Source organism: Pongo pygmaeus, chromosome 19 (genome assembly GCF_028885625.2).
Source record: "Pongo pygmaeus isolate AG05252 chromosome 19, NHGRI_mPonPyg2-v2.0_pri, whole genome shotgun sequence".
Classification (NCBI taxonomy): domain Eukaryota; kingdom Metazoa; phylum Chordata; class Mammalia; order Primates; family Hominidae; genus Pongo; species Pongo pygmaeus.
In genome coordinates this window covers 45,259,963-45,404,141 of record NC_072392.2, presented here as the reverse complement: position 1 = coordinate 45,404,141, position 144,179 = coordinate 45,259,963, and the positions used below count along the sequence as shown (strand labels likewise).

At 43.5% G+C, this 144,179-nt stretch overlaps 3 protein-coding genes across 5 annotated transcripts; 2 read left to right on the top strand and 1 right to left on the bottom strand.

Moving 5' to 3' along the window:
- The first annotated feature begins 25,489 nt into the window (after positions 1-25,489).
- Positions 25,490-25,840, top strand: LOC129017555 (large ribosomal subunit protein eL33-like). Its single transcript, XM_054458155.1, has one exon. The coding sequence runs from the start codon at positions 25,490-25,492 to the stop codon at positions 25,838-25,840; it is 351 nt and encodes a 116-aa protein (XP_054314130.1).
- Positions 25,841-73,281: 47,441 nt separating this feature from the next.
- On the top strand, positions 73,282-112,826 carry NUFIP2 (nuclear FMR1 interacting protein 2). 3 transcript variants are annotated; one of them, XM_054458774.2, is made up of 4 exons: positions 73,282-75,292; positions 81,359-83,083; positions 101,378-101,410; positions 104,066-112,826. In XM_054458774.2, the coding sequence occupies exons 1-4, from the start codon at positions 75,013-75,015 to the stop codon at positions 104,116-104,118; spliced, it is 2,091 nt and encodes a 696-aa protein (XP_054314749.1). In that variant the 5' UTR covers positions 73,282-75,012; the 3' UTR covers positions 104,119-112,826. The 3 variants fall into 3 exon arrangements, 1 of the variants encoding a protein (XP_054314749.1); XR_010124644.1 differs by lacking the exons at positions 101,378-101,410; positions 104,066-112,826 and adding an exon at positions 95,984-96,498 and having other exon boundaries at positions 81,359-83,554; XR_008495156.2 differs by lacking the exons at positions 101,378-101,410; positions 104,066-112,826 and adding an exon at positions 91,981-93,058 and having other exon boundaries at positions 81,359-83,554.
- A 1,286-nt stretch (positions 112,827-114,112) lies between these two features.
- CRYBA1 (crystallin beta A1) lies at positions 114,113-121,831 on the bottom strand. Its single transcript, XM_054458773.1, has 6 exons — positions 121,796-121,831; positions 119,433-119,497; positions 118,338-118,456; positions 116,439-116,580; positions 114,862-115,004; positions 114,113-114,442 (listed from the first exon to the last, which is right to left on the bottom strand). Exons 1-6 carry the CDS (start codon positions 121,824-121,826, stop codon positions 114,295-114,297), a joined length of 648 nt encoding a protein of 215 aa, XP_054314748.1. The 5' UTR covers positions 121,827-121,831; the 3' UTR covers positions 114,113-114,294.
- Between the last annotated feature and the right edge of the window lie 22,348 nt (positions 121,832-144,179).

Below are 144,179 nucleotides of genomic sequence, written 5' to 3'. Positions count from 1 at the left end.
AATCTCCTTAAATGCCCTGAATTTGAGTTAAACTGGACCACTTAACATTCCATCACGCCTCCAACCCACTGTTCGCACTATTTCTCTCCCAGAAATGCCCCCCTCTACTCCCTCTACTTCCCATCCCATATTGTCATCTTGTCCTTAAAGCTCAACTCAAAGGGCAAGTGCATTCCCTTTTTAGTTTTCCCTGATAGTCCACAATTAACTGTTCCCTTCCCAGAGCCTTTCACAATACTTTCACATTAACTTTTCACATTTTATATGTGTTATTTTTGTGAGTCTCTTACCCCAAAGAGTGAATTCTTTAGGGATAAGAGATTTGTTATCTTCTTTAAATCCCCACCACTCAGTACAGCTCTTGATGCATGGAATGCAGTCAATATATAGTAAGCAAATTAGTAAATCCAGGGCAGAGTATCTTTAAAAGAAAAACACAAGTTATCCCAGAAACTAATAATAAGAGACCTGATAGGACTCTTGAGAAAAGACAAATACTGAAAAGGCCTGGCGCGGTGGCTCACGCCTGTAATCCCAGCACTTTGGGAGGCCAAGGCGGGCGGATCACAAGGTCAGGAGATCGAGACCATCCTGGATAACACGGTGAAACCCTGTCTCTACTAAAAATACAAAAAAATAGCCGGGCATGGTGGCGGGCGCCTATAGTCCCAGCTACTCGGAGGGAGGCTGAGGCAGGAGAATGGCGTGAACCCGGGAGGCGGAGTTTGCAGTGAGCCGAGATCGCGCCCCTGCACTCCAGCCTGGGTGACAGAGCGAGACTCCGTCTCAAAAAAAAAAAATAAATAAATAAATAAATAGGAAAAAAAAGAGAAAAGGCATATACTGTGTTAATCATGCCTCAAAAACATCTTTTCTTTAAAAACCATAGAAATCGGCCAGGTGGCCGGGTGTGGTGGCTCACACCCATAATCCCAGCACTTCGGGAGGCAGAGGCGGGTGGATCACAAGGTTGGGAGTTCGAGACCAGCCTGGCCAATATGGTGAAACCCCGTCTCTACTAAAAAATACAAAAATCAGCCAGGCGTGGTGGCACACGCCTGTATTCCCAGCTACTCAGGAGGCTGAGGCCGGAGAATCGCTTGAACCCGGGAGGCAGAGGTTGCAGTGAGCTGAGATCGCACCACTGCACTCTAGGCTGGGCAACAGAGTGAGACTCTGTATCAAAAAAAAAAAAAAAAAAAAAGCAATCGGCCAGGTACGGTGGCTCATGCCTATAATCCCAGTACTTTGGGAGACCAAGGCGGGGGGGCAGCTCACTTGAGCCCAGGAGTTCAAGACCAACCTGAACTCATGACGAAACCCTGTCTAAAAAAAATTACAAAAATTAGCCAGCGTGGTGTTGCAGGCCTGTAGTCCCAGCTACTTGGGAGGCTGAGGTGAGGTAGAGGGATCACCTGAGCCCTGGAGGCTGAGGCTGCAGTGAGCCCTGATCATACCACTGCACTCCAGCCTGGGTGACAAAACAAAACCCAGTCTTAAAACAAAACATAGAAATCCTCAAAGAAGCTTCTCTTCCCACATGGAAAAACAGAAACTCAGAAATTGAGTGAAAATTGAGTGAAATCAGGGCTCCTTGGGCTGACCACTAAGGCTTTAAGAAAAAAAGTCGGATGCTCCTTACTTAGGGAAAATGTGAATGTGAGCTACCCTGTTCTTTCTTTCTTTTTTTTTTTTTTTCTGAGACAAAGTCTCATTCTGTTGTCCAGGCTGGAGTGCAGTGGTGTGATCTTAGCTCACTGCAACCTCCACCTCCCAGGTTCAAGCGATTCTCCTGTCTCAGCCTCGCCGAGTACCTGGAATTACAGGCATGCGCCACCATGCCCGGCTAATTTTGTATTTTTAGTAGAAACTGTGTTTCACCATGCTGGCCAGGCTGGTCTAGAACTCCCGACCTCAGGTGATCCGCCTGCCTCAGCCTCCTAAAGTGCTGGGATTATAGGTGTGAGCCACCGCACCTGGCCTTAGTTACCCTTTTCTAACTCTCGTTCAATCTACAAAGAGGAGCTAGGCTCTACTTCCAGATATTCTGAGTTAATTGGTTTAGCATATAGGCATTGGCATTTTTTAAAAGCCTCCCTGAATGATAAAATGTGCAGCCAGTTTGGAGAAGCAGTTCTTAGAATGATGTTATGGATAGAATATGCCCCTCTTAAACTCGTATGTTGAAGCCCTAACCCCTAATGTGGTGGGTTTTGGGAGTGAGACCTTGGGAGGTAATTAGAGTTAGATGAGGTCTTGAGAGTAAAGCCCCATATTGAGATTAGTGTCCTGATAGGGAGGAAGAGACCAGACCTCTCTGTGTGTGTGTGTCTCTCTCCCACAATGTGAGGACACAGCTGGAAGTTGGTCATCTGCAAGCCAGGGCAAAGGCCCTTACCAAGAACCTGATCATGCTGACCCTGTGATCTGGGACTTCCCAGCCTCCAGAACTTTGAGAAATAAATCTGTTTTGTTTTTGTTTTTGTTTTTGTTTTTTTTGAGACAGAGTCTTGCTCTGTCACCCAGGCTGGAGTGCAATGGTGTGATCTCGGCTCGCTGCAACCCCTGCCTCCCGGGTTCAAGCAATTCTCCTGTCTCAGCCTCCTGAGTAGCTGGGACTACAGGTGCCTGCCACCAAGCCTGGCTAATTTTTGTATTTGTAGTAGAGATGGGGTTTCACCATATTGGTCAGGCTGCTCTTGAACTCCTGACCTCAGGTGATTCACCCGCCTTGGCCTCTCAAAGTGCTGGGATTATAGGCATGAGCTACTGCGCCCGCCAAAATCTGTTGTCTAAGCCACTTAATCTATGGTATTTTGTTACAGCACCTCAAGCTGCCTAAGACAAACAGCAACACACTGGTCTTTCTTTTTGGCTTTGCTTTGCTTTTTTTTTTTTGAGATGGAGTCTTGCTCTTTTCTCCCAGGCTGGAGTGCAGTGGCGCGATCTCGGCTCACTGCAAACCTCCACCTCCTGGGTTCAAGCGATTCTCCTGCCTCAGCCTCCTGAGTAGCTGGGATTACAGGTGCCTACCACCATGGCCCGGCTAATTTTCGTACTTTTAGTAGAGATGGGGTTTCGCTATGTTGGCCAGGCTGGTCTGGAACTCCCAACCTCAGGTGATCCGTCAACCTCGACCTCCCAAAATGCTGGGATTATAGGCGTGAGCCACTGCGCCTGGCCCTTTTTTCTTTTTTTGAGATGGAGTCTCACTCTGTTGCCCAGGCTGGAGTGCAATGGCACAATCTCGGCTCGCTGCAACCTCTGCCTCCCAGGTTCAAGCAATTTCCGCTAATTTTTTTGAATTTTTAGTAGAGACGGGGTTTCACCATGTTGGCCAGGCTGATCTCGAACTCCTGTCCACAAGTGATCTGCAATATACTGGTCTTTCATACAGGCGTAGTGGGGAGCCGATATAATATCAGAAACTGAGACTTAGAAATTCAACAAATCATCATTATCATACAAAGCACTGTGAAACACTGCCTGTGCATAGACAATGCTCTATAAATGTAAGTGAGTAGTAGAAGTATTAGTATTATCATCACCATCATCAAACTGGTAACAAGGGGTTGCTACATACTTTCCTTTAATTTTCACCAAAGAATTAAAGGTAGATTATTTTTCTGTTAAAGAGCTTTTGATTTAATAGTGTTGAGTAGTTTGAACAAGATTTCAGCGTCAGTATTCAAATTATGACTGAAATTTGATTGTCTTTCATTACGACAGGTTGATGGCTGCAGAAATAGCTTCCTGTTATTCAGAATAGTGATGCCCAGGACAAATATTACTATTCCATATTTTCCCTGTTTCCTTGGCCATCATCCATTTTTGCTTTCCAGATTAAGCCCTCCAAGGGAGGTTTAAATAAAAGGCCGTGTGGACTAAAACCAAACAACAACTGAGCAATACCAATGGGCAGAATTTGGGGATCTAAAAACCTAATGGTTTACCTGGGAACAACTAACCCTATTTACAATACAGAGCCTACAGCTCTTTGGCTCACCTCCAGCTCTTGGGCTCTCCTCCAGGCTTGGAGAGATCAGACTGCTAAAGACAGTCTTTTTCAAGAGGTTCATTTTTTATCTAGTCCTCAAGTCCTCCTACCCTTATTGATTTCTTTTTTCTTTCCTTTTTTTTTTTGGTGGTTGTTGTTGTTATGTGTTGTGTTTTTTCGTTTTGTTTTGTACTGAAACAGGTTCTTGCTCTGTTGCCCAGGCTAGAGTGCAGTGGCATGATCATAGCTCATGCAGCCTCCATCACCTGGGCCCAAGTGATCCTCCCACCTCAGCCTCCTGAAGAGCTGAGACTACAGGCATGTGTCACTATGCCCAGTTAGTTCTTTTGGTTTTTAGTAGAAATGAGGTCTTGCTATGTTGCCCAGGCTGGTCTCGAATTCCTGAGCTCAAACTATCCTCTGGTCTCAGCCCCCCAAATTGCTAGGATTACAGGATGAGCCACTGCACCCAGACTACCCTTGTTGATTTCTAAAACTATTTAAGTGTCTTAAAAACTCAGGATGATACCTAGAAATGAGTCCAGAAAAGGGGAAATGTGGGGGGAAGTGCTATTGTTGACATTATCCCAATAACCCCAGGAACCCAGATCAGTCCAGCACTTTTTCGAATGTCTTGATTATTTTACTGATACAAAATTGGATCAGGCTTTTTGACAGTTTGTGGTGAGGGAAAAACCCAGAGCTGGGCCAGAATGACACCAGGAAGCCCTATGTTTCATTTGGCTAATATTCTTTCTTAAAGAACCAAATCAAAACCATTTCTTTTGTGACACTGTGATAACATGTAGAGTCCTACAGGTGGAGCTACCTTTATTTATTTATTTTTTTTTTGAGATGAAGTCTCACTCTATCACCAGGCTGGAGTGCAGTGGCATGATCTCGGCTCACTGCAACCTCGCCTCCCGGGTTCAAGTGATTCTCCTGCCTCAGCCTACCGAGTAGCTGGGACTACAGGCGCGGGCCACCACGCCTGGCTAATTTTTTTGTATTTTTAGTACAGATGGGGTTTCACCATGTTGGCCAGGATAGTCTTGATCTCTTGACCTCGTGATCCGCCTGCCTAGGCCTCCCAAAGTGCTGGAACTACAGGCGTGAGCCACCGCGCCTGGCTGGAGCTACCTTTATTATAGCACTTATCATTGTATTAAAATTATTTGATTACCTGTCACTTCCCTTCATCTTTCTATGAACAAATAGAAATATCATATCTATTACTTCTATTCTCCCTCTAACAATAGCAATTACACAGTGGCAAATACATTAAAGATGATTAATAAATGATTGTTAAACAAATTAATAGATAAATGGATACTAGGCCTTTGGGTCTTATTTAGGCCTGAAGTGGTAGTACAATTGCAGAGGATATACTTTTGCATCATTAGGGCCTGTCTTAGTCTGTTTTGTGTTGTTATAACAGAATACCACAGAGTGGGTAATTTACAAAGAAAAGAAATTTATTTCTGGAGGCTGGGAAGGTTAAGTTCTAGAGACCCACATCTGATGAAGGCCTTCTTTCTGTGTCATCCCTTGGCAGGTGAAAGGCAAAGGGTGAGTGCAGGCCATAGAACTCACAGCCTTAAGCCCTTTTTAATTGGATATTAACACATTCATGAGGGCTCCATCCTCATGACCTGAACACCTCCCATTAGGCCCTACCTCCCAACACTGTTGCATCGGGGATTGTTTCCAACATGTATTCCTTAGGGAACACATTCAAACCAGAGCAGGACCCATATCTGTGCATCGCATTAGACGATAAATCTTTTTTTTTTTTTTGAGACGGAGTCTCACTCTGTCACCCAGGCTGGAGTGCAGTGGCACGATCTTGGCTCACTGCAACCTCTGCCGCCCAGGTTCAAACGATTCTCCTGCCTCAGCCTCCCAAGTAGCTAGGTTACAGGCACCTGCCACCATGCCTGGCTAATTTTTGTAGTTTTAGCAGAGACAGGGTTTCACCATCTTGGCCAGGCTGGTTTTAAACTCCTGACCTTGTGATCTACCCACCTCAGCCTCCCAAAGTGCTGGGATTACAGGCATAAGCCACCGCACCTGGCCAATAAAACATTTTTATATTTTATTTTGCTTTATTTGTCTTTGTATCTTCTATAGTACCCATTTTCAAGAAATATATATTGAGGATCTGTTCTGCTCAGAAATGGAATAGACTTTGTATGTTTTAACCAGGTCAAAGTTCATTCATAAACTTAACATTTATTGTCTTATTGCTATATGCAGAATACTGTGACAGATAGGAAGTGTAAAGGGTTGGACCAACATTACTCTTACAGGAGATGAGAATCTGTGGATAATTTTTTTTTTTTGAGACAGTCTCGCTCTGTTGCCCAGGCTGGAGTACAGTGGCACGATCTCGGCTCACGGCAGCCTCTGCCTCCCAGGTTCAAGCACTTCTCCCACCTCAGCCTCCCTAGTAACTTGGATTACACACAGCTAATTTTTGTATATTTGTAGAGACAGGGTTTCACCATGTTGGCCACTTCGTCATGAACTCCTGACCTCCGGTGATTCGTCCACCTCAGCCTCCCAAAGTGCTGGTATTACAGGCATGAGCCACCGTGCCTGGCCTTACTTTTTTTTTGAGACAGTTTCACTCTGTTGCCCAAGCTGGAGTGCAGTGGAGTAATCTCAGCTCACTGCAACCTCTGCCTCCCAGGTTCAAATGATTCTCCTGCCTCAGCCTCTTGAGTAGCTGGGATTATAAACGCCTACCACCTTGCCTAGCTAGTTTATATTTATATATATATATATACACACACACACACACACACACATATATGTATACATACACATATATACATTTTTTTTTTTTTTTTTTTGAGAGGAAGTCTCGCTCTGTCACCCAGGCTGGAGTGCAATGGCACGATCTCAGCTCACTGCAACCTCTGCCTCCTGGGTTCAAGCAATTCTCCTGTCTCAGCCTCCCGAGTAGCTGGGATTACAGGCATGCACCACCACTCCTGGCTAATTTTTTGTATTTTTAATATGGATGGGGTTTCACCATGTTGGCCAGGCTGGTCTTGAACTCCTGACCTCAGGTGATCCACCCGTCTCGGCCTTCCAAAGAGCTGGGATTACAGGCATGAGCCACCATGCCTGGCCGATAAATTTTTTGAAATGGCAAATTTGGGTCATAAAATAACAGGGCATTTTAGATTAGAAGAAGAGTATACTTAAAAGCAGAGAGGTGGCCAGGCATGACGGCTCATGTCTGTAATCTCAGCACTTTGGGAGGTCTCCTTTTGGGAGGCCAAGGCAGGCAGTTTGCCTGAGCTCAGGAGTTCGAACCAGCCTGGGCAACATGGAGAAACCCCGTCTCTACAAAAAACACAAAAATTAGCCAGCCTTGATGGTGGGCACCTGGAGTCCCAGCTACTTGGGAGTCTGAGGTGGGAGGATTCCTCGAGCCCAGGAGGTTGAGGCTGCAGTGAGCTGTGATGGCACCACAGCACTCCAGCCTGGGTGATACAGGGAGACCCTGTCTCAAGAAAATAAATAAATAAAAAGCAGAGAGGCAAGAATGTGTATGGCATGTTTGGGAAACATTGGTTGAGTGGCATTTACTTTGTAGTCATGAGTTCTCACCAAAGAAGATATATGGATGGCTAACAAATGTAGGAGAAGATATTCAACAGCATTAGTCATTAGGGAAATGCCAACTGAAACCACAGAGATACCACTTCACATTCACTAGAATGGTTATAATTAAAAAGACCAACAATGCCAAATGTGTATGAGGATGTGGAGAAATTAGAACCTTCATGCATTGTTAGTGGGAATATAAAATGATACTGCCACTTTGGAAAATAGTTTTGGAGTTTCTTTAAAAGTTCAACATAGGCCAGGAGCGGTGGCTCAAGCCTCTAATCCCAGCACTTTGGGAGGCCGAGGCGGGCTGATCACGAGGTCAGGAGATCGAGACCATCCTGGCTAACACCGTGAAATCCCATCTCTACTAAAAATACAAAAAATTAGCCGGGCCTGGTGGCATGTGCCTGTAGTCCCAGCTACTTGGGAGGTTGAGGCAGGAGAATTGCTTGAACCCAGGAGGCAGAGGTTGCAGTGAGCCGAGATTGCGCCATTGCACTCCAGCCTGGGCGATAGAGTGAGACTCCGTCTCAAAAAAAAAAAGTTCAATATAAACTTACTCTATGACTCAGCAATTTCACTCCTAGGTACTGCTCAAGAGAAATGAAAATATATGACCACACGGAAGCTTGTATGTGAATGTTCACAACAGCATTATTCATAATAGCCAAAAAGTGGAAATGACCCAAATGGTGAATGGATAAACAAAACACGGTATATTTGTACAACAGAATATTGTTCAGCAATAAGAAGGAATGAATGACTGACACACTATACAACATGGATGAACTTCAAAAACATCATGCTAAATGAAAAAAGCCAGACACAAAGATTCCATTTACATGCAATGTAGCATTCCATTTATGTAAGTTCCACAAAAGGCGACTCTATAGAGACAGAAAGCTGATTAGTAGTTGTCTGGGGCTAGGGGTGGGAGCAGGAATTGACTGCAAATGAGCACAAGGGAACTTTTTGGGGTGAGGAAAATATTCTAAAAACTGAATTGTGGTGACAGTTGCACAACTCTATAAATTTACTAAGCATTGAACTGTACACTTATAATAGGTGAATTTTATAATTCATAAATTATTTCTAATTAAAGCTGTAGGAAGAAAAGACACAAGTTTAAATCAAATCCTGGCTCTACCACTGTCTAGCTGTGAGATTTGGCCAAGTTATTTTGGTTCTGTTAACCTTGTTTTCCCATCCCTGTAAAATAGGGATGATAAAAATAGTACCGTAGTACAATGAAGACTAAGTAAGGTCATGCAGTAAAGCATGTATCACATAGTGATCACTCCATGAAGGTTAGCTCTTCCTATGAGACTAGTTGGTAAAGATTGTGATGTTCGTATTTGTCTTCAAAAGGTGCATGCAGATTTAGAGGGATCTAAAATCCCAAGAAAGAAAGGAATTAACAGTGAGACTTTTGAAGAGATGAAACAGAGAAGAGGCAGGTGGCAGTAAAAACACAGAAGAAAACTGCATATAGGCAAATAATGAGGAAAAAGACAGGAAGTGATCATTAATTGAATGAACAGAGCTGGAGTTGAGAATGCTTCTCTTTTCTAAACTGGACTTGGATCTAGATTTTAAAATTACTGGCCACACGCGGTGGCTCATGCCTGTAATCCCAGCACTTTGGGAGGCTGAGGCAGGCGGATCACGAGGTCAGGAGATCAAGACCATCCTGGCTAATACGGTGAAACCACGTCTCTACTAAAAATACAAAAAAAGAAAAAATTAGCCGGGCGTGGTGGTGGACGCCTGTAGTCTCAGCTACTTGGGAGGCTGAGGCAGGAGAATGCTGTGAACCTGGGAGGCGGAGCCTGCAGTGAGCTAAGATTGTGCCACTGCACTCCAGCTTGGGCGACAGAGCAAGACTCAGTCTCAAAAAAAAAAAAAAAAAAAGACTTAGGCCGGGCATGGTGATGCCTGTAATCCCAGCACTTTGGGAGGCCCAGGCTGGCAGATCACAAAGTCAGGAGTTTGAGACCAGCCTGACCAACATGGTGAAACCCTGTCTCTACTAAAAAGTACAAAAATTAGCCAGGCATGGTGGTGCATGCTTGTAATCCCAGCTATTCAGGAGGCTGAAGCAGGAGAATCACTTGAATCCGGGAGGCGGAGGCTGCAGCGAGCCGAGATTGCGCCCTGCACTCCAGCCTAGGCAACAGAGCGAGACTCCATCTCAAAAAAATAAAAATAAAAATTACTTAATTTTGGCCGGGCACAGTGGCTCACACCTGTAATCCCAGCACTTTGGGAGGCTGAGGCAGGCAGATCACGAGATCAGGAGATCAAGACCATCCTGGCTAACACTGTGAAACCTCATCTCTACTAAAAATACAAAAAAAGAAAAAATTAGCCAGGCGTGGTGGTGGACGCCTGTAGTCCCAGCTACTCGGGAAGCTGAGGCAGGAGAATGGTGTGAACCCAGGAGGCGGAGCTTGCAGTGAGCTGAGATCGCACCACTGCACTCCAGCCTGGGCATCAGTGCAAGACTCTGTCTCAAAAAAAAAAAAAATTCTTAATTTTATTTACTCATTGTATTCATTCATTTGTTCAACAGAATGTACAAATCATACATGATAACAGTACCTACTACATAGAGTTGTCACAAATTAAATCAGTTAATTCTTGGAAAGCACAGTTTATACAGGATGCTTTGTATATCATATTAAGGAATTGGGATTTGAACGACTAAGAGTTGTTTAAAACCCATTAATATGAAGGGTCAGTGGTTAGTTGGCATGTCAGAGCTGTTGGCAAGTTCTTATCAGGAATAGAATCTAGAACTCGTTGCCATTTCATACTTTTCAAAAGCTTTTAGCTGAGAAAAATAATCTTCACTGAGAATATGCAATCAGTTCATCTATTCTTTTCAAAGGTCTGTGGTTCTTAACTATTTCAGATTTTAGGCCTCTAAAATTTAGTAAAACTTCTAGGCAGGACCCAGTGGCTCATACCTGTAATCCTAGCACTTTGGGAGGCTGAGGCAGAAGGATCACTTGAGCTCAGGAGTTCGAGACCAGCCTGGACAACATAGCAAGACCTTACCTCTACTAAAAATAATTAAAAAAAAAAAATAGCTAGGTGTTGTAGTCCCAGCTACTCAGGAGGCTGAGATGGGAGGATTGCCCAGGAGGTTCAGTTTGTAGTCAGGAGCTATGATTGTGCCATTGCACTCCAGTCTGAGCAACAGAGACCCTCTCTCAAAACAAACAAACAAACAAAAAATTTTGAGTAGTGGTTCTCAAACCAAGAAGTCTTAAGAACTAATGAGCTTTTGTTTATGTGGGATATGTGTATTATCAATTACTGTATTAGAATTTAAAACTAAATAACAGCAAACTTATTGTACGTTAACATAAATATTTTTATGAAAAACAGTTATATTTTCCAAAACAAAAAATATAATGAGAAGGGTATCAATGTTTTACATTTTTACAAATTTCTTTAACATCAGCTTTAGCTAATAGATTCTCATATATGCATCTGCATTCAGTCTGTTGCAATATGTTGTTTTAGTTGAAGGATATGAAGAAAATCTGGCTTCACACAGATATGTAGCTGGAAGAAGTTTTTAGATAGTTTTTTTCTGACCATTGTGGTTATTCTTTGATACTACATGGAAATGCAACACGCAGTAATTTCTTTTCATTTTTGAGATGGAGTTTCACCCTGTCCCAGGCTGGAGTGCAGTGGCGCAGTCTCGGCTTACTGCAACCTCTACCTCCCGGGTTCAAGTGAGTCTCCTCTCTTAGCCTCCCGTGTAGCTGGGATTACAGGTGTGCCCCACCACGCCCGGCTAATTTTTTTGTATTTTTAGTAGAGACAGGGTTTCACCATGTTGGCCAGGCTGGTCTTGAACTCCTGACCTCGTGATCCACCTGCCTCAGCCTCCTGAAGTTCTGGGATTACAGGCATGAGCCACCGCACCCGGCCAACAAATGGTAATTTCTTAAAGGTTGGTTGCAGCCAGGCACAGTGGTGTAGGTTTATAGTACCAGCTACTCAGGAGGCTGAGGTGGGAGGATTAATTCAGCCCAGGAGTTTGAGTCCAGCCTGGGCAACATAGTGAGATCTGATGTCTTTAAAGGAAAAAAAAAGTTAGTTGCAAAGTAGAATCTGAAACCTTATTAAATGAACTTTTTGTCCTCTGTTTCATTAAAATCCACTGGGACTGGGTGCAGTGGCTCACACCTATAATCCTAGCACTTTGGGAGGCCGAGGTGGGCAGATCACTTGAGGTCAGAAGTTTGAGACCAGCCTGGGCAATGTGGTAAAATCCCCATCTCTACTGAAAAAAATACAAAAATTAGCCAGGCATGGTGGTGAGCACCTGTAATCCCAACTACTCGGGAGGCTGACGCAGGAGAATTGCTTGAACCCAGGAGGCAGAGGTTGCAGTGAGCTGAGACCTTGCCATTGCACTCCAGCCTGGACAACAAGAGCGAAAGTCCATCTCCAAAAAATAAATAAAATAAAATAAAATAAAATAAAATAAAATCCACTGGTCTGTGTTTCTCTTTGAATGGATCTTTTACCCAAGCATGATTTAATATATGCACTAGTCGTTTGAAAAATATTAATTCCTTGAGATATGCATATCTTCCAAATGTTGACACATTTCATTATATGATGTCCCCCCCACAAAAAAAAAAACACATTTATTATCATCAGGAAAATCTTTAAGTATTGGGACACTGTCAAGCTCATGGTAGTAGATGTAAGTTTTCCAAAATTCTAATTTTTGTTTGAAAACTCAAATTTTGTCATTGGCAAGAAACAATATCAGTTTATCAGTTATTTTTCTTGACGTGCAAGATCACTTTCTTCATTATGGGGAAATTTCAGCCAAATACCCAAGTTTTGATAGCCATAGTTTGTCTGTTAGTTATTTTTTCAAGTAAAAATAGTGGTCAATGAAAAAGGTCAGCTCATAGCTCAATGAATTAGAGAAACGGTTTTCCTCAAGACAACCACCAAGCATTCTTTGATATGCAACAGAAGTGCTTCATGCATACATATCTTGTCATACCAAATAATTAAAAACATGTTCTGAGGGATCTAATAAAACCAATATTTTTTTTCTGTTTCATCAAGGATATTCTTTTTTTTTTTTGACAGAGTTTTGCTCTTGTCACCCAGGCTGGAGTGCAATGGCGCAATCTGAGCTCACTGCAACCTCCACCTCGTGGATTCAAGCATTCTCCTGCCTCAGCCTCCCAAGTAGCTGGGATTACAGGCAGCTGCCACCACGCCCAGCTAATTTTTGTACTTTTAGTAGAGACGGGGTTTCACCATGTTGGCCAAGCTGGTCTCAAACTCCTAACTTCAAGTGATCTGCCTGCCTCGGCCTCCCAAAGTGCTGAGATTACAAGTGTGAGCCACCGCACCTGGCCAAGCGTGGACATTTTTAAGACAGAGGTTGCAGTGAACCAAGATGGCGCCATTGCACTCCAGCCTGGGCGACAGAGTGAGACTCTACCTCAACAACAACAACAACAACAAAAGTCTATGCTCATGCTTCCCTAGACTAATTAAATCAGAATATCTAGAGTCCTTGGCATTGATATTTTTAACAGCTCCCTAGGTAATTGTAATGTGCAGTTGAACTTGAGAACTACTATTCTAGACTATTTTCCAGGAACATGTATCTACTCATGGACAGGACATCAGAAAATGGAGGACCACCCCCCACCACCGTGAAAAATTAAATATAAAGAAAGAGAACTGACAAGTCCTCCAAGTAAGAATAGAAAAAGAGTTATTGGTGGCTTTAAAATCTTTATATTCTTTAACCTAGTAATTCTGCTTCCTAAAATTTATCCTAAGAAAAATAATTTAACAGGAGAGGGAAAAATATATTTGTGAAGATGCATTATCTTTATAATAGTGAAAATAGGTTTTTAAGCAAGGGTGTTAAATAGTAATAACTATTTCTTAGACAGGTGTGGTGATTAAATTAGATGATACATGCAAATTACTTATTGTTCTGCAAAGCACAAAGTACATGCTTAATAAAAGGTGGCTGGCTGGGCCAGATGTGGTGGCTTATGCTTGTAATCCCAGGACTTTGGGAGGCCGAGGTAAGCAGATCACTTGAACACAGGAGTTCAAGGACAGCCTGGGTAACATGAAGAAACCCTGTCTCTACAAAAAAAAATTAGCCAGGTGTGGTAGCATGCACTTGTATTCTCAGCTACTTGGGAGGCTAAGGTAGGAAGATCACTTTAGCTTAGGAATTTGAGGCTGCAATGAGCTATGATTTTACCATTGCACTTCAGTCCGGGCAATGAGTGAGAGTCTGTCTTAAAACAAACAAACAAACAAAAACGCTGACTGGCCAGTCTAGACTGGTGCTAACACCTATGATCAGCAACATAGTGAGATCTCATCTGTACAAAAAATTTAAAAATTAGGCCAGGTGTGGTGGTTCATGCCTGTAATTCCAGCACTTTGGGAGTCTGAGGTGGGCAGATTTCTTGAGCTTAGGAGTTAGAGACCAGCCTGGCCAACATGGTGAAACTCTTTCTTTACAAAAAAATACAAAAATTAGCCAGGTGTGGTGGTATGCACCTGTAGTCCCAGTTACTTAGGAGGCTGAGGTGGGAGGATTGCTTGAATCCGGGAGGCAGAGGTTGCAGCAAGCCGAGATAACGCCACTATACTCTAGCCTGGGTGACAGAGCCAGACCCTGTCTCAAAAATAAATAAATAAACAAATAAATAAAAATTAAAATAAGAATTAAAAATTTAAAAATTAGCCAGGCATAGTGGTGTGCCCCTGTAGTCCCAGCTACTCTGGAGGCTAAGGTGGGAAGCTCACTTAAGCTTAGGAGTTTGAGGCTGCAGTGAGCTATGATTTTGCCATTGTATTTCAGCCTGGAAAAAAGAGGAGGACCCTGTCTCTGAAAAAAAAAAAAAAAAAAGGTGGCTGGTGTGTGGAGATGGACAGTAGGGAGGCAAAAGTAGAATAAGACAAGTTATGAAGCCACTGAAGTAAGAGTTCACGGTAGCATGGATTAATGGCCGGAAGAGGGAATAAACAAATGACATATACAGTTGGCCCTCCGTATCTGTGGGTTCTACATCCCTGGATTCAACTAACTGTGAATGGAAATTTTTTTTTAATGGACGATTGCATCTGTATTGAACACGTACAGACATTTTTTTTCTTGTCATTACTCTGTAAACAATGTTTGTAAATAACAATTATTTACATAGCATTTACATTGTATTATATGTAATCTAGAGATAATTTAAAGTATATGGGAGGATATGTGTAGGCGATATGCAAATACTATGCCATTTTGTATGGAGGACTTGAGCATCCATGGATTTTGGTGTCCAAGGGGTACCTGGAATTAGTCCCCCACAGATACCAAGGAACATGGTATATACTTTATCTTTGCTGATGGATTTATTAGGGAATGGAGGTTGAGGAAAAGAAAAGAATCAAGAATGACTGTGGCTTTTAGTAACTAAGTGGAGGTAGTGTCATTTACTAAGAAGGGGAAAGCTAACGGAAGACCAGGCTTGGAAGAAAATCAAGATTAATAGAGAAGGCCGGGCACAGTGGCTCTCACCTGTAATCCCAGCACTTTGGGAGGCCGAGATGGGCAGATCACTTGAGGTCAGGAGTTTGAGATCAGCCTGGCCAACATAGTGAAACTTTGTCTCTACTAAAAGTACAGAAATTAGCCTGGTGTGGTGGTGCATTCGCCTATAATCCCAGCTACTTGGGAGGCTGAGGCAGGAGAATCGCTTGAACCCAGAAGGCAGGGGTTACAGTGAGCTGAGATCATGCCACTGCACTCCAGCCTGGGTGACAGAGCAAGACTGCGTCCCAAAACAAACAAATAAATAACTAGGCGGGCATGGTGGCTCACACCACTGATGGATTGAGGCCTTGTCTCAAAAAACAAACCAAAGAACAAAAAAACAGGCTGAGCGCAGTGGCTTATGCCTGTAATCCCAGCACTTTGGGAGGCTGAGGAGGGTGGATCTTTTGAGATCAGGAGTTTGAGACCAGCCTGGCCAACCTGGTGAAACCTCGTCTCTACTAAAAATACAAAAAAATTAGCTGGGCTTGGTGGTGCACGTCTGTAATCCCAGCTACTTGGGAGGCTGAGGCAGGAGAGTGGCTTGAACCAGGGAAGTGGAGGTTGAGGTTAAGCTGAGATTGCGCCACTGTACTCCAGCCTGGGTAACAGAGTGAGAGTCTGTCTCAAAAAAAAAAAAAGAAAAGAAAAGATTAATAGAGAAGAAAAGAGTGTCCAAGATTACCCTCAAGGAGCAACAGTGCGCTAGATATTTGTTGTGGTTTTAAAATATGTCCACAGAAATATTTGATACTCCTTCCTTTAAGTGACTGAGTTTAATCCCACTCCTCTTGAGTGTGGGCTGGGCTTAGTAACTTGCTTGTAATGCAAAGAATACAGCAGAAGTGATGGTATTTGAGTTCAGAGACTAGGTCATAAAAGGCATTGCAGCTTCCAATCTATATATTCTACATTGCCTTCACAGTCATCAACCCTAGACCCAAATAATAATAGGTAATTTTTCAGCTCTTAGCTTCTAAGACAGACAGAGAAAAGTTTAGCTACATAACAGACTTTGAAAATGCCATAATTCGGCCGGGAGCGGTGGCTCACACCTGTAATCCCAGAACTTTGGGAGACCAAGGTGGGCGGATCACGAGGTCAGGAGATTGAGACCACCCTGGCTAACACGGCAAAACCCTGTCTCTACTAAAAATTAAAAAAAAAAAAAAAAAAAAAAAAAAAAATAGCCAGGCATGGTGGCAGGCGCCTGTAGTCCCAGCTACTCCGGAGGCTGAGGCAGGAGAATGGCGTAAACCCGGGAGACAGAGCTTGCAGTGAGTTGAGATCGCGCCACTGCACTCCAGCCTGGGCAACAGAGCGAGACTCCGTCTCAAAAACAAAACAAAACAAAAAGAAAAAAAAGAAAATGCCATAACTCTTCCTCCTGTATAGTATAACTATTTTCTTCTTCTCTGCCTGGCAAATTCCTTCTCAATCTTTTAGCATAGCTAAATGTCACTTCCTCTCTGGCTGCTGGCACATTACTTTACCCTTCTCTGGGCTTCCAAAAACATTTTGCGTATATCCCTTTTATGACACTTACTGTATTATACTACTCAGCTTAACAATGTTTATTTAAGATCTACCTATATCACATTTTTTAAAACCACTTTTTACTTCTTTATTTCCAGTTTTTGCATAAAACAAGCACAGTACTATATGGGAAGTTAGAGATTCATTTTATATCTATCTTAGCAAATATGAAGCAGTATTTTAATGTATCACTTAAAACATCTGTGTTTAAATTTGAATCTAAGTTTGGGTGAAAGCAAAGTATAGAAAATGGAAAGAAATCCTTTATCTGTTGCAACCATTGAATTGACTTTGGGATATAGTGATTTCCATTTTATTAAGAGGAAATTATTTTTGAATAGATTTTTTAAACTGTATTTAAGACACAGCCTTTTTTTTTTTTTTTTTTTGATGGTTTTCCAATAAAGTGTGAAGCGGAGTGATGGCATGTTAAGAGTCTCAAGAATTCCAAAAATCACAGTTTAAAACTGTATCTTTGTATATAGCTAGTTGCAATGCAGACTTGGTATTAAGAAACATGGTTATGGCCAGGCGTGGTGGCTTACACCTGTAATCCCAGCACTTTGGGAGGCCGAGGTGGGCCTGACTTGAGGTCAGGAGTTCGAAACCAGCCTGGCCAACATGGTGAAACCCTGTCTGCACTAAAAATACAAAAATTAGCTGGCGTGGTGGTGTGTGCCTATAATCCCAGCTACTCAGGAGGCTGAGGCAGGAGAATCGCTTGAACCTGGGAGGTAGAGGTTGCAGTGAGCTGAAATTGTGCCACTGCACTCCAGCCTGGGTGACAGAGTGAGACTCCACCTAAAAAAAAAGAAACATGGTTACTATGGTTTTGTATACCAGAACTTATCTGTATTAGTTAGGACTGTATGTTACAAATGGTAGAAAATCCAACTAGAACTGATTTAACAGCAACAACAACAACAAAAAAAGAGTTTATTATTGCTCATATGCCAGTCAAACAGTTTCTTGCTTCTTCTTGAAAGAAACTTGATCCAGGGTTCAAATGACTTCTTCCTTGGTGATGACTCTGTTTCTGGGCAGGCTCTCCTTTCATGGTGCCAAGCTGGCTGCTAATAGGTCCTGAAGCCATGTACTTCCATCCAGTAGAAAAGAGACTCAATTTCCCTGAGAGCTGGAAAAAAGTTCCAAAAATTTAGTCTTATCAGCATTGAATATCCTTAGTTGGGTCATATGATTACATTTCTGTTCCTGAACCAATCTGGGAGTGAGAGGAGTTAAAGGAATACGAGACGAGATACAGTGATTGGCTTAAGTTGTCATCCAAGAGTTGCATGTGTAGAGGAGGAAACTGAAAGAGAAAGGAAGATATATTTCATCAACCATTACTTTAAAATATGCCTTCCATGGGAGAAATGCCATAATCATCAACCACAATATTTATGGAGTTCCTAATTTTAGAAACAGCTTGAAGATCATTAGACTGATTTTGACTGTGTCTCTTTGCTTCAAGGAAATTTATTTATTTATTTATTTATTTTATTTTTTAGAGATAGGATCTCACTCTGTCACCCAGGCTGGAGTGCAGTGATGCAATCATAGCCTCAAGGGATCCTCCCACTACAGTCTCCTGAGTAACTGGAGCTACTCAGAACTAGAATATTAGGAGTGGAGCTGGAGCTGGTCTTGAAAACTGTACTCTGGTTTCAAGAAAGTTTATTAAGAAAAAAGATTGGGAGGCCAAGGTGGGCCTCCCAGACACGTGAGGTCAGGAGTTTGAGACCAGCCTGGACAATATGGCGAAACCCCATCTCTACTAAAAAAACACAAAAATTGGTTGGGCCGGGCACGGTGGCTCACGCCTGTAATCCCAGCACTTTGGGAGGCCGAAGTGGGCAGATCACGAGGTCAGGAGATCGAGATCATCTTGGCTAACATGGTGAAACTCCGTCTTTACTTAAAATACAAAAAATTAGCTGGGCATGATGGCAGGCAGTTGGAGTCCCAGCTACTTGGGAGGCTGAGGCAGGAGAATCGCTTGAACCCGGGAGGCAGAGGTTGCAGTGAGCTGAGATCGTGCCATTGCACTCCAGCCTGGGTGACAGAATGAGACTCCATCTGAAAAAAAAACAAAAAACAAAAAACAAAAATTGGCCAGGTGCGGTGGCTCACGCCTGTAATCCCAGAACTTTGGGAGGCCGAGGCAGGTGGATCATGAGGTCAGGAGTTCAAGACCAGATGGTGGCCAAGATGGTGAAACCCCATCTCTACTAAAAATACAAAAATTAGGCGGGCACGGTGGCAGGTGCCTGTAATCTCAGCTACTCAGGAGGCTGAGGCAGGAGAATTGCCTGAAGCCGGGTGGCAGAGGTTGCAGAGAGCTAAGATCACGCCACTGCACTCCAGCCTGGGTGATAGAGTAAGACTCTATCTCAAAAAAAGAAAAAAAAAATAGCCGGGCATTGTGCTGGGCGCCTGTAATCCCAGCTACTTGGGAGGCTGAGACAAGAGAATCACTTGAACCTGGGAGGCGGAGGTTGCAGTGAGCCGAGATCGTGCCATTGCACTCCAGCCTGGGTGAGAAGAGCAAAACTCTGTCTCAAAAAAACAAAAAAAGAAGAAAACAAAGAGGGCTAGGTGCTGTAGCTCATACCTGTACCAGCATTTTGGGAGGCCGAGGCAAGAGAATCACTTGAGTCCAGGAGTTAGACCAGCCTGGGCAACACAGGGAGACTCCATCACTACAAAATAAAAATGAGCTAGGTGGGGTGGCCCATGCCTGTAGTCCCAGATACTCGAGAGGCTGAGGATCACTTGAACCAGAGAGGTTGAGGTTGCAATGCACTGTGATGGTGCCAGTGCCCTCCAGCCTGTGTGACGGAGTGAGACCTTGTCTCAAACAAAAAAAACAACAAACAGGGGCCAGGCGCAGTGGCTCATGCCTGTAATCCCAGCATTTTGGGAGGCCAAGGCAGGGGGATCACCTGAGGTCAGGATCAGCCTGGCCAACATGGTCAAACCAGCCTGGCCAGGTGAGACCAGCCTGACCAACATGGCGAAACCCCATCTCTACTGAAAATACAAAAATTAGCCTGTTGTGGTGACACCTGCCTGTAGTCCCAGCTACTCGGGAGGCTGAGGCACAAAAATCTGGGCTTGAACCCAGGAGGTGGAGGTTGCAGTGAGCCGAGATTGGGCCACTGCATTCCAGCCTGGGCAACAGAGCGAGATTCTGTCTCAAAAAAAAAAAACAAAAAACAAAAAACAAATCAAACTTTAACACTTTTAACAGTTTAACAGGTCTGGGCCAGCAATATCATCCTCCCCATAAAATCCTTTTAAGTTCTAGGCCGGGCGTGATGGCTCATGCCTGTAATCCCAGCACTTTGGGAGGCCAAGATGCTTAAAAAATACTTCTAAATTCTAGTAATCCCAGCTACTCAGGAGGTTGAAGCAGGAGAATTCCTTGAACCCAGGACATGGAGGTTGCGGTGAGCTGAGATCGCGCCATTGCACTCCAGCCTGGGCAGCCTTAATTACCTGCATGCCTTAAGGAAATCACTAAACCTTTTGAAGCTTTCTGTAAAATGAGGATGCTTAATTACCTCATCTCTAACACTATTAGCAAAATAAACATTAATTTTAAAATTTAATGTTTCTTTTTTTTTTTTTTGTGATGGAGTTTCGCTCTTGTTGCCCAGGCTGGAGTGCAATGGTGTGATCTCGGCTCACTGCAACCTCCGCCTCCCGGGTTCAAGCAATTCTCCTGCCTCAGCCTCCTGAGTAGCTGGTATTGCAGGCATGCGCCACCACCCCCGGCTAATTTTTTTGTATTTTTAGTAGAGATGGGGTTTCTCCATGTTGATCAGGCTGGTCTCGAACTCTCAACCTCAGGTGATCCGCCTACCTCGGCTTCCCAAAAAGCTGGGATTACAGGCGTGAGCCACAGCGCCCGGCCAATTTAATGTTTCTTATACCACATACACTAATTTCAGACAAAAACTGTGAAACAATAAAATGGTACTTTCTGTGTCTTATATACTTACTTTATAGATCACTGCACCTCCTAATATACACTATGCATTAATTTTGTCTTACATAACACATGTTTCCCTATGCATTCCGTCATGTTCCCTGCATCTTGGGGATGAGGGATTATGTCATCATTCCTCAGATGCATTTCCAACCACTACACTATCCTCCTTTGCAGTCCATGCTTTCCTCATCTTACCTTTTATCTCTCCTGATCATTGTTTTGTATTGACTTCCAAGACATGCCTCTACATTTGTTGCAAACTTCGATAATCTGGCTTTTTTTCAACCTAGCATCTGTCGTCTTCTGAGCTGTGTAACTTTATTCATGTGGATGAGCCATCTAAGATTCTGTCCTCAACATTTTTTGGCTTATACCATCCCATTATCTTCACTCTTCTAACAATCTGAAATTTCTTATCGTTCCTTCTAGCTCTTTCATTTCCCCACTCCAAATACTCCAGTTCTTTAAGATTATGGAGCCATATATGTATAGACACACATTTTTAAAGATAGAGTCTTGCTCCATCACCCAGGCTGAAGTGCAGTGGCATGATCAGGGTTCACTGCAGCCTCGAGCTCCCAGGCGTAAGCGATTCTCCTATCTCTGCCTCTGGGGTCGCTGAAACTACAGGCACACACCACCACACCTGGCCATCAATCCCCCTCCTGCTTTTCTTTCCTTTTCTATAATGCAGTCCTCCATGGTCTGTGAAGCTCTACTCACAATTTCTTTCTGAGAAAAGTAGGCTGGGGTGGCCATGCTGTATGTTATATGATTGTTAGGGAAACAGGAGTATCAGAGAGCAAGGTTGACACCATTTTAAAATATACTCCATCTTAAAGTTAGCAAGGCACATTCCTCACCAGTTCATGACCCATGGTCACAAGATGTTTACGGCTAAGAAAGCAGCTTAATAATGCCTGCAAGGACAAACTCCTGCAACCACAGAATGTCCAGATGCCCCGATATCACATAACAATATATGCTTTTAAGATGATTATAGTCATGCTTTGATGTACTTACGCACTAAAATGCCAAGGATAACTATCTTTAAATCAACAAAGTAATAAATGTTGTCATGTTGTCAGCCTACCTGCATGTAGACATAGCTTAGCTTTTACATAGATAAGACCTCTATATAAGAAGAGTTTAAAACAAAGAGGCCGGCGCGGTAGCTCATACCTGTAATCCCAGCACTTTGGGAGGCCGAGGCGAGCGGATTACCTGAAGTCGGGAGTTTGAGACCAGCCTGACCAACGTGGAGAAACCCTGTCTCTACTAAAAATACAAAATTAGCCAAGCATGGTGGCACATGCCTGTAATCCCAGCTACTCAGGAGGCTGAAGCAGGAGAATCGCTTGAACCCGGGAGGCGGAGGTTGCGGTGAGCTGAGATCGCGTCATTGCACTCCAGCCTGGGCAACAAGAACGAAACTCTGTCTCAAAAACAAAACAAAACAAAACAAAGACAGTGCTCATTCCTCTGCTTGCTTTCTAAGGATGCCCTACTCTGTAACTGAGTAGCTTTCTATAAATTGTCTCTTCTTGCTGCACTCTGTGACTTGCCTTGAATTCCTTTCTGCGTGAAATCCAAGAACCCCTCTTTTGGGGTCTGAGTTGGGACCTTTTTCCAGCACCATCATTGTGTTACCCTGGTTGTGGCTGATTAGATCAGAAATCTGTAAAATAGCAGAAGATAAACATTTATAGGCTAAACATAAGGGAAGATCAGAAGTCTTTAATGTGGTCCATATTGGATGAACCTGACTCAATAAGTCCTCTTTTGGGGGAATTTGGATGCAAGTCACAGAAAAATTAATACAAACAGGGAGAAGTAGTAAGTATGTGCAGAAGAGGAGAGAGAGAAACTAGACAGTAAGAAGCTGAGTTATGAATATGGGAGAATTCCTGGAAAAAGGAGTAAATGGGCATTTACTTCTGAGAGAGTAGAAGCAAACCAGATGATTAGAGCTGACATTAGGGTGAACTTCTATTCAACAGAATAGAACATCTATTGCATCCTATTCTAGGCATTTTTTCGTTTCTCCCCGGTGCCTGTCTGTGGAGCAAGTTTCCTGGGCTTCCTGCCTTCTACTTCAGTGTCATTATCTTCTACTTCAGCCTTTGTGATAACCTGAACTAAGGGTATCTCAGCTTCTTGCCAACTGAAAGAGACTAATGTCCCATCCAGTAGTTTATCAGCTCAACTCTTCTTTTGCCAGCACTGTCAACTCTCTCTCTTCCTTGTCCTTCTATTGCAACTGCCTCATAAAACCTCCAATTCCAAATGAATCTATCCCTCAATCTCCTCTGCTACTTCATCTGGGCTACTGAAATTTAGTAGGAAAAGGCCGGGCGCGGTGGCTCACGCCTGTAATCCCAGCACTTTGGGAGGCCAAGGTGAGTGGATCACGAGGTCAGGAGATCAAGACCATCCTGGCTAACACAGTGAAACCCTGTCTCTACTAAAAATACAAAACGTTAGCCGAGCGCGGTGGTGGGTGTCTGTAGTCCCAGCTACTTGGGAGGCTGAGGCAGGAGAATGGCGTGAACCCGGGAGTCAGAGCTTGCAGTGAGCCAAGATCGTGCCACTGTACTCCAGCCTGGGCGACAGAGTGAGACTCCGTCTCAAAAAAAAAAAAAAAGAAAGAAAGAAATTTAGTAGAAAAAAAATAACATAATTTTTTGGATTCATACTACCATAAACATATCTGTTCTCACCTGGATACTCCATGGCAAGCAGCAATTCTTACAACATTTTCCTATTCATTTTTGGTTTCTCATTTCCTGAAAAAGTATTCTAAATATTCGCCACTCTGCTCAAGTCCCCTACCTCTCCCACATACCTTCTTCCAGCAAAACTTTATCTTCTACTTCATAAAGAAAGTAGAGGGCCGGGTGCAGTGGCTCATGCCTGTAGTCTCAGCATTTGGGAGGCCACAGCGGGAAGATCGCTTGAGCCCAGGAAGATCGCTCGAGAGCACCCTGGCCAACACAGTGAGACCCTGTCTCTACAAAAAATAGCCAGGTGCTGTGGCACTTGTAGTGCCAGCTACTCCGGAGGCCAAGGTGGGAGAATCGCTTGAGCCCCAGGTTGTCTTATATCCTGCAACTAGAATCACTACAGTAAGCCCAGATTATACCACTGCACTTCCACCTGGGTGACAGAATGAGAACCTCTCTTAAAAAAAAAAGAAAGAAAGAAAGAAAGAAAATAGAGACCATTAGACTCTAAGATTTTTTATTTTTGGCAGAGTTTTGCTCTGTTGCCCAGGCTGGAATGCAATGGCACAATCTCTGCTCACTGCAACCTCTGCCTCCTGGGTTTTAGCGATTCTCCTGCCTCAGCCTCCTGAGTAGCTGGAATTACATGCGCATGCCAACATGCCTGGCTAATTTTTTGTATTTTTAGTAGAGGCAAGGTTTCACCATGTTGGCCAGGCTGGTCTCTAACTCCTGACCTCAAGTGATCTGCCTGCCTCGGTCTCCGAAAGTGCTGGGATTACAAGAGTGAACCACCATGCCTGGCCAGACTCTTAAGTTCTGAGAGAGCAAGCGCTTTATCTCATTCATTTCTGAATCTCTAGCACTAGGCTTAGGGCTTGACACATAAATGTTGCCCGGTAAACATTTGCTGGATGAATAACATGTTACATCAGTCAGAGATTCCCTCAACTTCTTGCCCTGCCTCTGAACAAATTATCTCTATCTTACCAGCAGTCTCCATCTTTCTCCCTATTCTCAAAGGAAAAAGAGTCCTGCCTGCTCTCCAAGCCTATCCATAAGTGCTCTAGAACATATCCTGGTTTGTATTCCAGGCATCATCCCTCCATCCATTTTCAATCTTCTACCTGTCCTCCAACTCCCCTCCCCACCCTTCGCTCCTCTCCACCCTCTTCCCTTCCCCATCCTACCACCCTCCCCCTCTACTTTTCTGCCAGGGCTCTTTCTGGTCTCTATTCTTTTCCATTGATCTATTTGTCTATTCTCTCAGCAATACTACACTGTCTTGATTACTGTAGCTTTATAGTAAGTCTTGAAGTCAGGTAATGTTAGTCCTCTGACCTTGTCAGTCTTCTAACTTTGCCTTCTCCTTCAGTATTGTGTTGGCTATACAATTAGTTTGTTGATATCCATACAATCATTTGCGGAATTTCGATTGGGATTGTATTGAAATCTGTAGATCAAGTTGTGAAGAACTTATGTCTTGATAATTGAGTTTTCCTACCCACAATCATTGAATAGCTCCCTATTTATTTGGTTCTTCTTTGATTTTTTAAAATCAGAGTTTTAGTTTTCCTCATAGAACTTAAACATTTTGTTAGATTCAAATCAAAATATAGGCCAGGTGCAGTGGTTCATGCCTGTAATCCCAGCACTTTGGGAGGCCAAGGCGGGTGGATTGCTTGAGGTTTGGTGTTGGAGACCAGCCTGACAAACACGGTGAAACCCTGTCTCTACTAAAAATACAAAAAAAAAAAAAAAAAATTAGCCAGGTGTGGCGGCAAGTGCCTGTAATCCCAGCTACTCGGGTGGTTGAGGCAGAAGAATCACTTGATCCCAGGAGGCAGAGATTGTAGTGAGCCAAGATTGCACCACTGCACTCCAGCCTAGGCAACAGAGCAAGACTCTGTCTCAAAAAATACATATATTTATATCAAAATGTTTCATTTTGGTTTTTCCTGCCATCTTGGATCCTGCTAGGAACAAGACTTCTAAAAGAAAATATGTCTGGAAGGCTGTGGTCCAAGGCCATTTTTGCTGGCTGTAAGCAGGGTCTCCAGAACCAAAGAGAGCACACAGCTTTCCTTAAAATTGACAGTGTTTATGCCCGAGATGAAACAGAATTCTATTTGGGCAAGAGATGTGCTTATGTATACAAAGCAAAGAACAACAGAGTGACTCCTGATGGCAAACCAAACAAAACCAGAGTAATCTGGGGAAAGGTAACTCTGGCCCACAGAAACAGTGGCATGGCTTGTGCCAAATTCCAAAGCAATCTTCCTGCTAAGGCTATTGGACACAGAATCCAAGTGATGCTGTACCCTCATGCTGTACCCCTCAAGGATTTAAACTAATGAAAAGTCAATAAATAAAAGTGGATTTGTGCTCTTGTAAAAAAAGCATTTCAGGCCGGGCTCAGTGGCTCACACCTGTAATCCCAGCACTTTGGGAGGCCGAGGCAGGTGGATCTGACCAACATGGTGAAACCCCTTCTCTACTAAAAATACAAAATTAGCCGGGTGTCGTGGCGCATGTCTGTAATCCCAGCTACTTGGGAGGCTGAGGCAGGAGAATTGCTTGAGCCCAGGAGGCAGAGGTTGCAGTGAGCTGAGATCGTGCCATTGCACTCCAGCCTGGGCAACAAGAGCGAAATTCCATATGAGAAAAAAAAAATCATTTTGGAGGGTGCCTAATGTAAATGAAATTATGCTTGCTTTCTTTTTTTTCTTTCTTTCTTTCTTTTTTTTTTTAGATGGAGTCTTGCTCACTTGTCCATTACTGAGATATGGGAAAGTCATTGGCTTTTTTTTTTTTTTTTTTTGAGGTGGGGGTCCCACTCTGTTGCCCAGGCTGGAATGCAGTGGTGTTATCTCAGCTTGCTGCAACCTTCACCTCCCAGGCTCAAGCGATCCTCCTGCTTTAGTCTCCCAAGAAGATGGAACTATAGGTGTGCACTACCACATCCAGCTAATTTTTGTATATTTTGTAGAGACGAGATTTCACCATGTTGCGCAGGTTGGTCTCAAACTCCTGGACTCAAGTGATCTGTGCTTCTCAGTCTCCCAAAGTGCTGGGATTACAGGCATGAATCACTCCATGGAGCCTACGGCAGCCTTGAACTCCTGGGCTCAAGTGATCCTCCTGCCTCTGCCTCCTGTGTAGCTGTGACTACAGGCTCGTGCCACCGCAACTGGCTGACTTTTATATACTAACCTTGCATTCTGCAACTATCATCACTTGCTATAATTGCTTATTAGTTCCAAGTGTTTCTTTTGTCATTTCCAATTTTCTACATAATCATGTCATCTGTGACAAAGATAATTTTATTTCATCCTTCCCTTTACTAAGTTTTAATGAGGTTGTCTTTTATTATCAAGTTTTAAGATTCTTTAGATATTTTAAATATAAATCCCTTTTAAGATATATGATTTGCATGGCCGGGTGCAGTGGCTCATGCCTGTAATCCCAGCACTTTGGAAGGCTGAGGCTTGCGGATCACCTGAGGCCAGGAATTCGAGACCAGCCTGGCCAACATGAAGAAACCCTATCTCTACTAAAGACACAAAAATTAGCCAAGTGTGGTAGTGCATGATTATAATTCCAGCTACTCAGGCGGCTGAGGAGAATTGCTTGAACCGGGGAGGTGGAAGTTGCAGTGAGCTGAGATTGCACCACTGCACTCCAGCCTGGGCAATAGGGTAAGATTCTGTCTGAAAAAAAAAAAAAAGATACATGATTTGCAAATATTTTCTCCTATTTTGAGAGGTGTCTTTACTTTCTGGATGCCTTTCATTGAAGAACAAAAGTTTTTAATTTTGATGAAATTCACTTTATTTATTTTATTTTGCTGCTTTGTGCTTTTAGTTTCGTATCTAAGAAGATTTTAACTAACTCAAGTTCCCAAAGACATATTTCTACATTTTCTTCTAAGATTTTTATTGTTTTAGCTCTTACATTTAGGTCTGTGGTCTATTTTGAGTTAATTTTTGTGTATAGTGTTGGAAAAAGGTCCAATTTTTTTCTTTTATATGTGAATATCTGGTTGTCCTAGCACCATTTGTTGGAAAGATTTTTCTTTTCCCCATTGAATCATCTTGGCACATTTGTTGAAAAGCAATTGACCATAAATGCGAGAGTTTATTTCTGTACTCATAAGAACTGATCATACTTTTTTTTTTTTTTTTGAGACAGAGTCTCACTCTGTCACCCAGGCTAGAGTGTAGCAGCGCTATCTCGGCTCACTGCAACCTCCGCCTCTCGGATTCAAGTGATTCTCCCTGCTTCAGCCTCCCAAGTAGCTGGGATTACACCTGTCACTACACCTGGCTAATTTTTGTATTTTTGGTAGAGACGGGGTTTTGCCATGTTGGCAGGGCTGGTCTCAAACTCCTGACCTCAGGTGATCCACCCTCCTCGGCCTCCCAAAGTGCTGGGATTACAGGTGCGAGCCACTGTGCCCGGCCCATACTTATTTTTAAGAAGCAGCTCAGGAACCTTTCCAACTTCCCTTTCTTCCAATTATGAACCGAGTTAGGTGCCCCTTACGTTCTGCCCCATGGCATCCAGTGCTTACCTGTATTATAGCACCCCATTATCATGGCATGGTTGCTGCTTATTGTCTACTTAACTATGAAACCGCAAATTCTTTGAAGGATTTGCCTTGTCCACCTTTGAATCCTCCCAATCTATCACAGGTCTAGTGATTAACAAAGTTGTTTTTTTTTGAAACACAGTTTCACTCTGTTGCCCAGGTTAGAGTGCAGGAGCACGATCTTGGCTTACTGCAACTTCTGCCTCCCAGGTTCAAGTGATTCTTGTGCCTCAGCCTCCCCAGTAGCTGGGATACAGGCACATGACACTACACCCAGCTAATTTTTATATTTTTAGTAGAGACAGGGTCTTACCATGTTGGCCAGGCTGGTCTCAAAATCCTGACCTCAAGCGATCTGCCCGCCTCTACTTCCCAAAGTGTTGGGTTTACAGGCGTGAGCCACTGAGACTGGCCCTCATGTCTATTGAATTTAAAAATAAATTTTAGCTGGGTATGGTGGCTCACGCCTATAATCTCAGCACTTTGGGAGGCCGAGGTGGGCAGATCGCTTGAGTCGGGAGTTCAAGACCAGCCTGGGTAATATGGCGAAATCCCATCTCTACAGAAAAATTAGCCAGGGATGGTGGCACATGCCTGTAGTCCCAGATACTCCCAGATTCTTGGGAAGCTGAGGTAGGAGGATTACTTGGGCCCAGGAGGTCGAGGCTGAAGTGAACCATGATTGTGCCACTGCACTCCAGCCTTGAGGGACAGAGTAAGATCTTATTTCAAAAAAAAAAAAAAAGAAAAAGAAAAAAGAAGCTTTGTAGCATATCTTTATTTCATAATTTTATAAATACTTTATACAAATATTTATTTGATATCAAATATTCAAGTAAGAATGCAATCTGTTATTATTCATATGAGACAATATAGACCACTTCATGACAATCTTCTAGAATTATAGGAATTGCTAATCAATTAATGTCAATAAACAACAATTTATTGAGCATTTACTATGTAAAGGCTGATGTGCTAGGTGCTGAATAGAATATTGGTTTTAAATTTATATAGCAGTACCTGCCATCAAGAAACTTACAGACTAAGTTAGAAAATAAGAGAATAATCCAGCTGTGATAAGAATAGGACAGTCTTTTATTTCCAGCCTTACCTTGACTCTCTCATTCATGGCTTCCTCTGCCTTGATTCTTTGATCTTTAAGGAGGAAAATAAAATATCTAGGGGGTAAATGTGAAACACAACCAGCTTCTCGGGGGGGCTCTCTGGAGTAGATATGAACTGTTTGTTTGTTTTTTGAGAGAGTCTCTCTCTGTCTCCCAAGCTGGAGTGCAGTGGCACAATCATGGCTCATTGCAACCTCCACCTCCCGGGTTCAAGCAATTCTCGTGCCACAGCCTCCAGAGTAGCTGAGATTACAGGCCTGCACCACCTCTCCCAGCTAATTTTTGTACTTCTTTTTTTTCTTTTTGAGACGGAGTCTCACTCTGTCACCCTGGCTGGAGTGCAGTGACGTGATCTCAGCTCACTGCAACCTCCGCCTTCCGGGTTCAAGCGATTCTCCTGACTCGGTCTCTCAAATAGCTGGGATTACAGGCACCCGCCACACAGCTGGCTAATTTTTTTGTATTTTTAATAGAGACAGGGTTTCACCATGTTGGCCAGGCTGGTTTCGAACTCCTGACCTCAAGTGATCCACCCGCCTCCGCCTCTGCCTCCCAAAGTGCTAGGATTACAGGCGTGAGCCACTGTGCCAGGTCTAATTTTTGTATTTTTAGTGGAGATGGGTTTTGCTATATTGGCCAGACTGGTCTTGAACTCCTAGACTCAAGCGATCTGCCTGCCTCGGCCTCCCAAAGTGCTGGGATTATAGGCGTGAGCCACTGTGCCCAGCCATGAACTGTTTTAAGCCGCTATTTAATATCACCTTGACCCAGACCTCCAGAGCAAGCTGAAACAAGACTAGAGCTTGTTTCGGTGAAGTTGTTTCACAGCATTTGCTTAATCAGGCACTAAATCTTAAAATTTCCGTCTTATCCACAAAATAGGATATTTGCAAATTATATATTGAATAATGAATTAATATTCCGAATCTATGAAGAACTATACAAGTCAACCATGTGTGGTGGCTCATGCCTGTAATTGTAGCACCTTGGAAGGCAGAGATGGGTGGATCGCTTGAGCCCAGGAGTTGGAGACCAGCCTGGGCAACATGACAAAACCCCGTCTCTACAAAAAGTGTAAAAGTTAGCTGGGCATGGTGGCATGCGCTTAGTGCCTCAGCTACTCAGGAGGCTGAGGTGGGAGGATCACTTGAGTGCGGGAGGCTGAGGCTGCAGTGAGTCTTGATCACGCCACTACAATCTAGCCTGGGTGACAGAGTGAAACCCTGTCTCAAAAAAAAAAACCAAAAACCAAACCAAAACAAAAAACTATAATGAGATACCATTTCACACCCATCAGGATGGCTATTACCAAAAAACAGAAAACAAGAAATGTTGGTCAGATTGTAGAGAAATTGGAACCCTCATGCATTACTGGTGGGAATGTAGAATGGTATGAGACTATGGAAAATAGTATGGCAGCTCCTCAAAAACATAAACATAAAATTACCATATGGTTTAGCAATTACACTTTTAGGACCCAAAAGAATTGAAAGCAGGGTCTTGAAGAGATATCTGTACACCCATGTTCACAGTAACATTATGCACAATAGCCAAAAGGTGGAAACTCAAATGTCCATGGACAGATAAATGAATAAACAAAATATAGTGTGTGTGTATATATATATATATACAGAATATTATCCAGCCTTAAAATGAAATTCTTTTTCTTCCCTGATTCAGGCCCCCCAGATGGAAGAAAGGAGTGAAATTCTGATATATGATACAATGTGGATGAACCTTGAAGACATTGTGCTAAGTAAACTAAGCTTGTCGGCCGGGCGCAGTGAGTGGCTCAGGCCTGTAATCCCAGCACTTTGGGAGGCTAAAGCGAACAGATGACTTGAGGCCAAGAGTTCAAGATCAGCCTGGCCAATATGGTGAAACCCCGTCTCTACAAAAAAATACAAAAATTAGCCAGGTATGATGGTATGCCCCTCTAATCCCAGTTACTTGGAAGGCTGAGGCAGGAGAATCGCTTGAACCTGGGAGGCAGAGGTTGCAGTGAGCCGAGATTGTGCCACTGCACTCCAGCCTGGGTGACAAGAGCAAGACTCCGTCTCAAGAAAAACAAAACAAAACAAAAACACATGAAACTTTGATGGACTCCACTGCTTTAAAATGAAATCTAAGTTTTCTTATATGACTCCAAGCAACTATGTGATGTATGTCCTTGCCTCTCTCTCCAGTCTCATCATATATCACTCCCCTCCTCACTCATTATCTTCGGCCACTGTGGTCTCATTGTTTGCGTTGCTGTCCACTTTCCTGCCTGGAATACACTTCACTAGTGTTGAAGGTTTATTTTTGTCTTGTCTTTTAGGTCTCAGCTCATGTCATTCGCTCAAAGAGGCACCCCTTTAACACAGTAGTTCTCAAGTAGGGGTAATTTTGATCCCCAGAGATTGTTGGCAATCTCTAGAAAGATTTTTGATAGTCACAACCCTAGGGATTGTTTGTTACTGGCACGTAGTGGTTAGAGGCCACTACATGCCTCTAGGGATATTACTAAATATCCTACAGTACACAGGACAGCCCCTTGCAAGAAAGAATTATCTAGCCCAAAATGTCCATAGTGCCGAGGTTGGGAAATCCTACAAACAATACTATAAATAACATCCTACTTAAAATGACTCTATTTCATTGCTCTGTTTATTTATTCACAATGTGAATTTATTTATTTTTTATTTGTTAATTCTGTACTTGTTCCACTACAATATATGTTTCTTTTTTTTTTTTCGAGATGGAATCCTGCCTCTGCTTCCCAAAGTGCTGGGATTACAGGCATGAGCCACCACGCCCGGCCTCAGTGTAAGTTTCATGAAGTCAAGATTCTCATTGCTCATTTGTGGCCAGGTGCGGTGGCTCATGCCTGTAATCCCAACACTTTGGGAGGCCGAGGTGGGAGAATCACTTGAGTCCAGGAGTTCAAGATCAGCCTGGGCAACAAAATGAGAACCGCTTGATCTCTACTAAAAAAGAAAATCTGAACATTAGTCTGTTGGGTGGCATGCACCTTCGGTCCCAGCTGAGGCAGGAGGATCGCTTGAGCTCCAGGAGGTCAACGCTGCAGTGAGCCATGATTGTGCCACTGCATTCCAGCCTGGGTGACAGAGTGAAACCCTGTTTCAAAAAAAAAAATATTTCGGCAAGTTGCGGTGGCTCACATCTGTAATCCCAGCACTTTGGGAGGCCGAGGCCGGCCGATCAACTGAGGCCGGGAGTTCCAGACCAGCTTGACCAACATGGAGAAACCCCATTTCTGCTAAAAATACAAAATTAGCTGGGTGTGGTGGCACATGCCTGTAATCCCAGCTACTTGGGAGGCTGAGGCAGGAGAATCGCTTGAACCCAGGAGGCAGAGTTTGCAGTGAGCCGAGGTAGCGCCATTGCATTCCAGCCCGGGCAACAAGAGCGAGACTCTGTATCAAAAAAAAAAAAAAAAAAAATTGCCGGCCGGGCGCAGTGGCTCACGCCTATAGTTCCAGCACTTTGGGAGGCTGAGGCGGGTGGATCACCTGAGGTCAGGAGTTCGAGACCAGCCTGGCCAACATGGTGAAACCCCATTTCTACTAACAATACAAAAGTTAGCCGGGTGTGGTGGTGCGTGCCTGTGATCCCAGCTACTTGGAAGGCTGAGGCAGGAGAATCGCTTGAACCAGGGAGGTGGAGGTTGCAGTGAGCCCAGATCGTACCACTGCACTCCAGCCTGGGTAACAGACTGAGACTCCATCTAAAAAAAAAAAAAAAAAAAAAAATTGGCTTGATCACTGCTGAATGAATGAATGAATGAATGAATGAATCCCACACAGCTGTAACTGCTCAACATACTTTTCCCATTAAAGCTCTAGTTTACAAGTTGATTTACTTCATTTCCCCACAAAGCATCTATTTTTATTCATTACTTTAACCAATATTTTTGGAGCACCAATTATGTGCCAAGCAATGAGCTAGGTGCTGGGTAGATAACAGGGAACAAGAAGTAGCCCTTGGTCCCAAAGAGCTTATTAGTCAAAGGTTAATTGGGGAGGGATACATCTAATTAAAAGGCCACTTATAATTTGGGGTGCTCAAGGCGAAAACATGGTCTCTGCTCTCAAGGTGTTCATTTGTTCTGGGGGTGGCAGGGGGGATGAAAGATGCACATAAGCAACCACAAATGCCAGAAAAGCACACAAATAAGAAAAGCAAGATCTCTACCAGCTATAGAATCAGAGAAGGCTTTGTGGAAGAGATGCTATTTGGTTTGAGACATATAGGAAGACAGATGAGAGTTTAATAAAATAGAAGGAGGAAATGGAGAGAAGGAGAGAGGGCGTTCCAGGCAGAAAGAATGGCAAGAGCCAAGGCACAGAAATGTGTGTGCCAGGAACAAGTAGACGTGTTTGGCTAAGGCACAGGAGACCAGTGAGAGCTTAGGCTAGAAAGAGAGACTGGGCCCAAACTGGGTCAGTTGAATAAAAATACAAATGACCCAAATCTTGCCCATATTTCCTATAATTTAGAGCAGTATTTCCCTCATGCACACAGGGAAAGGGAGGCTTAGAGAAATTTGGTGACTCAGCTAGTCATTAGTAGACCAGTGTGGCTTTGATTGTCAGGATTTTGAAAAGGTTCCTGGCTTACCATACTTCCTAGGAGCTCAATATGACAACACCCATAAAGGGACAGAGTTCATGATATGTAGTAAAGACACTTCCTGTTCCAGTGTATGAACAAACAATATACTGCTAGATTTTATTTGGTGGGGGGGAATGGCTCAGAGGGAGTACTATTCCTTTTGTCTCAAGGTATGGTAGGAATGGGTGTATACTAATGAAGGAAGGATGAGGAAGCAGGAGGCGGACCAAAGAATGGAAAGAATAGGTCAGTTTGTTTGATAAACAAGCTATGCTGAAGTATTTATTTGCAAAATTTCAGTTGCCATAGCAATTGGATACTGCTCTTTCCACTGGTCCTCCTTTTATCCTTTGCATGGCCTTTAAAATGGTTTCCCAGGCAGACATAGTCCTTGCCATTTATCTTAAAGATTTTGGAACATTCCTTTCCACCTGCTTTTCCTTTTCTCTTTGTGACGTCTGGTCCAGCCATTCATCTGGGAAGAGCTGGATGGCACCGGCCATTTCAGGAGCAGGACCTTAGGATCAAAAGGACACTACCAAGACTGGTCTGAATTGAAATGCCTGGTTGCTGACTTCTAGAGCATCGCAGGATGTAAATAAGTGATAAGTGTAGGGATTAAGCAAGGTGTAGAATGGCTTTTTTTTTTTTTTTTTTGAGATGGAGTTTCGCTCTTGTTGCCTAGGCTGGAGTGCAATGGCTTGATCTCGGCTCACTGCAACTTCCGCCTCCCAGGTTCAAGCAATTCTCCTGCCTCAGCCTCCCAAGTAGCTGGGATTACAGGCATGCATCACCACGCCTGGCTAATTTTGTATTTTTAGTAGACACGGGGTTTCCCATGTTGAGGCTGCTCTCGAACTCCTGACCTCAGGTGACCCGCCCACCTCGGCCTCCCAAAGTGCTGGGATTACAGGCGTGAGCCACCGTGCCCAGCCTGGAATGGCTTTTTAAAACCCCACGCAGGTTATAAACAGTATAGTTAAGGTCGGGTGTGGTGGATCACGCCTGTAATCCCAGCACTTTGGGAGGCCAAGGTGAGTGGATCACCTGAGGTCAAGAGTTCGAGACCAGCCTGGCCAACATGGTGAAACCCCATCTTTACTAAAAATGTGAAAACTAGGCTGGGCCCGGTGGCTCACGCCTGTAATCCCAGCACTTTGGGAGGCCGAGGAGGGTGGATCACAAGGTCGATAGATCAAGACCATCCTGGCTAACATGATGAAACCCCGTCTCTACTAAAAATACAAAAACTTAGCCGGGCTTGGTGGCACGTGCCTGTAGTCCCAGCTACTCGGGAGGCTGAGGCAGGAGAATTGCTTGAGCCCAGGAGGTGGAGGTTGCAGGGAGCTGAGATCACACCACTGCACTCCAGCCTGGTGACAGAGTGAGACCCCATCTCAAAAAAAAAAAAAAAAAAAAATTAGCCAGTTATGTTGGCAGGCACCTGTAATCCCAGCTACTCGGGAGAATGAGGCAGGAGAATTGCCTGAACTCAGGAGACAGAGGTTGCAGTAGCTGAGATTGCACCACTGCACTCCAGTCTGGGAAACAGAGCGAGACTCATCTCAAAAAAATCCAAAAAACAAAAAACGGTATAGTCAAAATTCTCTGAACTCAGGGTGAGAATTTCCCCTTGTCAGGAGAGGACAACAATGATTATGAGTATCATACATCTTAACCCAATGAGTCCTCAAAACAACTCTGTGTGCCTATCATAGCTAATATTTACTGAGCACTTACTTTGTGCCAGATACTTTTCAGACTGTGTCATGTCATCTAAGTCTTCATAAGCACTTTTGCTGTAGATTTTTATTATTCTTATTTCAAAATAGAAGAAAAGAACATAAAGTTAATAATTATTGAACATGTGATATGTGCCAAGGCACTGTGCTAAGCACTTGATATACATTTTCCCATGATAAACCTTTGAAACAGGTCTGCTTTTTTTTTTTTTTTTTTTTTTTGAGATGGAGTCTTGTTCTGTCACCCAGCGGTGTGATCTTGGCTCCACTGCAACCTCCACCTCCTGGCAGTGATTCTCCTGCCTCAGCCTCCTGCGTAGCTGGGATTACAGGTGCACACCACCCAATCTGGCTAATTTTTGTATTTTTAGTGGAGATGGGGTTTCGCCATGTTGGCCAGGCTGGTCTTGAACTCCTGACCTCAAGTGGTCCACCTGCCTTGGCCTCCCAAAGTGCTGGGATTACAGGTGTGAGCCACCATGCCATGCCTGGTCTGTATTTTTTTTTATTTTTTATTTTTTTTTAGAGACAAGGTCTTGCTCTGTCACCTAGGTTAGAGTGCAGTGGTGTGATCATATCTCAATGCAGCCTCAGACTCCTGGCTCAAGCAATCCTCCTGCCTCAGCCTCTGGAGTAGCTGGGACTAGAGGTGTGTGCCACCACGCCTGGCTAATGTTTTAAAATTTTGTCCTAGAGACATGGTCTCACTATGTTGTGCAGGCCGGTCTCAAAATTAACTCAGGCAATCCTTCTGCCTTGGCCTCCCAAAGTGCTGGGATTACAGGTGTGAACCATTGCACCTGGCCTGGTCTGTATTTTACTGTGCGCGGCCTAGGTCTGTATTTTATCAAGAGCAAATAGTTTGCTCAAGTCTACATAAGTAAGAAGAAGAAGCAGGATTGAAAGCTAGTCTCTCTAATTACAAAGCTCATGAGCTTAGGCAGTCCAAAAATAGAAATGTAAGTTCAGAGAGTTTAAGGGACTTGCTCAAGATTACACAGCCCACAGTTGAAGAATGATATCTGAATCCAGGTTTATCTGATTCCATAATTGAAATGCTAACATTTTCTAGTAAGAAAAATAATGAAAAATAATTTATCCTCTGATTTGGAGCTAATTCTGAAACTAGAGCAATCTAACTGGGCTTTATTTCATTGTACTCTTTAGATATAGCTCCCCTGAAGTTAGTGTGTAAATCACTAGCCAGACTTTTTTTTTTTTTCTTTTATTATTATTATTATTATTATCATTATTATACTTTAGGTTTTATGGTACATGTGCGCAATGTGCAGGTAAGTTACATATGTATACATGTGCCATGCTGGTGCGCTGCACCCACCAACTTGTCATCTAGCATTAGGTATATCTCCCAATGCTATCCCTCCCCCCTCCCCCCACCCCACAACAGTCCCCGAAGTGTGATGTTCCCCTTCCTGTGTCCATGTGTTCTCATTGTTCAATTCCCACCTATGAGTGAGAATATGCGGTGTTTGGTTTTTTGTTCTTGTGATAGTTTACTGAGAATGATGATTTCCAGTTTCATCCATGTCCCTACAAAGGACGTGAACTCATCATTTTTTATGGCTGCATAGTATTCCATGGTGTATATGTGCCACATTTTCTTAATCCAGTCTATCATTGTTGGACATTTGGGTTGGTTCCAAGTCTTTGCTATTGTGAATAATGCCGCAATAAACATACGTGTGCATGTGTAGCCAGACTTTTTGATATCTGCCTACTACACTGTAAACTTGCAGAACAAATGGTTCTTATTATAAAGCTGTGTATCACCTAGTTAGGGGAAGGAGGCATTTAAAAAGGAGAGGAGGAAGGGATGAGGCAGGCAGACAGATAGGAAGGGAAGAAGAAAATGAGGGAATAAAAATAGTAGTACAAGGGAAGAAATAAGACAAAATATTCACTTTTTTTTTTTTAGTAGGTAGGGTCTTGCTATGTTGCCCAGATTGGACTTGAACTCCTGGGCTCAAGCAATCCTCCTGCCTTGGCCTTGGGACTTGAGTTGGGACTATAGGTGCATGGCACTGCTGGCTGGAGTATTTACTTTTTTTTTTTTTTTTTTGAGATGGAGTCTTGCTCTGTCGCCCAGGCTGGAGTGCAGTGATGCGATCTCGGCTCACTGCAACCTCTGCCTCCCAGGTTCAAGCAATTCTCGTGCCTCAGCCTCCTGAGTAGCTGGGACTACAGGCGTGCGCTACCACTGCTTTGCTAATTTTTTATTTTTAGTAGAGACGGGGTTTTCCATGTTGGCCAGGCTGGTCTTGAACTCCTGATCTCAAGTGATCAACTCACCTCAGTCTCCCAAAGTGCTGGGATTACACGCATGAGCCACTGTACCTGACTAGGAGTATATACTTTTATCCTTGACTTCTAGGGCTAGAGGAGATGAACTTTCACTACCTACATTTTGTGAGTAAACCCAGAGTAGATTTTGCTACTAGCTGGTGACTGTTCTAACTCAGTGCTTTTTATTTATTTTTATTTATTTTTATTTTTGAAACAGGGTCTTGCTCTATCACCCAGGCTGGAGTGCAGCGGCACGGTCATGGCTCACTGCAGCCTTGACCTCCTGGGCTCAATTTTTTTTAAAAATTTTTTTGTAGAGATGAGGTCTCCCTATATTGTCCAGGCTGGTCTCGAACTCCTGGGCTCAAGTGATCCTCCCACCTTAGCCTCTCAAAGTGCTGGCATTACACAGATGTGAGCCACCGCTCCCAGCCCTCAATCCTTTTCAAATTTTAATATGAAGATGAATCTCCTGGGAGGATCTTGTTAAATGCAGATTCTGATTCAGTAGGTCTAGGGTGTGGGATGAGACTCCTTCCCTCCCTCCCTCTCTCCCTCCCTCCCTCCCTTCCTTCCTTCCTTGCCTCCCTCCCCTTCTCTCTCTCTCTTTCTTTCTTTTGACAGAGCTTGCTCTATCGCTGAGGCTGGAGTGCAGTGGCACTACCTTGGCTCACTGCAACCTCTGCCTCCGGGTTCAAGCAATTCTCCTGCCTCAGCCTCCCAAGTAGCTGGGATTACATGCGCATGCCACCACGCCCAGCTAATTTTTGTATTTTTAGTAGAGACGGGGTTTTACCATGTTGGCTAGGCTGGTCTGGAACTCCTGACCTCATGTGATCTGCTCGCCTCGGTTTCCCAAAGTGCTGGGATTACGGGCGTGAGCCACCACGCCCGGTCATGTATTCCTGATAGGATCCCAGATGATACTGATGATACTGGTCTGTGGAGTAGCAAGGCTCTAGCTTAAGTGTTGTGATTTATTTCAATTTAAATGTATAAGAGACACCGTCTTAATGTGTTTGGGAAGCTATAGCAAAACACCTGATACTGGGTAATTTATAAAAAACAGAAATGTATTACTCACAGTTCTAGAGGCTTCCTAGCCCAAGATCAAGATGCCAGCAGATTTGACATCTGGCAAAGGGCCCTGTTCCTCAGAAATGGCACCTTCTGTATGTCCTCACATGGCAGAAGGGCAAAAAGCTCCCTCAGGCCTCCTTTATAAGGGCACTAATTCCATTCTCAAGGGCTCTGTCATTTGTTTTTTTTCGTAGAGACAGGGTCTCACTCTGTTGCCCAGGCTGGAGTGCAGTGGTGCAATCAGCTCATTGCAGCCTCAAACTGCTGGGCTCAAGTGATGCTCCCACCTCAGCCTCCTAAGTACCTGGGACAACAAGTATGAGCCACCTTGCCTGGTTAATTTTTAAAAATTTGTATTTATTTATTTATTTACTTATTTATTTATTTATTCCCAATAGAGTCTTGCTCCATTGCCCAGGCTAGAGTGCAGGGGCATGATCATGGCTCACTGTAGCCTCAACCTCTCGAGTTGAAGCAATTCTCCTGCCTCAGCCTTCTGAGTAGCTGAAACTACATGGGCACACCACCATGCCTAGCTAATTTTTGTATTTTTTTGTAGAGACGGGGTTTTGCCATGTTGCCCAGGCTGGTCTCAAACTCCTGGGCTCAAGCAATTCATCTGCCTGAGCCCCCCAAAGTGCTAGGACTACAAGCATGAGCCACTGTGTTGGGCCTAATTTTTTTGTTTTTTAGATACAGAGTCTTGCTATGTTGCCCAGCTCATCTTGAACTCCCAGCCTCAAGCCATCTTCTCACCTCAGCCTCTTGAGTCACTGGGATTATAGGCATGAGTAACCACACCCAGCCCCACCTCTTAATACCATGACCTTAGGGGTAGCATTTCAACGTATACTTTTTTTTTTTTTTTGAGACAGAGTCTTGCTCTGTTGCCTAGGCTGGAGTGCAGTGGTGATCTCGGTTCATTGCAACCTCTGCCTCCCAGGTTCAAGTGATTCTCATGCCTCAACCTCCTGAGTAGCTGAGACTACAGATGCACACCACCATGCCTGGCTACTTTTTGTATTTTTTAGTAGAGATGGGGTTTCATCACGTTGGCCAAGGTGGTCTCGAACTCCTGACTTCAAATGATCTGCCTGCCTCAGCCTCCCAAAGTGCTGGGATTACAGGCATGAGCCACCGTGCCGAACCTCAACATATGAATTTTGAGAGGACACATATATTCAGACTATAGCAGATATATATCCTTTAGCTCATATACGGTCTGGGAGCAGCAAAAACCCAATATCAATGAGCACACCAAGTGCCCTTATCTTGGTTTCTGTTTTTTGTTTTTGTTTTTGTTTTGTAGAGACGAGGTTTCTCCATGTTACTCAGGCTGGCCTTGAACGCCTGGACTTAAGCGATTCACCCACCTCAGCCTCCCAGAGGGCTGAGATTACAGGTGTGAGCCGCACTGCCCAGCCGATATCTTGGTTTCTATATAGTACTCTGTTAAAAGATATCAAGGATGCTGGGAAATACAGCTTATTCCAGGTCTGGGATATGAAAAGTACAAGATAAGCTTGGAACAATATATTGTGCCAAAATAAGATAGTATTCAAAGAATAATGGGAGCATGTCAAACAACACAGAAGCTAGCTCTATGGGATTAAATTCGGGACAATAAGAGCATCAAAATAAATAATATAGTAATGAATTATATAAAATAGGAATCTGGGCACGGTGGCTCACGCCTGTAATCCCAACACTTTGGGGGGCTGAGGCAGGCAGATCACTTGAGATCAGGAGTTCAAGACCAGCCTGGCCAATATGGTGAAACCCCGTCTCTACTAAAAATACAAAAAATTAGCCTGGTGTGGTGGTGTGCACCTGTAGTCCCAGCTACTTGGGAGGCTGAGGCACGAGAATCCCTTGAACCCAGGGGGCAAAGGTTGCAGTGAGCTGAGATCGTGCCACTGCACTTCAGCCTGGGAGACAGAGTGAGACTCTGTCTCAAAACAAACAAACAAACCAACCCACAAAAAACCAGCCAGGAAATATTGTGGATGCTAAAACTAGTGAGTGAAAATTTGATGAGGAACAGAATATTTGCATAGTCTCAAAATACTTCCCCTCAAAATACTTCATAATTTCAAAGTGAAAAAGTAACTTTACAGTGGAGAAACCTGGCAGATACCACCTTAATCAAGTGATCAAAGTTAACATTACCACTAACAGGAGAAATTGAAATCGTGCACCACCTGATAGGATGTAATGAGAAAAACACAGCATCACTCCTGTGATAATCTTGCCAAAAATAAATTACTTGACTCTATTGATGAAGAATCATCAGACAAACCTGAGGAATATTCTACCAAATAATTGGCCTGTAATCTTCAAAAGTGTAAGATATTGAAAGTCAAGGAAAGATTGAGGAACTATTGTTTCAGATAAAAGGACACAACTAAATGCAACATACGATCTTGGGTTGAATGCTATAGCTACAAAGGGCATTAAACGGACAATGATGGTAGTAATGTATCAGTGTTAATTTGCTGATTTTGATAATTGTATTGTGGTTATGTAGGAGAATATTTATGTTTGTAGGAATTACACTCTAATTACATACTGTATTTGTGTGTAATGGGACATAATGTTGTCAACTTTCATCCAAGTAAATCGGGGAGAAAGTTATTTATAGTATTATTATTTTTTTTTTTTTGTTTTTTTTTTTTTTTTGAGACGGAGTCTCGCTGTGTCGCCCAGGCTGGAGTGCAGTGGCTCAATCTCGGCTCACTGCAAGCTCCGCCTCCCGGGTTCACGCCATTCTCCTGCCTCAGCCTCCTGAGTAGCTAGGACTACAGGCGCCCGCCACCGCACCCGGCTAATTTTTTGTATTTTTAATAGAGACGGGGTTTCACCGTGGTCTCGATCTCCTGACCTCGTGATCCGCCCGCCTCGGCCTCCCAAAGTGCTGGGATTACAGGCTTGAGCCACCGCACCCGGCCTATTTATAGTATTATTATTAAAAAAAGTAAACTTGTGATGTTGAATATATGACTCATTAAAGAGCACCATTATTAATCAATGACATCTATAATGTGTATAGGATATTAGTACCCATGCAGTATATTTTCTTTCTTTTTTTTTGAGATGGAGTCTTGCTTTGTCACCCAGGCTGGAGTGCAGTGGTGTGATCTCGGCTCACCGCAACCTCTGCCCCCTGGGTTCAAGAGATTCCCCTGTCGTAGCCTCCCGAGTAGCTGGGACTACAGGCATGTGCCACCACACCTGACTCATTTTTGTATTTGCAGCAGAGATGGGATATCATCATGTTGGCCAACCTGGTTTCGAACTCCTGACCTAAAGTGATCTGCCCCAGCTTGGCCTCCAAAAGTGCTGGGATTATAGGCATGAGCCACTGCACTGGGCAGTATGATAGACACTTGTTGTTTGCCTACCCAACTATTGTTCCCTCCTCTTTTCTTTTTTTTTTTTAAGGATGGAGTCTCGCTCTGTAGCCCAGGCTGGAGTGCAGTGGCATGATCTCGGCTCACTGCAACCTCTGCCTCCCGTGTTCAAGCAACTCTCCTGCCTCAGCCTCCCCAGTAGCTGGGACTACAGGCGTGTGCCGCCACGCCTGGCTAATTTTTTGTATTTTTAGTAGAGATGGGGCTTCACCATGTTAGCCAGGATGGTCTCGATCTCCTGATTTCATGATCTGCCCACCTTGGCCTCCCAAAGTGCTGGGATTACAGGTGTGAGCCACCGTGCCCAGCCCCCTCCTCCCATTTTTTTCTTTCTAACAGAATCCCAGTTTTATTAAGATACAGATATCTGGGTCCTCCCTATCTCCAAGAGGTGAATTTTCATTGGTCCAAGCCAGTCAAGGTTTAGGCATGAGCATGTGATATAATTATGGCTAATGATATATAAAAACAGTTCTGCTGGGGGGAGTGAGAATGTCTTTGAGGAAAGATTTTTCATGCTAGTAATAAGACACCTACAGAATGAAATGATTCTTCTTCTATTTGTTTTTCTTTTTGTTTTTCTTTTTTTTTTTGGTGGGGGGTGGGGATGGAGTTTTGCTCTTGTTGCCTAGGCTGGAGTACAATGATGCAATCTTGGCTCACTGTAACCTCCGACTCCCAGGTTCAAAGCGATTATCCTGTCTCAGCGTCCTGAGTCGCTGGGAGTACAGGCACGCATCACCATGCCTGGCTTTTCATATTTTTAGTAGAGACAGGGTTTCACCACGTTGGCCAGGCTGGCCTCGAACTTCTGACGTCAAGTCATCCGCCTGCCTCAGCCTCCCAAAGTGTTGAGATTACAGGTGTGAGCCACTGCACCCAGCCTGAGCCTCAATTTCCTAATCCATTAAATGGTAATTCTGATGGCACCTACTTCATTGGGTAACTGTGAGAATCAAGAAAGAAATAAATAGAAAATTCCTTATATAGCATCTAAGATCTCTTTTGGTAGCTCTTATTAAGTAGTAGAAATGTAACACTAAAGTATCACCCACTTATCACCTTATGTAGCTTTCAGTAGAATTTTACTACCATAATTTGTTTAACTAGTTCCTTATTAAAGGACATCAGAAGATAATAGTGGTCAAGTTCATCTGGCTTTGGTGTTGGGCAGATCTGTGTTTAAATCCCATCTCTATCATTTATTATCAGAGTAACTTTGGGTAAGTGACTTTAACCTCTCTCATCTTCAATTTTTTCATCTGAATTATGAAAATCATTAACCTATAATTTATTCTCATGATTTGCAGATTCTGTATTTGTGAATTTGCTTACATGCCAAAATTTATTTGTAACCCCAAAATCAATACTCATGATGTTTTTTAACTCATTGCTTGACACTACAGAGAGGAAAACATTTGAGCTGCCCAAAATGCATGTTCCTAGCCAAGGTGGAACAAGGCAATGCTTTGCCTTCTTGTTTTAGCTCTCATACTGTAACAAGTATCCTCGTTGTGGTCTATTTAGTGCCATGCTTTTTACATTTCTGTGCTTTTTATTGGTGATTTCACTGTTAAAATTGCCCCCAAGTGTATTGCTGAAGTTCTGTCTACAGTTCTTAAGTGCAAGAAAATTGTGATGGAGAAAAGATGGAAAAAAGATGTGTGTTACATAAGCTTCATTCAAGCATGAGTTATAATGCTGCTGGCCATGAGTTCAATGATTTTTTTTAATTTTAATTTTAATTTTTTTAGAGATGAAGTCTCACTATATTGCCTAGGCTGGTCTCAAACTCATGAGCTCAAGGGATCCTCCCGCCTCAGCCTCCCAAAGTGCTGGGATTACAGGCATGAGCCACCACACCCAGCCATGGGTTTAATGGTAAGGAGTCAAGAGTATGTATTGAACATAATGTCTTTGATTGGTTGATGAAAATATTGTTATCAGAGGCCAGGCACGGTGGCTCACGCCTGTAATCTCAGCACTTTGGGAGGCCGAGGTGGGCAGATCTTGAGGTCAGGAGATCGAGACCATCCTGGCTAACACGGTGAAAACTCGTCTCTACTAAAAAATACAAAAAAAATTAGCCGGGCCTGGTGGCGGGCGCCTGTAGTCCCAGCTACTGGGGAGGCTGAGGCAGGAGAATGGCATGAACCCGGGAGGCGGAGCTTGCAGTGAGCCGAGTTCGCGCCACTGTACTCCAGCCTGGGCGACAGAGCGAGACCCTGCCTCAAAAAAAAAAAGAAAATATTGTGATCAGAGGCTTGAAGGAACCTAACCCTGTGTATCCCCTAGGAGCAATGGCTTGCTATTCACTAATTCAGTGTTCATGGATACTTTATAAAATACAACTACTAAAAATAGGCCGTGCGCAGTGTCTCACGCCTGTAATCCCAGAACTTTGGGAGGCCGAGGCAGGTGGATCACCTGAGGTCAGGAGTTGAGACCAGCCTGGCCAACATGGCGAAACCCGGTCTCTACTAAAAATACAAAAAATGAGCCAGGCATGGTGGCAGGCGCCTGTAATCCCAGCTACTTGCGAGGCGGAGGCAGGAGAATTGCTTGAACCCGGGAGGCAGTGGTTGCAGTGAGCCGAGATCATGCCATTGCACTCCAGCCTGGACAATAGAGTGAGACTCTGTCTCAAAACAAACAAACAAACAAAAAATATAACTACTAAAAATAACAATAATTCACTATCTCATACATAGTGTTGTTGCAGGGCTTAACTAAACTATTGCATGCAAGTGTTCAGCAAATTATGGTAACAAACAAATTATGGTAGTAAAATTCTATGGAAAGCTACATAAGGTGATAAGGGGGTGATACTTTAGTATTACATTTCTACTATTTAATAAGAGCTACCAAATGGGAGTTAAGGACCAATGCAGAATGGTGGTAGAGATTGGGGTGAGACTCGCTCTGGATATATTCTTGTCAGTTTGATTCTGACACTTATCCAGGTACCACATGGCTCAAAGCAAGAGTTTAAGTGAAAGTCATGACGATCTAGAAAACTTACAAGAAAACTCTCAGGCTAAGCCAGCGGATTCCCATTGAGAAAGCTTCAAATAGACCATTTCCTTGCAAATAACAGTGTACTTTCACAAAAATAAGTGACCTAGCTCATGATCATAATTAGTCTTCTGGAATTGAATGACAACTGCTAATGCGCGAATATAATTCTCTCCTTTCACTTCCTATACTGGTAGGGAGTTTCTACTCTTCTTCCTCAGAATGTGCACTTTAATAGTAAAAATGCCACATTTTGTTGATTATTACATGACATACATGCTTATGTAATGTCATAAAAAGGGCAAGTATTGTACAGATGAAATAGAATGAATTTTCACAAGGGGTTCAGGAAGTCCATTATTCTCATTTTGAAGATGCTGAAACAAGGCCCAGCAATAAAGTTAGGTGCCAGACCTGAGAAAGACCTGTGCTGCTGCCATCTGTGCATTGTATCATTGCACTGTGCTCTGTTCTTCCTGGGATGAGGAACAGTGAAGCCTACACATGCCTTCCCATAAGAGGTTGCACTGGTCTTCTTTCAGTTACCCCAAGGCTCCAAGCTTTTTTTCTATCTTAATGGCTTTTGTATTGGCTCACTGCAACCTCTGCCTCCCAGGTTCAACCAATTCTCTGCCTCAGCCTCCCAAGTAGCTGGGATTACAGGCGGCCACCACCACGCCCGGCCAATTTTTGCGTTTATAGTAGAGACAGGGTTTCATCATCTTGGCCAGGCTGGTCTTGAACTCCTGACCTCGTGATCCACCTGCCTCGGCCTCCCAAAGTGCTGGGATTACAGGCGTGAGCCACCGTACCTGGCCCCTCCCCTAACTCTTATCTTTTGGGTCCTGGTTGAGATGTCAGAGAGACTGTTTGGGTATCCCTCTCCTGCCCTACCTCCCTCATTCTCTTTCACAGTATTTTATACTTTCCTCCAGAGTACTCATCACAATTTGCAATTATATGTCTATTTGTGTATGTATTTGTCTTCTCTAACAGGCTCTTAGCCCTATGCAGGCAGGGATACCATCTGTTTTTGTTGTTGTCTTTTTGTTTTGTTTTTTGTTTTGTTTTGTTTGTTTGTTTTGAGACAGGGTCTTGCTCGCTTACCCAGGCTGGAGTGCAGTGGCACGATCTCAGCTCACTGCAAATTCCACACCCACACCCCATGGGCTCCAGCGATCCTCCCATCTCACCTTAGCCTCCTGAGTATCTGGGACCACACCACCATGCCTGGCTATTTTTTTGTTATTGTTTTTGTTTTTGTTTTAGATGGAATCTCACTCTGTCACCCAGGCTGGAGTGCAGTGGCACGATCCTAGCCCACTGCAGCCTCCACCTCTCGGGGTCAAGTGATTCTCCTGCTTCAGCTTCCTGAGTAGGTGGGATTACAGGCGCCCACCACCATGCCCAGCTAATTTTTTGTGTCTTTAGTAGAGATGGGATTTCCACATGTTGGCCAGGCTGATCTAGAATTCATGACCTCAGGCGATCCACTGCCTCAGCCTCCCAAAGTGCTGGGATTACAGGTATGAGACACTGCACACTATTTTTTTTTTTTTTTTTGTATTTTTAATAGGATCTCACCATGTTGCCCAGGCTGGTCTCAAACTGCTGGGCTCAAGTGATCCACCTGCCTCTGCCTCCCAAAATACTGGGATTACAGGCGTGAGCCACTGCACCCGGCCCCCCATCTGTTTTGTTCTTCATGTTAACCCAATGCCTAACACAGTGCTGCATGCTGCATGTATAGCAGGCTCTTAAATACATATTAATTGAGAGAATAAATGAATGAATGAATGAAATGTTGTTTATCACATGCTACTCTGGTAAAGGATAGCTTGGGGTAGAAATAAATGTTACTAACAATTTTTAAATGATTGATGTTAGGTTTAAGCATCCTCTACCGTCACCCCATCTCTACCCTCACCATCAAGTAGCATTTGTCTACCACATCTAATCTCCTAGTGCCAAGCCCTAATCTCTGTATATTTGGAGACTAGTTTTTGGAACAGATACATGTTCCAAGACTGATTCAGTTTACAGGATTTTAGGCTTAGGGGTTCTTACTGAAATAAAGTTTGATTTCACATTATTCTGGATTAACTCCAGGCATTCACCATTCAATGTGAATAATTCCATGTTATTCTGGAGTAACTCCAAGGCATTCACCATGCAAAGGAAAAGACATTTGTTTTGTTTTGCTAAAACTGAACTTAAACTATATGAAAGACACAGCTGCATTTATAGATAATTTTGTGCATTTTAGGTATCCAAGAGTGGGCATTGTTTTTGGATGGACATAATATTTCTTTTCTTTTCTTTTTTCTTTCTTTCTTTTTTTTTTTTTTTTTTTGAGACAAAGTGTTACTCTGTTGCCCAAGCTGGAGTGCAGTGGCACCATCTCAGCTCACTGCAACTTCCAAATCCCGGATTCAAGCGATTCTCCTGCCTCAGCCTCCCAAGTAGCTGGGACTACAGGCATGCGCCACCATGCCTGGCTAATTTTTGTATTTTTAGTAGAGACAGGGTTTCACTATGTTGGCCAGGCTGGTCTCGAACTCCTGACCTCGTGATCCGCCCGCCTCAGGCTCCCAAAGTGCTGGGATTATAGGCGTGAGCCACCGCAACCGGCCTAAATAATATATTATTTCTATTTGTATTGATACCCTACAAACTTTTTATTATATAGTTTAATAATGTATTTTTTCTAATTGTAAAAACAAGTATGTTCTTTGTAGAAATTTTAGAAGATGCAGAAAAGCATGAAGGAGAAGCAAAAAGTAGAAAGAAATAAAAAATATCACTCAGAATCTCATCATTAGAGATAATCCTTGCTAACATTTTGGTATAGTTTCTCTCAGCCTCATTTCTTTTCTTTTCTCTCTCTCTCTCTTTTTTTTTGTTTGAGACAGAGTCTTGCTTTGTCACCCAGGCTAGAGTGCAGTGGTGCAATCATGGCTCACTGCAGCCTCAACCTCCTAGGCACAAGTGGTCTTCCCCACTTAGCCTCCTGAGTAGCTGGGAATGCAGGCACATGCCACCACGCCTGGCTAATTTTTTTTTTTTTTTTTTTTTTTTTTTTTTTTTTGAGACAGAGTCACTCTATCACCCAAGCTGGAGTGCAGTGGCACCATCTCAGCTCACTGCAACTTCTGTCTCCAGGGTTCAAGTGATTCTCATGCCTCAGCCACCTGAGTAGCTGGGATTCCAGGTTCATGCCACCTGCCTGGCTGATTTTTGTATTTTTAGTAGAGATGGGGTTTCACCATGTTGGCCAGCCTGGTCTCAAACTCCTGACCTCAAATGATACACCTACCTTGGCCTCCCAAAATGCTGGGATTACAGGCAGAAGCCACCGCACCCAGCTGCCTGGCTAATTGTTTACATTGTTTGTAGAGACACAGTTTCATCATGTTGCCCAGACTGGTCTCAAACTCCTGTGCTCAAGCAATTTGCCTGCATCAGCCTCTTTTTTTTTTTTTTTTTGAATTTTTTCTTTTTATTTATTTATTTATTTTATTTTATTATTATTTTTTTAATTTATGAAGTATTTATTGATCATTCTTGGGTGTTTCTTGGAGAGGGGGATATGGCAGGGTCATAGGATAATAGTGGAGAGAAGGTCAGCAGATAAACACATGAACAAAGGTCTCTGGTTTTCCTAGGCAGAGGTCCCTGCGGCCTTCTGCAGTGTTTGTGCCCCTGGGTACTTGAGATTAGGGAGTGGTGATGACTCTTAAAGAGCATGCTGCCTTCAAGCACCTGTTTAACAAAGCACATCTCGCACCGCCCTTAATCCATTTAACCCTGAGTTGACACAGCACATGTTTCAGAGAGTGCGGGGCTGGGGGCAAGGCCATAGATCAACAGCATCCCAAGGCAGAAGAATTTCTCCTAGTCAGAACAAAATGGAGTCTCCTATGCCCACCTCTTTCTACACAGACACAGCAACAATCTGATCTCTCCTTCCTTTCCCCACACTTCCCCCCCTTCTTTTCAACAAAACCGCCATCGTCCTCATGGCCCGCTCCCGATGGTCGCTGTCTCTTCGGAGCTGTTGGGTACACCTCCCAGACAGGGCAGCCGGGCAGAGGCGCTCCTCACCTCCCAGACAGGGCGGCCGGGCAGAGGCGCTCCTCACCTCCTAGACGGGGCGGCTGGGCAGAGGCGCTCCTCACCTCCCAGACAGGGCGGCCGGGCAGAGGCGCTCCTCACTTCCTCCCAGACGGGGCGGCCGGGCAGAGGCGCTCCTCACTTCCCAGACAGGGCGGCCGGGCAGAGGCGCTCCTCACTTCCTCCCAGACGGGGTGGTGGCCAGGCAGAGGCGCTCCTCACCTCCCAGACAGGGCGACGGGCAGAGGCGCTCCTCACTTCCCAGACAGGGCAGCCGGGCAGAGGCGCTCCTCACTTCCTCCCAGACGGGGTGGCGGCCAGGCAGAGGCGCTCCTCACCTCCCAGACGGGGCGGCCAGGCAGAGGCGCTCCTCACCTCCCAGACGGGGCGGCCGGGCAGGGGCGCTCCTCACCTCCCAGACGGGGCGGCCGGGCAGAGGCGCTCTTCACCTCCCAGACGGGGCGGCCGGGCAGAGGCGCTCCTCACTTCCCAGACTGGGCGGCCGGGCAGAGGCGCTCCTCACTTCCCAGACGGGGCGGCCGGGCAGGGGCGCTCCTCACTTCCCAGACGGGGCGGCCGGGCAGAGACGCTCCTCACTTCCTCCCAGACGGGGTGGCGGCCAGGCAGAGGCGCTCCTCACCTCCCAGACGGGGCGGCCAGGCAGAGGCGCTCCTCACTTCCCAGACGGGGCGGCCGGGCAGGGGCGCTCCTCACCTCCCAGACGGGGCGGCCGGGCAGAGGCGCTCCTCACCTCCCAGACGGGGCGGCCGGGCAGAGGCGCTCCTCACTTCCCAGACTGGGCGGCCGGGCAGAGGCGCTCCTCACTTCCCAGACGGGGCGGCCGGGCAGGGGCGCTCCTCACTTCCCAGACGGGGCGGCCGGGCAGAGGCGCTCCTCACTTCCTCCCAGATGGGGTGGTGGCCAGGCAGAGGCGCTCCTCACCTCCCAGACGGGGCGGCCGGGCAGAGGCGCTCCTCACCTCCCAGACGGGGCGGCCGGGCAGAGGCGCTCCTCACCTCCCAGACGGGTCGGCCGGGCAGAGGCGCTCCTCACCTCCCAGACGGGGCGGCCGGGCAGAGGCGCTCCTCACCTCCCAGAAGGGGTGGCTGGGCAAAGGCGCTCCTCACTTCCCATATGGGGTGGCAGCCGGGCAGAGGCGCTCCTCGCTTCCCAGACGGGGCGGCCGGGCAGAGACGCTCCTCACTTCCTCCCAGACCGGGTGGCAGCCAGGCAGAGGCGCTCCTCACATCCCAGACGATGGGCGGCCAGGCAGAGACGCTCCTCACTTCCTAGACGGGGTGGCGGCGGGGCAGAGGCTGCAATCCTAGCACTTTAAGAGGCCAAGGCAGGAGGCTGGTAGGTGGAGGTTGCAGCGAGCCGAGATCACACCACCGCACTCCAGCCCGAGCACCATTGAGCACTGAGTTAGCGAGACTCCGTCTGCAATCCCAGCACCTCGGGAGGCCGAGGCAGGCAGATCACTCGAGGCCAGGAGCTGGAGACCAGCCCGGTCAACACGGTGAAACCCCGTCACCACCAAAAATACAAAAACCATTCAGGCGTGGCGGCGCGCGCCTGCAATCCCAGGCACTCGGCAGGCCGAGGCAGGAGAGTCACAGGAGCCCGAGGCAGGGAGGCCGCAGCGAGCCGAGGCAGGGAGGCCGCCGCGAGCCGAGATCACGGCAGTACAGTCCAGCTTCGGCAACAGAGGGAGACCGAAAAAAGAAGGAGAGGAGAGGGAGAGAGGGAGAGAGGGAGAGAGGGAGAGAGGGAGAGAGGGAGAGAGGGAGAGAGGGAGAGAGGGAGAGAGGGAGAGGGAATCAGCCTCTTAAAGTGCTGGGATTACAGGTGTGAGCCACCGTGCCTGGCCAGCTCAGCCTTATTTCTATGTGTATATTTGGGTAGGTGCACACATATATTTATAATAGTTATCACCTGTAATCTCAGCACTTTGGGAGGCCAAGGTGGGCGGACTGTTTGAGGCCAGGAGTTGGGAGACCGGCCTAGCCAACATGGTGAAACCTCATCTCTCCTAAAAATACAAAGAATTAGCTGGGCATGGTGACACATGCCTGTAATTCCAGCTACTCAGGAGGCTGAGGCACGAGAATCTCTTGAACCTGGGAGGCAGAGGTTGCAGTGAGCTGAGATCACACCATTGCACTCCCAGCCTGGGTGTCAGAGTGAGGCTCTGTCTCAAAAAAATTATCACATAAATAAGGATATACTAGTTATTGACTGAATATGCCAGGAAACTTCATTTCCTTTTTAAACATATTACCTCTTGTAATCCTCTCAATAGTTATATGAGAAGATATTTTTATTCTTACTTTACAAATGAGTAAACGGAGGCTGAGAGTATCAATTTATTTGCTTAAGGTCATGTCATTAGTAAATGGTAGATCTGAGATGCAAATCTAGATCTAAAAGTCTATAATCTCAATCATTATGCTATATAACTGTGTGTACATTTCTATGTTTTAAATCAAACTGGAATTACAGTAGAAATAATTTTGTTTATTTTGAGATGGGGTCTTGTGCTGTCACCTAGGCTAGAGTGAAGTGGTGCAATCACAGGTCACTGCAGCCTCAACCTCCTGGACTCAAACAATCCTCCCACATCAATCTCCCAAGTAGCCTGGGCACGGTGGCTCACCCTGTAATCCCAGCATTTTGGGAGGCCAAGGTGGGCGGATCACCTGAGGTGGGGAGTTAGAGACCAGCCTGACAAACATGGTGAAACCCCGTCTCTACTAAAAATACAAAAATTAGCCGAGTGTGGTGGCGGGCACCTGTAATCCCAGCTACTCGGGAGGCTGAGGCAGGAGAATCGCTTGAACCTGGGAGGCGAAGGTTGCAGTGAGTCAAGATCACACCATTGCACTCCATCCTGGGCGACAGAGCGAGACTCCCTCTCCAAAAAAAAAAAAAAAGTCTCCCGAGTAGCTGGAACTACAGGCATGCACCACCATGCCTCGCTAATTTTTTCTATTTTTTTCTAGAGATGAGGTTTTACCATGTTGCCCAGGCTGGTCTGGAACTCCTGGGCTCAAGTAATCCGCTTGTCTCAGCCTCCCAAAGTGCCGAAATTACAGGTGTGAGCCACCATGCCCGACTCTTACAGCATTTCACATGTTTTGCTAACTTAATTTTCATGACTTTATGATCTATAAGATTAAGGAATATAAATGAATGAATAAGATATTGTTTATCACACACACACACACACACACACTGGTATAGCTTAGATTGAATAGACATTCTGATGTTTGAGATTATTTTAATCATCTTAATTTTTTTTTTTTGAGACAGAGTCTCGCGCTGTCGCCCAGGCTGGAGTGCAGTGGTGTGATCTCGGCTCACTGCAACCTCCACCTCCCGGGTTCAAGCAATCCTCCTGCTTCAGCCTCCCGAGTAGCTGGGACTACTGGTGCGTGCCACCATGCCCAGCTAAGTTTTTGTATTTTTGGTAGAGACGGGGTTTCACCGTGTTAGCCAGGATGGTCTCGATCTCCTGACCTCGTGATCCACCCGCCTGGGCCTCGGGAGCCACTGCACCCAGCCTTTTGTCTCTTTCTATATGAACTGTTTTCTTTGCTTTTAAAATGCTGTCTACTGCTTTGAAAGGTAATCATCTGGGTTTTATTCTAAAAGTGCCTACCTTTAAATTTTAAAAAACCCCACCTATTTTCAATATTAAAATGAAATAGCAGCTCTTGATTTCTTCTGTGTATGATTGGGGTATTTAGCATACTTTTATTTTCCTTCATTCTTTACCTCCCACTCCCAACCCTCCCAGCTTGGTTTTATTAATATTATTTTTCCTTTTAAACCTTTATTATTCCTCTTGGAAAAAGACATTTCTTTTTTTACATTACAATTTTTTCTTACAAAATTATTTTGGACATTTAAGTAAAGTACTATTATGTATAAGTCCTTTTATAGTTCTTTTTTGTTTCTGTTTTTTGTTTTGTTTTGTTTTAAGATGGAGTCTCGCTTTGTCGCCCAGGCTGGAGTGCAGTGGCATGATCTCGGCTCACTGCAAGCTCCGCCTCCTGGGTCCACACCATTCTCCTGCCTCAGCCTCCCAAGTAGCTGGGACTACAGGCGCCTGCCACCACGCCTGGCTAATTTTTTGTATTTTTAGTAGAGACAGGGTTTCACCGTGTTAGCCAGGTTGGTCTCGATATTCTGACCTCGTGATCCGCCCGCCTCGGCCTCCCAAAGTGCTGGGATTACAGGTGTGAGCCACCACGCCCGGCCTCTTTTATAGTTCTTTTTTATTCTTAAATTCTCATTCAGCAGTAGTATATCTTTGAGCAGTTTTCTTTCAGAACAGATAACCTGGGTGGTATCATTTTTGAGTCTTTTATATCTGAGTACTTATTTCTGAGGTCTTCACAATTGCATGACAACTTAGCTGAATGTAGAATTCTTAAATTACCCTCAGAATTCTGTACTATATGCTTTAATGACTTGTGGCTTACAGGGTTGCAGAATTCTGCCTGGACTGGTAGGTAGCTCACACCTGTAATCCCAGCACTTTGAGAGGCTGAGGTGGGCAGATAATCTGATGTCAGGAGTTCAAGTCCGGCCTGGTCAACATGGTGAAACCCCCTTTCTACTAAAAATACAAAAATTAGCTGGGCGTGGTCGTGGGCGCCTGTAGTCCCAGCTACTCGGGAGGCTGAGGTAGGAGAATTGCTCGAACCCAGGAAGCGGAGGTTGCAGTGAGCCAAGATCACGCCACTGCACTCCAGACTGGGCGACAGAGGGAGACTCAGTCTCAATAAAATAAATAAAATTAAAAAACAGAGTTGCAGAATTCTGAGGCCAGCTTGACTTTTGTTCCTTAGAGATAATTTTTTTTTTTAAACAGTCTTGATCTGTCACCTGGCATGATCTTGGCTCACTGCACTCCGCCTCCTGGGTTCAGCGATTCTCATGCCTCAGTCACCTGAGTAGCTGAGCCCACAGATGTGCACCACTATGCCGGGCTAATTTTTGTGTTTTTAATAGAGATGGGTTTCACTATGTTGGCCAGGCTGGTCTCAAACTCCTGGCCTCAAGTGATCTGCCCACCTCAGCATCCCAAAGTGCTGGGATTACAGGCGTGAGCCACTGTGCCCAGCCTATAGCATCTTTTCATAGTCATATGGTTTTTCTCCATTTGTTTTTTTTTTTTTTTTTTTTGAGACTGTCTCACTTGGTCACCCAGGCTGTAGTGCAGTGACACAATCATGCTTCGTTGTGGCCTCTACCTTCCTGGCTCAAGCGATCCTCCTATCTCAGCCTTCTAAGTAGCTGGGACGTAGAGACATAGTCTCGTTATCTTGCCCAGGCTGGTCTCAAATTCCTGGCCTCAAGCAATCCTCCTGCCTCAGCCTCCCAAAATGCTAGGATTACAGACATGAGCTACTGAGCCTGGCCACCACTTGCTCATCTTAACATAAAGAGGTTTATGTTTGTCCTGCTTTCGATAATACTTAAATGAAGATTGCGGTGAATTCTATTAGAAACTGGAGTGTGGCTGGGCGCAGTGGTGCATGCCTGTAATCCCAGCACTTTGGGAGGCTCATCACTTGAGGTCAGGAGTTCAGACCAGTCTGGCCAACATGGTGAAACCCCGTCTCTACTAAAAATACAAAAACAAAACTAGCTCTGCGTGGTGGTTCATACCTGTTAATCCCAGCTACTCAGGAGGCTGAGGCAGGAGAATCGCTTGAACCTGGGAGGTGGAGGTTGCAGTGAGCTGAGATTGTGCCACTGCACTCCAGCTTGGGCGACAGAGCAAGGCTCTGTCTAAACAAAAAAAAAAAAGAAAACAAAAAAAAGAACTGGAATGGGTCTTAGTATATCCCCTATCTTCCCTTTCCACTGCCCTCACCTAGTCTTCAACCCTGAGTAATGGGGTGTTCATAGAACTCGAATGGGGTGATAAGATATTTTATAGAAGTAGAATCTTGGTCTGACCTCTCCTTCTAATTGGGACCTTCTACATTCTAACTAGCAGAAATTCCTCAAAGTTTCTGGCATATGGAAAATTTTCCCTCTATTTTTATTCCTTTGATCATTTCAATGTGAATTTAGAATGAGGCAATTTAGAAGCCTGTCCTCGCAAAGCCATTTTATTTAAAAACCACAAAATAACACTTTTTTTTCTGTGTGAAGAAGGTTAGAAAAAAATGCTCAAGACTCATAATTATATGTAGTTTTAACATTTTTTCATAAAAGGTTTCAAATCCCTTGGGAAACTACATGGTCTAGTGGGAATTGAGAGAATAGATTCTGATTGTGATATGTAATTTCACTGCAGCTTTGAACAAACCATTTGAACTTCAGATTCTCTAATCTTAGATTTTCTTACGTCATAGTGTGACAGAGAAAGCACTATGAAAAAAATAAATGTGGAAGCTCTTTGAACTGTTCGAAGATAGACAATAAGGAAATCTGAGGGCTTTTTGTTATTGTTTGAATGCTATTACAGCTTTGAGTACTTTCGAGCTAGCCCAAAGACTGTGCGCTTGAGGGATGGCAGATGAGGCCTGGTTGCTGGGAAGCCCTGGTATGCAAAACAGCTCTGAAGTGTAGTTGGGGTAGAGACACTGCTTTAGACACTGTCATCTTCTGTAAGATTCAAGACACTGGTTGGCCGGGCATGGTGGCTCATGCCTGTAATCCCAGCACTTTGGGAGGCTGAAGCAGGCGGATCACCTGAGGTCAGGAGTTCAAGACCAGCCTGGCCAACATGGTGAAACCCTGTCTCTACTAAAAAAATATAATAATTAGCCGGGCGTGGTGGCACACACCTATAATTTCAGCTACTTAGGAGGCTGAGGCAGGAGAATTGCTTGAGACCGGGAGGCAGAGGTTGCAGTGAGCCGAGATCGATCGTGCCACTGCACTCCAGCCTAGCTGACAGAGCGAGACTCTGTCTCAAAAACAAAAAAACAAACAAAAAAAGACAGTGGTAAATGTAGTCTCACTTTTCTGTTAGGTCAAATTACTACACCAGATTTATCTGAAATTAGTTTGCCTCCCCTCTTTATGGAAATGAAGGCCTCTTGGTGGGTTAATTATGCCTCTGTAAACAATTTTCATACTTCTGGCCAGCACAGGCCACAGATGTTGTCTATTTTTGTGAGATGATTTGAAAGTGTGCAAGAAGAAACATCTGTATGGTTATCTCAGAAGTTTAAAGAAAATATCTTATTGTGCCAGGTAAAATTTTTCTGTTCTACCCCCCTTATGCTATTAATCCTTCCTGTATTTTATGATTCAATCATTAAATGAAGTTTCTATAAGATTCAGTATGGAATTTTCCTAATCGTGGGAAAAGATATTATCTTCACTAAGATCCATGACACTGCAGCTATTTCTGCACTATGGAGATAAGGGGCTCTCTCTGTCATTAGTCTTAGACATGTGACTTTTTAGAAGCGATGGACATGAAATAAAGGAATAAGAATTTCTTCCTTATGGCTGGGCTCAGTGGCTCACGCCTGTAATCTCAGCACTTTGGGAGGTTGAGGCAGGTGGATCACTTGACCTCAGGAGTTTGCAACCAGCCTGGGCAACGCAGAGAGATCTCATCTCTACAAAAATAGAAAACATCAGCCAGACATGGTGGCGTGCGCCTGTAGTCCCAGCTACTCAGGAGGCTGAGGTGTGAGGATCACCTGAACCTGGGGAGGTGGAGGTTGCAGTGAGCTGTGACTGCCCCACTGCACTCCAGCCTGGGCAACAGAGTGAGACTCTGTCTCAAAAAATTTTTTTTCTTCCTTCTGTGCAACGTTGTGCAAATGTATCACACTTGTAACCTATAGGCCAAAACAGAATAGGACAACTTAATAGTTCAACAACTGATTAAATACCTGTTGTATGCCAGACACTGCACTAGGAGCTAGATATACATGAGCAGACAACACATAGTTCCCAGGGAGGAAAATTAATCAAATATATTAATTACATAAGGTGTTATGAAGAAAATGTATAGGATACAATAAATGCAAATAAGAGTATGAGAGGCAAGAAATACTTTGACAGGGCAGGAAGGAAAAGATTATTTGAAGTGACACTTAAATCAAGCCTTAGGATGAGCAGGAATCTACTATGGGAAGAGCAGAATAAACAGAATGTGCTAAGGCTCTGACTTGTGCAAAGACCTAAAAGTCATGATGAATGGTGGTGACACAGCGGTTGAGCAGAGAGTGAGATAAAATGAGTTTAGAGTGGAATGGAGTGATTAGATTTATGTTTTAAGATTACTCCATGTGTTTTGTGGGGGAATGGGTAGGAGTTTGAGAATGAAAGTAGATAGGATGACAGCAAGACTGAGGGGGAAAAAAAGAATGAAAGTAGAGAGACCTATTAGGAGACTATTGTAGCTTAGACTAGGATGTAGAGGAGATAGAAGGAAGAAAATCCAATTAGTATACATTTGTAAATAGAGTTGATAGATCTTGTCAATGAACTAGTTGGGGGGGTGGGAGAAAAAGAAGAAACAAGTATGACTCCTAAGTTTCTGGAGCAAGTCACTGGGGAATGGTGGTATCATTACAGATGGTGAAGATCAGAGAGAAAGGGATTTGGAGAAGAAAAACTAAGAGGTTTTGTTTGTTTGTTTGTTTTTGTTTTGTTTTGTTTTGAGATGGAGTTTTGCTCTTGTCACCCAGGCTGGAGTACAGTAGCATGATCTCGGTTCACTGCAACCTCTGCCTCCCGGGTTCAAGTGATTCTCCTGCCTCAGCTTCCTGAGTAGCTGGAATTACTGGCGCGTGTCACCAAACCCAGCTAATTTTTGTATTTTTAGTAGAGATGGGGTTTCACCATGTTGGCCAGGCTGGTCTCAAACTCCTGACCTCAAGTGATCTGCCCGCCTCAGCCTTCCAAAGTGCTGGGATTATAGGCATGAGCCACGGCGGCTGGCCAGAGTTTGGTTTTGGACATGATAAATTTGAAATGCTTGTGATGTATCTAAAAATATATCACAACTGGACAATTGTATGTCTGGAGCTCAGAGGAGAGGACTGAGGACATATATTAGGAGTGAACACTACTGGGCTAATATTTTAGCCCTGGAAATGGGTAAGATCTCCTAGGAAGACAATGTAGAGAGTAGAAAAGAGAGCCCATACCAGCACCAATGAGAGCGTAGGGAAAAAAGGAAAGAAAAGAAATCCCAGAATTGAGCCTGGAGAACTAACCAGGTGAACAGTTATGTTACTGAAAAGAAATGCTGAAAGAAATTAAGAGGAGCATGTGGTTTAGAGAGGAAATTGATGATTTATGTTTGAAACTTGACAAGTTTGGGGTCCTGACTGGGTTCCTGTCGTTCCTAGTGTGGTGCCTCAGCAAAATATATAGGTCCCTTTTCGAACGTTAATGCTACATTTATAGTTTATTTTATGATTCAGTCTTATTGTATCTCCATGAATTTTCAGAATAAAACATCGCTAATCACGCCTGAGTTGGAGTCTGGAATGAGAGAAAACAACTTTACTAAGATCCATGACGCTGCAGCTGTTTCTGAATTATGCTGCTAAATGGCTTTCTATTTCACCAATCTTAGACAACAAGCAGCTATTTTATTTTAGTAATGGACATGAGATGAAGAAAGAAGGATTTGTCCAATGTTAAGCAAATGCACTTTGCTGGCAGCACAGAAACTGAGGAGAACACAATGGTAATAGACATATATTGAGCATCTACCATGTGCCAGGCACTGTGCTAGGCTCTGGGGATAACTCAGAACATGACAGACAAATATAGGAGCTTATAAACTAGTAAGGGAGATGGAAAAAAGTTAAGTTACAGATAAAATAACTACAAATTTTGGTGAGTGGTGTGAAAGGAACAAATACAGGAAAAAAGCAGGGGATGGTACTTAGGGTCTGGATAGGATATTTAGGGCAACTTTCCTTGAGGAGGTGACATTTACTGATTCCTGAAGGATGGGGAGTCAGTCATACCAAGATTAGGGGGTGATAAGCAACCAAATTGTCTTTTGCAGTATTTGGCCCTGAAAAGCTAAGGCAGGCCAAATACCTTGTATTGGAATATTCAGTAGTGGCGCACCAAGAAGAGGGGTGGCTGGGAGTGATCTGCTCCCATGGGGAGTATTTTATCACTGACAATTAAAATTACCAGCTGGAGGCTGGGCATAGTGGCCCAGGCCTATAATCCCAGCACTTTGGGAGGTCAAGTCTGGCAGATCACTTGAGGTCAAGAGTTTGAGACCAGCCTGGCCAACATGGCGAAACCCCTTCTCAACTAAAAATACAAAAATTAGCCCGGCATTGTGCAGCATGCCTGTAATCCCAGCTACTAGGGAGGCTGAGGCAGGAGAATCACTTGAACCTGGGAGGCAGAGGTTGCTGTGAGCAGAGATTGAGATCCCGCCGCTGCACTCCAGCCTAGGTGACAGAGAAAGACTCCATCTCACTGACTTTGTTTCAAATAATAATAATAATAATAAAATAAATAAATAAAATTGCCAGCTGGGCAGGTGGCACACACCTGTAATCCCAGCACTTTGGGAGGCTGAGGCAGGAAGACTGCTTGAGCTCAGGAGTTTAAGACCAGACAGGGCAACATACTGAGACCTTGTCTCTCCAAAATAAATAAATAAATAAATGAAATGGGGCAGCCAGGCATGCTGCCCCATGCCTGTAGTCCCAGCTATTTGGGAGGCTGAGATGGGAGGATCTCTTGAGCCTGCGAGGTTGAGGCTGCAGTATGCCAAGATTGCACCACTGGACTCCAGCCTGGGTGACAGAGTAAGATCCTGCCTCCAAATAAATAAACGAAAATAAATAAAATTGGCCGGGCGTGGTGGCTCATGCCAGTAATCCCAGCACTTTGGGAGGCTGAGGCGGGCAGATCACCTGAGGTCGGGAGTTCAAGACCAGCCTGACCAACATGGAGAAACCCCATCTCTACTAAAAATACAAAAATTAGCTACCTGGGAGGCTGAGGCAGGAGAATCACTTGAACCCAGGAGTGGGAGTTTGCAGTAAGCTGAGATCATGCCATTGCACTCCAGCCTGGGCAACAAGAGCGAAACTCTGTCTCTAAATAAATTAATAAACAAATAAAATATAAATAAAATTGCCTGCACATGGTGATAATAAAAAGTAGGTGGACTTTTAGTCAGTTTTACTATTATTCTAAAATTCTCTATAGATAATGCCCCTATAGTGGACTGAATGTTGGTCCCTAGAAAGATATGTCCATGTCTTAATCCCCCAGACCAACAGATATCACCTCATATGGCAAAAGAGTTAATACCACCTTATGTGAAAAGATGTGATGAGGGATTTTGAGAATAGGAGCTTGTCCTGGATTATCTGAGTGGTCCTTAAATCCAATGACAAGCGTCTGTAAGAGTGAGTCAGAGGGAGATTTGATGGACAGAAGAAGTGACAATGGTCTGCAAATTCAAGATAGAAGACATGGTTGGATGAATTGATGGATGGAACGATAGATGGATATATAGAGGGAGGAACATTTACTAAATAACTGACAAATGGTAAATCTGCTTTTACCAAACGGCTGTGGAAATTTCCATGCTGTACTGCTAAGTTACCCATGATTTTCCTTTTGATACATAACAGTGACTTTGATCTAAACAGTTTCATTTTACCTTATGTAAGTATGTAGCCATAACTTTCATGCTTGACAAAATGCTCCATAAGTATTCATATCTCTTTGTCTGAAAAGAAACTTTTTAAGGAGAGGGATATTTTATTTTATTTTTGAGATGGAGTCTCGCTCTGTCACCACGCTAGAGTGCAGTGGCGCGATCTCGGCTCAGGGCAGCCTCTGCCTCGTGGTTTCAAGCGATTCTCCTGCCTCAGCCTCCCGAGTAGCTGGGACTACAGGTGCACGCCACCACATCCAGCTAATTTTTTGTATTTTTAGTAGTGATGGGGTTTCACCATGTTGGCCAGGATGGTCTCCATCTCTCTCTTTTTTTTTTTTTTTTTTGAGACGGAGTCTCTCTGTCACCCAGGCTGGAGTGCAGTGGCGCGATCTCGGCTCACTGCAAGCTCCGCCTCCCGGGTTCACGCCATTCTCCTGCCTCAGCCTCCTGAGTAGCTGGGACTACAGGCGCCTGCCACCGCGCCCGGCTAATTTTTTTGTATTTTTAGTAGAGACGGAGTTTCACAGTGTTAGCCAGGATGGTCTCAATCTCCTGACCTCGTGATCTGCCCGCCTCGGCCTCCCAAAGTGCTGGGATTACAGGCATGAGTCACCGCGCCCGGCCGGATATTTTTTAAAATATTAATTAATTAATTAATATTTTTAAAATATTAATTTTAAAATATTAATATTTAAAATATTTTGATACAGGTCTTGCTCTGTTGCCCAGGCTGGAGTGCCCTGGTGCGATCATAGCTCACTGCAGCCTTGATCTCCCAGGCACAAGTAATCCCTGGACTCAAGCAATCCTCCCACCTCAGCCTCCTGAGTAGTTGGGACCACAGGCATGCAACACCATGCCTGGCTAATTAAAAAAGATATTTCTTTGCAGAGACAGGGTCTCACTATGTTATTCAGGTTGGGTCTCGAACTTCTGAGCTTAAGCAATCATCCTGCCTCAGCCTCCCAAAGTGTTGCGATTACAGGCATGTGCCACCGTGTCTGGCCTCTTATTTATTTATTTATTTATTTATTGAGACGGAGTCTGCCTCTGTTGCCATGCTGGAGGGCAGTGGCACAATCTTGGCTCACTGCAACCTCTGCCTCCCGGGTTCAAGCGATTCTCCTGCCTCAGCTTCCTGAGTAGCTGGGACTACAGGCGCGCACCACCACACCCAGCTAATTTTTGTATTTTTAGTAGACAGGGTTTCACCATGTTGGCCAGGATGGTCTCTCTCTCCTGACCTCGTGATCTGCCCACTTCAGCCTCCCAAAGTGCTGGGATTTCAGGCACGAGCCACTGTGCCTGGCCTCTTTTCTAATTAATACTTTTTAGTTCTAAGTCAATATTATGCAAGTAAGAATTTTTTTTTTTTTTTTTTTTTTTTTGAGATGGAGTCTTGCTCTGTCGCCCAGGCTGGAGTGCACTGGCACGATCTCGGCTCACTGCAACCTCCACCTCCCAGGTTCAAGCAATTCTCTGCCTCAGCCTGCCGAGTAGCTGGTATTACAGGCGCCCACCACCATGCCGGGCTAACTTTTGTATTTTTAGTAGAGACGGGGTTTCACCATGTTGGCCAGGCTGGTCTCGAACTCCTGACCACCCACCTCGGCCTTCTAAAGTGCTGGGATTACAGGTGTGAGCCACTGCGCCCGGCAGCAAGTAAGGCTTTACAATATAATTACATTTAAAGATAAATAAATAAATTACAGAAGACGTTGAGGGCTAAATTTACTTTGGGAATAGATTATTTTTCAAAAAACTTTTCATTTTGGGCCAGGCTCAGTGGCTCATGCCTGTAATCCCAGCACTTTGGGAGGCTGATGAAATTGGATCAAGCGGTCAAGAAATCAAGACCAGCCTGGCCAACATGGTGAAACCCCGTCTCCACTAAAAATACAAAAATTAGCCAGGCGTGGTGGCATGTACCTGTAATCCTACTTACTCGGGAGGCTGAGGCAGGAGAATTGCTTGAACATGGGAGGCGGAGGTTACAGTGAGCGGAGATCCAGCCACTGCACTCCAGCCTGGGCGACAGAGTGAGACTACATCTTGGGAAAAAAAAATAGTTACACGTTCACAGGAGGTTGCAAAGAAACATATAGGGAATTCCTATGTACGCTTCCTCCAGCCTCTGTAAATGTTGACTTTTTTTTTTTTTTTTTTTTGAGACGTGGTCTCGCTCTGTCACCCAGGCTGGAGTGCAGTGGCACTACCTTGGCTCACTGCAACCTCTGGTCTCGCTCTGTCGCCCAGGCTGGAGTGCAGTGGCACTACCTTGGCTCACTGCAACCTCTGCCTTCCAGGTTCAAGCAATTCTCCTACCTCCACCTCCCGAGTAACTGGGTTTACAGGCGCACGCCACCACGCCTGGCTTTTTTTTTTTTTTTTTTTTGGTATTTTTAATAGAGACGGGGGGGTCTCATCGTGTCAGCCAGGCTGGTCTCGAACTCCTGACCTCAAGTGATCAGCCCACCATGGCCTCCCAAAGTGCTGGGATTACAGGCATGAGCCACCGCGCCCAGCCAAATGTTGACATTTTACACAGCTATAGCACAATATTAAAATCAGGCAGTTGAGAATGGTATAATCCATAGAGCTTATTCAGATTTTACCTGTTACACATGCACTTATTTGTGTGTGTCTGTGTCTGTGTGTGCATTATCTTTTTGCAGATACTGCACTGAGAAATTAAGTCATCTAGTTCTTAAGGTACACAGGTATATATTTTAATAGAACTATAGAATTTGATGCTGTGTTGGGAGAAATGTTTCTTACACTGAATTTTGCTTATACACAAGTAACGTAGCTCAAGTTAAGTTATCTGCCTGGCCCATGTATGCATTTTATATTGTCACTTCTGCTGCCCAGAGCAGCCTTCTATCTGCTCAGGTAGGCCATCTCAAGGCAGAACTATAGTGGATCTGGTCATAAGTTCAGGTTCAGATACTGACCAGCATTAGGGACATGGAATCACAGTAACCAAAATCACAAGTCTAGCAAATGTCAAAATTCAAGCATAAAAAAATTTATTAATTTAATAAATGATGAGGAACACCTGTGTGCTGGTTAGTATTCTCTCTTTCCCTGTAGACAACTCATATATGAAATAAAATTACATTCAGAATATAGTGATGACATCAGAGCAAGCAGAGTAAGTTTGATGAATGAATGCTTTTATACCTGTAGTAGGGTTTGACCCCTGTGAGATAACCCCCAATGATCCCTGCCTCCTACTATTTATAGCTTGTGTGATCCCCTCCCCTTGTATATAGGTTGGACTGAATAACTCACTTTTTTTTTTTTTCAGAGGGAGTCTCGCTCAGGTTGGAGTACAGTGGTGAGATCTCAGCTCACTGGAACCTCTGCCTCCCAGGTTCCAGCGATTACCCAGCCTCAGCCTCCCCAGTAGCTGAGATTACAGATGTGTGCCACCACGCCCAGCTAATTTTTGTATTTTAGTAGAGACAGGGTTTCACCATGTTGGCCAGGCTGGTCTCGAACTCCTGACCTCAAGCAATCCATCCCGCCTCGGCCTCCCAAAGTGCTGGGATTACAGGCAAGAGCCACCGTGCCTAGCCTAAATAACTCACTTCTAACAAATGGACATAGAAGTATTAATAACAGGATGCCACTTCAGAGATTAGGTTACAAAAAGACAGTAGCTTCTTCTTGAAAACGTTCTCTTGTTCTTTGCTCTGAGGAAAGACAATTGATATGTTGTGAACCGCCCTATGGAGAAACTTCCAGTGAAAAGTCGTGAGGAACTGAGTTCTTCAGTCCAACACCTCATGGGGTTGAAAACTAAGTCCTACCAACAACCATGGGTGAGCTTGGAAGTAGATCTTCCCACTGATTTCATGAGTGACCCTGAGCTAGAGGCACATAGCTAATCAGCACCCAGATTCCTGACTCACAGAAACTGTAAGACAATCAATGTTTGTTGCTTTAAGGCACTAAGTTTTGGGGTAAATTGTTAGTAGCAATAACTAACAATACCAATCATACGATGTGAAATACTAATTTGAAGCATTAAAATAGAATAGAGGAAGGAAATAAATTCAATAGGTTGTAGTTTTGTGGGTTTTTTTTTTTTTTTTTTTGAGACACGGTCTCATTCTGTCACCCAGGCTAGACTACAGTGGTGTGATCATGGGTCACTGCAGCCTCCATCTCCTGGGCTCAAGTGATCCTCCTACTTCAGCCTCCTAAGTAGCTGGGACTACAAGCACACACCACTATGCCCAGCTAATTTTTGTATTTTTTTTTTTTTAGGGATATGTTTTCACCATGTTGCCCATGCTGGTCTCGAACACTTAGGTTCAAGCAATCCACCCGCCTCCGCCTCCCAACGTGTGGGATTACAGGTGAGAGCCGCCATGCCTGGCCAATAGGTTGTAGTTTTTTTATAGCTTCTTAGACATCAAATCATACTGACTAGATTCTTATTAGTGGCTAATTTAATCCAGTTTATGTTGAGTCTTACTAGTTTTACTTTCAGGGATCACCTTTAGACAAACTTCTATATGCATCTAACTATTGATTCCAACATACTGCGTATACCTACTGGCAACTAACTACTGATTCATTCATACATACATTCATCACGTCTGCTGGAGATTTAAAATGGCATCCAAAATGGCATACTAATTCCCTTGGTCTTTATTTTGTTTGCTTTTTTAGAGATAGGTTTTTGCTCTGTCACCCAGGCTGGAGTGCATCCAGGCTGGCACAATCATAGCTCACTGCAGCCTTGAACTCATGGGCTCAAGTGATCCTCCCACCTCAGTCTCCCAGGCAGCTAGAACTACAGGTACAGGCCACCACATCTGGCTAATCTTTAAGTAAAGTTTTTTGTAACCGGGCGCGGTGGCTCACGCCTGTAATCCCAGCACTTTGGGAGGCCGAGGTGGGCGGATCACGAGGTCAGAATATCGAGACCATCCTTGCTAACACGGTGAAACCCCGTCTCTACTAAAAGTACAAAAAATTAGCCGGGCATGGTGGCGGGGGCCTGTAGTCGCAGCTACTCGGGAGGCTGAGGCAGGAGAATGGCGTGAACCCGGGAGGCGGAGCTTGCAGTGAGCCGAGATCGCGCCACCGCACTCCAGCCTGGGCGACAGAGCGAGACTCCGTCGCAAAAAAAAAAAAAAAAGTTTCTTGTTTTTTGTAGAGATGAGTCTCACCATGTTTCCCAGGCTAGTCTTGAACTCTTAGTCTCATGTGATCGTCTCACCTCAGCCTCGCCAAATGCTGGGATTACAGGTGTGAGCTACCACGCCCAGCCCCTTGGCCTTTATTTTAGATTAATGTTTATAAGACAGTTGAATGCTGAATTCATTCTTTAAAAACACTTTTTTCTTTTTACAGAAAAGAAATACATATTTAATGTTCAACATTTAGAGAAATAGACAAACAGAAGAAAGTTAAAGTCACTTTTTTTTTTTTTTTTTTTTTTTGAGACAAGGTTTCACTCTTGCTGCCCAGGCTGGTGTGCAATGGTGTGATCTCAGCTCACTGCAACCTCCACCTCCTGGGTTCAAGTGATTCTCCTGCTTCAGCCTCCCAAGTAGCTGGGATTACAGGGGCCCATGACCATGCCCGGCTAATTTTTTGTATTTTTAGTGGAGACAGGGTTTTACCATGTTGGCCAGGCTGGTCTCGAACTCCTGACCTCAGGTGATCCACCCACCTTGGCCTTCCAAAGTGCCAGGATTACAGGTGTGAGCCACTGTGCCTGGCTGAAAGTCACTTTTGAATCTGACACTTAGAGAGGACTGCTATTGAGATTGAATGTACTTTTTTTTTTTTTTTTTTTGAGATGGAGTCTCACTCTGTCACCCAGGCTGGAGTACAGTGGCATGATCTTAGCTCACTGCAGCCTCCGCCTCTTGGGCTCAAGTGATTCTCCTGCCTCAGCCTCCCAAGTAGGTGGGATTATAGTTGCCCGCCACCATGGCCAGCTAATTTTTTTGTATTTTTAGTAGAGATGGGATTTCACCATGTTGGCCAGGCTGATCTTGAACTCATCACCTCAGGTGATCTGCCTGCCTCGGCCTCCCAAAGGGAGGGATTACAGGCATGAGCACTGTGCCCGGCCTGAATGTGCTCTTGAATTTCAGTTGACAGCATTTGCCTTTTCTTTCAAAACTTGGGAAAACACTCTGTCCTTGATTAAACAGATAATTGATTTCTTTAAAACTCAGTTTCCTTAATGAAATATCTGAAAGCTTAGCTTTATATATCTAATCTCTAATAACTCAGTATCACAAACATTTAAGATTTAGTACTAGCCTCGGCGACACGGCAAAACCCGTCTCTTAAAAAAAATACAAAAATTAGGCTGGGCGCGGTGGCTCACGACTATAATCCCAGCACTTTGAGAGGTGGAGGTGGATGGATCACCTGAGGTCAGGAGTTTGAGACCAGCCTGGCCAACATGGTGAAACCCTGTCTCTACTGAAAAATACAAACATTAGCCAGGTGAGCTGGGCGCAGTGGCTCACGCCTGTAATCCCAGCGCTTTGGGAGGCTGAGGTGGGCAGATCATGAGGCCAGGAGTTTGAGACCAGCCTGGCCAACATGGTGAAACCCTGTCTCTACTAAAAATATAAAAAATTAGCCAGGCATGGTGGCGGGCACCTGTACTCGCAGCTACTTGTGAGGCTGAGGCAGGAGAATCGCTTGAACCTGGGAGGCGGAGGTTGCAGTGAACTGAGATCATGCCATTGCACTCCAGCCTGGGCAACAGAGTGAGAATCCATTTCAAAAAAAAAAAGAAAAAAAAGAAAAAGAAAAAATTAGCCAGGCATGGTGGCAGGCACCTGTAATCCCAGCTACTCAGGAGGCTGAGGCGGGAGAATCGCTTGAACCCAGGAGGCGGAGGTTGCAGTGAGCCGAGATCACATCACTGTACTCCAGCCTGGGCGACAGAGTGAGACTCTATCTCAAAAAATAAACAGATAAAATAAAATAAAATACAAAAATTAGGTGGGCATTGTGGTGTGCGCCTATAGTTTCAGCTACTAGGGAGGCTGAGGTCAGAGGATCGAATGAGCCCACTAGGTAGAGGTTGCAGTGAGCCCAGATTGCACCACTGTACTCCAGCCTGGGCAACAGAACCAGAGCCTGTCTCAAAAAAAAAAAAAAGAAAAAAAAAATTAGTACCACTTACTGATGTTATAAGCACTATACTAGACAACTTTTTTTCATTATTTTATTTAAACCTCACTGAACCTTGTGTGTTGGGTAATAAGATTACCCTCAGTTTTCAAATGAGTAAACTAAGGTTTAGAGAGGTTAAATAATCTGCCCAAACAAGATCATAAAAATAAGGAGTTTCATGAAAGGGATCCCATCTCAGTTGTTTGACTATAAAACTTATGCTCACACCACTCTGCTCTAGTTTCTCCCTCAAACTTTTTCCCATTATACTTTTTATAAACGCAAAATGTCATTTAAAAAAACTTTCATAGTCAGAAAAATCGTCAGATTCCAGTTATTAAAAGACCAACCTAATTTATCCACACCTCTGTACCATTCCTTTGAAAGTTTTTGAAGTTAGTGTCTCTAGGCAAAAATTTTAAGATCTAAAAGAAATATACATTAATAAAATTCTTTTCCTGCTGAAATAAAACAGTGAATGTTACCAGTGATTTGCCTCATTTTGAAACTGGAACTATCATCAGAGAGCCAATTTCCATTTATATAAAATGACATAATACTGTTTCTGATTATAATTTCTGTAAAGTTATAGCCAATTGTTACAGTTGAAAACTAGATTTTTTCAGCAAAATGTCCTGCAGTTGTACAGTTTTATTATAATGAAATAAATGCGTGGTTTGGGAAGAAAGAGCAGAGAATATGACCATAGAATGCTAGAGTAGAAACAAATTTAGAGACCACCTACCTCATCCTCCATATTTTAGAGATGAGAAAACTGAAGCCCAGAGAGTTAAACATTTCTGTCTCTTTTTAGGTTGTCATAGTACACAAAGTATAAGATTAATGGCCTGTGAAAATTTTCATTTGATAATTGAGACAGTCTTGCAAATATACTTAACCAATTTCTAAAGCTGTATAAATAAATGAAAAAAATTAAAAAATATAATAACTGGTACATAAAAGTTGCATAATACATATTTGTGAGTGAACAAACAAATAAAACAATTTATTGCAGCTGGGCACGGTGGCTCACGCCTGTAATCCCAGCACTTTGGGAGGCTCGGGGGGGGTGTATCACCTGAGGTCAGGAGTTCGAGACCAACCTGGCCAACATGGTGAAACCCTGTCTCTACTAAAAAATACAAAGAAATTAGCCAGGCATAGTGGCACATGCCTGTAGTCCCTATAGTCCCAGCTACTCGAAAGGCTGAGGCAGGAGAACTGCTTGAACCTAGGAGGCGGGGGTTGCAGTGAGCCGAGATTGCACCATTTCACCCCAGCCTGGGCGAAAGAGCGAGACTCCCTCTCAAAAAAAAAAATTGCTTTCATTTTTCAAATTCTGTCATGGTCCTTAAAAAAAAAAATACATACATACATACATATACATACATATATATATATACATATATATATATACACTTTACTTTAAAAAATGAATAAAAAATATATATGTATATATTTTGAGACACCCAAGCTGGAGTGCAGTGCAGTGGTGCAATCATGAGTCACTGCAGCCTTGACCTTCTGGGCTCAGGTGATCTTCCCACCATAGTCTCTCAAGTAGCTGGGACCACAGGCACATGCCACCACACCCAGTTAATTTTTTGCATTTTTTAGAGACGGGTTTTTGCCATGTTGCCCAGGCTGGTCACCAACTCCTGGGCTCAAGTGATCCACCCACCTTGGCCTCCCAAAATGCTGGGATTGCAGGCATGACCCACCGTGCCTGGCTGAAATTTTATATATATATATATATATATAAAATTATTATATGGAGTTTCGCTTTTGTTACCCAGGATGGAGTGCAATTGCATGATCTCGGCTCACTGCAACCTCTGCCTCCTGGGTTCAAGCAATCTCCTGCTTCAGCCTCCTGAGTAGCTGGGATTACAGGTACCCACCACCATGCCCGGCTAATTTGTGTATTTTTAGTAGAGACGGGGTTTCAAAAGTTGGCCAGGCTGGTCTCCAGCCCTGACCCCAAGTGATCCGCCCGCCTCAGTCTCCCAAAAGCCTGGAATTACAGGCCTAAGCCAACGCACCAAGCCTGAATTTATATTTTATATGCAGTCATACTACATACATATAATTTGTTGCTTTGCTTTTTGTACTTGAGTTACTGGTGTCCACATTCTTCCCTATTGTTATGAAATATAATCCTTTAAGTATTTACTGCAATTACAATGCTTCTAAGTCGAATTCCAAAATGACCATAAGTAGAGGTGAATCCAGGTTTTGGGGAACTCTCACTAAGAAAAAAAAATGTAGCCGGGTGCGCTGGCTCACGTCTGTAATCCCAGCACTTTGGGAGGCCAAGGTGGGCAGATCATGAGGTCAAGAGACGGAGACTATCCTGGCCAACATGGTGAAACCCCGTCTCTACTAAAAATACAAAAATTAGCTGGGTATGGTGGCGTGCACCTGTAGTCCCAGCTACTTGGAAGCCTGAGGCAGGAGAATCGCTTGAACCCAGGAGGCAAAGGTTGTAGTGAGCTGAGATGTGCCACGGCACTCCAGCCTGGCGATAGAGCGAGACTCCGTCTCAAAAAAAAAAAAAAAAAAAAAAGCAAAAATTTCTAATGACTTCTGGATTCTGGTCAGCAGAAATTGAAGAAAAAAAATTGACTTGTGAGATCTTTGGGGAAAAATAAAAAAATACAAAAATAGATTACTTTTAAAATTTCCACAAGGCCAGGTGCGGTAGCTCATGACTATAATCCCAGCTACTTGGGAGGCTGAGGCAGGAAAATCACTTGAACCTCAGAGGCAGAGGTTGCAGTGAGCCGAGACTGCGCCACTGGACTCCAGGCTGGGCGAGAGAATGTGACTGTGTCTCAAAAACAAAACAAAACAAAAAAACAAAAAACAAAAAAACCCCCAAAATCATCCAGGCATGGTGCCATGTGCCTGTAGTCCCAGCTTGGGAGGCTGAAGTGGGAGGATCACCTGAGCTAGGAAGGTCAAGGCTGCAGCGAGCCGTGATGGCATCACTGCACTCCAGCTTGGGCAACACAGTGAGGCCCGTCTCAAAAAAGAAAAAAAAAATGTATATGAAAAGTAACAACTACTACAGAACATTTGGAAAACAGCGAAAAGAAAAAAAAGCACCTACAATTTCATCAGACTTATGCTATATTCCCTTCTTGTGTTTTCTTCGTTAATGCAGATTCCGTTTTATAAAAACATGCTTGAAATAAGTAGACCCAGTTATTTTCTTTTCACAAAAGTTCAGTATTAGGGCATTATTACTATTATTATTATTTTGAGATACAGTCTTGCTCTGTCTCCAGGCTGGAGTGCAGTGGTGCAATCTCGGCTCACTGCAACCTCCGACAACTCCCTGGTTCAAGCGATTCTCCTGCCTCAGCCTCCTGAGTAGCTGGGATTACAGGCATGTGCCACCGTGCCCAGCTAATTTTGGTATTTTTAGTAGAGACGGGGTTTCACCATGTTGGCCAGGATGGTCTCGATCTCCTGACCTCGTGATCCGCCCGCCTTGGCCTCCCAAAGTGCTGGGATTACAGGAGTGTGCCACCACGCCCGGCCTAGGGCATTATTATAATGGAATATTTCACATTCATGGCAAATCCCAATTATATTTTATATAAAACAACTTCAGAAAAATCAAGAAGAGAAAAGGTCTATGTTTTACTGTTGTATTTCCATTCATATTTTTAAAATTCGTGTTCTTCAAGATTATGATTCTAATGTACACAAGAATGTAATATTCTGCATTTTTTCTTACATTATATCATAAGCCTTTCTCCATACTACTGCATACTACTAAGGCAACATTCATAGTAACTAGAGCATCTGAGAATAAGATTTAGTTTATTAAACTCAGTCAGTACAACTGTAAGTGAAAAGCTAAGGCAAGCAAAAGTGTGATAAATCAGAAATACAGAATGAGTGCTTTTGGTTTGCCTGCAAGTATAATGTAGAAAACCTAGACAGGGAAGTCGGAACTCAGAAATTCAAGCCTTCTAACTAAACGTCTAAGTCAACAAAAAATACCAACATAATCCTAAATTGTATATGTACTTTTCTTTCTTTCTTCTTCTTTTTTTTTGAGACAGGGTGTCGCTCTGTTGCCCAGACTGGAGTACAGTAGCACAATCACAGCTCACTGCAGCCTCCACCTTCAGGGCTCAAGTGATCCTCCCATCTCAGCCTCCCAACTACAGGCACACACTACCATGCCAGGCTAATTTTTAAAAATTTTTGTAGAGACAGAGTCTCTGTATGTTGCCCAGGCTGGTCTCGAACTGCTGGGTCAACTGATCTGCCTTGGTCTCCCAAAGCATTGGGATTACAGGTGTGAGCCACCACACCTGACCTGTTTTTTCTTTAATAATTGGGAACGTGGGGGGGAGGGATAAAAAAATAATAATAATAATAATTGGGAACGTGGCAGAATATTATTCAATGGTAAAGACTTATTGTGATATGATATTATTATTAGGGTTTTCATTCTGAAAATTGGGTAAATGTACCCCCAAAGAGGTTTTTCTTTAAAATTTAGCAAGGCTGGCTGGGCCTGGTGGCTCATGAATCCCAGCACTTTGGGAGGCTCAGGTGGGCAGATCACCTGAGGTCAGGAGTTCGAGACCAGCCTGGCCAACATGGAGAAACCCCATCTCTACTAAAAATACAGAATTAGGCTGGCACAGTGGCGCATGCCTGTAATCCCAGCTACTCAGGATACTGAGGCAGGAGAATCGCTTGAACCCAGGAGGCAGAGGTTGCAGTGAGCTGAGATCATGCCATTGCACTCCAGCCTGGGCAATAAGGACAAAACTCCGTCTCAAAATAAAATAAAATAAAATTTAGCAAGGCAACACAAATCCTCACTATATAGAACATTACAAAATTTGGTCATGGTTTTCAGGATTCAATGACATTTGTTGTTGGAAACTAGCTTTTATGTTTTAAATAAGCTTTTGCATTGACATTCATTAATTTCATAGCATAAACTTTTTGCTTTTAAGCTTCTTGTTCCTTTAATGTTGTCCTGTTGTAGGAATTCAAGCCACATTTACAAAATTCAAAAACGTAACATACATTGAGGAAACAGTCCATATGTCCGTTGATGAGTGAATGAACAAAATGTGATATATACATATAATGGAATATTAGTCAGCCTTTAAAAAGAGGGAAATTCCGATGTATGCTACTCTGAAGACATTATGCAAAAAAGCTAGTCACAAAAAGACAAATACAGTACAATCCCACTTATATGAGGTATCTAGAATAGTCAAGTTCGTAGAGACAGAAAACAGAACAGTGGTTATGAAGGGATGGAAGGAGGAGGGAAAGGACATTTATTTTTATTGGGTATGAAGTTTCAGTTTGGAATGATGAAAAAGTTCTGGAGATAGATGATGGTCATGGTTCTACAACAATATGAATGTACCTAATGTACCTGAACCGTACACTTAATATTAAGATGGTAAATTTTATATTATGAATATTTTACAATTAAAAAAATCCCCCAATCTGTAACATACATTGGGAAAAGTGCATTTTACCTGTATATTCAGTTTAACAAATAATTACCAAGCAAATATATGTATAATCATCACCTAGCCCCCAAAATGAAATATTATCAGAGTAACCTGTGTCCCTCCCCATCACAACCCTCTTCCTTCCTGAGGAACCACTATAATGGCTCTAACATTTGCTTTTGAAAATCATACTGTGATGTGGTAATGCAGGATAAGTTAAATCTACACTACAAAACGCTACAGAATATTTCTTTTAATTTCAATTTTTCCATAAGTGCCCCCAAAAAAAGCCACTTAATAACTTTTAAGTGCTCTTTCTCCCCTTCCTTTGCTCTTGAAACTTCTCATTCTAAAATCTATTTTGGTTCCACAGTTGACCTCACCTGCAGAGTTTAATTAAAAAAAAAAAAAAACAAAAAACCTTCAGTGTAAATTTTCATTCCTCCCGCTCTCCCTTGCCTCCAACTACAAAGAAACAATGATTTAAACCCTTTGTGCCCTTTTAGAAAATTACACAGATACCCCATTGTGGAACCCTATAATCCCTTCGTGGAAAGGAAGAGATTAGCATATGAATACAAAGCAAAATGAATCCAGAATACAAAATGATCTACTGGATTGTGAAGCTCTTGTATGCTTAAAAATGTATTTATTTCCTCTTTTTGTATTGCCCCTTTAGTGGTCTCGGGGTTAAGGGAATTGAGCTTCCCTTTCTGGTTACCCGGAAAAGGATTAAAAACAAAACAAAACAAAAAACAAAAAAACACCAGATTCTAAGAGGTGCAAAGCCAGCAGATGGCTCACAGCGCCAGTGGAATCGCCAGTGGAATCTGCTACCCTCGACACGAGCTTGCTTGCCGGCGAGGAGTGTAGAAAGTGCTGTTCACAGACTGCGTGGTGAAGGAGAGAAAGCGACACAAGAGAGAGCCATAGTGCTGACGTTGAAGGCCCGGCCCTGTGAGGTTGCACAGGGTAAGTGGCGTTGGCCAGGCGGCAGCGGCGAAGGGGAAGGAAAGAGGATTTGAGCTGGGGGCGGGGCTTGCGGCAGAGCGTGGCTCCTGATTGTTGGAGCGCGGCTGCCAATCTCGCAGAATCGCTCGGTTAACCAGTGCGCTGGCGAGACGCGCTCAGATATACTGAGTGAGCCCTGAGAAGCAGTCTCAGATCCTGACGGTGCAGCAGCCCGCAGCCTCAGCCAGGGAGTCCCAGCCGCTTTCAATGGAGGAGAAGCCCGGCCAGCCACAGCCTCAGCACCATCACAGCCACCACCATCCGCACCATCACCCTCAGCAGCAGCAGCAGCAGCAGCCGCACCACCACCACCATTATTATTTCTACAACCACAGCCACAACCACCACCACCACCATCATCACCAGCAGCCTCACCAATACCTGCAGCATGGAGCCGAGGGCAGCCCGAAGGCCCAGCCAAAGCCGCTGAAACATGAGCAGAAACACACCCTCCAGCAGCACCAGGAAACGCCGAAGAAGAAAACAGGTCTGGGAGGGAGGACGGGTGGGGGAAGGGGGTTGGGGGTGGAGGACAGGGGAGATGGGGGTGGGGCTGGATCCAAAAAGCGCGGACGGGGTCGGGGTGTGTGCGTGTGTCCCCTCCGGCTCTGGGGATGCCCCTTTCATTCTAGAGCTCGGGCTGAGCAATGGGGTTTGCAGCGCCCTCTCCTTCCCTCCAGCATGGGAGAGGCCCAGCCAGGCCAGCGTGACCTTCCTGGCCCCGGCCGCGGCTGAAGGGAGACCCGCTGGGTCGGCCTTGCAAGTCCAACCTCATTATTCTTTTCCCATTCACCTCCCTGCGTCCCTGGAGTTACCTCAATTTGGGGGCCCTGAGATGGGGTAAACCTACCCCCCAAAAATATCCCTCGAGGTGTAACTCAGGAAGGCCTAGCGAATCCCGACTCGGATGGTGTCGCGAGACCCTTTTGCAGGCGGCGAGGAGTGGGTAGGTAGGCTGAGTTGAGGAAGTGCCCCTCACCCGCCACCCCAAGCCCACCTGTGGCCTTGGGGCTCCCCGTCTCGGGGGGGGCTGTTGGGACCCCTCATCTCACGGGTCATTTCCACCGCTAAACGCCCTTTTTGGGCGCGGGACCCCGCAGTCTTGTCCTGCGGCTCCTCCCGAGGCCGGCGCCCCGCGCCCGCTCCCCCCAGAGCCGGCGCGGCTAGAATGTTCTCTCCTCCTCGCGGGGCCGCTTCCTGTCCGCCATGTTGGAAGCCGATTCCTGTCACCGACTCCGGCCCACTGAGGAGCGGAGGGGGAAGGGTGTCGAGGGCCACACGGGGCGGCGGAGCCGGGTGACTCGGGATCACCACCGGCCGCAGCCTCGCCCCCTGCACTGCGGGGGCGCAGGCGCCCCCCGCTCCGCGGCCGCCCCTCCCCCCGTCGCCGGCCGGGGTTGTGTAACCCGGTGGCGGCGCGCGGCCCCGGGCGGGTCCCTGGGGTGAGGGGCGGGGGCGGTTGGGGTGGGGGAGGGAAGCGGCCACGAGGGGAGCGGCCTGCGCAGGGCCCCGCGCGCCAGCGGCCGTTTCCCGCTCCCGGGTGCGGCGGGAGGCGCGGGCAGTCGGGGCGGGGAGCCGGCCTCGAAGCGGAGCTGAGGGGGAAGGAGGCCGCGGGCGGCGGCCGTGGCGCTCCTAGGGGCAGGAGCCCTGGGGGGGCTGCGGGGGGATTCATTTTGGGTAGAGGCGGTGCCTGAGGCCGGGTGGGGTACCCAGCGGGAACCCAGCTCCCCGGTCACGAGTTTCTTTGCCACAGGAACCTCGTCTCCTGCCAGGTTCGCTCACGACTCCGCCTCTGAGGCTTTCACTTGGGCCTTTTCCTTCTAGCAGCTCATTTTCTACAAAAAAAAAAAAAAAAAAAATCCAAAAACCTTGTTCCATTCCCCTCCTCACCCAGCACTTACCTTCTGAGCTTGGGTAGCGTCGTTGAGGTGAGGGATTTTAAAAAATGTTAGGATGGGGAAGAGTGCGAGCTTTTTGGCCACTCTTTCTTGTCCTTAAGGGTGAACCCAAGTGGCTCATCCATGAGGTTAGATTACTACCATCTTGCCTCGGATGAGGCTTCTCTCCATGTTAAAAAGAAAGGTGTTTTTCGCATTTTAAAATCGATATTGATCCCCAAACTAATCTTAACAAACGAGAAATTGAGGGTAAAAGTCATGTAAGAAAGTATTTCACGAGAAGTGATTTTAAAAGTTTATAACCCACGCAGATTTTAAGAAATAAGGGCTCTTTATAAATCGAAGAGAAATGAAGCGTAAGAAAGCGTATGTTAAACCCAGCGTATCAAATTTGGTAGAAGGAATTGTTGAGAGCTGGAGAAAAACTAAGTGCTTTTTTATTGCAGATTGTAACTTGAAGACTGAAATTAGAATGTCAGATTTTCCATTTTGGGACTTCGTAGGGACCCGATAGTATGCAATAGAAGTGAACACATACACACGAGTTAGGTGTTTAATCCTAAAGATTTGGAACAGTTTAAAAACTGTTAGGGACTATATAACTAGATTTTTTAGCATTAGATCTTGTTCAAAAGATGAGAAAATACTACCATATTATGGCTGCATAAGGCAGTATTACTGTTGAGGTTGAGAAATTGTATCTCATCATTCAGGTTAATATACTCTTGCCGGACTTCTCTCTACATACAGAAGCAACCCCTGAACCATTCAAGGTGGTATTCCTCCAAATATTTCTTATCTTGGAGGGGGTGGATAAAGAGGAGGAAACTGGAATTAGCAGTTTTGACAGAATGTAAACAATTTGGGGCGAGTGTGTGGTTTGGTCGCAGTACTGTTGCTTTGACATGCATAATGCTAATAACTAAGAAAACATTACAGTATTTTTGAAATTTATCTGTAATATGTTGAGGTAGGCTTTTGTAATCCATTGCTCACAAACCTAAAGAGGAACAGTTTTTTTTTATCCAGAAGAGGGCGCAAGAGAAGGCCAAATGTGTTGAGTAATTTGTTTCTAATTGAAAAGCTAGATTTATCAGGACTCAAGTTTTGCTGAGTCTTTTGGAAGTAGGGTTAGTATAAGCAGCCCTAAATAATAAAAGCGTTAGGAATCCTTTAATTTCTTAAATTTATTCTATAATGTTTACATTTTTCTTAAATATCTACTATTTAAAAAGAAAATATTTTTCCTGCGTACTTCATACATATCAACAAGGTTGTCATGAGAAAAACTTTATGTAGTTAAACAAAATTTTCTTTTCTTTTTTTTTTTTTGTTATTAAAACTTGCGGGTGGGAGCACAGTGGCTTCTAAGCCGTTTTTTCATTGGTGACTTCCAATATCTGAGTCACTACATACTAGTAATCTTAGGAAGAATTAGTCTAGTTAGCTTTGGTTCAGCTCAGTTTGGAGATTGGATTTTTTGCTATTTCAGATTGCTCATCTTTAATTGAAATCTGAAAAGTTGTGACTAATGGGCCCAAGGACACAAACCTTTGTTTAACCTGTTAGCATGTTAAATGATATGGGTAGGTCTTATCCAGAGTTAGGTAAGGAGATAAAGTTATATCTGTTAAAAATGATGAGAGCCTTTATTTAGGAAATTTATGCTTTTCTTTCTTTTTTTTTTTGAGACAGAGTCTTACTCTGTGGCCCAGGCTGGAGTGCAGTGGCGTGATCTCGGCTCACTGCAACCTCTGCCTCCTGGGTTCAAGCGACTCTCCTGTCTCAGCCTCCCGAGTAGCTGGGATTAGAGGCATACGCTACCACGCCCAGCTAATTTTTTTTTTTTTTTTTTTTTTTTTTTTTTTAGTAGAGATAGGACTTCACCATGTTGGCCGGACTGGTCGCAAACTCCTGACCTCAAGTGATCCACCTGCCTGGGATCCTAAAGTGCTGGGATTACAGATGTGAGCCACTGCGTCTGGCATTTTTCTGAGGAAAAAAGCTTTTAGAAAACATCCTAAGCAATAATCTCTTTCTTCCTGTTTCATAGTTAAAATTGTGCCACCAAAAATTTGATTTGATTGGCTATCACAGCTTTTCCAGCAGCCAAAAAATTTTTTTAAATGTAACCCTGTGGAATCTAAGAACTCTTAAGAGTTCTAAGAAATCTAAGAGGCCGGTGTGGTGGCTCTCACCTGTAATCCCAGCACTTTGGGAGGCCCAGGCGGCGGATCACTTGAGGTCAGGAGTTTGAAACCAGCCAGGCCAACATGGCAAAACTGGGCATTGTGGTGCATGCCTGTAATCCCAGCTACTCGGGAGGCTGAGTCAGGAGAATCTGGGAGGCGGAGGTTGTGGTGAGCTGGGATCACATCATTGCACTTCAGCCTGGGCCACAGAGCGAGAGTTTGTCTCAAAAAAAAAAAAAAAAAAAAAAAAGAAAAGAAAACTGTTATAAGATGTATTCTCTCGTGGTACAAGTTTTGTGCCAGTCTGTTTTAGGAATGATTATGCCTTGAGTATGTTTTCTTGGGTTACTTTAATACAGTAGAAGAAAATGCCTTTATTTGTTCAGTTTTAGTATTTGTACCTTTTTTTCTAATGTAGAATGAGTAAGTCCTGTTGTGAATCTAACAGACTTCTACATTAATTTATTTTGGAACAGTGGTTCTCAGACTTATAAAAATAGCAGTATTCCTATTAGACTCATCACTTCTGCTGCCTTAAATGTGTGTGGAGTGTCCTTCTGTTGTGTATCTCTCTTTTTTCTTTTTCTTTTTTTTTTAAGTGGAATTTTGCTCTTGTTCCCCAGGCTGGGGTGCAATGGCCCAATCTGGGCTCACTGCAACCTCTGCCTCCCGGATTCAAGCCATTCTCCTGCCTCAGCCTCCCAAGTAGCTGGGATTACAGGCGTGCACCACCATGCCTGGCCAATTTTGTATTTTTAGTAGAGACGGGGTTTCACCATGTTGGTCAGGCTGGTCCCAAACTCCTGACCTCAAATGATCCACCCAAAGTGCTGGGATTGTAGGCGTTAGCCGCTGCACCCGGCCTGTGTATCTGTTTCTAATGACTTGACCTCAAGATGCTTTTGTGAACATTTCATAAAAAGGTAGATAACTAATAGCACCATTTTGTTACAGTGGAAAACTGTTTGAATCACCTATAATAGAATTGATTTTTTATGGTAGTTGAAGGTTTTTTTTTTTCTTTTTTTCTTGAAAGAGGGTCTCACTTTGTCACCCAGGCTAGAAGGCAGTTGTGCCATCTCAGTGCATGTTCACTGCAGCCTTGACCTCCTGGGTTCAAGCTGTCCTCCTCCCTCAGCCCCTCCAGCTGGAGTATAGGCACATGCCCCACGCCTAGCTAATTTTTGTATTTGTAGTAGAGACAGGGTTTCTCCATGTTGCCCAGGCTGGTCTTGAACTCCAGCAGTCCGCCTGCCTTGGCCTCCCAAAGTGCTATGTTTACAGACATGATCCACTGGCAGTTGAAGACTTTTAATTAAACCTGAATACCATAACACTAAAAAACTGGATGCTTTTTATTGTAGTTTTGTTAGTAAATATTTTCTCATCGCATCTTTTGAGTCAAGGCAGTATTGCATAGTGGTAGGAAACCATGGATTGCAGATAGACTGGAGGTCAGATTTCCAGTTCTGTCACTTTGACTTGGGCAATTTACTTCATCTCTCTTAAAGTCTGTTTATCTAAATGTAAAATGAAGAAAATATGTTTTATAAAGGTTGGAAACATTGGTACGTAGATATTTTGGTTTCACGTATTAACAATATGATCCAATATCTGGGAAATGTCAAAATGAAATTTAAGAATACTTTAGAAAAAGTTCACAAGTGTTAGATATTTGTCCGATAGATGCATTGGAAACTGCTGATAGTGACTACCAGCTATTTATGGTTTTGTAGAAATGAAGGCCTTAATTTCCTTGTAATAATTACTGTTTCAATAAAACTTGATTTTTGCCCAGAGGGCATCGCTGCTCTGAATCGTAATAAAAATTTTAGGCTGGGCGCGTGGCTCAACGCCTGTAATCCTAGCACTTTGGGAGGCCGAGATGGGCGGATCACAAGGTCAGGAGATCGAGACCATCCTGGCTAACATGATGAAATCCTGTCTCTACTAAAAATACAAAAAGAATTAGCCGAGCGTGGTGGTGGGCACCTGTAGTCCCAGCTACTCTGGAGGCTGAGGCAGGAGAATGGCATGAACCCAGGAGGTGGAGCTTGCAGTGAGCTGAGATAGCGCCACTGCACTCCAGCCTGGGCGACAGAGCGAGACTCCTTGATAAAAGAAAATTTTGTAACAGCCTTGTGAGAGTGATGGGTAGATTGATTCTGTTAGATAAGAGGTATTTGGCATACTGCTTAAGAGGTCTTGTTTTCTCTGGCCTCAGACTTTGGTTTGAATCTTGGCTGAGTTCTACCTCTTGCTTTGCTTAGCATTTCCTAGTCTGTAAAATGGGGCTGACAGGTGTCTTCTCATAGAGATGTGAAATAATATAAAGCTACAGCTCATAGCATAGTGTCTAGCATACAGTAAATAAACGGTTCTTAAATGTTAGGTATTAGTGTAATTTACGTGTTGTGATTTTTTTTTTTTTTTTTAATAAACCCTTTTTTTTCCCTCCCCTAGGCTATGGTGAACTAAACGGTAATGCTGGAGAAAGAGAAATATCTTTAAAGAACCTGAGTTCTGATGAAGCCACCAACCCTATATCCAGGGTCCTCAATGGCAACCAGCAAGTTGTAGACACTAGCCTGAAGCAGACTGTAAAGGCCAACACCTTTGGGAAAGCAGGAATTAAAACCAAGAATTTCATTCAGAAAAACAGTATGGACAAAAAGAATGGGAAGTCTTATGAAAATAAATCTGGAGAGAATCAGTCTGTAGATAAGTCTGATACTATACCAATTCCAAATGGCGTGGTAACAAATAATTCTGGTTATATTACTAATGGTTATATGGGTAAAGGAGCAGATAATGATGGTAGTGGATCTGAGAGCGGATATACAACTCCTAAAAAAAGGAAAGCTAGGCGCAATAGTGCCAAGGGTTGTGAAAACCTTAATATAGTGCAGGACAAAATAATGCAACAAGAGACCAGTGTCCCAACCTTAAAACAGGGACTTGAAACTTTCAAGCCTGACTATAGTGAACAAAAGGGAAATCGAGTAGATGGTTCGAAGCCCATTTGGAAGTATGAAACTGGGCCTGGAGGAACAAGTCGAGGAAAACCTGCTGTGGGTGATATGCTTCGGAAAAGCTCAGATAGTAAACCTGGTGTGAGCAGCAAAAAGTTTGATGATCGGCCCAAAGGAAAGCATGCTTCAGCTGTTGCCTCCAAAGAGGACTCGTGGACCCTATTTAAACCACCCCCAGTTTTTCCAGTGGACAATAGCAGTGCTAAAATAGTTCCTAAAATAAGTTATGCAAGCAAAGTTAAGGAAAACCTCAACAAAACTATACAGAACTCTTCTGTGTCACCAACTTCATCTTCATCATCTTCATCATCTACTGGGGAAACTCAGACCCAATCATCAAGTCGCTTATCCCAGGTCCCTATGTCAGCGCTGAAATCTGTTACTTCTGCCAGCTTTTCTAATGGGCCTGTTCTAGCAGGGACTGATGCAAATGTTTATCCTCCAGGGGGTCAGCCACTGCTAACTACTGCTGCTAATACTCTAACACCCATCTCTTCTGGGACAGATTCAGTTCTCCAGGACATGAGTCTAACTTCAGCAGCTGTTGAACAAATTAAGACTAGCCTTTTTATCTATCCTTCAAATATGCAAACTATGCTGTTGAGCACAGCACAAGTGGATCTGCCCTCTCAGACAGATCAGCAAAACCTGGGGGATATCTTCCAGAATCAGTGGGGTTTATCATTTATAAATGAGCCCAGTGCTGGCCCTGAGACTGTTATTGGGAAGTCATCAGAGCATAAAGTGATGGAGGTGACATTTCAAGGAGAATATCCTGCCACTTTGGTTTCGCAGGGTGCTGAAATAATTCCCTCAGGAACTGAGCATCCTGTGTTTCCCAAGGCTTATGAGCTGGAGAAACGGACTAGTCCTCAAGTTCTGGGTAGCATTCTAAAATCTGGGACTACTAGTGAGAGTGGAGCCTTATCCTTGGAACCCAGTCATATAGGTGACCTGCAGAAAGCAGACACCAGTAGTCAAGGTGCTTTAGTGTTTCTCTCAAAGGACTACGAGATAGAAAGTCAAAATCCTCTGGCCTCTCCTACGAACACTTTGTTAGGCTCTGCCAAAGAACAGAGATACCAGAGAGGCCTAGAAAGGAATGATAGCTGGGGTTCTTTTGACCTGAGGGCTGCTATTGTATATCACACTAAAGGTAACTCGTTTGTTTCCTATACAAAGATTTTTATTGGCCAATTTAGTGTATTGTTTATATTAAGAGAATTTTAAGAGAATTAGTTGTTCATATTAAGAGTATTTTAAGAGTGACTGTGGATAAGCAGCTGGCGTCAAACTAATTCAGGGTCCTTGGAACTAGTATGATTAAAATTCAGAAGAAATGTTCACTTTTCCAACTTAAAAGGATTTTTAAAAATACAAACATAATTGACCTACCTGGTTCAAAGAATAGAAGTGAGGAGAACTTGCTTAAAGGTGTTAATGTTATATTTTCTCTTGACCGAGTGCTTGAAAAAAAATTTTATTGAACATATGTTCTCCTTCCTTGGCTTTTTTGTCTTTGCCTTTTTGTTTTGTGTTTTTTTTTTTCTTTGAGCGGAGTCTCACTCTCTTGCCAGGCTGGAGTGCAGTGGCGTAATCCCAGCCCACTGCAACCTCTGCCTCCCAGGTTCAAATGATTCTCCTGCCTCAGCCTCCTGAGTAGCTGAGATTACAGGCACGCACCACCATGCCCAGCTAATTTTTGTATTTTTAGTAGAGACGGGGTTTCACCATGTTGGCCAGGATGGTCTTGATCTCTTGACCTTGTGATCCACTCACCTTGGCCTTGATCTCTTGACCTTGTGATCCACCCACCTTGGCCTCCCAAAGTGCTGGGATTACAAGTGTGAGCCACCACACCCAGTTTATTTGTTTTTGAGACAGAGTCTCACTCTCTCACCCAGGCTGGAGTGCAGTGGTGCGATCTCGGCTCACTGCAACCTTCGCCTCCTGGGTTCAAGTGATTCTCCTGCCTCAGCCTCCCGAGTAGCTGGGATTACAGCCATGCACCACCACACCCAGCTAATTTTTGTATTTTTAGTAGAGAACGGGTTTCACCGTGTTGGCCAGGCTGATCTCAAACTTCTGACCTCGTGATCCACCCACCTTTGCTTCCCAAAGTGCTGTGATTACAGGTGTGAGCCACCGCGCCCAGCCTCTCCTTTGCTTTTTATATCGTATGCATCTTTATTAGTGAGCTCATTTAATAGTTCTAATTTGATTAAAATTAGTAGAAACACTGTTTTTGAAGAGGAGTCTTATGATAAGTCTTAGAAGGAGTAATGGATGCCAGTTTGTAACTGGAAAATAAGTTAGACAAATTACAGTGTCAGGTATGATTGGCATAGTTGAGACCAGGCTCTTGGGATTCTCGTTTTCATAGCCCTAAAGCCCAAGCTTAAAGGGAACTAGGTATCTTTTCAAGTTTCACGCTAATAACTTTCTTTTCTTTTTTTTTTTTTTTTTTTTTTTTTTGGGATGGAGTCTCACTCTTGTCGCCCAGGCTGGAGGGCAGTGGCGCAATCTTGACTCGCTGCAACCTCCGCCTCCCAGGTTCAAGTGATTCTCCTGCCTCAGCCTCCCACGTAGCTGGGATTACAGGTGCCTGCCACCACGCCTGGCTAATTTTTGTATTTTTAGTAGAGATGAGGTTTCACCGTGTTGGCCAGGCTGGTCTCAAACTCCTGACCTCAGGTGATCCACCTGCCTGGGTCCCCCAAAGTGCTGGGATTACAGGTGTGAGCCACTGTGCAAGGCCTCATGTTAATCACTTTCTTAGAATGTGGTTTGTGTCTTAAAGAAAAATTCGCTGTATGGCATAACTGTACTCTAATCCTTAGAGCAAATAATGAGGTTTAACGATGATGTTTATATCTTGCTTTTGAGAACAGTGGGTTTCAGTCTTCCATCTTTCCTACCTCTTCCTCCTTTCTCTAACAGAAATGCATACTCCGTGCATGCATGTACACACTTAATACATAGTGCACGTTCCCATTTTAACAGTGGCTCATTTAGGCAGTGACTTGCAATTGCAGGGAAAGGGGACCATACCAGATTGTGGGAATTGGGTAATTACCATATTCTCTCTGGAATAAATACTGCCTCAGGGATGAATAACAAAGCGATTTATGTGACTTTTAAGCAAATTTCCTAGTCTGCATACCTTTCCTTAACTGCAAGCTGGAAGACATTGAGTATAATAAATAGATGTCCTTTTAATATCATTTTACTTCCTTAAAAATGGAAGTAGAATTGCTTAATGGAAGTTTAGGAATCCTCACTGATAACATTTACCTGATTTCACTTATTCTCCAGCTCTGCTCTTTGGAGGTAAATATAGGAGTTGGTTGTTTTTAGGAATATTAGGGCAAAAAGATAAATGCTTCATTTTTTAAGATATGTATTATACATTAGTTAACCTCTGCCAGGAGAGTTGGGTTTTTTGGTATTGTTTTCTGTGCCGTCTGCCCTCTAGAGACTATTACTGGAAAATGTTTACCGAAGTATTTTGCACTGGTGATCATTGTGTGAGCCTGAGAGGATATCTGGTTGTGTTATGTTCTCTTACCACCTCCAAAATATTGTGGGAGGCCCAGTGTGGTGGGTCATGCCTGTAATCCCAGCACTTTGGGAGGCCGAAGTGGGAGGATCACGTGAGCTTAGGAATTTGAGACCAGCCTGCGCAACAATGTGTAGTCCCAGCTACTTGGGAGGCTTAGGAGGGAGGATCACTTGTTCTTGGGAGATCCAGGTCTGCAGTGAGCTATGTTTGCACCACTGCACTCAAGCCTGGGCAACAGAGTGAGACCCTGTCTCAAAACAAAACAACAAAATGTGTGGGATATGTTCCATTAGGTAACTGGTTAATAGCTTTTATGTACAATTTCTATTATGTGGAATTGCAGGCCATTTTTAGATGGGAATGTTAACTTGAATTTACTCTTTATGCATTTTCCCTATCCATGGGCTAACTGAATATGAAATCAGTGGTATTTAGATAAGCTGAATACCCGTATATGGGTGCAGTTATATTTAGTTTTGCTGGTATTAATGAAAAAATTTGCTTTAGGTAAAGTGTCATCTTGAGTTTTGTATTTGGACATGATTGGAAATTAATCAGATTGGCATCAAAATTTTTAGCCCTCTAGAACAATAAATAATACTCAGTTCAATTATGTTTCAGAGTAGCAAGTTCTTTGAATTCCTGCCAAATGTTGATTGGTCCATTAGTGAGTGATCCATTGGCCACTCATTTTTCTTTACTTGAATTATATTTGAAGATATTTTATAAGTGAAGGCTTTTTTTTTTTTAAAGTTAACTCTAAAAGAAGTAATAATCAGTTGGACTACTGGAATATCCTTTAAGAACATATGTATTATTTTCTTTGTGCTTTAGTGTAGTTTTCAAATGTTCAGTAGTAAGCTCTAAGTGAGTAGTTGAAGTTGGGCTTAGAATTGGAAGTTCTCTGCATTTCTCCTGACTTCAAAAATAAGCCCTTCAGCAACTTAATTTGGAAATAGTGGGTAAGAGAGTTCGTTGTGTCACTTCTTTAAGAATGGTGTGCTATTTATTTAATTTATATAAAGAAAGATGTTTTTATTTTTATTTTTTGGTGTTTTTTTTTTTTTGAGATGGGATCTTGCTCTGTTGCCCAGGCTGGAGTGCAGTGTCACAGTCTCGGCTCATTGCAACCTCTGCCCCCTGGGTTCAAGCGATTCTCCTGCCTCAGCCTCCTGAGTAGCTGGGATTACAGGTGCACGCAACCACGCCTGGCTAATTTTGTATTTTTAGTAGAGACAAGGTTTTACCGTGTTGGTCAGGCTGGTCTCCTGACCTCGTGAGCCACCTGCCTTGGCCTCCCAAAGTGCTGGGATTACAGGTGTGAGCCACTGCACCCAACAAAGAAAGGTGTTTATTTGACTCAAGGTTTTGGCAGCTGGGAAGTCCAAGTGCATGGCGGCAGCTTCTGGCAAGAGCTTTTTTTTATACAGGAAGTTTTTAGATTAAGCAATTACTTGGAACCTTAAGCGTACTATGGATTTTTAAAAATTTGAGTGTTAAGTACAATTGAGGGTATGAAGTAAACATACAATAGAGCATAAAAAGGGGATTTGTGCCGGGTGCGGTGGCTCACACCTGTAATCCCAGCACTTTGGGAAGCCGAGGAGGGTGGATCACGAGGTCAGGAGATCGAGGCCATCATGGCTAACACGGTGAAACCCCGTCTCTACTAAAAATACAAAAAATTAGCCAGGCGTGGTAGCGGGTGCCTGTAGTCCCAGCTACTCGGGAGACAGGCAGGAGAATGGCGTGAACCCGGGAGGTGGAGGTTGCAGTGAGCTGAGGTCGTGCCACTGCACTCCAGCCTGGGCGACAGAGCAAGGCTCCTTCTCAAAAAAAAAAAAAGTGGCGGGGTTGGGGGGGGGAATTTGTGTGGATTCTAATTCTTGGGATTTTCCTTTTAGCTGTTTTATTTGTTTTTTGTTTTTTTTTTTAAGAGACAGGATCTCATTGTCACCCAGGCTGGAGTGCAGTGGCACTGTCATAGCTCATTGCAGCCTGGAACTGGGCTCAAGCTCTCCTCCTTCCTCAGCCTCCTGAGTAGCTAGTACTATAGGTGTATGCCACCATGCCTGGCCTCTTTTAGCTTTTTATGTATGTTATATGTTATGCCATTAACTTTTTTTTTTTTTTTTTTTTGAGACAGGGTGTTGCTGTGTTGTTGAGGCTGGAGTACAGTGGTGTGGTCATAGCTCACTGTAGCCTTGAGCTCCCGGGCTCAAGTGATCCTCCTGCCTCAGCCTCATGAGTAGCTGGGACTGCAGGTGTGCACCGCAATGCCCAGCTAATTTTTTTATTTTTATTTTTTTGAGATGGAGTCTCGCGCTGTCGCCCTGGCTGGAGTGCAATGGCGTGATCTTGGCTCACTGCAACCTCCGCCTCTCAGGTTCAAGCGATTTCTCCTGCCTCAGCCTCCCTAGTAGCTGAGATTACAGGCATGAGCCACCGTGCCCCGCTGCCCAGCTAATTTTTGTATTTTTTTTATATATATATACACACACATACATACATACATACATATACATATAGTGACGATGTCTGCGTATTTTACCTAGGCTGGTCTTGAACTCCTGGTCTCAAGGGATCCTCCTGCCTCAGCCTCCCAAAGTGCTAGGATTACAGGTGTGGGCCACCATGCCTGTCCTAACTTTTCTTTTCCTTATTTTTTTTATTTTTTATTTTTGGAGACGGAGCCTCACTCTGTCACCCAGGATGGAGTACAATGGTGTGATCTTGGCTCACTGCAACCTCTGCCTCCTGGGTTCAAGCGATTCTGCGTCAGCCTCCCGAGTAACTGGGATTACAGGTGTGTACCACCGTGCCCAACTAATTTTTTTGTGTTTTTAGTAGAGACGGCGTTCCAACATGTTGGCCAGACTGGTCTTGAACTCTTGACCTCAAGTGCTCCACCCACCTCCGCCTCTGAAAGTGCTGGGATTACAGGCATGAGCCACCACACCTGGCTGTGATGGCTCTTTTTTAACAGACAGGGCCTCACCCTGTGACTCAAGCTGGAATGCAGTGGTACGATCCTAGCTCACTGCACCCTTGAACTCCTGGGCTTAAGGAATCCTCCCACCTCAGCCTCCTGTGTAGCTGGGACCATAGGTTCGCGCTACCACCCATGTGGTCTGGGCTGGTCTGGAATTCCTGCCCTCAAGTGATCCCTCTGCTTCAGCCTCCTTAAGTAGTGGGATTACAGGCATGAGCCACTATGCTTAGCTTGTGATGGCTTTTAGTGTACATACCTGGGACATATAACTGTGCCTTCTTAAAAGTAGTTATCTCAGAATGGTTAGCAAGCCTCTCTTTGACTTGACTTTAAAAGCTTTGAACACTAGATCCTAACTTTTTGAAGTAAACTTTTGGTTTTGAAATGGTTGAAAGTCATTTGAAGCCAAGTCTTTGGAAATAATAATTGATATGAGTTGTGTGTTTGGTCACAATGCCAATTTAAACTGGGTTGATCTGTCTTACATGGCTGTTATGGCACTGAAGGATATGAAGCATTTGAAATGCTGACATTTTGGAATATTCATTTAAAAATAGGCTGGGGCCGGACATGGCTCACACTTGTAATCCCAGCACGTTGGGAGGCCGAGGCGGGTGGATCACCTGAGGTCAGGAGTTTGAGACCAGCCTGGCCAACATGGCGAAACCCCATCTATGAAAATACAAAAATTAGCCAGGCATAGTGGTGCAGGCCTGTAGTCTCTGCTAATTGGGAGGCTGAGGTGGGAGAATCGCTTGAATCTGGGAGGTGGAAGTTGCAGTGGGCTGAGATCACACCACTGCACTCTATCCAGCCTAGGAGACAGAGCAAGACTTCACTTCAAAAAATGAAAATAAAACTAGTCTGGGTACTGTGGCTCTCGCCTATAATCCTAGCATTTTTGAAGTGAGGCAGGAAAATCACTTGAGCCCAGGAGTTTGAGATCAGCCTGGGCAACATAGCGAGTCCTGATTTCTACAAAAAAATTTTAAGCATTAGCTGGGCATGGTGGCATGTGGAAGCTGAGATGGAGGATATCACCAAGCCCAAGAGGTCAAAGATGCAGTGAGCCATAATCATGCGGTTGCACTCAAGGTTGTGCAACAGAGTGAGACCCTGTCTCAAAAACATGAAACAGTTGGTATTAAGCAATTGCTTACAGATCTGTGTTGAGGTAGATTAATATGGCACCAATTTGGGTAGACTGGAAGCCATTTTTCTGTTGACTAGATCAGTTTCTTGGAATAGTGCAGGCAGGGGTATAATAAAGGTCTTCTGCTTTGTATTTTCAACCATGTAAATATGATCTGAATTTTTAAAAACTATTTTTTTAAAAAGCTTTTGGATTGGGAAAGGGCATAAGGGAACAGATAAGATTACATAACAAGATTTGGGAAACAGGATATGAAGAGACAAATTATGATTAATCCATAAAATTGACAGGTACTAGGTGTACAGTTTGGACATTTGTTCAAAGAAGGATCTGAATATTAAATTTTCTAAACACAATGTGAATAAGTATTTTATGTTTACTGCATTTTATTGCAGTTGCTTCTTGAATGCCTATTTGACATCACAGCTGTCTTTCTAATAATCTTATTAATGTGCGCCTGCAAATTTGACAGTTTTAAGATTTGCCTTGGTTTTAGCCCTGGCTGGATTCCCTAGATTTGGAAAGGATACCTGTTTATGAGGATATAATAATGTGGGACATATAGGAATGAATATAACAAATAATTCCTAATATGGGATAAGGTCCCCTTTCTCCCAGTGAGAGAACTCATACTGGCTGTTTAGCACCTATACTGACTGCTTGATGTTTCATGATGTCTGCTTTATGAATACAGTAGTAATAAATTCACCTTGATACTGGTGAAAGATCACTTGTAAGGAATTTTTGGAAGTAATTAACTTCCAGATTTCACTAGCTTAAGTCCTGAGTGTGAGGGAAATAACCATCTATGCCGTAAGAAGAGCAGACACTGTTACTATAATGATAGTAGCAAAACCAGAAATTGTTTATTACTATCATAGTAGTAGCAGTTTCATTCCAAGCAACTTTTACCCTTATAAAGTACATGGGGGGCCGGGCGCGGTGGCTCACGCCTGTAATCCCAGCACTTTGGGAGGCCGAGGAGGGCAGATCACAAGGTCAGGAGATCGAGACCATCCTGGCTAATACCGTGAAACCCCGTCTCTACTAAAAACACAAAAAATTAGCTGGGCACGGTGGCAGGCGCCTGTAGTCCCAGCTACTCGGGAGGCTGAGGCAGGAGAATAGTGTGAACCCGGGAGGTGGAGCTTGCAGTGAGCCGAGATCGCGCCACTGCAGTCTAGCCTGGGGGACAAAGCGAAACTCCGTCTCAAAAAAAAAAAAAAAATAATAAAGTACATGGGATTAGAATAAGTAGAGCAGTAGAAAGAGAAAAATGACAAACAACTTGAGTTCCGAGTTTCTGTTTAGGAGTAGTCTGGATAATTCTTCTTATCCTGGTTTGTTGTAGCTTCAGAGAAGAGTTCATTAAGGGGTCTACTGAAAAGGTGGTGACTTCTAACTACCTTAATTCAGAATTACTTGAAAACATGCTGTATTTCTTTTTCTTTTCTTTCCCTTTCCCTTTTTGACGGAGTTTCACTCTCGTTGCCCAGGCTGGAGTCCAGTGGCGCAATCTCGGCTCACTGCAGCCTCTGCCTCCTGGGTTCAAGCGATCTCTTGCCTCAGCCTCCTGAGTAGCTGGGATTACAGGCTTGCATCACCACGCTCGGCTAGTTTTGTATTTTTAGTAGAGACTGAGGTTTCACCATGTTGGTCAGGCTGGTCTCAAACTCCTGACCTCAGGTGATCCACCCGCCTCGGCCTCCCAAAGTTCTGGGATTACAGCCGTAAACCACCGCACCTGGCCTGAAAACATGCTGTATTTCTCTCTGGGTATTGTCAAACTGAAAAAGGGTGGTAGAAATTTCTGACAAGCTTCTTTGTAAAAGAATAGGCACAAGTATGGCAGACTGGTTAAGAAAAAGGAAATCAGAATAGCAAAACATGGTGTAATAACCTGTAATCATCCAAAAAATGGGCAAATCTGAATTAGGAGGGGAAAAGCAGAATTTTAATTTACCATGTCACCATCCTTGCTGAATTTTACAGAATTTGATCCAAAATGTCTTAATAAGGGATTGGAAGGCATGATTAGTGATAAATTGATTTGGGGGTTCTCAGTTGTAGGAGTCAGTTTGTTTGGCATTATGTTGATTTATTATCTATCTCTGGTGGAGCCATTTAATTTAGATGTTAATTTTTAAAAGATGTTCTAGGTTCAGGCGTGGTGGCACATGCAAATCCCAGCATTTTAGGAGGCTGAGGTGGGCAGATCCCCTGAGGTCAGGAGTTCAAGACCAGCCTGGCCAGTGTGGTGAAACCCAGTGTCTACTAAAAATACAAAAATGAGCCGGGCATGGTGGCACGCGCCTGTAGTCCCAGCTACTCCGGAGGCTTAGGCAGGAGAATCTGTTGAACCTGGGAGGCGGAGGTTGCTGTGAACCGAGATTGTGCTTTTGCACTCTGGGCGTCAGAGCAAGACTGTCTCAAAAAAAAAAAAAAAAAAATGTTCTATTAGCTGAGACAATAGTATTATTCATTTTAAAAATAAGCTTCTGTTACCTTTAGCCCTTTTAGCTTCAGTCTTTTTCCTTGAGGGATTTAATAATTAAATGCTGTATCTGTTCAGTTTGACTATATGAAATTGCTGTTTGTGTAGGTCAGAAGAAGTTGAGTGTGAGCAATGCCAAATGGGTCTGCCTAATACTGTTTACGGTTATATTATTACTTCCTGGCTGACTTATGAATAGTATTTGTTCAAATCAGTATCTACCTATTGCACCAAGCCCTGTGGGAAGCAGTAGTGATAAATAGATGAAAGGTAAGAGTTTGTGTCATTAAGAAACTTGGTCTAATAGTGAAACATATGGAAAGAAATGTATTACTATTGTTGGCTGGGCACAGTGTCTCACACCTATAATCCCAGCACTTTGGGAGGCCAAGGCTGGCAGATCACTTGAGGTCAGGAATTAGAGACCACCCTGGCCAACATGGTGAAACACCCATCTCTCCTAAAAAAATGTACAAAAATTAGCCAGGCATGGTGGCGTGTGCCTGTAGTCCCAGCTACTCAGGAGACTAAGGCAGGAGAATCGCTTGAGCCTGGGAGGTGGAGGTTGCAGTGAGCCAAGATTGTACCAAGTGTAATTGGAACCCCTAAGATGGGGGCAGGGTGAGGGAAGGGCAGTCAGGATTCCGAAAAGAAGTGGGCATTAGTCTGTTTATTGTGCCTGGAGAGTAAGATTACTTTAGGTGGAGGAAATAATAGTGTTTGAAGATTGCCAGCCATTCAGTTTGTTTAAAGGAAGGTGAATGGTACAAGTTTAAAGTCCTTTAACTTAGTTATCTAATTAATCTGTTGATGTACTAGCTATTGTGTCAAGTGCTAGGAGACACAAATTCAATTTCATAGTGCTGGTAGCTTTTGCTGTAGGTAGTGAGAATCCATTGAAAAGTTTTGAGCAATGTGGTCACTTTCAGATGTATATACATATATATATATATATATTTGAGACGGAGTCTCACTCTGTCTCCCAGGCTGTCAGTGCAGTGGCACAATCTTGGCTCACTGCAACCTCTGCCTCCTGGGTTCAAGCGATTCTCCTGCCTCAGCCTCCTGAGTAGCTGGGATTACAGGCACGCACCACCACTCCCGGCTAATTTTTGTATTTTTAGTAGAGACAGGGTTTCATCATGTTGGTCAGGCTGGCCTCGAACTCCTGACCGCAAGTGATCTGCCCGCCTCGGCCTCCCAAAGTGCTGGGATTACAGGTGTGAGCCACTGCACCCGGCTGTCAGATTTACATTTTTAAAGGAAAAGAGCCAGGTTGTAGAAGACAGAAAGTGAGGCCTGAGTAATGGCAAAGGAGGCCAGTTAAAAGGCAACTGCATAAACGTTCAAAAGATACTACTGCTTGAGCCAGGGCAATGACATTGGGCTTGAGAAAAAGAGATAGATGACTAGAAAGTTGCAAGTGTCTTAACCTTTGGTTAAGATTTACCAGAGTTGAACATTGCCTCTGTAAATTCCTTAGTTTGAATTTCCTTGACTCTACCCACTCTTATATCCTATACCTTTACTATAACCCTCCTGGGGTCATTCTCTGTTTCTCAAATGTTGTTTGAGTTCCCTTTTCATGTTACATCAATTTCCCTGGATAATCTCGTCCAGTTCTGTTACTATATATACTAGGCTTAAGACTTCTTCAGAGGCCGGGCGTGGTGGCTCACGCCTGTAATCCCAGCACTTTGGGAGGCCGAGGCAGGTGGATCACCTGAGGTCAGGAGTTCGAGACCAGCCTGGCCAGCGTGGTGAAACCCTGTCTGTACAAAAAAAATACAAAAAATTAGCCGGGTATGATGGCACATGCCTATAATCCCAGCTACTTGGGAGGCTGAGGCAGGGGAATTGCCTGAACCCAGGAGGTGGAGGTTGCAGTGAGCCAAGATCGAGCACTCCAGCCTGGGTAACGAGTGAAACTCCTTCTCAAAAAAACAAAAAAAAACTGAGTTCAGACCATACATATTCCATATCATCGCTGCAATTCTGTGTATATTAAATTGAATTCATTCTCTTCCAAAACCTGCTTTTTCTTTCCTGTTCTTAGTGAATTAGCGTTAACCCAATTTTTTGTCATTAGATGATATGGACCATTTCTCTAAGATGTCCATTTTTTTCTTTTCTATCTCGCATACTGTCTTCATCTCTTCTTAACATTTATTGGGACTCTGAATATTATTGTCACTTCATCTGTTCTGTTAATTACCTGGAAGAATCATCACTATTTAGTACAATAACCTTAGATTTCTTCAGTGGCTTCCCTTCACCTATATAATGAAATAACAAACTTTACTTCATATGTAGCATTTTACTCTGTCCCCTGAATAATGTTCGTTCTCTAAATCTCTCATTCTTAGTGACTTTGTGAACCATAGCATCTTTGTTGTAACCACTCAATACTTGGTTCTGCATTATAGCTCAAAAGCAGTCATAGATGGTACATATACAGTGGATGTGGCTGTGTTCAATTAAAACTTCTTTTGTTTTTTAAGACATGGTTGTCTCACTTTATTGCCCAGGCTGGAGTGCAGTGGCATGATCATATAGCTCATTGCCTCCTTGAATTCTTGGACTCAAGCAATCCTCTTGCTTCAGCCTCCTGAGTAGCTGAGACTACAGGCATGTGCTGTTAGCACACCCAGCTAGTTTTTAAATGTTTTGTAGACATAGGGTCTCGCCATCTTGCTAAGGCTGGTCTCAAGTGATCCTCCCACCTCTGCCTCCCAAAGTGCTGCAATTACAGGTGTGAACCACCACAGGCCCTCATTAAAACTTTATTTGCAAAAACAGATGGTGGATGGTAATTGTTTGTTCACCCCTGCTCAAACATACCTTGTTAAAGCACACACATACCACCGACCTTTGTTCGTTGCTGATGCTCCTACTGATAACCCACCCTCCCAGTAAAGTTGCTTACTAGAGTAAGCTCACAGCGGGCAGACTCTTTGGTTTTGCATCTATACCCTGAGCTGGTGAGTAGTAGTTTTTTTTCATACCCTGAGCTGGTGAGTAGTATTTTTTTTTCAATCAACTTGGAATTAAGAACTTGTGGATAACTGGACATTTCGCTATAGGAAGCATTGTGATAGGGAGGTATTATGTAGAAAGTCTGCTCTAGGAAATGGAACATTAACTTTTCATTTGAGTGGCATAGCTAAATATAAGTGTTGATATAAAGAAATTTCAGATTGGGTGGTGGTAGTGGTTTAAAATACAGAATTTTAACAAAATTGCCTACTTGTTATATCTTAAGAGCAAAAACTTCTACTTAGGTTCTATTAGGTCTAATTGCCTACTTGGGTATATCTTAAGAGCAAAAACTTTTACTTAGGTTCTATTAGGTCTGGCCCTGTGGGCATTTCTCAATAAACATTTGCATAATTAGATGCTGTGATCACTCTTCAAAAAGAACTGGCAAGTTAGATTTTGTGCTGTGTGTGTGTGTGTGTGTGTGTGTGTGTGTAGAAGAGAGCAGTGTTAAAAGATCAAGGCTGGGCGTGTTGGCTCACGCCTGTAGTCCCAGCACTTTGGGAGGCCGAGGTGGGTGGATCACGAGGTCAGGAGTTCCAAGACCAGCCTGGCCAATATGATGAAACCCCATCTCTATTAAAACTACAAAAATTAGCTGGGTATGGTGACGTGTGCCTTTAGTTCCGGCTACTTGGGAGGCTGAGGCAGACGAATCGCTTGAACCCGGGAGGCAGAGGTTGCAGTGAGCCAAGATCTCATCATTGCACTCCAGCCTGGGTGACAGAGTGAGACTCTGTCTCCAATATATATGTATATATATTAGCTGGGCCTGGTGGCGTGTGCCTGTAATCCCAGCTATTTGGGAGGCTGAGGCAGGAGAATCGCTTAACCCAGGTGGTGGAGGTTGCAGTGAGCTGAGATCGCACCACTGCTGCTCTTCAGCCTGGGCAACAGCAAGACTCTCAAAAAAAAAAAAAAAAAAATCAGTTACTGAGGTTGACCATCCCAAATCTGAGAATCTAAGATCCAAAATGCTTCAAGATGCAAAATTTTTCAATACTGACATGATGTTCAAAAAGGAAATGCTCCTTGTCCAATAATATAATGGAAACATTCCAAAATCTAAAACACTTCTGGTCCCAAACATTTCAGATAAGGATACTCACCTTGTATGTGTATGATGATTTTGTATAATTCAAATTGCCTTCTTTAGCCTTCTTTATACTATTCACTTGTTTTGCTTCTCAGGGATAGTCAAAACATTAAATCACACAAATGAGGGGCCAGGCGCAGCAGCTCACGCCTGTAATCCCAGCACTTTGGGAGGCCAAGGCGGGCAGATCACAAGGTCAGGAGATCGAGACCATCCTGGCTAACACCGTGAAACCCCGTCTCTACTAAAAATACAAAAAATTAGCTGGGCTTGGTGGCATGCGCCTGTAGTCTCAGCTATTCGGGAGGCTGAGGCAGGAGAATGGCATGAACCCTGGAGGTGGAGCTTGCAGTGAGCCGAGATAGCGCCACTGCACTCCAGCCTGGGTGACAGAGCAAGACTCTTGTCTCAAAAAAAAAAAAAACACACACAAATGAACACATTTCATATTTAAAATCTGAATTGAGATTTTTGTAACCTAAAAGAGGACAGAATGTAATGTCAGCCCTTTCCTATGTGTTCTATCGATAATGTCATTTCTTTCTTTTTTTTTTTTTTTTTTTTTTTGAGGCAGTCTCGCTCTGTTGCCCCAGCTGGAGTGCAGTGGCGTGATCTGGGCTCACTGCAATCTCTGCCTCCCGGGTTCAAGTGATTCTCCTGTCTCAGCCTCCCAAGTAGCTGGGACTACAGGTGCCTGCCACCACGCCTGGCTAACTTTTTTGTGTTTTTAGTAGAGATGGGATTTCACCATGTTGATCAGGCTGGTCTTGAACTCCTGACCTCAGGTGATCCACCTGCCTTGGCCTCACAAAGTGCTGGGATTACAGGCGAGAGCCACCGCGCCCGGCCATGTCATTTCTTGTTAGTCTTGTTAAGGTTAAGCATAGCATCATGCAAATGCTGTTTGATTCATTTTCCCTTTCTGATCCTAACCTTGTTTGAGTTTCAGGGAAACTTTTAAATTTTGATCAAGTAAATGAAGTTGCTAGTAGTCAAAGAAGTAATTAATATTAAGTAACAGGAAGGGAAATTGCATTCACTTCTTTAGTTCAGCATTTCTGATAATGCTGATTTCTTTTTTTTTTTTTTCTTTTTTTGAGACGGAGTCTTGCTCTTTCACCCAGGCTGGAGTGCAGTGGCATGATCTCGGCTCACTGCAACCTCCGTCTCCGGGGTTCAAGCGATTCTCCTGCCTTAGCCTGCTCAGTAGCTGGGATTACAGGCGTGCACCACCGTGCCTGACTAATTTTTGTATTTTTAGTAGAGATGGGGTTTCACCATGTTGGCCAGGCTGGTCTCGAACTCCTTACCTCGTGATTTGCCTGCCTCGGCCTCCCAAAGTGCTGAGAGTACAGGTGTGAGCCCCACCGCACCAGGAATATGCTGATTTATTTCCTTGCTAGAAGCTTGGCTTGCTTCATAGCTAGTTTTATAGGTACATCATACATCCCTATTTCCTCTCAGAAGTCATGATCAAACTCACTACTCTAGAGCTCACATTTAAGGGTAATAACATTTTATCATAAATCATTTTTAAATGTATAGTATTTGAGTAAAATCTTAAGCTGCAGTAAAGAAGTATCTTCAACTTGGGTGTTTGCAAATAGTTGTTTTGCCTTCTTTATTCTAAAATATGTATGTTTGCTTTGTTTTTAAAGCAGTGTTGTTACTGTGACTTTGAAGTATATTCTCAAAAAAAGGGGGAAAGTGCAGGGACAGGTTGAGTTTCCAGTGGGGAAGAAAAAAGGAAATGTTACTTATAGGTGGCTAACATAAAAAGTTGGATTAACTTTTTTTCTTTTTTTTTTTCTTTTTTAATAATAGAGACAGGGTCTCCCTATGTTTCCCAGGCTGGTCCCTCAAGTGATCCTCCTGCCTTGGCCTCCCAAAGTTCTGGGATTACAGGTGTGAGCCACTACACCCGGCCAATTTTTTTTTTTTCAACGTATGACTAAACATAGATTTATCTTTGCAGTAGACAAAATGAATATAAAGTTATTACTATATACAAAATTCTTCAGGAATTTATTTGCTACAAAATATGAAATTTCTGTGCTTTAACTAAAATAAAAAATATTGGTTGTATTGGATCAATTTTTTTTTTGCAGTAGGTCAACCAAGAGAGAAGGCTTATATTTGGACTTTTAAAAATAGGCCATTCTGAAATCCAGAAATTTGTAAGATAATAAAGACCATTTAACTGTTCCTCATTGTTTGAAACTAATGGAATAAGAAATTATATTGGAGTGATAAGTGTGATTTCTGTGACTAGAATTCCCGAGTGTCATCTTTTTTTTTCTCTTTCTCCAGATTAGATTGATTATAGTTCTCCCCTTTTTAGACCTCTCGAGAAAGGGAATTTTCCTGCCTTTCTTTGGATAGGTGTCTGCGCAGAGATTTGATGGACATGCCATACAACTAAGCTTGGACAATTGGCACCTTTACTGCTTACTCCCAGATTTGGTTTAATCACTGTGATCTCTTGAATGGGATTTTATCTGGATAATTATCTTGTTCATCCTGAATTATTAATTGATCCCAGTATATGGATCTGACAAATTTTCAAAAAGCTGAGAGTACTGTAAAAAATATTTTTTAAAAGTGCCAGGCTTGGCCAGGCGCGGTGGCTCACACCTGTAATCCCAGCACTTTGGGAGGCCGAGCCGGGTGGATCACAAGATCAGGAGTTCGAGACCACCCTGGCTAAATGGTGAAGCCCCATCTCTACTAAAAATACAAAAAATTAGCCAGGCGTGGTGGCAGGCACCTGTAATCCCAGTTACTTGGGAAGCAGAGGCAAGAGAATGGCGTGAACCCGGGAGGCGGAGCTTGCAGTGAGCCGAGATCACGCCACTGCACTCCAGCCTGGGTGACTCAAAAAAAAAGTGCCAGGCTTGGTGGCTGAGGTGGAAGGATTGCTTGAGCCCAATAGTTAAAGACCAGCCTGAGCAACATAGCAAGACCCCATCTCTACAAATGGCATGTGTCTGTGGTCCCAGCTACCTGGGAGGCTGAGGCAGGATCACTTGAACCCAGGAGATTGAGGCTGCCGTGAGCCATGATTATGCCACTGTACTCCAGCCTGGGCTATAGAGCAAGACCTTGTCCCCCTGTGCAAAAAAAAAAATGGTTTTTACACAGAGTTTTAATTTTTGCTAGGGGAGTAGGGAGAGAGATAGGAATGTGATTCTACCATTTCCTGCCCCTGTTTATACACATACAATCAGAAAGTAATCATTTTACATCTGTGTCTTATTTTGTCCTACAGAGGGATTATGTTGTGCCTTAACTGTAACCCAAGTCTAGATGTATCCCATCTTAATGAGTTTCAGTTTTACTTTTCTTTAATAATTAATTGCTGTTAAATTGAATGTAGTTACACATAATAGTTAAGCAGGGTTAAAATAATCTTTTTGTCCTTTCAAAATGATAGTTTTATTACCACAGAAGACTACTTATCCTTAACATTTGTTATGTTCATTTCTATTACTAAGTAGTTTGTGTTAATCTCCAGATAGAATATTTCCTTTCAAGGTCCAATTTTTGTTTCTTCTGTAATAGTCAATTACTGTTGACTGTATATAGCCTCCTGAAGCTTTCATGTATCACAGGTAGAGTTTTTAACTGCATTCTCTGTGCATGTCACTGTAATTTGTGCATGTACATAATTTTCTTATTTTAAGATGCCAAACTAAGCACATTGTAGACATTTTGGATGAAATTAGAACAAACGATTATGTGCCATTAATAATAGATGTGGATTGGCATTCTGACCTTAAAGGTTAAAATAAGAGGTGTGGTTAGAGCTGGTCGTGGTGGCTCATGCTTGTAATCCCAGCACTTTGGGGGGCTGAGGTGGGCGGATCACTTGAGGTCGGGAGTTCGAGACCAGCCTCACAAACAAGGAGAAACCCCGTCTCTACTAAAAAAAAATATATACAAAATTAACTGGGCATGGTGGCGCATGCCTGTAATCCCAGCTACTCGGGAGGCTGAGGCAGGAGAATTGCTTGAACCCGGGAGGCGGATGTTATGGTGAGCCGAAATCGCGCCATTGTGCTCCAGCCTGGGCAACAAGAGTGAAACTCCGTGTCGGGGGTAAAAAAATAATAATAATAAATAAAAATTAAAAAGAGGTGTGGTTTAGAGGTTAGAACCACTTGCCTGAATGGTTAAACTAATTAAACATCAATTTTAATTAGTCAAATTTGTTGAATGCTTTGTTCAAAAAATTTCGGCACCTTATTGAGGAGTCAGTGGATTACCAAGAAATACTTGGTGTTTTTTAAATAATGATGAGCTGTTATGAGAAGTATTATCTTATCTGTAGCATGTGTCTTGCATATCCTTGCAATTTGTGAAGACAAAATTATTCTGGCAGTTTGGTTTCAGATTATAATAATCTACATGACACTTAAGAATTGTAAGAGCCAGCGGGGCTGGCACAGTGGCTCGCGCCTGTGATCCCAGCACTTTGGGAGGCTGAGGTGGGCAGATCACCTGAGGTTAGGAGTTCAAGACCATCCTGGCCAACATGGTGAAACTCCATCTCTACTAAAAATACAAAAAATTAGCTGGGCGTGGTGGCGGGCACCTGTAATCCCAGCTACTCGGGAGGTTGAGACAGGAGAATTGCTGGAACCCGAGAGGCGGAGGTTGCAGTGAGCCGAGATCGGGCCACTGCATTCCAGCCTGGGCAACAAAGAGTGAAACTCAGTCTCAAAAAAAAAAAAAAAAAGAATTACAGGAGCCAGGCTCACGCCTGAGGCAGGAGGACCAGCCTGGGCAACAGACTCTGTCTCTACCAAAAGAAAGAAAGAAAAAAAATTAGCTGGGTGTGATGGCATGCGCCTGTGGTTGAGAAGCTGAGGTGGGAGGATAACTTGAGCCTGGGAGTTTGGGGCTGCAGTAACAGAGCAAGACCCGGTCTCTTTAAAAGAAAAAAAATTTTAGGAAAATATGAATGCTTTGTCTGAACTTCATAGAATTTTGCCATTTTCAACCCTACCTCCAGTCTGGCAGTAATCAGTCTAGGATTTTTAGATTTAAAATGAAAAGCATCGCTTCAGACTTTGCTCACCAAAACTTAGTATGTAATTCTCTTTTTTTCTTTGCAGAAATGGAATCTATTTGGAATTTGCAGAAGCAAGGTAAGAATGATTAGATTACTTAAAATATCACTAATAAGTAACCACTGGACATTATTTTTGGGTGGGATTAACAGATGGGTGGTAATTTACCAAATAGACTTTGTATTTTGAGTTATTTAATAACTGCAATCAAAAGGCACTAGCAGCTGGGCAGGGTGGCTCATGCCTGTAATCCCAACACTTTGGGAGGCCAAGGTGGGAGGATTGCTGAAGTCCAGGAGTTCAAGACCAGCCTGGGCAGCATAGCCAGACCCCATCTCTATTTTTTAAATTAAAAAAAAAAAAAATGTAGGGCCAGGCGCGGTGGCTCATGCCTGTAATCCTAGCACTTTGGGAGGCTGAGGCGGGTGGATCACCCGAGGTCAGGAGTTCAAGACCAGCTTGGCCAACATGGTGAGACCCTGTCTACTAAAAATACAAAAATTAGCTGGGCGTGGTGGCAGGCGCCTGTAATCCCAGCTACTGGGGAGGCTGAGGCAAGAGAATAGCTTGAACCCAGGAGGCAGAGGTTGCAGTGAGCCGAGATTCTGCCATTGCACTCCAGCCTGGGCAACAAGAGCGAAACGCCATCTCAAAGAAAAAAAAAAGATAGTATTAAGAGTGAATATGAAAAAAGAAAACAGCAACAAAAAGACACTACCATACTGTAAGTGAAAAAAACAGATGAAAGTATTATTTACCTACTAGATGAAGATATGAATGATTTTTTTCCCCTCCTGATTATGAAAGTAAGACAAGCCATAAATGTTATTAATGTAGGAAACCAACAAGAATAAGTATTTCCACTTTTGGCTAGTTTTTCTCTGTATTTGTGTGGTAGACAACAAATAGCCTAAGAATTGAAATTCATAGTTCCAAAAAATATTAGCTGTTATAGGAGCCTTATCTGGGCTGGATATTCTCTGAAAAGATGGTTAGAAATTAAAATAGATTATCCTAATTATTGTGTGCCTTCCTCCTGAATATATTAAAATATGATTATTGTGGAATACATGAAATAAAGTGAGAGTTTTGTAGTAGTCACAATAGATTTGGGTTTTTAGAGCCATGTAACTGAATTGTATCCTATTCCTCATTTACTTTGCTAATTAATATAAGTGAATTTCAGATGGATGTGAAATTCCTAGAATTTCAGGACTTGAAATGTGCAGAAATTCTCTTATTTTACATATTAGGAAAGTGAGGCCCAGTGAGGTTCCTGTGAACTAGAAAGTGGCAGGACTAGAATGTAGGTTCCACTGATTTCCCAACATTGCTCTTTCTTCTGGAGTTACTTTCTCTGTATCTTACCAAACAAATGAAAAAAACATAGACTAGAAAATACACCCTGCAGGCTGGGCACGGTGGCTCATGCCTGGAATCCCAGCACTTTGGGTGGCAGAGGCAGGTGGATCACCTGAGGTTCAGGAGTTCAAGACCAGCCTGGCCAACATGGTGAAACCCCATTTCTATTAAAACAGTTAGCCAGGCATGGTGGCACATGCCTGTAAATCCCAGCTACTAGGGAGGCTGAGCCAGGAGAATCGCTTGAACACGAGAGGTGGAGGTTGCAGTGAGCTGAGATCACGCCATTGCTCTCTAGCCTGGGCAACAAGAACGAAACTTCGTCTGAAAAAAGGAAAAGAAAATATACCCTGCAAAGTAGACCTACCTGTCTTTACTGTAAAATGGCCGTTAACTCTTAGGAATGAGCATCTTCTTCATGGCAGATTTCCAGTAGGTGGCCCTAGGAGTCCCAGAAAGGATATTATATTATCTCTGGACTAAACTAGATTGATTCTTAGCTGAAGTGGACTTGAGTTTTTCTGATATTATTTTCAGGCCTTTAAAATTTTCCATTGGGTGACCAGTTGTATTGACTTGGCTTTTTTTTTTTTTAAAGCATGTATACTTGAAAAAGTTCTTAGGATAGGTGGAAATTATATATGTGTGTGTGTATATATATATAATATAATAAAATAATATATAATAAAAACAGTGCCCCTCCAGAAGAGGGGAGCACACAGCTAAATAGTAAGAATTTAGAATAACCCTGGAGTCTTTTTCCAGACACATTCTAACAGTTTTATGTTTTGAATCTGAAAGATCCATAGTCTTTTGTTAGTGCTGAGAATAAAGGCTGATGTTACTATGGGAAATTGAGTAAGCCTTGATTAGGACTGAATTGGTAGTTTTGCTAATTAATTTAACGTCAAGTTTTTGGTGCCAGGTTTTACTTAGATAGTTCCCACACTGGTTAAAATAAATTTTGACTTCATTGCTGAGAACAGCAAAAGAAAAATCCAAGTGTTTCTTTTAATATTGGATTATTGGTGACAAACTTTTCTTTGGCTGCTGTTTTCAAATACACTGCTTTTGTAATCAGTAGAAGTACATAAAACCCTTAAGTGAACTCAACCATCTCTGATCTGTAGGAGTTGAGGCCCTCACTGGCTAGAGGATCCTGTACTTGGAATTCATTGGAATTCCAAATAGCTACTTCCAGGTTGAGAAACTGGATCATACATGTGTTAGTACAAAGAGGAAATGCGCTTGAAGTTTTGTTTTCATAAAAAAATTGGGCAGTTTAAATGATGGTTGTTTGGGATTGTTATCGGAATATGGGCATTTTGAGATTCTAGACCTTATTTTTATTTATTTTTTTAACCTTTCTAGATCCCAAAAGGATAATCACTTACAATGAAGCCATGGATAGTCCAGATCAATGAAGGACCAGACTGCCTATTCGTAACCTTTCTGCAGCATTAGAGCCATCGTTCATGGGGGACACAAGGCTTTTATGCTCCTAGATCTTCAACGCAGCAGAGGAACCATAAGTAGAATCACAGGATAATATATACAAATATATATATATACATATATATATATATAGTTATTTAAAAAAGGCAACTGAAAGTAATTAGACTTCTTAAGGAATCAAATTTATTTCAAGAGACTACACATGGTTATTTAATCTCCGGTACTGAATAGGTTTTTTTTTTTTCTGTTAGTTTTTGTTTTTAAGTGTGAATGCAAGTGATTAATGAATACAGACTTAACAAGTGTGGTTCTAAAGTTCCTGCTGTCATCAACTTGGGCAACAAATGACCCACTGGAAAGGCAAATCCACTTAAAAGATCTTTGTATCTTGTTCTGTGACTGAAGTGATACACTAATCACGGGGAACCCAGAATGATTCAACGTTTTCCCCCCACTCCTCCCTTGATCTTTTTGGTTTTACTTTAATTAAGCCCTGCGAGAATGCTGGATAAATGCCTTGAAGTTAGCAGGGTGTATTTTTTTAGCGAATATGATTTGCATGTCTTGCCAGGAGTTAAGCGGCCTCTGTGGGGTGTTGGGGAAATACTTTATTTCTTTCCATTTATTTTTTGTGGGGTGGGGATAGGGGAGGGCATTGAAGTTCTACAATTCTGGAATCGTTGATGGTACATAGTTAACTTGGCTTCGGTTACATATTGGACTTTAACAACTGAAGAATCTATGCGTGTCATTTAAAGAAAAGTTGCAGAACAAGCAATTGGCTTAGATATACAATCTGGAAAAATATTCCTGTGCCCATATTTTAATGTAATTGTATAACTGGGAGCAAAAATATATTCTGCTTTTCAACTGTAGGTGCTCCAGACTTGCTCTCTGTCACTAACACTAAATGTGCTGTTTTCCTTGTTTTTCATCAAACATTTAAGACAAACTTAGACCTTTCTGTAAATTATCTTTTAATTTCTCAGCAAAATCTAAAAGGGGAAGAAAAAAGTCCATGAAAACTAAAACTTTTCATGTTTTTAGCCAGTGAGAAGGTAATAAACCCTGACTGTAGAAGGTGTGTTTTCATGCAAACTATACTTCTGAGCTTGTTAGCTTCTAATTATATCTTAATAAATATATTTTATTACTAGAGCAAGATGGGTTTTTAAGGAAAATAATGTGAAATTCTGGAAATTTTCTTTGGGGCAGAGAAGAGCATTAGCCCTGTCTTATCATTACATTGCCATCCTGTTGCACTGCAGCTTGTGTATAGCATGCTAAAATAAATTTTTGTGTGTGTGTGCAGAAATTAAGGGTCCAATTGAGATTGGGTGATGTTAGTAGCATAATAACAAGTTGTCTGGCCTGACACAGCATCACATCACACACACAGAAATTAGTATATCCATGTATGTCAAATACAGGTTAAAATATCAGGGCATTTATATAAAGAGTTGTAGTCTTCTGATAAAAGTAGACTGGATCCCCTGGGGTATTTGGGGAGAAAGTAACTACTTTTGCTCTACCCCTAGAAATATCCGGTTTTGAGTGACTGTAGTATGGATGGGTTTTCTTGTTTTGTTGATTATTTGAGGCTTTTAAAAGAAGTAGTTCATGAAAGAAGCTGTTGGACTCAACATAGAATAGAGTAACTATCTTTTTAGTCTGGATTTCTGCCCTGCTTAGATTTTAAAAGTATAAGCATGGATTGCCAATTCCACTTGATGTAAACAAAACTTTTTTTTATACATAATATATATATATATATAAAATAACTTATTGTATCAGTCCAGGTTCAGAAACTTGTGGTAGGCCAGTTCCAGATAGTTTCATTTCACCTGTAAACTGTATCACTTTTACTGATATTGTAATTTTCAAATGTATAATATGTTTACAGATGTGCCCTGCATTTAGTCTGCCTTGTTCCTATTTTGATTTTTGTTGAGTCTCCTGCCTGCTTGCCAAAAGCTAGGATGCTTCAGGCCCATGTACAATTGAAAGCAGAGGCATCCTTGAGCTTTAAAGCATTGAACAAACTGGAAAATGCAACATACCACATAACTGAAGTGAAAAAAGTCTGTGTTTTTGTGTTTTTTTAAATAAAAATTTTCAAAAAGTTAAAAAAAAAAAGACATATAAGGTTGATTAAAGGGAAAAAAGGCTCCAGTTTGTTTTACAGGTTTTAAAGTTCTGCTGTGTGTTCAATTGCCTTGTGTAACCACTTGTCGCCTTAGGGCCAGATTCCCTTCTCCAGTCCCCTTTTTTAAATGTCCATTTTGCTTGCCTGGAATTTTAAAGTTCTTCTGTCTCACAACTCACAAGAAACTTTCTGGGTTTGTGACATACAGAGGTTGAATGAATATATATTTGAAAAGGAAAAAACAACAAACCCAGCCCCCACATGAATTGGGCTTTTTAACTTAGAAGCAACACTTGATTAAACATCTTTAGAAAGCTATTGCTTTTCTAATTTCCTTCCATATCCCTCAGGCCTCAGTGTTCAGAGAAGCCAAAAAGAATGTATCACTTCTCTGTCTGTCCAAAGGTTTTTGAGAGTCTCACTTGTAAATGAAACAATGCAACATTTCACTTTGATTTCTCCACTGAAATCTTGATTATATGGTTACAGGTATGTAGTTAGGAATGTCTGTTAACTTTCTGAGAACCCTAGTGCCCCATCATATTAACTGTCAGTATTTTGGGGGCATTAGGTTAATAGACTTAATTGCCTAGGTACAAGCAGGACTTTGGGACAAATCTCTTTGTGCTGTTTGGTAACACTTAACTCTATTTGTTGCAATCTTTCTCCTTAGGTCCTCACACAATTCCTTACAGAGCACTTATTAAAAAAAAAATCTTAAGAGTTGATCTGTTTTCTGATTATTTTGTGTAAGCTTCTAAAACTTCAGCTATGATTAATTTAGCACATTTAAATAACGTGTTATTGTTTGGTATAAAGAATTTTCCTTCAACTCAGAGTATTAGTACTGTAGCATAAACCAAATACAGTCTAGAGGGGATTTTTAACATCCCTCCATTATAAAGACTGAAAAAGGGGTGTGTGTGCGTGTGTGTATGTATGTATGTGTGTGTTGAGTGTGTGTGAGGAAAAGATGGAGATATTAAAAATTAGTAAATGAATGTGTATAAGACATTAGTATTCAGAGAATGAACTTGTATTTATTTTGTGCCATTTGTTTTCATTACACAGAAAAAAGTCAGGTGGTTTAAATCCTTAAAAGGGTAGTATTGAAAAATGGCACTAAGAATGAAATTATGACCTATTTTTTTAATAGCTATGAAGATACTAATTATGGGTGAAGATTTCTTTTTAAATCTGTTTTCATTGTTGTAGGCTTCTGTGTCACATACCACTCTTGTAGGTGTCCTCAATAATCCCCCTTTCCCACAAAATACACAGGGTGTATTATCTTTCTCTTTATTCACCCCCACTTTGCTGAACTGAAGTTAATTACATAGCCTTTTTTCTAACCTCCTTAGTAATGAACCTTCACATAAAGTGTATTTACAGCATCTGTAGTAGCCAGCTCTTCCTCCTTTACTTTCTAGGAGGGGATAGCCAATAACTAGGAATTTAATGACAGATTGTTTTTTTCTTTGAAATAAATGGCCAGAGAGTTTCTCCATTTTAGAATTTTGTTGTCCTCCTTAATCATCTGCTTACCTAGTCATTACTCAATCTGCAGAAACTTCATAAAGGAAAAGTGCTGCATTGTTTTTACAAATAACAGTTTGTAGGGAAAATATGACAAACCTTAACTATGGGAGTTGTCCACAATACAAAATTTTGAAAAAACATTACATAGTGATAATATCATACTTGGTTGTTAGGCTTGTTGCTTCCCCACATCAGAGGCATCTAATGATTTATCTTTTGTAATTGCTGTAAACTTTTTAAAATAAGCCATTTAGTGTGAAATTGTCATGTGTTAAATGGCTACTGGCAAATGGCTATTGGAAATGGACTTTACTCAATTTTAATTCCACTGTAAATAAGGAGGGAGTCATTCCTGCAAGGCTCTCTTCAGAGAAATAGGTTAAAAGTCCAATTTCCAGGTATTATTAGTATAGTTATGCCACTGGGCCACATCCTCAACAACAGCTGATCCCTCTTGTATAAATATGTTAGCTGTGCAGAACAGTTATGTTATAGGACAAATAGGTCATTATGGTCAGATCGGGGTTGATGCCACACCAGTCAAGGTAGAGTCTGATAGGGCAGTATCTTAATAACCCTACCCATGACTTAACTGTTGGATTTGAAAGGAAAACGTAGGATTTGCTCTTCTCCCCTTACCCGCCACAAAATTTTGATAATTTGTTTAAAAGGGAGAGGCAGAGGAAAAGACTAGAAGCATAAATAGCTGCTGTAAGTTTGCCAGAGGCACATAGCTTAACATTAGTTCTTAATATCGATGTTATTTTTACTAATGTAATTAATCAACAGAGCACCAAGATTCTTTCATGGTGAAAAGGGTGGGCTTCTGTTTTGGTATCTTAAAATGTTTCTTTTAAAGTATACATCACCTGTGTGAGAACCAGGACCACCTGGGAGAGTGATGAATCATTGGCTCCACTCAAAAGCATTGCTCTACTGAGTTTTATATTTCACACTGTTTTGCTGCTCAAGAAAGGTCTTAAAGTAGTTAAAGGATGCCAGCAATAGTGCGAATAGAATTTTCGGTTGTCTGCATAATAAAAACACCCAGTGCAGCATGATTGGTATGTTGCTCTTGCATTATTGGGAATGGTAAATCAGTTATGGGCTAGAAACTATGGAACAGCCATCCTCATATGTGATGGGATTGCTGATTCAGACTTACCTATTTTACATAAAATTTTGTTATGTCCAGAGTTCTAAAGCCATTTTATAATACTGCAGTATCCCCCCACCGCCTTTTTTTTTTTTTTTTTGAGACGGACTGTCTATTGCCCAGGCTGGAATACAGTGGCGCAATCTTGGCTCACTGCAACCTCCACCTCCCTGGTTCAAGCAATTCCCCTGCCTCAGCCTCCTGAGTAGCTGGGATTACGGGTACACACCACCATATCTGGCTAATTTGTATTCTTAGTAGAGACGGGGTTTCACCATGTTGGCCAGACTGGTCTCGAACTCCTGACCTCAGGCAATCTGCCCGCCTCAGCCTCCCAAAGTGCTGGGATTACAGGTGTGAGCCACCGTACCCGGCCAAGTATCTCTTTTCTACAGCCTTATTAAATTAACTACAAACATTTATTTTCCAGTTTAGTTTTACTTTCAGTGCATATCAAAGTTGTACTCTTCAGACCAACGGACTAACTTGAGGGCAAATTACATAGCTTTCCATGTACCCTTTTTTCCTCAGGTGCTAATCAAAGGCTCTGAAAATGCATACTGCTTTAGTGATGTCTGCTTTATTCTTAAAATGCTTATTTCTTTTGCTAGATGTAAAGATTTGGTGTTAACAAAAGTGGTTTTAATATGTAAATATGAATGAATGCCTTTAGTTTACCCTGTTTGTCTATTATTATTAATCTGTTTTCATTTATCCTTCATAGAGGAGGATCCTTTCATGATCTTGAACACATTTCATTAGATATTGTTGCATTTTAAGAATGAAAATACACCTGTTTTCTGTCTTAGATTAATCCTGCTGCTGCTATGAGAAACTGAAAATCAAGAATGTGATGCACTTTTTACATTACTATATACCATACATATACCATAGGTTGCTTTGATACCTTTCGTGTAGCACAGCCACTAACAAGAGTGAGTGAATTATAAAATTCTCTTTGGGAGGGAATCAGTACAAGTAACTAATTGGCTGATATTGTCCTATGAAGGACAATAACTTAGGAATATAAGAATTCTGTTAATAGTACACTTTTTGGCCTTAAATGTCTTCTACTACTGAAAATAGTTTAAATCTTAGCTTTGTTTCTATTACTCCCTCTCTCTGCCTCAGAAGGAGGAATTGGGAAGAATGGCTTAAAGGACGTGGTGTCATTGATTTGTTGCTGATCTTTTAGAAAACATTTGTCTGTGTAAGCTGGGGACTTATTTTTTGTTTGTATATAAAGGAGAAATAATGCTGCCCTGAACCAATCAGATTTAGTTTAAATCAAATCAATCAAAACTCCAACTATCTGTTTCTCTTGTCTTTTTACTTAGCAAAGGAAAACTTTAGTGAATGCTACTTGACAAGAAGATAAGTCATTTCTCAAGCACATACCCAAACTTGAAGGTGATTGAACCCAAAATAATGGGTGGGAAACACCGAATGAGGTGGAGGAATGAGAAAGATGTGTGGGCCAAAGCTATCTGGTTATATTTTGATGTTGCCAATATCGCAAAGCCAAAATTTTAATTTGCTTATTTAATATATTTGTTGGCCAGAGATCTATTTTTATATCAATGTGCCTTGCATGTATATTAAAAAAAAAATTGGAAACGCCATGTAGTAATGCCTGAGATAGTTGATGGTTCTTACCACCTCACTAATTTTTATGCAGTATGAAATGCTCATTCTATTGCCCAACTGGTGCTCTCTGTTTAAAGTTACAGATCTTGTCAAACTGGAACTATTTTATAAGCTGGGGAAGTGATTTACTTTTTTTGTTGTATCTTTTTTGTTCTTAGTCTGTTAGTGGCTGTCCTGTAGTGGGAAATAGTAAAAGGATTATTCACTCCCTTTTCTTCTCCCCTCAGCACCTTCTTCAAGTAAACATTTCTTGTGTGCTTTGAAAAAAGTTTCAGCTTGCTGTCTCTTTTAATGTTTTAAAGAAGTGTTATACAAAGCATTGTTTGCAAAATATAGGGAGATAATGGAGTCCACTTTAATTTGGAATTCTGTGTGAGCTATGATCCAAGTTATCAGCTCTTTCCAACTTTAAAAATTTTGTTAAAAGCACCTTGCTTAGAAAATTTTAAATATTTATGTCTGCAACAATTGTCTCAAAATAATAAACTGTGCAATTCTTGTCATTAAAAAAAAAAGATCTGAATTTTCCCTAATGTGACTTGTTAGTTTCTCTCTGTATTTCCTGCCAGTGTAAATGTGAAAGCTTTGCTTGCATTACGTTTTAGAAATGCATTTTGCACACTCAAATTTTGCCGAAGCTCCGTGAAAAGGTTAGATCTAAGTAGATGAATAAAGCTATGCACATGTTCTGAAAGTTTAATTTGTGTGTCATTACCAAAAGTGACCAATTTATCCTTACTACTTTGCTGTTCTTAGCTTTACCATCTTTGGAAACTTGGCTCAAAGTTATATAGTTCTGGGCTAGCTCATCAGTGGAACTAGGAGAGAGGAAAACTGGCACCTATTTTAATAAAGTTCAATTTAAACAAGAGCTTGACTTGTATCTATTAAAGGGCTTTTCTTGAAACAGGGCAGTTTTATCAGCTTTACAAATCATTGGATGTTCTTCCTTAGTAATATTTTGGTTTATTTGATCAAATAGAAATGGAAAGTAATTCAAACTGAAAGACTCTTTTTTGTCATATGGAACTTGGTGACGATTTTATGTCTTAAAGCTGGTTTAAAGGTAGGATACCTTTAGCTTTATTGCTTTAGCATAAATTTAGTTGACTGAATTGACTGGCTTGAGATTAGAATTATTCAGTTGTTTGTAAGATCAAAGCACAGGTTGTTTTAAAGATAACGTGTATCTTTTAAAACATTGCCCAAGCTGATTAGAACAAGTTTAGAAATTGCGTACATTTGGTTCAAGTGCTGCAATCTGCATGTACTAAATAGCTTTACTTTGTGTATGTGTACTTATAATGTGTAGATGTACTACCCAGGTTTTGTCAAATCATCTTTTTTAAAGTTGTTTTTTTTTTAATTGCTTCAGGACCTTTGTAGGAGAGGCTAATATGTTTAAGTAGAAGATATTACTGATAGCATTTTCCCCATGCTCCTACATATAAAATAAATATTTCTATTTTATACCTTTTTCAATATACAGAAGAGGGTTACTTCTTCATCAAGTATATTGTTGCCTTTGAGGACACAGCAAAACCCTTCTATATGTATCTTCATTGATAGTGGCAGTTAAAAACTAAGTTATCCGGTTAAGACTCAAAAGGTGACCCATAATTAATTGCCTGGTCTTAAAAGGCAGAAATGCAGGAGTGTAGCAAGCATCATCTTAGATGGCTATGGTTCCTCTTCCGCATCTGTCAATAGTTCACTTATGTTCAGTCTTAGAACCTACTAGAAGAGCAAAGCAATTTCTGTCTTGTGCAGAGGCACTTAGGAGCTGAGTTACCTCTTAATCTGGGGGAATGGATAATAAGTGGAGTACAGTTACGTTAAAGGATGTTCCCCCCCCTCAAAAAAAAGTTTCAATGTTTGTTTTGCCCAGTCAAAAATATAGGTCTTTTCTAGATATAAGAACAGTGACCAGAAATTTTCCCTTTTGCTAAATGCTTAGGTGTTTGCTGTAGCTGTTTCTGATGTCATGGATTCTGAGGAAGTGTCAGTTACGTGATGATCTTCCTTTATTGATGTCTTCATCATGTTCGGTGTTTTAAAAATATAAATTACCAACACTCTACAACCATATCCAGATTTACTTATTTTATCAGAAAAAAAACTTGAGAAATTTGTAGATCAAATTGAGAGACAATAAGTGTACATTGTTGAATAAAAAATTTTAAAGTTTCTGAGGTGTTTGTTATCTTTTGTGTGCTTTAGTTTTTTAAAAAGTCTTTACTGACTAATCTTAAATTCAGCTGATAAAAAGTTAAAAAAAAAAACAAAAAACTGAAAACTAAGTTTGTGACATTGATAATGATTTGTTTCCAAAGGGTCAAATATGTGAAGAATTTAAGTCTTAAGTATACTATGGTCCTATGATTTTTTTTAATTTTTTTAATCATACAGGTTTTTACAGTGCTTAGAATTAGCTTGCTTATTGAAAAATCCAGAGCTATCCTGCCTTTTTGCAGGACATTAAGCCTTATGCTCTTCCAATTGAAATAAATCAAAATTGAGCTAAGCAGTTGAGCAACTAGAATGTTAAGCTGCCAAGATTCTGGATTTATTCGTAACTTTGTGTTGAAATATGTGGCAGTACACACTGGAGAAACTTCCTGTTTCTTTAGTACTGATTTGTCACAAGGTGAAAGGAAAATCAATGCCAACTTCAACATTATTAGAAAGAGCAGGAGACGGGAGGAAAGGACATAAAAACATTTACCAAAAGTGTCAGTCGCTATAGAGATTGATAACATTTAGGTGATATGCTTTATTGTTCTTTGAGATAAGGAATAATTGTCCTTGGCCTGGTGAGTGACTTGCAAGGACACAAAAGAGAATGTGGAGTTTTATGGAAGCTTGACTTAAAAAATTCTCATCCAGGCGGGCACAGTGGCTCAACACCTGTAATCCCAGCACTTTGGGAAGCCACAGTGGGTGGATCACTTGAGCCCAAGAATTCGAGACCAGCCTGGGCAACATAGTGAGACCTCATCTCTACAAAAAGTACAAAAATTAGCCAGGCATAGTGGCAGGCACCTGTAGTCCCAACTACTCAGGAGGCTGAGGCAGGAGGATCACTTGAGCCCAGGAGATCGACACTGCACTTCAGCCTGGGTGACAGTGAGACCCTGTCTCAACAACAACAAAAATTCTCATCCACAGGCCGGGCGTGGTGGCTCACACCTGTAATCCCAGCACTTTGGGAGGCCGAGGCGGGCGGATCACCTAAGGTTGGGAGTTCGAGACCAGCCTGACCAACATGGAGAAACCCGTCTCTACTAAAAATACAAAATTAGCCAGGTGTGGTGGTGCATGCCTGTAATCCCAGCTACTCGGGAGGCTGAGCCAGAGAATCACTGGAACCCGGGAGGCGGAGGTTATGGTGAGCCGAGATAGCGCCATTGCACTCCAGCCTGGGCAACAAGAGCAAAACATCTAAAAAAAAAAGTTCTCATCCACTTAGGTGTGATTTATGTGAAGCATGGTAGTTAATTGAGTCTACAAAGTTGTTTTTTTTTTAATGACGTTTATTGTGGATTTCAGCAGCTAACATTTGAAAGCAATGTCTGTGAGCAGAACATAAAACTTATTCTAGAGTGCTTAGCAAGGTCTCATGCTTGAGGAATGATCGTACTTGGAGCTTTTAATAAGCTACTGTTGGATTCGGCGAATCGATTGGATCTGCGAAGTCTGGGCATGAGAGCCCCACTCTCTCCAATGTTTATAGTCTCCTCCGTGATGGTCACTTTCCAAGATATACTGATACCCACGATATCCAGGATATTGGTAGCAAACCCAGCTAGGAAATTCAAAGTACATTTCATTATTAAAACTAATTAGGAATCTGGTTAATACCCCAAAACCTGAGCCTCTTTACTCAACACAATGGTATGAGATGCTTTTAGGCTTAGAAAAAATAGCCATCCTAAATGTGTCAGGCACTATTTGTAAGCATAATATGGCTATAGCTAGTTAATTAGCCTTAATCATCAAAAGAGATATAAGTAGTCAATGTAAATTCTTCCATAGAGGCGTGTCTGGGGGAGAGAAATCTGCAACCTTAAGTGGTAGTTGGTATAAAGAACTTGAGATTCAAAATTATGTAGAACTAGAATGTGACATCTATACCGATATGTGTGAAATCTGATTAAAACATAACCATTGATGCAACCCCAGGAGTTACTTTGAAGTATATTCCAACCCTGTTTTTGTACTTACGCCCCACTTTGTATCTTCATGGAGCCGACTTCGTTGTTGAACCAACCCATGGCTTGCAAGGAGGGGTAGTCGTCAGAGATCTCCCACTGGCGTCCAATAAAGTTTTCCTTCTCAAAGATGGTCATCTTAGACTCCTTATGATTCTGTAATTCAGAAATTGTTTAAAAATGTCTAGTACTAGTGCTATGGCTATCATTCTTCATGTTTTTCAAAATTGAAACACTTTTTTGGATTACACAAGGAAGCACATGATAATTTAAAAAGATTAAGGCAACAGATTTGTGAGAAAACAGTAGCCCATAATTTTGTTTATTCCAATGTAAATACCATAACATTTAGAATGTACAAATAACTGATAACTATTTTGGAATAATGAAGAGGATTTGACAGTGAGAAAAAGTACTAGCAAAATGCAGCCAACCAAGGGATTAATATTCACTAATGTGACAAAAGATCTCACAAATTAATACAAAAAGTAAGCCCAAATATGTATGTGTGCGCTTGCGTGTGTATGTGTGTTGTTGGAAATAACTTGTATGTCCAGTAGGGGACATGACTACTACACAAGCATTAAAAAGGCAGAGACTAACCTATATGAACTTCAAAAATGGACAAAACTGTTTGGTAATAGAAAGTGGTAGGGGAGCGATTGAGTGGAAAGGGACACCAGGGAACTATGATGGAATGTTCTTTATATCGTTAGGGTGTTGGTTACATGGATATATATATTTTTCAAAACTGATGAGAATATTCACTTAGGATCTGTGCATTTTACTGTATGTCAGTTATACCTTAGGGTGGGCAAATGAAATGTTTTTAAAAGTGAGATTGAAATAATTTCCAGACAGGGAACTATTTATTTGGATTAGAGCTATTTAGGTTAACTTCTCCACCAGTTGAATTTTGGCAAGACTTTGAACCGAGGTGAGATTATTAACCAAAATCACGAGAAACTCACACATAGACTGAATATTTGGAAAGGGTCTAGCCCAACCTAACTCCTAATACAGGGATCATTTTCAACACACCCCTTAAGGTCATCCTGCTTTCTGCTTGAACTGTTTCCAAAGACCAGAAACATCCCAGCCTGATGCATTATTGAGTAATACTTAAGTGTTCAGAACAAGAAGATTATTATCAATCAATGTAGATCGATACTGGAAGACTTGCCTATTTCTTCAGTCATTCCCACTTACTGAAAGGTTACTTCAGCATCTTCCTGTTTCTGCAGTAAAAGTGTTACACAGATTGAAATTTAACTGGCCAAGGATTCACCTTTTGCTGCAAGGTAAGCACTTTCACTCATTTACTAGTGTTTCACAAGTTTACTGGGCTCTTGAGTATCCACTTACTGCCACCTGTAAGACCCTTAGTTTTAGCTTAAGGGAAGTACCACCTGGTGGAGAAAAATCAAATAGCAGGCTTAGTGAAGAAAGTGATGTTTTCTCTTTTTTTACTTTTGTCTTTTTTCCTGCCACATTCAGCATAACTGATGAGAAATAGCATGAACGTCAGTCTGTCCACACCCTCTTGTCCCATCCCTCATATGCACAGAAGTGGAAATTTCAGAGACTCACAGCTGAACAGATGGGGCGGAAGGACATGAGACGCTCAATGTGGTAGGCATTACTCCCACTCCAGGCATCCCAGCGAGGGTATTCTCCTCTCTCCAGGATAAACTGTTGCCCACAGAAGCTGGTATGCTCATAACCAATCCAGCTGCCAAAGACATGTAGTGTTTGTTCATGGTGTTCAAAGCCTATATGGCCTTGGGGAGAAGGCATCTTTCGTTTTAGATAAGTTAATAGTGGGGTAAAATACCAAGCTAATCCCAGTAGAGCTGTACAAAGTAATTTGTCACAAGAGTTGAGGAATGAGTTGACAGGTATACTAAGCAGGTTAGTGAATGTAATATTTGTTTGGGGATTATCACTGAAAAGGTCTATCTACTTCACTGGTCTGAGTGAAGTGTATTAGCAAAGCCAATCTAAAATTATATTTCCTGGCTGGGTATGGTGGCTCACGCCTGTAGTTCCAACGCTTCAGGAGGCCAAGGCAAGCAGATCGCTTGAGCCCATGAGTTGGAGACCAGCCTGGGAAACATGGCGAAACCCTGTCTACAAAACTCAAAAATTAGCCAGGCGTGGTGACCCACTACTGCAGTCCCAGCTATTCAGGGGGCTGAGGGTTGAGGCTTGGAGGTGGAGGCTGCAGTGAGCCATGATTGTGCCACCGCACTCCAGCCTGGGCAACAGAGTGACACCTTGTCTCAAAAAAAAATTTTTTTTTTCTTTTTCTCCAAATCACCTATTCTCTACCTGTTTCAGGATCTAGTGACTGACTATTGCAAGCTTGTCCAACCTGTTGCCCAAGGGCTGCATGCAGCTCAGGACAGCTTTGAACGCAGCCCAACACAAATTTGTAAACTTTCTTAAAACATTATGAGTTTTTTTTGTTGTTGTTAGCTCATCAGCTATCGTTATGGTATTTTATATGTGGCCCAAGACAATTCTTTCAGTGTGGCCTAGGGAAGCCAAAAGATTAGACACCCCTGGACTATTGCTTTGGCTCAAGCCAAACCTGTTGGCGTCTTCTTAAGAAAGCACAGGGACGAACAAGCAGCTGATGGATTACTAGTCTTTTTTTTCCTTTGACTTGTGAGTTCTTTCTCCTAGTGCCCCATACCTATACTTAAAACTTGAAACACTCAGCTTAGTTTTTCACAATTGGGTCTCAGTTAGTGATGACACCTTAAAGTGTTACATCTTTTAAAGGACTGAAGAGCTTAATTTTGGTGGCAAGCAACTTGTGGAAGCCTATCCACATGCAAGGCCAATTCTGCCTAGTCAAGGGTGAGTCTTTTCCTTAGGTATTTTCAGGCTAATGATAAAGGCCTCAACTACTCTGCCAAGAGTCAGAGGACAAAAATGAGAGGGTCTCCCTCAACCAAGATTAACCATCAACCAGAAACTGCCTGAAAGATGAATCAGGAGCTAATACGTCTCTGGAGTCGTGGGGTTAAGGCTTTTTTTTTAATAAAGAAATTAGCTAACAATGTCTGCTCTGGGATATGCAGGAGGAGAGTTAGCCATGAAGAGGCAGCCACTTGACACTTTCTTCTCTACCAATTTTCTGCAGGCAAGAAAAACTCAAGGGTCTTGTGGCTGTTCTGAGAGCACCCTAGGTAGCAGCCTGTGAGCTCCAGAAGCAAAATTTTGATTACTGCCACTGCCCCACCCCATTGTATGTATTTCTTTATCCAGCCCCTGAAATCTAGTACCCAGCCACTAAGAACCTCATGTTCCTTCTAGCTTTGGCTTACTAAATTACGCATGTAGTGATTTCTTTCGAGGCCTCTCTCCGAGAAATGACTAGAGCCTAGGGGAACATCCTTCTTCCCCTATCCCCACTCTATGGTCCCATGTCTGAAGGGACCTGAAATAAGGGGCTGCGGTTCTGCAGAAGTCCATACTCACGCGCCACTTTCCACCTTCAGGGACCGGACATTATCAAAACTGCACTCAGAGACATTTGGACAGGAGCTGGTGAACTCCATCCTCTTGCCCTGAAAGTTCTCCTGATCATAGATGGTTATCTGAAATGAGATTGAATGGCACAAGAGAGCTAGAACATCAGGAAAAACAGAGGTCTAGGTCAACAGCTTAACTTGAGTCTGACTCTGTGCTTTCTGTTACCAGCTGTAGCCTGGGATGCCTGATGAGGTCTCTTCCAGTGTAGACAGGTCAGGAAAGGGTTTGAATTAATGCCACTGGTTGGTGTTCATTTGCCCAGAGTAAGGATGAGGTGGAGGGAAGATTGGTTTATGATAGAAATGGTCTGCCAGGGATAGTATCTAGACCAATGGACAGGCCAAGGACTTATGGGCTCCCATTCCACCACAGTTCCTTCATAAGCATGGCCCAGAGGCCAGGATTCTGGGAGTCCCAGGAGCTCCTTATAGATTCTTAGCTTCTCCAGCCACACCCCCTATAGAAACCTAGAGTGTAAAGGAGAGTTATGGTCAACCCTTTTTCTACTTTGAACTAAAACCTGGCTCATGGACCTGGCCAGAGGACCACTCCCAAAGCTGTGAGCTGACCTCAGAGTTGACCCAATGAGGAGAGTGGGGAGTGTTGGAGAGAGGCCAGTGAGAGGCCTGAGGATCAGCCACTTCGGCCAATGGTTAAAGCCAACCTCAGGCTGGGAGGCTGAGTCCTGTAATTTATTTGGGATCTAGTAGTAAATATCTTTATGGGCCCTCATTTTCTCCATGGACATAACCGTTGCTGGGCTGCTGTATTTTAAGATGACTTTAGCGGGGAGGAGAGAGGAGTTAAGGAAACTAGGTATCATCTCCCACCCATCATTGGCGTCCACAGTCATCCTTCCTTTGTGCAATGGGACATCCTGAGAGATCCTTCCTTCGACAGCACTGGAGCTTGTGTGGACCTTTCTCCTACAAACTGGGGTTTTTCTGGTCAGTCACTGCCTTATGGACGAGCACAGGCCTGGGGCCTGCTCTGTGCAGCATCTCACCCCTGCCCTGTTGGATGTGATGGGGGTGGGCTTACCTTCCATGGCCCCAGGGACCCCGGCGTAGGGTTGGTCTGAGCCATCTTGGTGGTTGGAAGGGTTTCTGGAAGACAGAGCACACACGAATGATGTGGCCTCTGGGGAGGAGGGTGAGGTGAGGGAATGCCTCGAAAGGTAAAGGAGACTTGAAATCTGCAAGACAGACTTTGGTTGGAATTCTGGCTCTGCCACTCACTAGCTGTGCCTCGGGGTTGTTTTTTTTTTGTTGTTGCTATTTTGAGACAGGGTCTTCCTCTGTCATCCAGGCTAGAGTGCAGTGGTGCAATCTCACTTCATTGCAACCTCTGCCTCCTGGGCTCAGGTGATCCTTCTGCCTCAGCCTCCCATGTAGCTGGGACTACAGGCATGCACCACCATTGTCCAGCTAGTTTTTGTATTTTTAGTAGAGATGGGGGTTTCACCATGTTGGCCAGGCTGGTCCCGAACTCCTGACCTCAAGTGATCCATCCACCTCGGCCTCCCAAAGTGTTGGGATTACAGGTGTGAGCCACCGCGCCCAGCCTGAGCCTCAGTTTTTCCATTGGTAAAGCTTCGACATGCAGTTATTGTAAAGATCAGAAATAATAGGCCGGGCACGGTGGTTCACGCCTGTAATCTCAGCACTTTGGGAGGCCGAGGCGGGTGGATTACCTGAGGTCGGGAGTTTGAGACCAGCCTGGCCAATGTGGTGAAACCCCGTCTCTACTAAAAATACAAAAATTAGCTAGGTATGATGGCACACACCTGTAGTCCCAGCTACTCGGGAGGCTGAGGCAGGAGAATTGCTTGAACCCAGGAGGCGGAGGTTGCAGTGAGCTGAGATCGTGCCACTGCACTCCAGCTTGGGCAACAGAGTGAGACTCCATCTCAAAAAAAAAACAAGGATCAGAAACAATAATGCAGGTAAAGCACTGAAAAGCATTGTGACCCTGTCCTCTCATTTGCTTTCAGGTGACAGCATTGCCTCTGTCTGCAATATAAACTCTTTGGCAACCACCTAGGCCAGACCCCTCATGTGACTGGCCAAACAAGCCAGCCATGCCAGGATCCCAAGCCCCAGACTCCCTCGTAACCCTTCACGGTCTCATCCTTATCTGGCCCCTTTCTGCTTTTCTTTTTCTTTTTTTTTTTTTTTTTTGAGATGGAGTTTCACTCTTGTTGCCCAGGCTGGAGTGCAATGGTGCAATCTCGGCTCACCGCAACCTCCGCCTCCCAGGTTCAAGTGATTCTCCTGTCTCAGCCTCCCTAGTAGCTGGGATTACAGGCATGTGCCACCACGCCTGGCTAATTTTGTATTTTTAGTAGAGACGGGGTTTCTCCATGTTGGTCAGGCTGGTCTTGAACTCCCGACCTCAGGTGATCTGCCCGCCTTGGCCTCCCAAAGTGCTGGGATTACAGGCATAAGCCGCCGCGCCCGGCCATTCCTTTCTGCTTTTCTGTCTCCTAGATCCTACCCAGCCTTGACCTTGCCTCCTCAGAGGCTTTCCTGCCTTCTCCAGCCCACAGCCACTTGCTTGCTTTCTTGATTTCTAGCACTCATCACAGTACCAATCTGTGTTCTGGTTGGATGTCCTGGTGAGCACCTCAATGGCAAGGCCTGGGTCTTCTGGGGGATTGGTATAGCATCGTGCTGAGCACATGTGGGGATGAGGGATCAGGGGGACATTGAAAAAGACTTATTGAAGGAAAGTGAAGAAGAAAAGAGTTATAATACTTAACACTCAATAATGGCTATCTACATGTCCGGCCCTGTTTTAAATGCTCTACATGCATTGACGCATTTAATCTTCACATAAAGCCTATGAATTAAGAATTATCATTATCCCCATTTTACAGATGAGGATACTGAGGCTCATAGAGGTTAGGTAGACAGTAAAGATGGTAGGACGAGTTTTAAAAAAGGAAGGACAGAGCAAGAAAGAGGAAGGAAAAGAGCGGGAAGGAAGGGAAGAAGGAAGACAGGCAGGTGTGTATTAGGTTTCTTAGGACAGACATTCATGGCCCTCCTCCTGGCTGGTGTCGGGCCCAGGAATGATGCATGTAAACTCTGTAATGTATTTTTCCATTCTGAATCTCTGAATAAGCAACATTTCCCAGGTCCTGCCCCCATACCTTCTCCCTGCTCATTTCTTGGGGGCCCATGCCCATCCCCCAGCCTTAGTTGCTAGGGCAGTGGTTATTGCTATATAAGTGACTCCTCTTGGGGTGACAAGGGAAGGCTGCCTTCCACCAGAGTTCCCCACTCTTCTCCAGCCACCCTAGAAGGCTCTACACACTAGGCAGGAGAACTGGGCCCTCTCCTGGGCATGTCTCTGCAGAGCAAGGAGAGGAAGGGCAAGGGCACCCTGAGGGCCTTACTCACCCAGCTCCTGCTGCTCAGCCTGGGTCTCCATCTGGTACCACTTGCTCTGTGGCCCTCCTCTTTATAGCCCTGCGGCCTCTGGCCTCTGGCCCTGTCAGCACTCTGCTCTCCCTCTGCCTTTGTTCCTCATGATCCCCAGAGCTTTGGTGGCTCAGCTTGCTGGGGCCTTTGTTTAAACCAGGGATACAGAAATCCAGAGAGGCCCCTCTGTTGTGGGCATGGCTGGCTGCTGCAGGCCTTGGCTGCTCTAGTCTTTCTTAATCTCAGAGCAGCTAGGGGGTGAGGACAGAGGTCTCTGCCATGAGTATTTGTCTCTTGTCCTTCTCCAGGTTCCTCACACCACCTTGGGATCTTCCTAAGACCCTAAGACCCTGGGAGACCCCATGTCATATCAAACACATCAAAATGCACCTCACTTCCATACAGGATATGCATTTCTTGTTGTTTAAAAATGTGAAAGAATTATTGTAATTCTGAACTCAATATGAGAAAAAATGGTTCACTGTATTCTTGGGAATCTTTATTATGCTGTATTTATATATAACTAAGAGTTGACTTCAGTTATAGTTGACTAACAGACATGTGTTTCTCTGTAGCTATTTTATTAAATATTCCTTTTAATTTTGCAATTTTCTTTTAAAATTTTGGAGCTATAACTTTTGGGTTTTTTAAAAAAGAATTAAACCATTTATTGAATAATTCCTATATATTAGACATGTGTTAAATGCTTTACTTAAAAAGTTTGAATTAAATACTTTTCCACAACAAAAGAAATACTTTTCCACAGCCACCACAACAGTGCTATTTTCACCTCCATTTTCCAGATGAAGAAACTAAGACAGAGAACAATCAGGTGACTTGCCTAAGGTCACAATATTTATAATGGCAGAGCCAAGACTCAAATCCAGTTCTAACCAACACCAAAGTCACTGCCCTGCACTGGCCCTCCCTCAGGAGTAATGCATAAATGGCCCAAAAAATTCTGGGAGAGGAAAGAGACCCCCCTGGCTAGAACTGCAGTTCTGAATATAAACACTGAGCATATAATGGATGTAACTTATCTGTTTCAAAAGGGGAAGGAGCCTAGAAATGAAGCAATTTTTCCTCCTAAAATGATCTTGGCTGCCTGTCCCTTTGTCTTCCATGTTAATTCCTTTCACCATTCTGCTCCCAAACAGGCCAGGTCCCACATCAGTTCCAGGAGGAAAGGGCTCTTTCAGCCTGCGGGTCATCGTTGGGCAGCAGTAGGAAGGGGAAGAAGGCAACCCTCTGAATACCTCCTTTGGACTCACCATCTAGATGTAAAAGTTTCACCTGCTCCATCTCAGATTCCTAGGGGCCTTCCTGTGAAGTTGTCTAGGCAAGCGGTGATAGGGACCTAGATGTCCTTGCTTCTCCCCTCTAGCTCACCCAGGCCAGGGACGAGAATTCCTGCCACCCACACCTTCAAAACCAATTTTTTTTTTTTTCTTTTTGAGACAGAGTGTCGCTCTGTTGCTTAGGCTGGAGTGCAGTGGTGCGATCTTGGCTCACCGCAGCCTCCGCCCCCCAGGTTCAAGTGATTCTCCTGCCTCAGTCTGCTGAGTAGCTGGGATTACAGACACCCGCCACCATGCCTGGCTAATTTTTTTGTATTTTTAGTAGAGATAGGGTTTCACCATGTTGGCCAGGGTGGTCTTGAACTCCTGACCTCAAGTGATCTGCCCACCTCAGCCTCCCAAAGTGCTGAGATTACAGGCGTGAGCCACTGCGCCTGGCCAATTTTGAGGTTTTACTGTATTGTTTTAGGTCTTTGGAAATCTCACAGGCCCAAGTTACTACGTGTATAGTACCTTAAAGTGTAAAATGACTTCTCCCAGAAACTTCAGGACACTTGATGAAGGTAAGGTAGGGGAATCGTGGGCCTCCCCAGGGGCCCTGAAGGGGAAGATGTGTTCTTCAAGCATCACAGATATCGTGAGAAGCAAGAGGCTGCAATGGATGTGGAGGGCTTTGAGCCAGGCAGATGTGGGTTCAAATCCCAGTTTCCCGGCTGGGAGATTTGAAGCAAGTCACTCAGACTCACCCAACCTCAAAAATAGAGAGAATATCTGCCTGATACATTGTAGGCTTATGATTCCTTACCCTACTCTCTTTCTAATGAAAGATACTATTGAAAATTTCATAGCAGCTTGGAGAGAAGAAGAAAGTTCTCCTAATTCCTCTGCAATCTCTCCAGTCCCCGACTCAAGTTTCATCAGTGCCCCCTTTTTTTCAGAACCAAAAATCAGGGGGTGAGGTCTGGTATATATTTGAGTATTTGCAGATTTGGGTAGAAAGTTCCAGACCAGGGGTGTCCAATGTTTTGGCTTCCCTGGGGCACATTAGAAGGGTAATTATCTTGGCCCACACATAAAATATACTAACACTAATGATAACCGATGAGCTAAAAATAAATTGCAAAACAAATCTCAATGTTTTAAGAAAGTTTATTAATTTGTGTTGGGATGCATTCAAAACTGTCCTGGGCCACCTACCACCTACAGGCTGCCGGTTGGACAAACTTGCTGTTAGACACATAAATCTGATGCTAAGCATGGCACATCGCCCCAAGGATGTTTCTGACGCCTTGATTAACTCGTGATGTCTGGACGGATGTTTGGCAGGGGACAGAGTTGCTTTTGGTATCATAGCAATGCTCTGGCCACCTGGTGGCTGTGCAAGGGCTTAAAGCACTAGCTGTCTATGGTTGGTGATTCTTCTTTCCTTTCCCTTCTCTTCCTCCTTCTTTCCTCTCCAGAATTAGGATCTTTGGGAAACACTCATTTAGTCATCTTTTCAATCATCCACTCTTAGGCTGGCGTAGGCCCTCACAGTGTGTCCTCATGGCATCTTGTGCTTTTCCAATTACACAAGATCACATTGATCATGCTGCAGAAATTGCTTTAGGAACTAGAAGTACTGGTTTCCAAAGGTTGGGGGAAACTGAGGCACTTGGGCCTCAGATAGAGGACAAGATTTTTCATAGTATATTTTTCTGTAATCTTTAAATTTTGAACATTGGGAACATATTTTCTATTAAAACAAAGTGATTTTAAAAAATAAAACGTTGTTTACCTATCTAATTCTTCCACTAGGCTCCATGCTCTGTAAGGGCAGGAGCCTCATCTGTCTAGTTCACTGGGGTTTTTTTTTTTTTGGTTGTTTCTTTCTCTTTTTTTTTTTTTTTTTTATTAAGACAGGGTCTCATTCTGTTGCCCAGGCTGGAGTGCAGTGGCACGATCATGGCTCACTGCAACCTCCACCTTCCGGGCTCAAGCGCTCCTCCCACCTCAGCCTCTCAGGTAGCTGAGATGATAAGCGCGCGCCATCATGCCCAGCTAATTTTTGTATTTGTTTGTAGAGACAGAGTTTTGCCATGTTGCCCAGGCAGGTCTCGAACTCCTGGACTCAAGGGATTCACTGGCCTCAGCTTCTCAAAGTGCTGGGATTACAAGTGTGAGCCACTGCACCCTGCCTGGTTCATTGTTACGTCTTCGGCTCTAAGCATAACTTCTAGCTCAATAAGTATATTCTGAATGAATGAATGAATGACCGGGTTTTGTGATTCTGGTGGCATAGTCCTTATTGCTAGGAGCACCCAGCTGAGTTTGGCCTTCTCACCCCAGCCACAACTGGCCTGCTTGGGCTTCACACACCCTCAGCATCGTAATATGGGGGCTTTACATCCTACTGAATTGCTAGTACATGGAGACCAACTTAGCTAATTTTTAATTTTTGCGGAGAAGCGGGGCTTTTATGTTTGATTGAAAAGCCCAAACACACATGCACAGAACTATAGTGGGGATTGGGTGGGAATCAGGGTTATTGTGCAAACAATTTACAAATATCCATCATACATTCCTGGAGTCATAAGTCCTCATCTGACCTCAATCCACTTTTCTCAATCACCTTAAGTCCCAAAAGACTGAGGATTCTCAGCTCTCCAGTACTGACCACCAAGCCTTCCAAATATCAACTCAATACAGTTTTTAACAGAGTTCTAGCGGATTCCCCCTCTGACACTGTCTGGCACTGCTGCTTCCCTTGCGGCAGCCCGCAGCCCCATCTCGTTCCAGGAAGGTTAAAGCAGAGCCACTCAAGGAGTGGGAATGAAGGGAGCAACCGGCTTGAAATCCCTTCTCCCAGGCTGAGTTTGGGTCTCTCCTGTTCATCCTTATTAATAATAACTACAGCTTACTGAGCTTTGACTGCAAAACCAGACAGTGCCTTTGTAATCCTTACCACAATGCCGTGAAGTAGATAATAATAATACCCATTTTACAGATGAGCTAACTGAGGTTCTGAGAGGCCAGGGAAGTTCTGGGCCAGGGAACCTAACAGGGACTTCAGTACATATCTATCTGACTGCAAAGCCCATCTTCTTTCTTTCTGGCACAAAGTAGGGTGATAATATCTACCTTAACCACTGCTATCAGATGAAGGGAAATAAAGGGATTTAGAGCAATGCTAGGTACTCAGAACTCATCACCACATGGTAATTGCATTACTGATTGTGCCAAGTCAGATACCATCTTTTGCCAGATTCTCACAGAGACAAGTGGGAGCAAGCAGCACAGATTTTAGAAAAAAATTCAGATAAAAAATGTTTCCTTTGAATTTGGAAAATTCACTCCATGTTTCTTGTTTTCCGATATTTTTCTTTATTGAATTTTAGCAGCGTATTCTGTCAGTCTAGTTTTCTAGAGGGCATGGATCTTTTGGGGACATAGGTTGCAAACTTTGTTCTCAGCCTGCACACTCATTGCACAACTGAATGAGACAACTGTCTGTCCAGCGGGGTGCGCTGTTAGATTTAGAGGTGATATCTGACATTAAGAGGACCATGACAGCTCCCCATATGTAACTGGGGCAGTTCGAACCTTGGGCTTCTGGACACCAGGGCTACATGCCAAGCAGCATAGATGCTCAATGGAATTTTGTGGATGGCTTGGACTCCCTGGCCTTGCCTCTAGGCGGGGGGAGAGGGAGTGAGGTCATGGGGCCAGGGAAGCCCTTGGACTCAGCACTTTGTGGTAAGTGCACAATGGAGCTGGCCAGGCGGGTGAGCAGCACTTTTGTTGTGTGGGAATAAGCAGGATGGGTACAAAGCAAAGGGCCCAGTCAGCGTTCAGCCTGCACCCACCTCCCCCATGAGGGGCTGCTGCTGCAGGATCTTGTTTTTTTGCCCTGTGCCTTTCTACCTCTTTAAACAGGCAGGGGAGCCAGGGCCTGGCTGGGCCTGAAAAGGCAGTAGGGCAGGCACTGGGGGAGAACTTGCCTCCATTTCTTTCTGAACCCTTTCTGAGGTCATCCATTCCTCTGCTTCCAGGCATAAAAGGATGCCAACCTGCTGGGAGAGCTGTTGTCCTAAGGGCCCAGCCTCCACAGCCTGCTTGCTCTGTGTGTAAATGACTCAGAGCATCTCAATTCAACTCAATCTAAGTGAATTTCTCAATACTACAGATTTAGTCACTTCCTCTCAACTAGAACCCCTATGAAACAGCTAGAAAAGTAGATACAAGGATGGGACTTGTCCTATTGTGTGACACTCAGCCCACTCTCTCCACTGTAGCCAAGCAGTCCAACTCTGTATCATTCAGGGTTGCTAGACTGAGCAAGTAAAAATATAGGACGCTAAATTAAATGTGAATATCAGGTAAATAATGGCTTTTTTTTTAGTATCAGTAGATCTCAAACATTTTTTTCTACTCAAAAATTATTTGTTGTTTATCTGAAACTCAACTTTAATTGGGTATGTATCCTGCGTTTTATCTGCCAACCCTAGTCTTATCTTGCTTTTGTCTGGAGCATCCCATGATCCGCCTCTGCCAATCTGCTTCTCTTTTGTCCTTTGGAGAAGACAGTGTAAAGAGTCATCACCTGCAGGAAATCTTCCCTGGCTTACCCAGGCCGATCAGCCAACCCCAGCATCCTATAACAAAGAGGAGAAAGGAAGAAAACCAATATGTTTTTAAGTCTTTTTCCAAATGTTATCTAGTTTAGTGCTCCCAAATAACCCTGGGAGATATGCCTAACTAGTTCCATTTTTCAATGCAGAAAACAGACTCAGAGAACTTATGTTATCAACCTGAGGCCACATAGCTAGGAAGTGGCAGAGCCACATTACAAACTCAATTCTCTTTGTTTCAAAAATCTGTATTTTTTATCATGTTGCTTATAGGCATCCCTCTTCCTCTTGACTTGTGTGAACAACAGAGTAGCCAGAAAAGCAACTTTATTCTCATCTCCTCGGCCCCTTTATTTATTTCTTTTTCTGGTGGGACTAGTTTCTCTTCTTTGCCTTGGATGTAAATTTGGATGGTCTCATGGCTTTTCTGGACACTTGTTGGTAATAAAAACTTAGATGGTTACTTTTATTTTATTTTTATTTCATTATTATTATTATTTGAGACGGTCTTTCTCCGTCACCCAGGCTGGAGCACAATGGCATGATCTCAGCTCACTGCAACCTCTGCCTCCTGGGTTCAAGTGATTCTCCCACCTCAGCCTCCCAAGTAGCTGGAACTACAGGCGCCCACCACTACGCCTGGCTAATTTTTGTATTTTTAGTAGAGATGGGGTTTCACCATGTTGGCCAGGCTGGTTTCAAACTCCTGACCTCAGGTGATCTGCCCGCCTCAGCCTCCCAAAGTGCTGGGATTACAGGTGTGAGCCACCACACCCGGCCTATTTTATTTTATTTTTTTGAGACCAAGCCTCACTCTATCACCCAGGCTGGAGTGCAGTGGTGTGATCTTGGCTCACTGCAACCTCCACCTCCCGGGTTCAAGTGATTCTTGTACCTTGGCCTCCCAATTAGCTGGATTACAGGCACCCACCACCACGCCTGGCTAATTTTTGTATTTTTTGGTAGAGATGGGGTTTCGCCATGTTGGCCAGGTTGGTCTCAAATTCCTGGCCTCAGGTGATCTGCCTGCCTCGGCCTCCCGGAGTGCTGGGATTATAGGCCTGAGTCACCTCAACTGGGCCTAGATGGTTACTTTAAATCACAAAAAAGGCAATCTCAATTTTAAATCTGTATGTTCAATGTATGGTGGTAGCAACCAAAACTTCAATCTCCATTCAAAAGTAAGTCGTCTATTTGTAATCCCAGACAGGACATGCTTTAGGCAGAAATCCTGGACCCAGGGACCCAGGGAAAGTGAACCCTTTTTTCTTTCTTTCTTTTTTTTTTTTTTTTGAGACGGAGTCTCGCTCTGTTGCCCAGGCTGGAGTGCAGTGGCACGATCTCGGCTCACTGCAAGCTCTGCCTTCCGGGTTCATGCCATTCTCCTGCCTCAGCCTCCCGAGTAGCTGGGACTACAGGCTCCCGCCACTACGCCCGGCTAATTTTTTGTATTTTTAGTAGAGACGGGGTTTCACTGTGGTCTCAATCTCCTGACCTCGTGATCCACCCACCTCGGCCTCCCAAAGTGCTGGGATTACAGGCGTGAGCCACCGTGCCCGGCATGAACCTTTTTTCTTTCTCCCACTATTTCACTGGTTTCTGACCCTTCCAGGAGTGGAAGGAACAAGAGAGGAAGAGGGCAGAAAATTTCTTACTTGACTGGTCCTGTGGTTAGATGGCTTCACACTCTCTGTATCTAGCAACTCTTCACAGCTGTCAGTCTTGTGGGCACTTAATGGTTCTTGGGAGAGCCCCCACTTGCAATAACTTTGATCTAGGTCTATGCATCTCCACTCTGGCTACCTGTTCCTTCTACAGCTCCTAGGTACCTGGTGGTCACCCCCAGTGTCATTCTGCTAAGGACACATCAGTCCTCCAGGTCTAAGTCGCTACAGCCCCATTCCAGCTCCCTCTCAGGCATGACCTCCCTCTCATCCATGGGAAGCACTCACACATGCTTTGCCATGGCCAATTCTGGCATGTGGGCTTGTTCTTACTCAATCAGCCTCCTTTGCTTGGCCTCTTCCCTCAGCAGTTGCCCGGCCTAACTTCTGACCTTTAGATTCTAAACTGCAGGGGACACATCTTAAGCTTTCAGAGTGAACCCCTCGTAGCCTTCTCCTTTGCCTTGCAGTGAAGCTCCTTCACCCCTTCCCCTGAAGGGCAGTGGGATTCACAACACAGCTGTCTCCCAAAATTTTCTTTCTGCCTCTGTCTCCAGTTCTTTTATATTCTTGGTATAAGAAGGAAGGGTAGGCCACATGCTATGGCTCATGCCTGTAATTGCAGCACTTTGGAATGCCGAGGTGGGTGAATCACTTGAGGTCAGGAGTTGGAGACCAGCCTGGCCAACATGGTGAAACCCTGTTTCTACTAAAAATACAAAAATTAGCCAGGGCGTGGTGGCACATACCTGTAATCCTAGCTACTGGGAAGGCTGAGGTAGGAGAATGGCTTGAATCCGGGGGTGGAGGTTGCAGTGAGCTGAGATCGTGCCACTGCACTCCAGCCTGGGTGACAGAGTTGATTGTGTATCAAAAAAAAAAAAAGAAAAAGAAAAAAAGAAATTTCTGTGTAATGGTCTGTTGCACAACTCACTACTTTGGCTTCTAATATCTACCACTTTGGTGACTCAGCTGATTTTTCTTTTTTGTGTTTTTTAGAGACAGTACCTTGCTATCTCACCCAGGCTGAAGTGCAGTGGTGTGATCATGGCTCATTGCAGCCTCGAACTCTTGGGCTCAAGCGATCCTCTCACCTCAACCTCCTGGATAGCTAGGACTACAGGTGTGCACCACTATGCCTGGGTAATTTTTAAAAGTGTTTGTGAGACAGGATCTCACTATGATGCCCAGGCTGGTCTTGAACTCTTGGTTTCAAGTGATCCTCATGCCTTGGCTTCCCAAAGTGCTGGGATTACAGGTGTGAGCCACCATACCCAGCCTGAAATTTCCACAGTAACATCCTGCTCCATGTGTATGTTCCTTCACACTGTCTTCAAGCTGCTGAACGCCTAGACTCCCTTTGCTCCCAGCAGGTGACATTACAACCTATTTCATCAGGCATGAATTTCCTCAACTTTCTGCCCCTGGAACCTGCAATACCTGCAGGAGCATCTATTACCACACCCACCTCACCTCTTTATCTCCAGCCCCAGATGATCAGCACTTCCTGTCCTGGATTATATACCTTCCTACCATCTCAAGAACTTCATTTAATAAATAGCCCCCTTTTATCTAGTATTTTAAAAAGCAACTGCTATATTTTGTTAGAAAATTATGTATAACTTAAGAAGTCATATTTTCTTGTGTAATAAATATTTGGTGCATCAAAGGTATATAATATATGTATATATATTTATATATTTATTTATTTATTTTTATTTTTTGTTTCTTGAGATGGAGCTTTGCTCTTGTCGCCCAGGCTGGAGTGCAATGGCACGATCTCAGCTCACTGCAACCTCTGCCTCCTGGGTTCAAGCAATTCTCCTGCCTCAGCCTCCGTAGTAGCTGGGATTACAGGCGCCCACCACCACACCCAGCTAATTTTTGTATTTTTAGTAGAGACAGGGTTTCACCATTTTGGCCAGACTAGTCTCAAACTCCTGACCTTAAGTGATCTTCCACCCGCCTCGGCCTCCCAAAGTGTTGGGATTACAGGTGTGAGCCACCGCACCTGGCCTACATATTTTTTAAAAACCCAGCAGCTACTCTGCCCTGAGGTTACCATTTTCAACTTTTTAAGCTTTTTTTCTGGTATTCATTGATTTTGACATTATATATTATAGGTTTTGGCAGACAAGATTTTATCCCTCTGGCCAGGCGTGGTGGCTCATGCCTATAATCCCAGCACTTTGGGAGGCCATGGTGGGAGAATCACTTGAGCCCTGGAGTTTGAAACCATCCTGGGCAACATAGTGAGACCCCATCTCTACAAATAATAAAAAAAATTAGCTGGGCATGGTGTTTCATTCCTATAGTTCCAGCTACTCAGGAGGCTGAGGCAGGAGGATTGCTTGAACCCAGGAGGCAGAGGTTGCATGAGCCGAGATGGCACCACTGCACTCCAGCCTGGGCGACAGAGTGAGACTCTGTCTCAAAAAAAAAAAAAAAGGGCTGGGCACGGTGGCTCATATTTGTAATCCCAGCACTTTAGGCGTCCGAGGTGGACGGATCACCTGAGGTTGGGAGTTTGAGACCAGCCTGACCAACATGGGAGAAACCCTGTCTCTACTAAAAATACAAAAAAATTAGCTGGGCGTGGTGGCACATGCCTGTAATCCCAGCTACTCGGGAGGCTGAGACAGGAGAATCACTTGAACCCAGGAGGCGGAGGTTGCGGTGAGCCAAGATCACGCCATTGCACTCCAGCCTGGGCAACAAGAGCGAAACTCTTGTCTCAAAAAAAAAAAAAAAAAAAAAAAAGATTTTATCCTTCTTATGGCTCTCTCGCCCTCCCCACCATCCTATGGATGTATTATAAATTTTACTTAAATCCATATTCAGCATTTCCTTGTCTATGAGTTTGTAAATATTGTTCACTGCTGACCAGGCAAAATTTAATAACATTTCCTTTCTTGAACCATGTTTTGCTTTTTCTGGAGTTAAGAAAATGCCTTATGTTTTTCATAGGTTCAGTTTCCCAGCATCTTCATTAAATACTTCTAACACAGGGTGGGGAACATCACACACCAGGGCCTGTCTTGGGGTGGGGGGAGTGGGGTGGGATAGCATTAGGAGATATACCTGATGTAAATGACAAGTTAATGGGTGCAGCACACCAACATGGCACATGTATACATATGTAACAAACCTGCACGTTGTGCACATGTACCCTAGAACTTAAAGTATAATAATAAAAAAAAGGTAAAAAAATACTTCTAATATGATATTCTACATTTGAACCTGTCAGATCATGTCTCAGCTCAATTTTTCCCCCAGGAGACTTCCTTTCTGGAAGCCTCCCACCTCAGCCTCCCAAGTAGTTGGGACTACAGATGCATGCCACCATGCCCAGCTAATTTTTGAATTTTTTGTGGAGATGGGGATTTGCCATGCTGCTCAGGCTGGCCTCAAGCTCCTGGGCTCAAGTGATCCACTCACCTTGGCTTCCCAAAGTGCTGGGATTACAGGTGTGAGCCACCATGCCTAGCCTGGAAGCTTCTGTTCGGTTCCAATCTGGGGAAGTTTCTCCCTATGCTACTCCCTATGCATAGCTACTGCCCAGAGACTTCTCTTGACTGATGTCCTGGGCATTCCCTTTGCTTGCCTTCAGCATTGAACCCTATATCTCCCTCTTTCATAGTTTATCCTCTTGTTTTGGTAAAGCATATTCTCTAATAGTGTCCTGAGACATGGTACATAGAGATACTTTTTTTGAGATCAGGATGACTAAAAATATATTTTTGTACAGCAGCATTTGATTGAAGGTTTGGCTGGATATGGAGTACAGTAACAGTACTCTACAAATTGTGAAAATACTTCCCCTTTGTCTTCTATGTGCAATGTTGCTATTGGGAAGTATGATGCTTTTTTTTTTTTTTTTGAGACAGAGTTTCACTCTTGTTGCCCAGGCTGGAGTGCAATGGCGTGATCTTGGCTCACTGCAACCTCTGCCTCCCAGGTTCAAGCGATTCTCCTGCTTCAGCCTCCCGAGTAGCTGGAATTACAGGCATAGGCCACCATGCCTGGCTAATTTTGTATTTTTAGTAGAGACGGAGTTTCTCCGTGTTGGTCAAGCTGGTCTCGAACTCCTAACCTCAGGTGATCCACCTGCCTCGGCCTCCCAAAGTGCTGGGATTACAGGAGTGAGCCAACGCGCCCGGCCAGTATGATGCTATTTTGACTTCTGATTCTTTGTATAAGATTTTTTTTTTCTTTCTAAGTTTTTGGATTTTTTTTAATGCCTAAAAATCTGAATTTCCTGAGGCTATGCTTTGGTGAAAATCTTATTTTCTTTATTTTTCCGGGCATTTAGTAGACTTTTCCAACCTTAGGAAATCTATGTTCTTCAATTCTTGGAAATATTCCTGTAATTTTTTAAAAAATCATTTTCTCTTTGTATTTAATGTTTTTTTTTTTTTTTTTGCAACTTCTATTGGTTGGATGTTGGACCTCCTGAAATGATATTCTAGTTTTCTTATATGTCTCTACTATTTTATGTTTCTTTGTCTTTTTTGTGACTTTTTTTTTTTTTTTAAGACAGAGTCTCACTCTGTTGCCCAGGGTGGAGTGCAGTGGCGCGATCTGGATCACTGCAACCTCCACTTCCAGGCTCAAGCAATCCTCTTACCTCAGCCTCCTGAGTAGCTGGGCCCACAGGTACACACCACTGTGCCTGGCTAATTTTTGTATTTTTAGTAGAGATAGAGGTCTTGCCATGTTGCCCAAGCTGGTCTCGAACTCCTGGGCTCAAGTGATCCTCCTGCCTGGGCCTCCCAAAGTGCTGGGATTACAGGCATGAGCCACCGCTCTCAGCCTTTTTTTCTGACTTCTAAGAGATTTCCTTGATTTAGCTTTTAACCCCTATTAATTTCCTATTGCTGCTAAAACAAATTGCCCCATAAAAAGGGAACACTTATACACTGCTGGTGGGAATGTAAACTAGTATAACCTCTATGGAAAACAGTATGGAGATTTCTTTTTTCTTTTTTCTTTTTTCTTTTTTTTTTGAGACTGGAGTCTCACTCTGTCACCCATGCTGGAGTGTAGTGGCACTATCTTGGCTCACTGCAATCCCCACCTCCCTGGTTCAAGGAATTCCCCTCCCTCAGCCTCCTGAGTAGCTGGGATTACAGGCACATGCCACCACACCCCGCTAATTGTTTTGTATTTTTAGTAGAGACGGGGTTTCACCATGTTGGCCAGACTGGTCTCGAACTCCTGACCTCAGGCAGTCCTCCTGCCTCGGCCTCCCAAAGTGCTGGGATTACAGGCATGAACCACCACACCCAGCCATGGAATACTACTCAGCCATAAAAAGAACAAAATAATATATTTTGCAGCAACTTGGATGGAGCTGGAGGACATTATTCTAAGTCATGTATCTCAGGAATGGAAAACCAAATACTGTATGTTCTCGCTTAGAAGTGGGAGCTAAGCTGTGGATATGCAAAGGAATGCAGAGTGATATCATGGACTATGGACACTCAGGAGGGGGAGGGTGGAAGGGAGGTGAGTGATAAAAAACTACATATTAGGTACAATGTACACTACTCAGGTGATGTGTGCACTAAAATCCCAGACTTCACCACTTTACAATTCATCCATGTAGCCAGAAATCACTTGTACCTTAAAAGCTATTCAAATTAAAAAAAATTTTTTAATTAAAAAAATGGCTGGACATGGTGGCTCACACCTATAATATCAACACTTTCGGAGGCCAAGATGGGAGGACTGCTTGAGCTCAGGAGGTCGAGACCATCCTGGGTAACGTAGCAAGACCTCGTCTCTACTTAAAAAAAAAAAAAAAAAATTGCCAGTTGTGGTGGCTCACCCTGTAATCCCAGCTGTTTGTGAGGCTGAGATGGGAGGACTGCTTGAGCCTGGGCGGTCAAGACTGCAGTAGGCCCGGCGCGGTGGCTCACGCCTGTAATCCCAACACTTTGGGAGGCTGAGGTGGGTGGATCACGAGGTCAGGGGTTTGAGACCAGCCTGACCAACATGGTGAAACCCCGTCTCTACTAAAAATACAAAAATTAGCTGGGCGTGGTGGCGGGCATCCGTAATCCCAGCTATTTAGGAGGCTGAGGCAGGAGAATTGCTTGAATCCGGGAGGCGGAGTTGCAGTGAGCCGAGATCGCGCCACTGCACTCCAGCCTGGGTGACAGAGCGAGACTCCATCTCAAAAAAAAAAAAAAAAAGACTGCAGTAGGCTGAGATTACACCACTGTGCTCCAGCTTGGGCAACAGAGCAAGACCTTATTTCAAAACAAAGCAAAAACATCAAAAAAAATTAGCCAAGTGTGGTGGTGCATGCCTGTGGTCCCAGCTACTCAGGAGTCTGAGGCGGGAGAATTGCTTGAGCCTGGGAGATCGAGGCTGCAGTGAGCCGAGATTGAGCCATTGCACTCCAGCCTGGGCAACACAGTGAGACACTGTCTCAAAAAAAAAAATTTAAAAACAAATTACCACAAATTTAGTGGCTTAAAACAACATAAATTGGCCGGGCACAGTGGCTCAAGCCTGTAATCCCAGCACTTTGGGAGGCCGAGGTGGGTGGATCATTTAAGGTCAGGAGTTCAAGACCACCCCGGCCAACATTGTGAAACCCTGCCTCTACTAAAAATACAAAAATTAGCCGGGCGTGGTGGTGGAAGCCTGTAGTCCCAGCTACTTGGGAGGTTGAGGCAGGAGAATCACTCGAACCCAGGAGGCGGAGGTTGCAGTGAGCCGAGATTGCGCCCCTGTGCTCCAGCCTGGGTGACAAAGCGAGACTCTGTCTCAAACAAACAAACAAAGAAACACAAGAAACATCACAAATTTATTATCTTACAATTCTGGAAGCAGGACTGCATTTTTTTTCTGGAGGCTGTAGGGGAGAATCTATTTCTTTGCCTTTACCAGGTTTTAGAAGCAGCCTGCATTCCTTGGCTCATGGCCTTTTCCTCCACCTCCAAAGCCAGCAGCACAGCATCTTCCAATTTCAATCTCCTTGACACTGACCTTTCTTCCTGCCTCCCTCATAAGGATCTTTGTGATTACATATGCAGATAATTCAGAACAATCTCGCTTCACTATCCCAAGTTCCTTAATCACATCTGGAAAGTCTTTTTGCCACATAAGAACATATTTACAAATTCTAGGGGTTAGGATGTGGACATCTCTAGAGGGCCATAATTCTCTCTGTCACAAACTCTTTTGCCAATCTGTTATTTTATTTTATTTTATTTTATTTATTTATTTATTTTCGAGACAGAGTCTCACTCAGTTGCCCAGGCTAGAGTGCAGTGGCGCGATCTCGGCTCACTGCAACTCCACCTCCCGGGTTCATGCCATTCTCCTGCCTCAGCCTCCTGAGTAGCTGGGACTACAGGCGCCTGCCACTATGCCTGGCTAATTTTTTTGTATTTTTAGTAGAGATGGGGTTTCACCATGTTAGCCAGGATGGTCTCGATCTCCTGAACTCGTGATCTGCCCGTCTCAGCCTCCCAAAGTGCTGGGATTACAGGCATGGGCCACCGCGCCTGGCCTATTTTATTTATTTTGAGACAGAGTCTCACTCTGTTGTCGAGGCTGGAGTGCAGTGGCGCAATCTCGGCTCACTGCAGTCTTGAACTCCTGGGCTCAAGTGATCCTCCTGCCTCAGCCTCTCAAGTAGCTGGGACTATAGGAGTGCATCACCATGACTGGCTGGCTAATTGTTTTTATTTTTTTGTTGTTGTTTTCTTTTTTGAGATGGAGGCTCACTCTGTCGCCCAGGCTGGAGTGCAGTGGCGTGATCTCGGCTCACTGCAACCCCTGCCTCCCAGGTTCAAGGGATTCTTATGCCTCAGCCTCCTGAGTAGCTGGAACCTCAGGTGTCGCCACCATGCCTGGCTAATTTTTGTATTTTTAGTAGAGCTGGGGTTTCACCATGTTGTCCAGGCTGGTCTTGAACTCCTGACCTCAAGTGATCTGCCCTCCTTGGCCTCCCAAAGTGCTGGGATTACAGGCATGAGCCACTGTGCCTGGTCTGTTTTTATTTTGTAATAGTATGTTGCCCAGGCTTGTCTTGAACTCCTGGCCTCAAGTGATCCTCCCGCCTCAGTCTCCCAAAGTGCTGGGATTACAGACATGAGCCATCGCACCTGGCCTGGTCAGGTATATTTTTATCTCTCAATTAAGATTTGTCTGTTGTTTTTCTCATGATTAGACTAGGGTAATATGTTTTTGGAAAATCGTAGAGAGAAAGAGCCATTCTCATCACGTCATGTCAAGGATACGTACTATCAAGTGACTTATCGCTGGCGCGAGGTAGTTTGTCAGGTTTCTTCACTTAAAACGTTACTTTATTTTCTTCCTTTTTACTGCCTTCTTTGGAAGAAAGTCACCGTGCACAGCCCCCACTTAGGGAATGGTGAGTTATGGCCCCTCCTTAAAGACTCTCATTCGCTTTTTGTCTTGAAGATCTAAGAAGTTATATCTACTAGCTTGAATTTCTGTTTTTTGGTCTCCACGTTCTATTCCTGCAATTTTAAACTTTCCTCTACTGATCCTTTTTCAAGATCCTTTTTTCCAGCCTGTAAACATGCTTAAATCTCTTTTATCTCAAAATGAAACATAAAACCCACCAAAGACTCTAATTCCCTTTTTGGAAGGTGATTCTGGAGAATCATCCATTCTCACTCTGCCTTTCGTAGCCCCAGGCTTTAAAAGAATGGTGGCCATTTCAACGTCCTCATCGGCCACTCAGTCTTCAATCATAGCATTCGTATCTCTATACTTCCCACTCTTCTGAAACGGCTTTGGTAGGGAAGACAAGTGACTTCCATTGCCACACCCAATGGACTCTTTTTCAGTTTTTCTTATATGTAATATCTCTACACCACTAAGACTATCGAACACTTCTTTCTTCAGAAACCTCTTTCCCCTTGACTTCCAAATCACCTCTCTCTGCTGCTCCTGCTCACTGTTTTTTGTCCACTCCTTTTCTTCTTCCGGTTCCATCAATGTCAGTCTTGCTCAGGGTTTGCTCTTGGCCTTCTTTTTGCTTCTCATTCTATACTCTCCTGAGGTAATCTAATCTACTCCCAAGAGTTCAATAACTACTTTGTGCTGGTGGCTCCCAGATCTATATTTCAAATTCACACATCTCTTTTTGTATTAGTTTCTTAGGGCTACTGTAACAAACTGCTACAAACTTGGCTTAAAACAGCAGAAATGTATTCTCTCACAGTTCTGTAGGCCAGAAGTCTTAAATCGAGGGTGGTTCCTTGACTTAAGGAGAAACTTAAGGCAGAAACTGTCCCAGACCTCCCTCCTTTCTTCTGGTGGTTGCCAGCAATGCCTAGTACTCCTTGGCTTGTAGAGGCATCATTCTAATCTCTACCTCTGTCTTTACATAGCACTCTTTATGTGTCTCACTGTCTGTGTTTTTTTTTAAATTATTATTATTGTTTTGAGATGGAGTCTTGCTCTGTCACCCAGGCTGGAGTGCAGTGGCACAATCTCGGTTTACTGCAACCTCTACTGCCTGGGTTCAAGCGATTCTAATGCCTCAGCTTCCCAAGTAGCTGGGATTATAGGCATGCACCACCATACCTGGCTAATTTTTGTATTTTTAGTAGAGATGGGGTTTCACCATGTTGGACAGGCTGGTCTTGAACTCCTGACCTCAAGCAATCCGCCCGTCTTGGCCTCCAAAGTGCTGGGATTTACAGGTGTGAGCTACTGTGCCCGGCCTTCACTGTGTCTTTACATGGTCTTCTCATAAGAACACCAGTCATTGTATTTGGTGCCTACTCTAATCCAGTATGAACTCATCTCAATTTACCTTATTTCATCTGCAAAGACCCTATTTCCAAGTAAGGTCATCAACAGAGGTTCCAGGTGGACATGCATTCTGGGGAGATACTATTCAACACAGTATACTCGTCAACTACCTTTCAGACATCTCCAGTTAGATGACTTCCAACAGATTCCCTGAACCCAACACAGCCAAGCTGTTCAGATGATCTCCACTAGTGTCCCTACCCCCAGCCTGATCTTCCTTTGATGTTCCCCATCTCAGAGATGGTACCACTCAAGCCAGAAGTCTAGGATCAATCTTGACACTTCTCTCTTTCTCACCACCATATCTAACTTTTGGCTGAATCTTGCTAATTCTACCTCCCTAATAGTCCTATATGGCCCCACTTCTCCATATCCATTGTGTCATTTACTATAAGTTTGGCTGCAAGTCATAGAAAACCGAATGCAAATTGGCATAGTGAATAAGAAAATTATTTAGTTCGCCGGGCGCAGTGGCTCATACCTGTAATCCCAGCACTTTGGGAGTCCGAGGCGGGCGGATCACAAGGTCAGGAAATTGAGACCATCCTGGCTAACACGGTGAAACCCCGTCTCTACTGGAAAAAAAAAAAAAAAAAAAAAAATTAGCTGGGCATGGTGGCGGGCGCCTGTAGTCCCAGCTACTTGGGAGGCTGAGGCAGGAGAACGGCGTGAACCTGGGAGGCGGAGCTTGCAGTGAGCCGAGATTGCTCCACCACACTCCAGCCTGGGCGACAGAGCGAGACTCCGTCTCAAAAAAAAAAAAATTATTTAGTTCACTTAACAGAAAATACACAGTAAGGTAAGCCTCAGGCTTGTTGATCCAGTGATGTTTCCATGACTCGGGTTTTTTCCATCTCCATCCTACTGAATTCATTGTTGACTTCATCCTAAGGCTGATTGCTTTCATCATTGTTGGGTGTTTTCCAGAAGCAATTGGGGCTGTATTCTTCATTGTTCACATCCATGGTGGGGGAGCAGAGGGGGAGTTTCCTGAGGTTTTCTATTTTTTTTTTTTTCTTGGACAAGGTCTCTCCATGTCACCCAAGCTGGAGTGCAGTGGCCTGAAAGCTGGAGTGCAGTAGCGTGATCACAGCTCACTGTAGCCTTGACCTCCTGGGCTCAAGCAGATCCTCCTACCTCAGCTTCCCAAGTAGCTGAGACCACAGGAGTGTGCTACCATGCCTAGCTAATGTTTCATTTTTTTGTAGAGACCAGGTTTCACTGTGTTGCCCAGGTTGGTCACGAACTCCTGGTCTCAAGTGATCTGCCCACCTCAGTCTCCCAAAGCACTGGGATTACGGGACTGAGCCACCGCTCCCAGCTCCTGTGTGTTTCGAAAGAGCAAGGAAGGGGTGGGTGTGGTGGCTCACACCTGTAATCCCAGCACTTTGGGAGGCTGAGGCGGATGGATCACTTCGGGTCAGGAGTTCGAGACCAGCCTGGCCAACATGGTGAAACCCTGTCTCTACTAAAAATACAAAAATTAGCTGGGTGTGGTGGCACGTGCCTGTAATCCCAGCTACTTGGGAGGCTGAGGCAGGAGAGTTGCTTGAACCCAGGAGGCGGAGGTTGCAGTGAGCTGAGATCACACCACTGCACTCTAGCCTGGCGACACAGTGAGACTCCGTCTAAAAAAACAAAACAAAACAAACAAACAAAAAACAAAAAAAGTACACGTAGGCCGGGCGCGGTGGCTCATGCCTGTAACCCCAGCACTTTGGGAGGTGGAGGCAGGTGGATCACCTGAGGTCAGGAGTTTGAGACCAGCCCGGCCAACATAGCAAAACCTCATCTCTACTAAAAAATACAAAAATTAACTGGGTGTCGTGGTGCATGCCTGTAGTCCCAGCTACTTGGGAGGCTGAGGTGGGAGAATCACTTGAACCTGGGAAACGAAGGTTGCAGTGAGCCAAGATCGTACCACTGCACTCTAGCCTGGGCGACAGAGCGAGACTCCTCTCAAAAAAAAAAAAAAAAAAAGTACATGTACATTGTATATGATGTATATGACACATAAAATCTGCAAATCAGGCCGGGCGCGGTGGCTCACGCTTGTAATCCCAGTACTTTGGGAGGCCAAGATGGGCGGATCACGAGGTCAGGAGATTGAGACCATTCTGGCTAACACGGTGAAACCCCATCTCTACTAAAAACACACAAAAAATTAGCCAGGCGTGGTGGCGGGCACCTGTAGTCCCAGCTACTTGGGAGGCTGAGGCAGGAGAATGGCGTAAACCCGGGAGATGGAGCTTGCAGTGAGCCGAAATTGCGCCACTGCACTCCAGCCTGGGTGACAGAATGAGACGCTGTCTAAAAAAAAAAAATCTGAAAATCACTTTCTCCCTTCAACATTATATTTTTGAAATCTGTCCATATGTATGCATGTAGATCATGTTGACTCATTTTATGAGCTGCGTAGTACTCCACAGCATGAATATGCTACAATTTACAATCTTACTTTATATCTCTCTTTTTTCATTATTTTCTTCTTTCTTTCTTTTCTCCCTCCCTCCCCCGCTTCCACCCCCAACCTCTTTCTTTTCTTTTCTTCTTCTTCTTTGTTTTTGAGACAGACTCTAGCTCTGTTGCCCAGGCTGGAGTGCAATGGCACGATCTCAGCTCACTGCAACCTCTGCCTCCCAGGTTCAAGGGATTCTCCTGCCTCAGCCTCCCGAGTAGTTGGAATCACAGGCACTGGCCACCACGCCCCGCTAATTTTTTTTGTATTTTTAGTAGATAAATGGTTTCACCATGTTGGCCAGGCTGGTCTCAAACTCCTGACCTAGGGTGATCCTCCCACTTTGGCCTCCCAAAGTGCTGGGATTACAGACCTGAGCCACCGCGCCCGATCTCTTTTCTTCTTTTTTAAGAGACAGGTTATAGTTATGTTGCTCAGGCTGATCTCAAACTCCTGGCTCAAGCAATCCTCCCAGCTTGGCCTCTCAAAGTGCTGGGATTACAGGCGTGAGCCACTGCACCTGACCTTTTTCATCACTTTTTGTGCTTCTTGCCCTCTATTCCTGCCTTTTGCTGGTGTTTCTTTTTATTCTCTTTTTTCCCCTCCAGTAATTTGAAAGGTATACATTCTATTTCTAGTATTTGTAAAATTACACTTTCATTTTAAACATATTCAGTTTCTCTACCCTTCTGAATAAGATAGAGATGGGAACTTTCCATTCCCATCTTCTATGTTAATATTTGGTTTGGTTGCTTATTTTATTGTTTTAGTAGTCGACACTTAATTTAGATGTACCAATTTATATATTTACCATTTCTTCTTGTATTTCACTCTTTCCTTCTGGATTTGTAAAGACAATAAAGATTGATACTGAAATAATCTTTTAATAGTTCTTTCAGCAAATTTCTATAAGTAATAAACTTTCTTAATATTTATATGTCTGAAAACAACTTTATTTCAGCCTTACTTTTGAATGTAAGTATAGCTAGAAATAAGATTCTTGGTTGGTAGTTATTTCCCTCAACACTTTGATGATACGTCATTGTCTTCTGGGAACTCCTGCGATGACATGAAATTCCCTATCAGTCTGTTTATTGTTTTGATGTAGGTATCTGTTCTCTTTAGTAGCCTTTAAGATTTTCTATCTTCCTTGTTGTTATGCAATCCCACAGGAAGGTGTTAGATATAGACTTGCTTTTATTTATCCTACTCAGGACTTCTGCTTCTTTAGCTGGCAAACTCCTGTTTTTCTTCAGTTCAGGAAACTTCCCCCATTACCTCTTTGTCTGCTGCGTTCCCTCCACTGTTGTGATTTTTCTCCTTCTGAATTCCTGTTTGGCGCTTCTCATGCTATACACCATGTCTTTCATTCTGTCTTTCTTATTTTCTATCTCTTTACCACTTCCTGAATGATTTCCTCGTGTTTGTTCTAATTCATTAATTCACTGTATAGCAGGATCTAGTTAACTGTTTACTAAGTTTTGTTTAGCTGGATATAGTAATGCACACATGTAATCTCAGCTACTCAGGAGGCTGAGGTGGGAGGATCACTTGAGCTTGGTAGTACAAGGGTGCAGTGAGCCATGATCGCACCACTGCACTCCAACCCAGGCAACAGAATGAGACCCCCCTTTTTTTTTTTTCTTGAGACAGGGTCTCCCTCTGTTGCTGGGACTGCAGTGCAGTGGCACAATTTCTGGTTACTGCAACTTCGACCTCCCAATCTCAAGAGATCCTCCCACCTCAGCCTCCCAAGTAGCTGGGACCACAGGTGTGCACCACCACGCTGAGCTCATTTTTGTATGTTTTTTTTTTTTTTTTTTGAGACGGAGTCTCGCTATGTCTCCCAGGCTGGAGTGCAGTGGCTCGATCTCGGCTCACTGCAAGCTCCACCTCCTGTGTTCACGCCATTCTCCTGCCTCAGCCTCCCGAGTAGCTGGGACTACAGGCACCCGCCACCATGCCCAGCTAATTTTTTGTATTTTTAGTAGAGCTGGGGTTTCACCGTGTTAGCCAGGATGGTCTCAATCTCCTGACCTTGTGATCCGCCCGCCTCGGCCTCCCAAAGTGCTGGGATTACAGGTGTGAGCCACCACGCCCGGCCACATTTTTGTATGTTTTGTAGAGATGGGGTTTCGCCATGTTGCCCAAGCTGGTCTTGAACTCCTGGGCTCAAGCAATTTGACCCCCTCGGTCTCGCAAAGTGCCAGGATTACAGGAGTGATCCACCACGCCTGGCAACCCCGTCTCTTAAAATAAAATAAAATATAAAAGAAGTATGTTTAAAATGTTCAAATATTTAAAGGAAGAAGTAGAATGTATATGATGAGAGTGAGATATTATGAGGGAAAAGGTGGGTTTGAAAATACGATGAGAGGCCGGGCACAGTGGCTCACGCCTGTAATCCCAGCACTTTGGGAGGCCGAGGCGGGCGGATCACGAGGTCAGGAGATCGAGACCATCCTGGCTAACAGGTGAAACCCCATCTCTTCTAAAAATACAAAAAATTAGCCAGGCGCAGTGGCG

Bases quoted from the DNA above. Each gene is read 5' to 3' on its own strand.
- LOC129017555 (XM_054458155.1), top strand. From the start codon at position 25,490: ATGTCTGGAAGGCTGTGGTCCAAGGCCATTTTTGCTGGCTGTAAGCAG.
- CRYBA1 (XM_054458773.1), bottom strand. From the start codon at position 121,826: ATGGAGACCCAGGCTGAGCAGCAGGAGCTGG. The intron at 116,581-118,337 runs GTGAGTATGGAC...TGTCTTTGGCAG, and splicing joins CTGAAGGTGGAAAGTGGCGC to CTGGATTGGTTATGAGCATA. The intron at 115,005-116,438 runs GTGAGTCTCTGA...TCTGAATTACAG, and splicing joins TCCGCCCCATCTGTTCAGCT to AATCATAAGGAGTCTAAGAT.
- NUFIP2 (XM_054458774.2), top strand. From the start codon at position 75,013: ATGGAGGAGAAGCCCGGCCAGCCACAGCCTCAGCACCATCACAGCCAC. The intron at 83,084-101,377 runs GTAACTCGTTTG...TTTTCTTTGCAG, and splicing joins TATTGTATATCACACTAAAG to AAATGGAATCTATTTGGAAT. The intron at 101,411-104,065 runs GTAAGAATGATT...TAACCTTTCTAG, and splicing joins TTGGAATTTGCAGAAGCAAG to ATCCCAAAAGGATAATCACT.